This window comes from Lycium barbarum, chromosome 2, assembly GCF_019175385.1.
Source record: "Lycium barbarum isolate Lr01 chromosome 2, ASM1917538v2, whole genome shotgun sequence".
NCBI lineage: Eukaryota > Viridiplantae > Streptophyta > Magnoliopsida > Solanales > Solanaceae > Lycium > Lycium barbarum.
Window position 1 is genome coordinate 3937202 of NC_083338.1, and position 124308 is coordinate 4061509.

The 124308-nt window shown below is 33.9% G+C and overlaps 5 protein-coding genes, 1 long non-coding RNA gene and 10 other non-coding genes across 23 annotated transcripts; 13 read left to right on the plus strand and 3 right to left on the minus strand.

Moving 5' to 3' along the window:
* Nucleotides 1-5005: 5005 nt before the first annotated feature.
* LOC132625910 (uncharacterized) lies at nucleotides 5006-7286 on the minus strand. The gene is made up of 2 exons (XR_009577023.1): nucleotides 6583-7286; nucleotides 5006-6090 (listed from the first exon to the last, which is right to left on the minus strand). It is a non-coding gene; the product is annotated as an uncharacterized LOC132625910 (long non-coding RNA).
* A 16363-nt stretch (nucleotides 7287-23649) lies between these two features.
* On the plus strand, nucleotides 23650-23809 carry LOC132629474 (U1 spliceosomal RNA). The gene has a single exon (XR_009578253.1). It is a non-coding gene; the product is annotated as a U1 spliceosomal RNA (small nuclear RNA).
* Nucleotides 23810-24775: 966 nt separating this feature from the next.
* Nucleotides 24776-24890, plus strand: LOC132629494 (U5 spliceosomal RNA). The gene has a single exon (XR_009578270.1). It is a non-coding gene; the product is annotated as a U5 spliceosomal RNA (small nuclear RNA).
* Nucleotides 24891-29988: 5098 nt separating this feature from the next.
* Nucleotides 29989-30105, plus strand: LOC132629491 (U5 spliceosomal RNA). Its single transcript, XR_009578267.1, has one exon. It is a non-coding gene; the product is annotated as a U5 spliceosomal RNA (small nuclear RNA).
* A 696-nt stretch (nucleotides 30106-30801) lies between these two features.
* On the plus strand, nucleotides 30802-30962 carry LOC132629466 (U1 spliceosomal RNA). Its single transcript, XR_009578246.1, has one exon. It is a non-coding gene; the product is annotated as a U1 spliceosomal RNA (small nuclear RNA).
* Nucleotides 30963-33025: 2063 nt separating this feature from the next.
* Nucleotides 33026-33142, plus strand: LOC132629492 (U5 spliceosomal RNA). The gene has a single exon (XR_009578268.1). It is a non-coding gene; the product is annotated as a U5 spliceosomal RNA (small nuclear RNA).
* Nucleotides 33143-35655: 2513 nt separating this feature from the next.
* Nucleotides 35656-35773, plus strand: LOC132629485 (U5 spliceosomal RNA). The gene has a single exon (XR_009578263.1). It is a non-coding gene; the product is annotated as a U5 spliceosomal RNA (small nuclear RNA).
* A 7322-nt stretch (nucleotides 35774-43095) lies between these two features.
* Nucleotides 43096-43256, plus strand: LOC132629472 (U1 spliceosomal RNA). Its single transcript, XR_009578251.1, has one exon. It is a non-coding gene; the product is annotated as a U1 spliceosomal RNA (small nuclear RNA).
* A 1210-nt stretch (nucleotides 43257-44466) lies between these two features.
* On the plus strand, nucleotides 44467-44583 carry LOC132629493 (U5 spliceosomal RNA). Its single transcript, XR_009578269.1, has one exon. It is a non-coding gene; the product is annotated as a U5 spliceosomal RNA (small nuclear RNA).
* Nucleotides 44584-45373: 790 nt separating this feature from the next.
* On the plus strand, nucleotides 45374-45534 carry LOC132629475 (U1 spliceosomal RNA). The gene has a single exon (XR_009578254.1). It is a non-coding gene; the product is annotated as a U1 spliceosomal RNA (small nuclear RNA).
* Nucleotides 45535-46929: 1395 nt separating this feature from the next.
* Nucleotides 46930-47046, plus strand: LOC132629489 (U5 spliceosomal RNA). Its single transcript, XR_009578265.1, has one exon. It is a non-coding gene; the product is annotated as a U5 spliceosomal RNA (small nuclear RNA).
* Nucleotides 47047-48734: 1688 nt separating this feature from the next.
* Nucleotides 48735-54105, plus strand: LOC132625911 (uncharacterized). The gene is made up of 5 exons (XM_060340540.1): nucleotides 48735-48891; nucleotides 50636-50744; nucleotides 50823-50925; nucleotides 53001-53184; nucleotides 53768-54105. The coding sequence occupies exons 2-5, from the start codon at nucleotides 50664-50666 to the stop codon at nucleotides 53832-53834; spliced, it is 435 nt and encodes a 144-aa protein (XP_060196523.1). The 5' UTR covers nucleotides 48735-48891; nucleotides 50636-50663; the 3' UTR covers nucleotides 53835-54105.
* A 6140-nt stretch (nucleotides 54106-60245) lies between these two features.
* LOC132625912 (multiple C2 domain and transmembrane region protein 14) lies at nucleotides 60246-63927 on the plus strand. The gene has a single exon (XM_060340542.1). It carries the CDS (start codon nucleotides 60714-60716, stop codon nucleotides 63735-63737), a length of 3024 nt encoding a protein of 1007 aa, XP_060196525.1. The 5' UTR covers nucleotides 60246-60713; the 3' UTR covers nucleotides 63738-63927.
* Nucleotides 63928-69118: 5191 nt separating this feature from the next.
* LOC132625913 (DNA (cytosine-5)-methyltransferase DRM2-like) lies at nucleotides 69119-83092 on the minus strand. Of its 6 annotated transcripts, none has more exons than XM_060340543.1 (11): nucleotides 82999-83092; nucleotides 82409-82468; nucleotides 77052-77114; nucleotides 76758-76904; nucleotides 76517-76616; nucleotides 76389-76432; nucleotides 72867-73019; nucleotides 72234-72360; nucleotides 71823-71914; nucleotides 70964-71692; nucleotides 69119-69749 (listed from the first exon to the last, which is right to left on the minus strand). In XM_060340543.1, the coding sequence occupies exons 3-11, from the start codon at nucleotides 77052-77054 to the stop codon at nucleotides 69315-69317; spliced, it is 1830 nt and encodes a 609-aa protein (XP_060196526.1). In that variant the 5' UTR covers nucleotides 77055-77114; nucleotides 82409-82468; nucleotides 82999-83092; the 3' UTR covers nucleotides 69119-69314. The 6 variants fall into 6 exon arrangements, with proteins under 6 accessions (XP_060196526.1, XP_060196527.1, XP_060196531.1 ...); XM_060340544.1 differs by lacking the exon at nucleotides 82999-83092 and adding an exon at nucleotides 82893-82979; XM_060340548.1 differs by lacking the exon at nucleotides 82409-82468 and having other exon boundaries at nucleotides 82999-83041.
* A 3509-nt stretch (nucleotides 83093-86601) lies between these two features.
* On the plus strand, nucleotides 86602-96082 carry LOC132625914 (coatomer subunit beta-1-like). The gene is made up of 6 exons (XM_060340549.1): nucleotides 86602-86768; nucleotides 89877-91947; nucleotides 92187-92696; nucleotides 93655-93740; nucleotides 94809-95055; nucleotides 95745-96082. Exons 2-5 carry the CDS (start codon nucleotides 89896-89898, stop codon nucleotides 95014-95016), a joined length of 2856 nt encoding a protein of 951 aa, XP_060196532.1. The 5' UTR covers nucleotides 86602-86768; nucleotides 89877-89895; the 3' UTR covers nucleotides 95017-95055; nucleotides 95745-96082.
* A 449-nt stretch (nucleotides 96083-96531) lies between these two features.
* On the minus strand, nucleotides 96532-112451 carry LOC132625915 (uncharacterized). 3 transcript variants are annotated; one of them, XR_009577024.1, is made up of 21 exons: nucleotides 112304-112451; nucleotides 112129-112201; nucleotides 110785-110907; nucleotides 109832-110001; nucleotides 108461-108610; nucleotides 107112-107261; nucleotides 106242-106299; nucleotides 105453-105727; nucleotides 104668-104799; nucleotides 102426-102545; nucleotides 102030-102116; nucleotides 101698-101796; nucleotides 101447-101555; nucleotides 101232-101342; nucleotides 100784-100918; nucleotides 100085-100230; nucleotides 99839-99979; nucleotides 98759-99082; nucleotides 98134-98252; nucleotides 97540-97637; nucleotides 96532-97145 (listed from the first exon to the last, which is right to left on the minus strand). XR_009577024.1 is itself a non-coding variant. In XM_060340551.1 (20 exons), exons 1-19 carry the CDS (start codon nucleotides 112361-112363, stop codon nucleotides 98154-98156), a joined length of 2556 nt encoding a protein of 851 aa, XP_060196534.1. In that variant the 5' UTR covers nucleotides 112364-112451; the 3' UTR covers nucleotides 96532-97637; nucleotides 98134-98153. The 3 variants fall into 3 exon arrangements, 2 of the variants coding, with proteins under 2 accessions (XP_060196534.1, XP_060196533.1); XM_060340551.1 differs by having other exon boundaries at nucleotides 96532-97637; nucleotides 101698-101790; XM_060340550.1 differs by having other exon boundaries at nucleotides 96532-97637.
* Nucleotides 112452-124308: the final 11857 nt, after the last annotated feature.

The window sequence follows — 124308 nt, forward strand, 5'->3', positions numbered from 1 at the left end:
AATATGAACGAAACTGTTTTTATTTTTATTTTTGCATTTCGTGAATTAATCAACGAAATATGTTTTTTTTTGCATTTCGTGAATAAAAAAACGAAATAGGAAATTATAATTTTTTTTGCATTTCGTGTATTAAAAAACGAAATAGGATAAAAAAAAATCGTTCATATAAAAACGAAATAGGATAATTTTTTTTTTCGTTCATATAAAAACGAAATTGGAAAATTGGACAAAATATATTTTCTAATTTTGTTTTTATATGAACAAAATTAATTTTTTTATCCTATTTCATTTTTTTATTCACGAAATGCAAAAAAAAAAAAAAAATCGTTGATTAATTCATGAAATGCAAAAAAAAAAATCAGTTTTGTTCATATTTTTTAAAAGAGTTAACTTTAACTTTGTTAGTTTGAGGGGTATATTTGAGCCAAAAACAAACCTTAAGGGTATTTTTAGACCAAAAGGTGGAAGAAGGGTATTTATGAGTCTTTTTCAATAGTTCAGAGGTATATTTGGACCTTTTCCGTTAAAGCTAAGACAAATAACACGTAAGTTTTTAAGGTGACATGCTATGATGTATTCGAGAAACAAATAGACAAATCTATAAAGTTTATTGGGAATTGACGAAGTTGTAACATTGTAGGAGTAAATTTAGGGGCGGTTTGGACACGTCATGAAATGAAATCATATTTTAACATGTAATTTGAATTTTTTAAATTATAATTTTTTTTCTAAATTTAAAAATCTCACAAGTTATAAAAATCATCAATTTTTTTTCAATTCTTATATAATCTTACCAAATGAGTAAATCATGGTTCATAATAAAATTAATAAGCTACTAGAAGACCTTTAAAAAATATAACATCAATTAATCAAACTTTAATTCAATAAAAAGGAAAATTTAACATGAATAGTAATATAACTATTCTTTAATATAATTCTCCCATATGATACGAATAATCTCTTCACGCCGAACATGCATTTTCCGATTAGATGACTGAGAAGACGAACAAAGTTGGTAGAATTTAATATGATTGGTGGGAGTAATTAATTGTTGAAAATGTTTTATCAACTTGCAGATTAATATTTAATACAAATAGTTAGTAAACATGATTGGTAAATATATCTACCAACTTATGAGTCTTTTTTTAATAAAAGATAAATGTATGAGTCAAATTTTACATTTATATTTTTTTAAATCATGATTGCAAATCTCGATTCATGCTTTTTTACATGATTTGAAATTTCATCTCATGAGATGAAATCAGAGATAAAATCACATGTTCAAATGCTGATTTCATCTCATGAGATGAAATCTCATGTCCAAACGCCTACTTAGAGTGTTATTGAGATAAAATTTATTTGGATCACACATAAGTAAAAGAAAAAGGACCGGAAAAACAGTTTGGTAATAATTGCAAATAAAATCAGTTATCTCTTCTTTATGGATTCAATTCCAAACTGAACCATACACTGTAAGCTTTTTAAGAGCTTGTTTGGATGGCCTTAAGGCTTTTGACTTATAAATCAAAAGTCATAAGTTAGAAATTTTAACTTATTTTTATTAGTTTAGCTTAAAAATAAATTTTTAAAAGAATTTTTCTTTTTAATTTTATCCAAAACCCTAAAAAAAATGCTTAAAAGACATTTTGGCTTAAAGCACGTAAAATAAGCCAATGCTCTAAATAGAAGTCCCAAAATGACCATATAGTGAAACCCCCATCCACAACCAAAAAAATAAGGAAAAATTATTCAGCGGCAAACTCCTCGAAGTCCAGCCCAATCTACAGCCATTCATAATTACTTTCCTAATTATTTCTACTTTGTTCTAATCATCTTCATTTACCTAATAAAATTTTCTGCTTCTAAACTTTTCAGAAAATACAAACCATGGTGACAAATAACTACTAAATTTTAGTGAGCATTAGATAATCACACCATCCAAAAAACAAAAACAAAAATACAGAAAAAGCAACTCGGGTAAGAATTGCAATTAAAAATCAAATCACATTCTTTTATGGATTCAATTCCAAGCTGAATCATACAACATAGTTTTTTAAACAAAAACTATGGAAAATCTCCATTTACAATTCTTCCAACTTCAACTACAAATGAAATCCCAAAATAACCATATAGGGGAATAACTTTCTTTGATAACTGTAATAACCCAATTTTTAAATAAGGGTTTAGTTGGTAATTTTAGCTAAAAGGAATTTAAAAGAAAAGAAATTTGTAATTAGAATTAAAGAGAAAATAGAAAAAGAAGCAATTTAGTGGACCAAGCCCAAAAAGGAAAAGGAAAAGGAAAAAAAAAAAAAAAAGGGGGGGGCTTTAAAATTCTGATGGCTAAGCCATCAGACGTGAATCACTAAATTGCTGAAAGAAAAAAAAAAGGGAAACGTGCCAACAGAAGGAGAAAAAAACCAGTGGGACAAAGGAAAAGAAAGGGAGAAAAAGAAAGGAAAAGAGAGGATAAAAATAAGAACTTTCATCCCAAATCATCAAGGTAATGACTCTAATCTTTTATTTAAGTTTATTACATAATTATGGGTGAATTTTTATGGTGAAAACATGGGGATATTTTAAGGAATTGAGAAAGTTTAGCTCTAGGGTTCTTCAACCAAAATCATTGATTTGAAAGGGCAAATAGCGTCGGATTTTAGACTTCTATATATCGTTGGAATCCTCTCGTTAAGGCCTTTCCGAAAACATAAGTCTTGTCGGGTTTTGAACACATTGACTAGAGGGCGTTTTCGTCCTTTAAAATTTAACTTTAACCGTTTAAGCCTCTAAAAATATAAAAGTGGTTTACCCGAAGGGTTTTGACCATTCTAAATCCGTTTTTGTGTAGTTTGAGGCAATCCGGAGACTTGAGAACGCAATTTTGATTTATTGGGAAGTGTGCTTGAATTGTGAATTTGAGGTAAGTGAGACTTTAAGCTTTGGGTACTTACTTTTCAAAACCCGTTTTAAAAATATGTTTTGTCTGCCTGGTCCATGTGTTGGGGCGAGCGTGTGCTTGGCAGAATCAGTGGTCCTTAAGGCCAACCGCATATACTATATTTTCAAATAATCCAAAACTCTCTTTATAAATTATTTTGTGATGTGATATAGCTGCGAGCCATGATATTGGGGCATTGTGTATGCTTCCCTTAGCATTGTGTATGCTTCTTGATTATATTGGGGCATCGTGTATGCTTCTTGATGATATTGGGGCATTGTGTATGCTTCCCTTAGCATTGTGTATGCTTCCTGACATATTTGGCACATTGTGTATGTTGTCATGGATTCATAGTGTTGACTAATTCTTTAACTGCCACTTATGATAGTTCGTAGTGTAAATTATGTTGAGATATATAATATATTTGATAAACAGTGGTTTGGACCTTGGTTGCTATTATATAATGATATATTCGTGTGCATAATATTTTTGTGCTTGTTCTGTGTTTGTATTTTTTAACACTTGTTCCAGGGGTATTTGAAGTGGCGGGTCGAGAATCTTACTGGGTTATATTTATGTATAACTCACTCCTTACCTACATGTCCATGCAGATACTGTCGTTGAGAACGAGGCTGGTAATTGAAGACTTTGTGAGTGGATTCAGTTGCTGAGGTGAGCCACCGCATTGTTCGAGGAGACAGCCATTTCAGCTTTATCTAGTTTATTTCTAGTTATTTCTTTTATTTTGGGTTTACATGTCCGACACTTAAACTCATGTAACTCTGTTAGATGCTCCATGATCTTAGCGTGGGATGTGGGCTAGAGATTCTTTTTATCTTAACGTTGATTGATTTTTCATAAATCGATTATGGATTTGGTTGGCGACTATTTCGCATTTTTATCATTAACAACGTTATTGGACCTGCACTTATTTTCTTTTAGTGCTTTTGTAAATGATTAAAAATATGATATATGATTCGCCTGGCGGGTGATATTTGCTGGGTGCCAATCACCTCTTACGGATATTTTAGGACGTGACAATAACGTACATGTAAGTAAGCCTTATTGGTTCAAAGAGAAAGAGATCACTGGGATATTAAACATTAATGGCATATTAAATTGATAAAACTTGTTGGAGAATCTCATGTCAAAATGACAAATGAAAGCGAAAAGCTTTTGACGATATATAATAAGTCCACTTGGCATGATGTGATCCGAGAAATGAATCCATAAGGTTATCAAGCTAAGACAAATAACACGTAAGTTTTGAAGGATACATGACATGCTATGATGTATTCTAAAGACAAATAGACAAATCTATAAAGTTTATTGGGATAGACTATAATCGTATCATAGACGGAAGTTGTAAGGCGGATACACGGATTAAATTATTTTGAGATTAAATTTTTTTCAGATGGAATAAAATAATACTAAAATTAATGAGATAAAATGCGATATTCCATCCTTAAAATTATACTTCATTTTATATTCTATTTAGTAAAAGGTGTAAATTTATCGCAAAATAAATTATACCTTACATCAAATATGATATAAAAAATTAGTGTTAAGATATTCCAACTCATACCATGCACCAAATGACTAGTTTCTAAATTTTAGAGTGTTAAGATACTGAGATAAAATTTATTTGTATCAAACACACGTAAGGAAAAGAAAAAGAACTGGAAAAAAGAAAACATGGATTCAATTCCAAGCTGAAGCATACACTGTAAGCTTTTTTAAAAATAGAAGTCCCAAAATGACCATATTGGGATTAACCACCCCGAAAAAATAAAGTAAAAAGGAAAAATTATTCAGTGGCAAACTCCTCCATTGACCAATCCAATCTACTTAGCCATTCATAATCACTTTCCTGATGATTTCTACTTTCTTCTAATCATGTTCATTTACCTAATAAACTTTTCAGAAAATACATACCATGGACTAAATCGTAACAAAATAATTACTAAATTTTAGCGAGCATTAGATAATGAGACAAAGCTTATTTGTATCAAACACACCATCCAAAAAACAAAAATACAGAAAAAGCAACTTGGGTAAAAATTGCAATTAAAAATCAAATCACATTCTTTTATGGATTCAATTCCAAGCTGAATCATACAACATAGTTTTTTAAACAAAAACTATGGAAAATCTCCATTTACAATTCTTCCAACTTCAACTACAAATTAAGTCCTCACAATAACCATATAGGGAATAACCCAAAAAAAAAAAAAAACAATTTAGTGGAAAACTCCTTCATTGACCACTCCCAAGTCCAATCACTTAAACCATTCTTAATCATTTCTACTTTCTTCTAATCACCTTTTCCCCCTAATTAAACTCTTGCTATAAAGGCTAATTATACCAACCATGGCAAATTTTTCTTACCATATACCACAATGCAGCAGATCCCCACTCTTCTTCTCCCAAAAACTTTTCTACAATTTAACCACGGCTTAACTAAAAAAGCCCCCAAAAAAACTTAAAAATTACTCCCAAAAACCGTGTCAATAAAACCGACCAACCGGTCCAAACCGACTCCTAAACCCACCAACAATAACCGGGTCATTTACACAATGATGAAAACCCGAAATATTACCCTTACATTCCTCGCACTTATAACCTTTCTTCTCCATTAATAAACTTTTCGTCATCATCAGAAACGGGTCCGGATCCAGGTCGGGTTTCGAGTACGGGTCATAAAACCCCGACCCGAACCCGAAATCCATCATTATTTCGGGCTGTGGATTTCGCCGAAGGAGAATCATATTTTCGGGCGGATTCGAAGCTCTACGGTTCCTCGATTTCCGCGACCGTTTTAAAACCACGAGAAAGAAACACTCCTTTTCGCGAGCGATCAGAGAGAAATTCGCCTTGTTTGTGATGGGAATTCTCATCCGTCGATCATCGGATTTCGAGCTTGATTTTCGATCGCTACATAAGTAGATTGAGATTTGATTCGGTGATATTCCGATCCTTTGGCTTAGCATTAATTGGAATGCTTTGAATTCTAACAAAGGGTAAATACGTATTTTCCCAATGTTCATTTCTCTTTCGCCATCGAAAAATACTACCGGAAACTCCGGTCCTGCACCGCCTTCCACCATTTCCGGTACGCGATATTTAATTCAGAATTTGAAATTTATGAGTTCCTGCAGTAATTTTAAATTAATTTAAAAATAACATACCCAATATAATCTCATACGAGAATGATAACTTGGTTGATAATTAAATATAACTACAACAACATACCTAGTATAATCTGATAAGATAATTATAACTAAGTTCATAATTAAATATTTAGCTACTGTTTTGTCATAAATTTTGAAAATTTAACTTCAAATATGTTTTTGGCTATGAAATTTGATCAATTTTTTTAAAAAAAAAAATCTCCAAAAGTATTTTTTTTCAGTTCCAAAACTGGTCTGAAAACTGTGAAAATTTTTCTTCTTAGTATTTTCAAGTTTTAAAAACTGGTTTGAAAACCGATTCAGACCAATTTTTAATCACAAAACTACCTTAAATGCATGTCCAAACACAATTTTAAGTTTAAAAAAAAAAATGAATTTTTAAGTTTCAACTTCAAAATCTACAGCCAATTTTAATGAAATTCTTAATATACGAACAAAAGTGAGTACCCTTACCTGAAGAGCTGAATCCACGTCAATTTCCGGCAAACCCAACACACGAGAAAAATGAATTTAAAAAAAAAAAAAAAAAAAAAGAGTAGTGGAAATGAAGTAGAGAAGGGTTTATATATAGAAGAAGAAAATAAGGGGTTTAAGGGTTGATTAGTAAATAATATAAGGCGGTGAGGGATAATTATGGAATAAAGTATTTGGTTATTGAACAAGACAGAGTAGCTTCCAGATGCTTTTTTATGGTGGGGATTGGTTATGGGGTGAGGTGGTGTTTGCTTTGGGATCACGTAATATAAAATATGTGAAGAGTGTTTTAAAAGTCCAACTGTGTATAACAAATATCCTTTTTTATGTTTCTCTTTCATAAATTCTGATTTTTGTCGTCCGTCACTCCATTTTTTGAAAATTATTTTTTTATGTAATACTGGGCCGCCTCAATTTAAGCGTCTTAATTGACTAGGCAGGTATTCGGTGTAATCCCACAAGTGGGGTTCGAAGAGTAGGATATACGCAGACCTTTATCTTTATGGGTAAAAAGGTTGTTTCCGATAGTGACTAGGCGCGAAATTTAAAAAAATAAAAAGAGATATTTGAATCTTGTGGTCTTAAATAAAATATACATATAATGTAGAATGCTTCAATTGTCAACTTACTAAAATTAGAAAGAGACACTTTTTTTTAATCAAAACAAAAGAGAAGGTAAAACATTTAAAATGGGGCGTCGCTCTAGAAGGTAAAAACACTTCTATGAGAAATGATTTTATACTCAAGGTTCGAGCTCGAGATCGCTTCTTAATCATCATCACATTATGAACGGAGCGGGACCCACAAGTAATTCATCTGAACCTTCTTTGTTAAAAAGTTACATACACTATATATATATAAGATCAAATTTAAAAAATAACGAGTCTTTCTTGAATTTTTAATTGATTATTCTTTTATTTTTTGAAATGAGTCCACCACAACTGTTGATGGCCGTGACATTGTTCATTAATTGACGTGGTTAATTTATTACTCCTATTTTGTTTGATTGCTAATTAATTAATTCCATTTTAGTTGTGGACTATTTGTGGAAATAAGTTTCTTTTATATTCTAGTCTCATGAAGAATAAATCATCAATAAATATATGATGTGTGTTCTTACATACCATTTTTTTAATCACAGTTAATTACTGTCGATAGTTTAAAAAGAGTTTTCACTTAGACGTTATTTTTTTGTCAACAAAGTGTGCCTATTTACCAAATTAAGAAATAATTAATTTTATTTTTCCAAATTCTCCTTATTAAGCGTTAAATAACCAAATTGCAATACCTATTTAATAATGGATGGTTTAGTTAAAATTTCTATTTTTTTCCTAAGAGTTAGTATTTTTTTAAGTAGTGTGCAAATGGTTAAGTAGACATTTTCTTTTAACTGGATGGAGTGGTACTTAATTTTATTACTTCGCTGTGGTGTTTTTATGTTACCAAAGGGCGAAATATTAAATCAGTGAAGTAATTTAATTTGATGTAAGTACTGGTGTGGATAATTTTTTTTCTAGTGACAGGGTAGAGAAAAAGAAAACGAAAGTGACATTACAACTTGTTTGGATGGTTGTTACTTATTGTATTTTATTGTGTTGTTAGTTCAAATTCAATATTTGTTTTGAAAGTTACTTAAATGTTATCGTATCTTATCATTAGATCAATCGTTATGTAACGACTAAAAGTCTCATTTTATGTAATGACCAATTGGGTATGATTGTATTATTTTTCATTTTATCTTTACTTGCTATCTAATAAATCAATTTTATCCTTTCCCTATTTTTTTATAGTAGTTCTACCATGTACCCTACGTTTCTTGTAAGTTTATCCTTCAAGTTTTTGATGTATGACATTATGTAACGATTGTAAACAATACTATCTATCTCAATATTGTATTTATCAAAACAAAACAGTACGATGCAATACATCACAATACAATATAATAAGATACATTATGAAACGATATGTAACAACTATCCAAACAAAATATAAAATTTGAAAGGTAAAACTTATTAGTGATAAAATATTTTTCCCTTTTTTACTTAAAATGAGTGTCTTTTGATTGTTGAAGAGCTAAAAGAATACTCTCTAGAGCCATCAATGTGGGCCGACCCAACTCAGCCCGTAATTTGATAGGGCTGGGCTCAATTTAAGAATGAGGTTTTTTAGCTCCGCCTGATTAAGCCTGTTGGCCTGTGGGCTTGAGCGCACGTCGGTTGGGCCGGCCAGTGGGCCAAATAAAAATAAAAAAAACAAAAAAAATAGAAAGAAAGTGAAGATGTTAAGAGAATCTTGTCACAAGCAGAATCAATGTGCTTGATAAAGATGATGTACTCGTGTTGAATATGTCATAAGTGTCATGGAATTTTCTTTGAGGAGTTTATTTTTTCTTTAAATGGATGATGGAACATTATCATTTTCTTTTACGTTTTATTGAGATCTATTGGAATAAAGCTCGGTTAATATTCCTATTTAGCTAGCTATATTGTTGCTCATTAACTGTTTAGTGTATTAATATCTCTATTTGGTTCAAGTTATATCAGTTAGTAATTTGTTAAGTGTTAACAATGCCAAAAGTTATTAAGTTTCGCAGAAGGTAGTATCCAAAATAATTGCATAGAATAGTAGAGATTTTATACAAAAGTCATACAATCAAATCTTTACTTGAAGCCAAACTTAATAAGCAATATTAGAATCATTTTATTTGTGGATTTGAGACTTGATTAGCAAGTAGTAACACAATGTAATATTGTCTTCTAAATATTTATGGTAGCATTTTTAAATTATAATTTAAAATAAAGAATTATGAAAAATATATTTTTAAAAAGGTGGGCTAGCCCGGTCAGACTCTCAGCCCATGTAGTGATGGGTTGTGATGTTTAAAGGCCCATCAAAATAGTAGGCCAGCCCGACTTGGTCCGTCAAATTTCAAAGCTCGTGTGACTTGGATCAGTCCATTTTGACAGCTCTAATACTCTCTCGGTCTTTTAAGTCAAAAAAATATCTTAAAATAATTGTTGGTTTAAAAATTCCAGGCTAACGCTGGCTAAACCGTCAAATGTATTAGATGTGATAGAATTGAGGGATGTCAAATTTGTAGAGTAGATGTCCTGTAAAGATAATGAAGAAAAAAAAAGATGTCCTATAAAGATATAAAGAGAGAAATCATAATTACCTTTTCCAAAGAGTCCTTTTTTTTTTTTTTTTTTTTTTTGGGTTTTCCAACGAGTTCGAAATTTTTTATGGTGGTAAAAGCACAACCAACAATAGTTGTATGAGGCCCCTCTCTTCTTTTGACAAGTGTCTTTATGGGTCCTTTTCATTGTCAGCCCTCTATGTACTCTTCTTTTTCTCTCCTGCTCCTTTGTCTCTCCTCTATTTCATCTTCCCTCCTCTTTTTCATCGTCTACTTTTTCATATGGTAAAAATCAAATAAGATAAATGGATCAATACTAACCCAAATATGATCAATATTTTTTTGTCAGTGTTTGTTTCTACTAATATGCCTAAAAGACAACTTCATAAAGATTCTAGGGACCCGTTTGTCCATGAGAATTATTCAATTTTTTTGGAAATATTTTTTATTTTATTTGAAAATGCATCATGAAAATTTTAAATATAGCTTGAATTGTAATTTTGAATTTGAAAACACCTAAAACCCCCGTCACTTTTTTCACAGTACATTCAAACAACTAAATATTTTCTGCAAAAATTATAACCAAACACAACTTTATTTTCAACTCCAACTTCAAAAATTTCAAATAAAGTGAAATATTTGATTTCTATGTCCAAACGCCTTTTGATCTTCTTTTCTTTGTGATTTTAGATTTCGTAACTTAAGAATTTTAACTAGTATAACATCACTATAAAATTTTCAAAGGAATTTTCTTTTTTAGACTTTTGTGATTTTTCTACCTTTCGTTGGAAAAGTCTAAAAAATAAATAAACAAAAAGTCTTTGTGATTTTCACAAAATTTCAAAAAAAAAAAAAGTGATTTTCTATAATCCTACATTTCATTTAAGAAAAAATGTATTAATACTACCATTATATATCTTGTATTTTCACAAATCCACTTGCTTGACTCTTCTTTCCCATTAATTCTTGTATCCGGGGGGGGGGGGGGGGGGGGGGGGGGGGAGAGTTTAATTGGATCTTTGAAAGTTTCATTTCACATCTCAAGAAAACAAGTCAAAAAGATAAATTTTGAACGGTAAACACAAAATTTAAATTAACAGTAATTATTAGATAGACGCCAAAGCAATGAGAAAATTTAACAACTATAAAATGAAGAAAGATAATTAAGCGCTTGTGATATTAAAATATTATTACGTATATTAATTTATAGATCTATGTAGGATTTTAGACTCATTAAGTGATTATAGGATTAAACAAAAATGCACTTAACAGCTAAGATTTGAATGGTTAAGATTCAGACCCTAAAAACAAATAGATTAATTGCAAATCTGAATAATTAAAATTAATTTTTCATTTAAGTTTAAACAAATGAGGTCTGAGTTATTCTTCTAATCTCTCTAAAAGCTTCACCAAAATATTACTAGCTTATCCCCGAGGAAGTGAAAGCATACCATAGGTATTGTAGAACCTCACTTATTGTTGTGAAACTTCAAAACAAATAAATAAAATTGGTTTGATAATTTTTGTAGTGATGTTATACTTGTTAAAATTCTTAAGTTACAAAGTCTAAAACTTACAAAGAAACGAAGAACTAGAATCTTTATGAAGTTTAGTCTTTTAGGCATATTAGCAAACGCTGAAAAGAAAATGATTGATCAAACTTGGGTTAGTATTGATCAATTTATCGCATTTGATTTTTTAGCAAATGAAAAACTAGACCTTGAAAAGAGGAAGGAAGATGAAATAGAAAAGAGGAGATAGGCGCGGGAGAGAAGAAAAAAAAAACATAGGGTGCTAAACAATGAAAGGGACCCACAAGGACACTTGTCAAAAGAACAGGGTGGCCTCATACAACTATTGTTGGTTGAGCCTCTACCATCATAAAATTTATCAACGAGTCCTCTTTTCTATAACTTTTCTGTTGATGTGACACAAAAAAATGTAGTATTAATCCTAATCCTAATCAATGTTTTAAAAGGTGTGGCCGAGCTTTTTCATATGTCTCGATAGGACGTAAATCCTGAGACACGGGACATAAGCCTTAGGACGTAAATCCTAACATGTACGCGAACCGTTAATTTTTTTTTTTTTTTGAAAAAGTGAATGACGTAAAGATATATTACACCAATAACATAACTATAGTAAAACATATTAGAGTTATAAAAATGATACTCTATCCTAATAATTCAAAGATAAAATGACAATAATATAAAGTTACTGTTTTAAAACCTAAAACTAGATAACAAATAAATACTCATTACAATACAAAAAGCCACAATAGAGTTTTCAAAACAATATCTAAACTAGAGCGATATCAAAAGAAATTCTAAAATGAAAAACTATTTTGAAAAAGATAAAGAAGAATGCTAAAAAGATTTTGAAGAAAAGATAGCATAAAGAAGGAAAATGCAAGCATGTAAACATACTAAGAATTGAAGGACAAAATTCTTTGCTTTGCCATTTACACTTTGCATACAAAGGTCTAACGTGTATCTGTTATTCCGCAAACAACAAAGAGAAAAGATTATGAAATTAGGATAAACAATTAGAAATTTTTGTTGACTTTTTGAGATTTTTAGTTTGAAAATTTACAATGAGTTAACTTTTAGATATTTAAATTTTTTTTTAAAAAAATTATTAAGCAATTTTGGCTCAAATTTGAAAAAAAATTCTTAGGGCTTATGCCCCAAATGAACGCCCAGAATGTTGGGCTTACGCCTAGCCGAACGCCTAGAAGGTTGGGGAGTACGCCCTGCACGTACGCCTTGGGGTGTTTTTGATACGCATCGCCTAAAAACGCTTTTTAAAACACTGCTCCTAATTTAACCTCTTTGCTGATGCGACATAAAAAATGCATTAATTTAATTGAGCCCGTATAAAGTAAAGATAGAGGTGCTTTAAAAAAAATCAATTCAAATTGGAGAACCAAGCCAACTAAACAAATTGATATTTTTTTGGATTTGTTTTTATCTGTCTTAAATTTTACGAGAAACACCATCGCTAATTAGAAGTGATTATCTGATAACTGAGACTGACTACTTTGAATGTTTAACTTATAAAATATGCCAAATTAAAGTGCTATCTATGTATTTAGCTTAAAGTAAATGGTGACATGTTAAAAGCTCTTAGTAGAAGGTAGTACTAATAGAAGTTTCTGAACATTGAACATGAATATCGTGTGTGCTAACAAAATTTGAAACTAATTACACAACTGCTTATTAGAAAAGAACTCAATATCAGATTTCTACTCTTAAAATAAACGGAAAAGGGCCTAAAATGTCCTTAAACTATGGAATTTGGTACAAAAATGTCCACTGTTTACCTTTGAGCTCTAAAATGCTCCTGCCGTCAACCTATTATATGCCTAAATTGCTCTTATTTTTAACGGCAGGAGCATTTTTGGCCCAAAAGATAGGCGGGGGCAATATTGTACCAAAGTCCATAGTTCAGGAACATTTTAGCCCCCCCCCCCCCCCCCCCCCCCACACACACACACAAAGCAAAATTAATTTTCTTATTTATTACGTGATACATTTTAATTGGTTAGTTTTAAAATTAACCTAAATTAATTATATCCCAACATAAATTCCGGATCCACCTAACCTGCCCCGAATTAAAATGGTGACTATAGCATTCATCCCCGCCGGTGAGCCACTATTAATCTCCACCATCATTTCCTCTATTGAAATAGCCCAAAACCTCTATTAAAACCATCAGCGTAACACCGCTCATCCAAACAGGCCATCGAGCCACCACAACCAAGAATGTCCAAAACCACCGCTCATCCTGTATCAACTTTTCATTCTTGACTGGTGGTTTAGGTGGATCCGGATTTTGTGTTAAGTTTATGAATTTAGTTAAGTTTATGTTTATTAAATAAGTTATAAAATTACCTCTAAAATCTTCTTTGTTCAATTTAGAAGCAAACTCGAGAATAATTTCAATTGATTTTGATTAGTTGATTTTTTATGCCCTAATTAGTCGGTAGTGCTAGTGGTGTTTTTTTTTTCTTTTTCAGATTGATATAAAATGAGTTTTTCCTGAAATTTCCTTTTTAATGAATTCTGAAATGTTTAAATTACCTAAAATGTTGCTACAATCACCATTTTAAAATGTTGCTACAATCACCATTTTAAGTCAGGTCGGGTTAGGTGGATTCGAAATTTGCATTAGAGTATAATTAGTTTTGATTAATTTTAAAACTAACCAATTAAAACGTGTCACATAATAAATATATTTTTTTTTGGGAAAAGGGCCTCAAATGCCCCTGAACTATGGGATTTGATACAATATTGCCCTCCGTCCTTCTATTGGGCCAAAAATGCCCCTGCCATTAAAAATAATGGCAATTTAGCCCCAATAGGTTGACGACAATAGATTAAGATGTGTATTGACTAAAATACCCTTAATTAAAAGGGATTTTGAAACCATAACAACCATTAAATTTGTCCATTGAGCTAAGAATGTGTCAAGGGTAAATTTGAAAAAAATATGTAATACCTTCTTAATAAATTAAAAAACCTCAATTATTTTGGACCAGCTTTTAGAGGTTAAATCCTCAATTATTTTGGATCGGAGGGAGTACTTTCTAATTTCTTTTCTCTTATATATAAATGGCAAAGGAGTATGAACATAGCATTGACAAATTGTACCAAAAGTCTTATAGATGTATTTATAAATTTTGCCAATTTAATTAATGATGAATGGACACATTTATTCCCCTTCCCTTTGGAGAATCACTAGCACTTGACATATAAACAACATCATTAACACTATTTTAGTCTATGCAATCCTCTTTCTCCTCCCCGAGTCCCTTTTCGGGTACCAATCTGATTGATTTGGGTACTGAAACTTAATCCCAGGGGCGGAGCCAAGTAGAGCTCAGGTAGTTCATCCGAATCCCCTTTGGCGGAAAATTATATTATTTATATATGGTTAAAATTATTTTTTATCTACATATAATAGATGGTTAACCTCCTCTAGCTTTTTCGTGTGTTTACTTTTTCATATTTTGAACACCCTTAGCGTAAATCCTGGCTCCGCTACTGCTTAATCCCAGAAGTAATGGCTACGTCAAGAACTCTGTGATTTTTTATTTTTTTTCATAAAGTGCAGTAACTTAAAGCTCGTGAAGTGATTTTTTTTTAAAAAAATTGCCAATTTATTTCAGAAAGGAAATGCAATTCAACTTTCATTTTCATTTATAAGGATTCCACGGACTGAGAATCAGCGGAGAAGCTTTATTGTGAAGGAAATAAAAATACAATCCATTTGTGGCCAAGGTATAGAAGGACAAACAACTCTTGGTATGAGATTTTATTTGGGAATACATTTAACAAAGTGCTCAAGGACGGTAACACGTAGGGAAGGGGAAAAAGGAGAGCTAATTAGAAAAAGAAATCAAGGTTGTTGATCATGTTGTGGTAACAATCTTATAGGACTGATCTGTGCCATATATTTTCGACCATGTTTTTTTTTTTCATTTCATTCTGAATATTATGTCCCTAATAGCAAGATTATGAGTCTCTTTGGATGGGCTTAACCACGTTGCTTTTATCTCTCCTATTTTATAGATATTAGTATACGTACCTTCGCGATGCGCGGAAGATATTAAAAGACCAATCATAAAAAATTTAAATGTCATCTTGTTTCTCAATACAATGTATCCACATACAAATGCTTTTAAAACCAAAGAAAACAATTCATACAAATAGAATCATTGAATAACATTTCTGAGAAACTCAATATCAAAATTATATAACTTGACTTTTGGTAATTAATGAAAGTTGATAGTTACCACAAAATAAAAAAAAGTTTGTGAGTTTTTCAAGAATATTTACTTTTCAATTCAAATTCATTTTTTTAGTACATCCAAAACCTAATTAATCACACTATTAATTTGAATTCGAAACTAACATCGTTATTATATTATCAGTTTATATTGTCTTAAAATAGTCAAGTAACTTTTTCTTAAAGCGTCACCATGCTTATTCCACGGTTGATCTTTAAATTTACACTGTTATTTATTCCAACCCCCCCCCCCTCCCCCCGGTCCCCCTTTATTGCTTATCGTTGTAATGTTCATTACTGAGTATCTTATATTACCACGTGACTTTTTATTAAATTCTTTCTTTGTTAGTATTTTTTTTTTACAACTATTTAGTTCCTCTTCTAATTTATTGAATTCATTTTGAAGTATAAACAACCTCACGTTATCTCTTTTCTTCTCTTAATACATTCTTTTTTCATACAACAATGTTAATTAATTTTTTTTTCTAGTTTTAATTATTGAAATTTACCTAAATGACAAAGTTAATTGTATTTTCATTTTTATTTTATTGCTTGAATCTTTGCTTGATTAATTTATATACCATCGCCTTTTCTAAATAACAGTTTAGAAAATTTTCTCACCTTAAATTTCAAATAAATCCTATCCTTCAATATTTCTATGACATTCTTTTTATTTGTATGCTTTTTTTCTCTTTTGTTCTTCTCTATCATTATTATATTAGCTATTACTTGATATATTTTTAAAATTAATTTAAACTAACTTTTTGAAAGGAAGATGCCATAGCAAATATTTTAGATTACAATTTATATGTATCCATCAAGGTATAATGTTTGAAAATTTTCAAGGTATAATAGTTCTATAACTACTCACGTGAAATATGTTGACAATTTCAATTTGGTGGTGGTAAAAAAGGATTAAGGTTCCATATAACATTTGAAATACTTGTCTTAAACATTCTCCTAAAAATGTCATTGAACACCGAGAATTCAATTTAAAAATTGGTAATTTAGTATCAATCGGGTACACAGTCTTTCTAACTTCCTTAAAGGTAGAGATACTCTGAATAATTCTAAAATGCAAAAACGGAAACTTTAGGCCTCATCATTATATTCATATTCACACAATAAGATATCCAACAAACTCTTTTAAAATAATAAATAATTAAAACTTACCATCATAAATTTCTTCTTTATAAGAGAATAAATTGTAACTACATTTATATTGATACAGATCTAAAAGGACATCTTGATTCTTCCAAGTAGATAAGGCTGTCAAGGCACTAACATATATAGTCATACATAAGATATATTAAAATTTAAATCTATATCCGAACACTAAAACATTAACACAGGATCAATTTCTCCAAAATCATGTATAATGATACCTTGAAAACACCAAATCAAGAAAAAAGGAGCAGGGATCATGTTAATAATAGAGATGTCAAAACATCATAAATTTAATAATTAGTAGAATAAGACCTTTAATATTTGATGCTAGCTAGTGAGACAATTCTCAAAAAAGAAAAAAAAAAACTAGTGAGACAATTTCCTAGTCACCGAATTTGATATAATTACTACAATTTTATGTTGTCACCAATTTGTGTAGCATGAATCTCTTGAAATTACAAACTTGAAAAAAGTTCAAAGAAAAATGACATTACTAATAAACTCAAAGTATCGGGTATCTTGCAACCGAAAAGTTGATAAAAACAACTATTATTAATAGTCTATTAAATTTAGAAATTAAACAAAAAATATTAAATTTAGAAAAGCATCAAAAAGTGAAATATAATAAACTTAGAGCCCGTTTGGATTGGCTTATAAGTTGCTTAAAAGTTGCTTATAAGCTGTTTTCAGCTTTTTTGAGTGTTTGGCTGGCCAGCTTAAAGTCATTTTGTGCTTAAAATAAGCTCAAAAAAATAATTGGGCCCATTTGACTTAGCTTATCTAAAGCAGCTTATAAGCTGAAAACAGCTTATAAGCCAAAAAAAATAAGTTAGACTACCCCAACTTATTTTTTTTAGCTTATAAGCTGTTTGCAGCTTATAGGCATAAGCCCATCCAAACAGGCTCTTACATCATAAGTTCGGGTCGTTGGCTTATCATAACCTTGTGAATCTGCAAAAGATGAAGATATAGTGAGGATTGATAGTCTCGTGGACTATAAGCAGAAAAATTAGTTCCTGAAACACAATGAAGTTATCGATCAATGCATAAATAAAAATTCATAGCATATTCATCATGTTTAAAACTCATTGTAAATCAAGCAAACAACTGATTGCTACAATTAATCGAGTAAGAAAATGCACAATTTACCGATAAACTTATAAAAATCTAACAATAAAAAAATTACATTGTAACAATGTAAAAAAGCATTAAAATAGGGACAACTTTTGCATTCATAAGCCAAAATCAGATGGGAGAAATAAAATTTCTCACTGTTAGAACTTCTTCTAAAAATATTAAATTGAGAATTTTACAACATTCAGAAATATATTGTAATTCTTAAGCAAAAAAGGACTAATTTTTTCATCAATATCACTTTTGTCATTCCATCGCCCTCTTTATATAGCACTCGTTTGGAGTTATGTTTTCTCAATTTAAAAGTTTTAACCACGGTTAAAACTTAATTTTTTTTTCCAAGTCAGAAGTTTGGATAAGATTTGATTTGATTTATTTTCAATTCAAAAGCTTCAACCTGTAAGTATTTTCGGATATTATATTCATATTCATAATTATCTTTAAATAATTAGTTAGAAGTAGCAGTAGTATATATCTTTCTTTTTAGTTAGAAGTAGGAGTAGGAGTAGTATTCATATTACAGGTATCTTAAATGTTGTGCTGGCATTTGTATCCAATTTGCTTTGTTTAACTAATATAACTTTTAAAAAAAAATAATCAATATAGCTTTTTAAATCATACCTATGTTCTAAATTTTAAGTTTAAACTTTAGAATATGTTCGACTTTACAAAAGAAAGAAAAATAAAAAGAAGAAAAAAACGAAGTAGAGAATTTCATTGGTTAACAATAATTGTTTTCTAGAAGGATAAATCTGAATTTGAGAAGTCCTATAATTACGATTCTAAGATAAAGATGAGAATTTGTTTTATATAAATATGCGAGTGTTATATTCAAAATTTTAAACCTTATTTTTTCAGTTAAAAATTTAATTAATCAAATTGATAGCAATTACAAAAAAAACTTTGTCCTAATTCTCATTAAGTTTGTCTTAAAATTGTCAAGTGACTTGTTATTAGCTTGTCACTTGGCTTAACCACATCACTTGCATGATATTCTAAAACACAATGCATATTTTAATAAGATTTTAAGATATTCTTATCTTATAATCTATATATTTGAGTTGAGTGAAATAATTGCAACTGATTAGATCAATTTAAATTTTAATATACTAAGGGAAGACCAAACAGAAGATGGTCTTAATATACTAGATCAATTTTATTTTAAAAACCTTTGTCCTAATTCTCATTAACTTTGTCTTAAAATTGCCAAGTGGCTTGTTATTAGCTTGCCACTTGGCTTAATCACATTGCTTGTACCTCTCCTTTTTTTATATATATAGATATAGATTTTCACGCCTTGAATAAACGCAACAATATTTTCATTTTCTTCATAAAGGTAATTATTTTTTAAATACCTGCCTTTTCAGCAAAGACACCAAAAGAACCAGTGTGGATGTAGCTATTACCTATTGCATTCTGTCCTGGGGGGAGATTAACTTGAGACTTTGAGCAATCGTGAAAGATTAATTTTTTTAAGGACACGCAGTGTAATTTATGAGCTCAAAATTACTTTAATGATAGGAGTACTACTTAAATACATATGCTGCTTTATTAAATCTGTTTAAGGAGCACATAAAAATAAAAATAAAACAGAATTTCTCCATATAGGTTGTTCTCTTTTTATTTTAAGAGTAGAAATTACCAATGAACTTTCACGAAGCTGCTTTTGTTTAAACCTTAGTACAAAAAAATGGGTACCTGTATTTGCACGGATTTGTGTTTTCGACCCCAACTCTATAGATTCTCATTAAGGCACTTTCAATTTGTATATTCTTCAACTAAGTTTTACTGCTTTACCAAAAAACTAGGATAAAAATCTGCAAAATAAATCAACGTTTATTCCCATTTTTGTTTTAAAATTGAATTAGAATTTGATTGAAGATCAGATTCTAAGTCACTACTGAGGGTGTGTTCGGTACGAAATTTTTCAATTTTCTCATGTTCGTTTAGTCGAAAATTTTGAAAAATATTTTCTTTAGGAAAACAAGCTCCTCAAATTTGAGGAAGGTAACTTCCCTAATGAAAATAGGAAAAACACAAGTGAAATTCACCACCCATCCCACCACCACCCAACCGCCAACTCCACCAAACCCAACCACTCCCACCATCCCCACCCACCACACCACCCCTCAATTTTTTTTTTTTTTTTTGGGTTTTCTACACCAACGATCCCCCTCCCCACCCCTCACCCAACCCCCTTAACCCCTTCCGATTTTTTTACTTCATATATTTTATTTTACTTTTATAAAAAATGAGAAATTTGCGTGGTTAAATTTAGTGTGCGGTGGGTTGTGGTTGGGCGGGGGTGGGGGTAAGAAAATATTTCCTATTTTTTATTAAAAAAATCTAAAAATAAAATAATTTGGGAGCGGTGGTGGGGGGGGGGGGGGGAGTGGGTGGTGGTGTGAGGCATGGGTGGGTGAAGATGAAGTGCGTTCGATGATGACGGGTGGGTGGGGTGGCGTTGGTGGGACTTGTGTGGTATATTCCGAAAAATGTTTTTTTACTAACCAACTGAAAATGAAAATATAAGTAAGAAATTCACTTGTTTTCCAATAACAACAGAGAATGAGAAAATAAGTAAGAAATTCACTTATTTTCCAAAAACACAATTTTCAGGTAAATATTTTTCGCGGAAGATATTTTCCTCCGTACCGAACACACCCTAAGTGTATTAATTCTTTTCACAAGGTGGAGCACGGAGAGATTAATGCAAATTCATTTTTATTAATTTAGCCTTTCCTTCCCATTCTTCTTGTCTTCGTGAGAATTTTATTTTTTGAACCCAACTCACGATGAGAAACCAAATCTGTCTTGTTCTTATATAGAAATGGGAGTTTGTGGAGTTTTCGTGGACGAACAAGGGCAACAGTGGAATTAAGCATTTTCTCAGGCTTAACACTGTTCTGCTCTTTGCTTTACATTTCTTTTAATTTCTGTTTTATTCCTCTTAGTGTAGGACCAACTTTCCTTGCTAAAGGCGACACGTACTTTCTTTCATTTTCTCCTTATTTTGGGACCTTCTCTTCTTTTAGGATTTTTAAGTCTTCTTTTTAATCTTTTAAAAAAGAAATCTAATTATATGACACAATTTTTAGGAAATAGTATACATATGCTCTTGTCACTAAATTTACATGTAATTGTATTGTCAATTACATTTTAAATTACAAGTATCTAAAGAAGAGAATAATTTAATTAAAAATAAAATCTTTGTTTAATAATAATTATTCTTCAAAATAAAGTTGATTTCAAATTTAGAATAAAACAGAGGAACTAGATTAAAATATTTAATTAGGTGGAAAGACTTTTGCGGATTAAAATTTGATCGCAATAATTCTAATTTACTATTTTATTCTTACATAGCTAACGACTCAACAATGATACTTACCACATCAAGTGCAAATTCTATAATTAATCCTTTTTTTAAATGTATTCTTTAGAATATAATAAGTTAATGATGATAAAATGAACTATAAAGTCCAGACTAGAAAGAATAAACTATTTGAGAGTATCTTACATGAAAATTAATACTCCCTCCGATTAAAAAAGGGTGTTCACTTAGTCTTTACTTTTTGGTTAAACAAGAGTGTCCACTTACCAAATCAAGAAAGAATTAATTTTATTTTTTCAAATTTGCCCTTATTAAGTGTTCAGTTACCAAATCTCAAAACCTATTTAATTAGGAATAATTTATTCATATTACCTATTTTGTCTAGGAATTAGTATTTTCTCAAAGGTGTGCGTATGGTTAAGTGGACACTTTTTTTTAACCGGAGCGATTAATGTAAAAAGAGAGAAAAAATATTTCTTTCTATTTTACAACATATTGCATTAATTTTGAAATAGAAATTATATGCATGAAATGGATGAAAAAAATATGACTACATATTCATGTACTTTATATATAAGCATGAAACAGAAATTCATGTGTATGTATTTATTAAGAAAGTGAGAGAATATTAATGATCATGATGTATATAAATAGCAAGAATGAATATGAGGGGATTGCAATATGCATGTGCATAGATGTTGTCAAAGAGTTTTTTTTTTTTTTTTTTAATTGTCTCATTGTTTATCTCGTAATCATTAGATTCCGCCCCTAAAGCGAGCTCCTACTCCTCATTCTCGAATCCAAGGGGGAATTCTCATATTTAGAATCTTTCTGCAGTGGCCCCATACTTCTTTTATCTCCCTTTCTCCTGACGTAAGAAAGTGACACAGGCTTGGCCAGCTTTTTTCAAACTTGACGGTCAAGTTCCCTGTCGTAGGTAAAGTCGTCCAGTACTACATCCGTAAGCCTTTCATGTATTGCATTCGTTCGTCGGGGAATCCCTCACATAGGGGGTAGGGGAGAGGGAAGTAGGGGAGGGGATTACAATGAGGGGATTCGAATCCTCACCAACAAGGTGAAAATTCAGGTAGCCAACCAATTGAAGTATTTGATAATGAGGAACTCAGAAAGATAGAAAAGATACGTGTTATTTGATAATTTAGTTCTAACAGTATGAGAAGACAACATACTAATTAAGTTTCCCCATTATGTGACATATTTATGTTACAATTATAAGATTTATGTTAGAATATCTTCACATGTGAAAAAATACGAGCTAATAGGAGTAGTAGAAGAAGCAAGGCTTAGATTACCGCATCCTACACTATTTTTCATTTATTGTCGACGCATTTTCCAACTCTTTTTATCCTAAAGGATTTCTTGCAGCATTTGATTTGACAGTCAAGACTGAATTATGGTATGAAATACTTGAAGATGGGCTGCATCAACCTTTTAAGAATCTACTTAGTTTTATAACTCTCAATCTTACGGAAAATAAAAACTAGAATAATTGTATGCATTACTTTTGTGAGCTGCATCATGTTGTTTATGTTGTTATACATTTGTGACATTCAATTATGATGCTTAGGCATATTATTGTTACTTTAAGAGTCATCAACTTATTGAAAATACTAACTATAGCTAAGACTAGAATCAAATTGTCTAATTGAAAATTTTCTCATGTTGAGCCCCGTGCGTAGCACGAGCATACCATACCAGTTCATACATATGGTGAAATTCCATTGGAGCCGTTTGGACATTGAAAATTTTTCTTCCAAATATTTGTTTAATTATACACTATTTAGATTCTTTTCAAGCCTAAAAATCTTCTTTAACTCGCACAACTTTAAATTATTTTTAAAGTGAAATTCATATACAAATAGAATTTTCAACTTCTAAATACCATTTTCAACTTTTTACTTCAGAACTCTTTTCCCCCCCAAGGTTTTTAACAAACCTATGTCTAAACGCCTATTAAGACAATAAATTTCTTGAAGAGCTATGATGTCAACAGGGTACATTGGACATCAAATATACTCTATCTCCCAAATTATGTGGCGATGTTTAAATAATTGACATTCTTTTTTGCTACGGATTTAAAAATAAAGCATATCATATATAAATTGGAAAGGATATAGTAGTATGTTGTGCTATGAATGCCAGTAGTGATTTGAACAAACACGATTTTTTTAATCATTCACTGTTTACATGGATAAAATGACAAATTACCAAGAAAAGGAAAAAAATTGTTGGAATTAGTAGTAACTTATAACATCAGGGGATCAACAGCTAATATACTTGAGGATGCAGTGAATAAACTATTGTGTATCAGCATATACTTTGTTAAACTTCACAAACAAAAAAAAAAAAAAAGAAAAAAAAAAAAGATACTTTTGTTAAACAAGCCCAAATTGTCCCACATCAGCTGACACAAAGGGATATAAGGATTCGGACGGATATAAAAGAATAAGAAGGAGCTCCAAGAAACATACTTACCTGGATGGGGTCAATGGGCGATCAATAAGACCCATGGCCTAGGTTGGTGACCTCCATTGCACTTTGGAGGGGTGCCCGCCTAAGGTCGGTCCAAGTGGTCGAGCCTACGTCATAATTTGTGGCAGCGGGGGCCTGCGTTCGCGCGGCCCCTATCCAATTCATAATAAAGTCTTTCTTACCTTTGGTTACTTATTCTTGTTGTCTGAAAGTATGTTTTCGTTGTTAAACATGGGTTTCAATAAAAATTTGGACATGCTTTTATTTGTATTAAGAGTCTATTTTTGCCTCGGCATCAAAACCAGTGGTCATTAACATTGACAATGAAGTAACTCAATTTTCTTCAAGTTTGAGAAAGCTTTCTCATGCCATTCATAAGGCAAAAACTCCTCATGAACTTCTTCTGAGTGATAAGTTTTAGCTCCAGTTTCTTTGGGTATCAAAACTTTACCTCGAGGTACAACAAGGTTCCTCACACTACTCAATGCCGGTATTAGGCCAACTTAAAATAACCATCAAAAGGGAAGCGCATGAAGTATCCCACGTTCACGCAGGGAAGAGCATGAAGTATCCCACGTTCACGCATGATCGACCACATCCTAAGGGTTGTAATGCAAGCTAGCCTGATACAAACATTAGTATCCCATGACCAATAGGTCACAGAGAGGTCAACTAAAGAATAATCGTAAAATATGCAACTTAAACAACCGGCAACTGCTTTTGTTTTCCGCTTCTGCCAATTGGGTCCTTCACTATACACTCAAAAATCGAATCTGCATCAGAATTTAACTACTCAAGAAGCTCAGTCCAAAACATCCTATTGCGACATTTCATTGATCAGGTTGTGATCATATATTTGTTCAGAATCACCAACAAACTAGACTGAAATCAAATCTTAAATTAAGCAAAACAAGAAAGTATACGGGGACAGCTCAGTCGTTTCTATTTGAAAAACGTGTTGATTAAAAGTAGATATTGAAATATTGGTGAAGAAGCTGAAGAGAAACAGAGAGCAATATTTTATAGGAGTGAGGTAGGTGAAGTACCACATCGATAAATAATGAGTAAACAAACTTGTCGCAATATAAAACTTCAGCACAAATGAGCTGAAAAACTTACGCAGCCACGCAATGAGCACAAAGCTAACTATTCTTTCGCCTTTTACTAAAGAATACCGTGTGCGCGCTGTAATTAGTGGCATACGCCAATTTTCGTGTGCGCGCTGTAATTAGTGGCATACGCCAATTTTTGGAGGGGTCGTCTTCTTTAGAGTACCCCCATCAATTCTAGTTTCAACGTTTTATACGTTTATGTATGTCTAATAGTAGTAATGTTTTTGGATTATGTATATTATACAGTTAGAATGTTCTGGTTTACTGGAGGTTCAATTACAGAATGTTTACTGCTGGGATGATGGACAGAGCAAAATGGCAGATAAGCCCTCGCTAAATTAAAGTATGACAAAATGTTGCTTATTTTGGTCAACGTTTCAAGAATTAAACTTAGAAGTTTAAGAAATTATGACTTCTCTCACTTTTTACTCTCTACAAACGTTGATATCAACTTTTTGGTCCTCACAGGGTTAAATATGTCATTTTAAAATTTAAGTCCTTTCGTGTTGTCTAACTTTTGATCACCATGTACTGAAGTTTAGTCACCTACTTGGCACGTGGAAACATCAAACATTTTTATTTTTATTGTATATAAGTGTCAAAAGAGGACTAACACAGCTTTACGAACTTGTACCAAAGTCTTTACAACTTGTACACGCAATGAATGCTTGTACCATAAGCTATATAACTTGTACACTTTACCCAATTATTTTTATCCTCTATGCACTTTTACTTGTTCACTTTTGACTTTTCACGTTCTTACTGAATATTTATTCTCTTCTCATGTATAGACATATGCAGTTCAATTTTAATTCTCGTACACAAATTTCTATTATATATAAACGGCTAAGGAGGACTAACACAGCATCACCAACTTATACCAAAAGCTTTACAACTTGTACACGCAATGAATACTTGTACCATAAGCGATATAAAGGAGGACTAACACAACTTCACCAACTTGTACCAAAAGCTTTACAACTTGTACACGCAATGAATACTTGTACCATAAGCGATATAAAAGAGGACTAACACAACTTCACCAACTTGTAGCAAAAGCTTTACAACTTGTACACACAATGAATGCTTGTACCATAAGCTATATAACTTGTACACTTTATCCAATTATTTTTTTATCCCACGTGGACATATGTTATAGTAATTAATATTTATTCCATTCTCATGTATAGACGTATGCATTTTAATTTTAATTCTCCGAACATTTATTTCCTCCATGCACTTTTATTTGTTCACTTTTGACTTTTCACGTTCTTGCTGAATATTTATTATCTTCTCATGTATAAACGTATGCAGTTCAATTTTAATTCTCCTACACAAATTTCTATTATATATAAACGGCTAAAGAGGACTAACACAGCTTCACTAACTTGTATCAAAAGCTTTACAACATGTACAGGCAATGAATACTTATACCATAAGCTATATAACTTGTACACTTTACCCATTTATTTTTAATCCCACGTGGACATATGTCATAATACTTAATATTTATTCCCTTCTCATGTATAGACGTATGGACTTCAATTTTAATTCTCCGACACATTTATTTCCTCCATGCACTTTTACTTGTTCACTTTTGACTTTTCACGTTCTTGCTAAATATTTATTCTCTTCTCATGTATAGACGTATGCAGTTCAATTTTAATTCTCCTACACAAATTTATTTCCTCCGTGCACTTTTGACTTTTCACGTTCTTTAAGAATTGATAAATCCCACGTGGATATATGTCATATTACTAAATATTTATTCTCTTCTCATGTTTACACGCATGCACTTCAATTTTAATTCTCCGACACATATTTATTTCCTTCGTGCACTTTTACTTGTTCACGTTTGACTTTTCACGTTCTTGCTGAATATTTATTTTCTTCTCATATATACATGTATGCACTTCAGTTTTAATTCTCCGACACATATTTATTTTATTTTCTCCGTATACTTTTACTTGTTCACTTTTGACTTTTCACGTTATTTAAGAATTAATAAATGAAGTATTTCCTCCGTCCCATATTACTTGGTTACATTACTTGACTTTTCACATTCTTTAAGAATTAATAAATGAAGTACTCTCATCGTCCCATATTACCTGGCCACATTATTATACTTGACTTTTCACGTTCTCTAAGAATTAATAAATGTAGTACTTCTTTCGTCCCATATTACTTGGCCATATGTCTAGTTTTCTATTCTATATTTTTCTTCTTCATATATATAAAATAAACGCCCAAAGTGGACGAAGACAACAACAATAAGTTATACAAAAAACAACTGAAATTGTACTCTAAGCAGGGACTAATATGTGTACATTTCAGAAGTTGAACATTAATTTTACCTCTTGTGTGTTTACATTTTAAGTCTCCAGAAGTCCGCAGTATTTTAATTGTCCTTTTATTTTCTTCATTTGGCATGTACTCTCTCTATCTCAATTTAAGTGTCTACGTTTGACTAGACATGGAGTTTAAGAAATAAAGATAGACTTTCAAATCTTGTGGTTCTAAATTAAAAATGTGTATAATAGAATAAAATATCCTTTGAATCTTGTGATTATAAACTTGACATATAGGATATTTGAATTGTCAACTTACTAAATACAAAAAGAGACGGACATAACCAAAACAAGACAATTTTTTTTTTTAACAACAGACGCCCAAGTGGACGAACACAACAACAATAAGTGTACAAAAAGCAACTAAAATTGTACTCTAAGCCAGGACTAACATATGTACATTTCAGAAGTTTAACATTAATACTACCTCTTGTGTGTTTACTTTTTATGTCCCCACGTGTCCGCGATGTCTCAATTGTCCTTTCATTTCCTTCATTTGGCATATACTCCCTCTGTCTCAATTTAAGTGTCTACGTTTGACTATACACAGAGTTTAAGAAATGAAGATAGACTATCTTGTGGTTCTAAATAAAAAATGTGCATAATATAATAAAATATCCTTTGAATCTTGTGATTATAAACTTGACATGTAGGATATTTGAATTGTCAACTTACTAAATATAAAAAGAGACAGACATAACCAAAATAAGACAAATTTAACAACAATTGAGAAATTAAGGGGAAAAATAAGACGAAAAGAAAAAAATATGGAGGCTCACTAAGAAGAATCGCGGTATCCTTTGCAAAATATACAAAGCATAAAGACTAATTAAATTGAGTAACCAAATTAATTATTTCGGGCTCCGTGCATCGCACGGGCATAGCTTACTAGTATGATGCTTATTTTTTTAAAGATTTTGCTAACAAATATCACATGATAATTTTTAAGAATTTTTTCGATTAGTTTAATTAAATCGTAATTGCATATTAATTTAAATCTTACTTAATACCTTTTGAAAATTATTACTTTTTATATTTTAATTTGTTTGTCTTACTTTCTTTTTTAACGTGCTTTGAAAAGATATCTCTTTCCTAATTTAGCAACTTCTTAATTTCAACATCTCATATGACCTTCCTTTTATTTTAATATAACATGTTTAATACCATAAGATTAAAATGCATTTTAGTACATTATGTATAATTTTAGTTTAAGATCACAAAATTTAAACTTTTTAAATTAAACGTTTGTACCCAGTCAAACTAAGATTAGCAACTGAAAAGGATATCACATCATAATTTTTATTCCATTTGCGATCATTGAGGTAATAAGCGCCGAATATGTTTTTGCACAAAAAATAATATTAATATTAGAAACTAATAAATATGATACTAAGTTCGACTTTCCTCCGATACATAATTTTGCATGATATAGGAAATTGAGTTGGTTTATAGTTGATTAGCTATGTAGTTCATATCTAACAACATTAACTTACTTGTTCAAACTATATGCGCACAAATCATAAAAATGTCAAATATTCCCAATTTATAATCTTCGCCGAGTTATAATTATTTACATGCTGTAATCATTTTAGTTTGTACAATATCGAATCGCGTGTATGACTCTTCATTATGGCCTCCCGAAGTCAGGTGACCCGAAACTCAACTGCGGACCAAAACACGCCCATGTTACGATCCCGTAACACAAGGGCCGGACCGTAACGTGGCGTCGTACCTTGTCGAAAATTTCCAGAAAGTTTCTGGAAATTCTCCCTGTGTTACGGTACACTGTTACGGTCCGTAACACAAGGTACGACCCGTAACACAAGGGACGAACCGTATCCTGGGACCGTATCATGAACGAAATTTCCAGTGAGGTTCTGGAAATTTCGTCTGTGTTACGGCTCACTGTTACGGCCCGTAACACGAGTTACGATCCGTAACGTCACCGTAACGCAGACGACTTTTCCAGCGAACAGACTTCACTCAAATGGGCATAACTCTTTGCACAGATGTCCGTTTAATCCTCATAATATACCGTTGGAAAGCTATTCAATAGGGCTACAACTTTCATCAAGGTGGTTCTTCCAGATTCGCAATGGATCAAGGAGTTATCGCTGCCCGAAATAAGCCTATCAACCATTTTTGCAAACGCTCAAACCTACAGTGTTTTCACTAGACTTCTAATGATATGAGCTTAAACTTAGTTCCAAGATGCGGGGTGTTACAACTAGGATTTGAAGTTTATGGTGTCTGAACTTGCCATTAATCCATAGCTTGTATTTACAATTAAATATTTATACTATACATATTTAATGAATTTCTTAATACAAGTACAGGCCTTAAGCAAAAGTTACTGGTTTCATCTAAACCCATACCAAATACTGTAGTCCTGCCCCTGCTTGAGGTATAAGGCTTTTTACACTACTCAATGCCATTTGTAAGGCCAACTTGAAGTAAACATAAAAGATGCAATTTAACAACTAGCAACTAATTTATTTTCTGCTTCTGCCAATGTGTCCTTCACTATACACTTAAAAAACCGAATCTGTATCGGAATTCAGCTATAAACATACTCCGTCCAAAACATCCTATGCAACATTCCATCGATCAACTTATGAGCATATATTTCTTCCGACTCACCAAGAAACTAAGGCTAAATCAAACGAGAAAGTATACAGGACAGCTTAAGTCGTTTCAATTTGAAAAATATGTTTGATTTTTCATGTAGATATTGAAGGACTGACTAGTGAAGAAGGGGAAGAAGCAGAGAGCAATATTTTGAAGGAGAGTGAGTACCACATCAATAAACAATGAGTAAATACACACTCTGTCGCGATATAAAAAGAGTACTCAAGTAAGCTGAAGAACTCACGCAGCCATGCAGTGAGCACAAAGCGAACTATTCTTTCGCCTTTTACTAAAGAATACCGTGTGCGCTCTGCAATTAGTGGCATACACCCATTTTTGGAGGGGTTCTCTTCTTTGGAGTACCCCCAACAATTCGAGTGTCAATGTTCTTTATTGTTTTTTTGAATGGAAGTTTCAACAAAACTTATGCTGCGAAACAAACAGTAATTAAAAACATGGCAGTATTTCTACCAGCTATTTTTACGTGCCAGAAGGAGAAACTTTTGCCTCATTGTGTGGACTTTGCTATTTCCCTTCTTGTGTTTCCATATGAACATTCATGTGTTTCTACCGAGAAAATGACAAAAATGGTATCTTTGTGTTTGAGGCTAGATTCAATATAGTCATTTAAATATGCACCGTACAGTTTCATAGACAATTAATGGTAGGAATTGCATTTTCCGTAAGACAAAAATATGTTAAATCAAAAACTGACTTCTCTGCAGCTACTACATTGTTGGTCCTTTATGTTTGTCAAAAGTTAACAGTTTTTGGTCATCTTATGAAATTATAGTATTATGAAACTATAACTAATGATTATCCAAACAAGTTGTTAATGTTGTTTCATATTATCACTGAGATTGGATTACATGATTTGCCCAAGAATATAGCATTTTTCGTTTAAGAGGAGCTGAAAAGATCTGTTTGTTGTCTATCTGGCTTTGCTATAAATGAAGAAATAAAATAACTAAATCAAGGGTAAAATATCCCTCATCGGCTGCATAAAGTGAAACAAGGATTTTGATGAATATAAAATGATAGGAAGGAGCAACAAGAAACATACTTACCTGGACGGGGTCAATGGGTGATCAATAAGACCCATGGCCTAGGTTTGTGACCTCCATTGCACTTTGGAGGGGTGCCTGCCTAAGGTCGATCCAAGTGGTCGAGCCTACGTCATAATTTGTGGCAGCGGGGGCCTGCGTTCGCGCGGCCCCTACCCAATTCTTAGGTAAAATTTTCTTGGCTTTTGTTAATTGGTGTTTGAAATCCGGGTTTGTTGTTTAACTTTGGATTCAGTTCAGCATTATGTTTTTTGGACTGGAAGTTTACCTTTATTTGACCAGTTTCAGATATCCGGATGTGGCTCAACCACTATTTAAACATTTTGTCTTGTGCAATGGTCACTCCTTTAAATTACAGCCATATGAGGCAGATTCCTTTACTTTTACTTGATAATGCCACGATGTTAATACACAATAATAGCTAAACTCACAGTATTTCTTAAGATATGACTATATAAGATCTGAATAGATATTATTGGGTTCACGTGAATTCATAAATTACACTGTAGATCTGCCTCCGTATGTATGAAGGGTTGCCTTTTGATGACTCTGCCAGCAAGTGGATTGGTTTCACAAATGATTATCAATTAGACTCTCTCTTGATGGGGATGTTAGATGCAATAGAGAAGGAAATCAATAGACTGCACAAGGAAAAATATATAACTTTAATCTGGCTGAAGCCTAGAAGGTTATTCCAAGAACCTAACATTCGTCGTACATTTTATCTGCTTTCAACGTGAAAATTGGTACTCGGTGATCTCTATGTTTGTTTTGTTGGATATATTTCTTTAGCTAGTTTACTAGTAGAATTTTGGCCCTCGCAGCAGTAGGTAGGATTGTAAATGAACCGGGTTGGTTCAGATTTTTTAAATGCCAAATTAAACTAATTGTGTCGGATTTAAAATCTATAAACCAAACCACACCAATATAAGTCGGGTTTTTTAACCTCGGGTTTTTCAGTTTTCTTGGATTTTTTCCTGAAAAAGTCTTCATATAAAATACAATATAACTTTTATTTCAAAGATTTCTCTAGTAAGATACAACTATACAATTAAGGTGTTTCTTAAGAAAATAACACAAAAAATGTGATGAGTGATGACATTGTGAGAAAATATTCAACAAAAAGGATAATGAAATAGCATAAAATAAATATTGCTAATTAATTAGTCATAATGAAAATGATCATAATCTAAAAATACTAAGTTATGCTAAAATAAGTACGGCTTACAAGTAATGACAAAAATTAAATAAAATTAAGTTAGGTATTTTCACTATCTAAACCAACACAAAACTAAAGAATAGATTCTAACATTATTGTCATTCCTAGAGATATAATTAAATTTCTTTTGTTAGCATTGGTATCGATTTGATTTTGGTTCGACTTATTTGAGTTGCTATCATGGGTATTGATTTGATTTTGGTTTGACTTATTTGAGTTGCTAACATCTATGGGTTATAGAAGTTATTGGACCACTCAAAATTCTAAGTGCAAGCTTGAAATAATATGTTAAAAGACAAAAATTATGAAAAAATTTTAAGAAATATTTATAAATTCGCATTACAAATAAATATTTTTACATATAAATTATTTTAAAAATATTATATATGTTGTCGGTTAGTTTGGTTTGATTTGATTTTTTTTTAGTATAAACCAAACCAAACAAATTATAGTCGAGTTTTTTTCAATATCAAACCAAGTCAAATTAAATAACTAGTCCGGTTTTTTTCTCGGTTTGACTAAGATTATCGATTTGATGCGGCTTGTCGGTTTTCTTCGTACAGCCTAGCAGGAGGAAGCAATTGTCATTTGAAATTGAAAGTAAAGGCTCATCTGGCAATATATGCATCAAATGACCATCTCACTACATTTGAATTAGAGTCAAATCTGTCAAGAATGTGTTGGAATCAAAGTACTACTCACAAGCTTACAATGTATTCCAACATATCTAAATCTCACTTGTTTTTTTTTTTTTACCATAAGAAAACATAAACAAATGTAATATCACGCATCCTCGTCACAAAGCATAATTTGGTCCAAGGTGTAAACATTTCTAATGTTACTTGCAGATAAATTCCTCCACAATAAGTGGCCACATATAATAACAGATGATCTACGCAAGGAAAAGGAGTGAAGCGAGTACCACGTCTACAAGTAACAAGTAAATACAAACTTTGTCGCAATATAAAACGGACACACAAGTCATATGCAGAACTCACGCAGCCATGCAGTGGGCACAAAGCGAACTATTCTTTCGCCTTTTACTAAAGAATACCGTGTGTGTGCTGCAATTAGTGGCATACGCTAATTTTTGGAGGGGTTCTCTTCTTTGAGTAACCCCAACAATTCTAATTTCAACATTGTTTACATTTGTCTTTTAGTGATGTTTCTTGTATTCTCATATGATCAAAATTCACGTTGCGAAACAAAAAGTATTAAAGACATGGCAGAGATAATTTCTACCAGTCATTTTATTGTACAAAAAGGCAAAACTTTTGCCTCTTATCGTGCAAACTTTCCTCCTCCATTTTTGTGCTTCCATACAAACTTTCATGTATTTATACGGAGAAAATGATAAATAGTCACTTATGTTTTATGTATATCATTATATATAGAAGGTGTTAAATCTCTTTACTTTTTTCACGTGCTTACTTCTTTATATTACTATTAATCTTTTTAGTGAAAATTTTGTTTGCCACCGAAGTGTCAGCTGACCTATGGTTTAGATTGTCATTTTTCTTGTGTTAATTATGAAAAAGTTCAAAAAGCAAAATAACCCAGTAGGAGTGGACATTATAAGTTCAGTATTTTTGGCTTAGAGACGGTTTGGATGGGCTTATTTTAAGCAGCTTATAAGCTGCTTTAGATAAGCTAAGTCAAACGGGCTCAATTATTTTTTTGAGCTTATTTTAAGCTGGCCAGCCAAACACTCAAAAAAACTGAAAACTAAGCCAATCCAAACGGGCTCTTAGAGCCTTTTTGGATGGGCTTAAAAAAACAGCTTATAAGCTACTTTTTTAAAGCTAAGCCAAACGGGCCAACTTATTTTTTTGGGCTTATTTTAAGCACAAAATGACTTATAATATGGCCAGCCAAACACTCAAAAAAGCTGAAAACAGTTTCAGCAACTTATAAGCTAAGCCAAACGGGCTCTTAATAATACGTTTCTTTTTGGCATTATTGTTAACATCAGGTTCTACACCACACCTTTAATCCCCGTGGAACTATAGATACTTGACGTTGTCACTAAAATGGGATGACATAATTTGCTCATACTAGGATTCAGAAGAAATTTTATGCTAAATATTCCTAAGGCTATGACGTTTTTTTAAAGAGAGCTGAAAAGGTCTGTTGGTGAGACATAGCAGGGTACCTCGTAGAATTAGTCGAAGTGCACCCAAACTTTGAAGGGGTGCCCGCCTAGGTTGGTGACCTTCATTGCACTTTGAAGGGGTGCCCGCCTAAGGTCAGCCCTGGTGGTCGTGGCAGCGGGGGCCTGCGTTTGCGTGGCGCCCACCCAATTCTTGAACAAATTTCATTATTTTTCGTTACCTATACTTGCTGTCTGAAATTTTGATTCGTTGTTAAACATGGGATTCAATTAAAAACTGGACATGTTTATATTGGTTTATTTGCATCTGAAGAGTGATGGTATATCATTGTTTTTGCCTCACTATTTCTCTTCCTTCCAATATTTATGTGTGAAGGTGAATAACTTAAGTCTAAAACTACCTTGTTTTGACAGCATCTAATGGTATATCATTGTTTTTGCCTCACTGTTTCTCTTCCTTCCAATATTTATGTGTGAGGGTGAATAACTTAAGTCTAAAACTACCTTGTTTTGACTGAAAATTCATTTCCAAACACGACTTCGGGAACTATAAAGAGGTTGCTTGCTATAGCCAGCCATACCAGCTGATTTGACAGGGCATGCTTATTCGGAGGTTCGGTTACTGTTTACTTCACCATGAATATGAAAACCAGTACTAACTCCACATTCTTTAGCAAGTAGCTCAATTTTGTTAATTTTGAGAAAGTTTTCTCATGCCATTCAGAATGCAGAGGCTCTCATTTGACTTCTTCAGGGGAGAAATAAAACCCCATCACTCCACTTTATTTGGGTATCAAAATCTTAGCTCGAGTTACAAGGTTCCTCACGCTACTCGACACCATTATAAGCTATGTTTGCTCGAATTCTTAAAAAATATTGCGTACGTGTCGGACCCTCCATAAGTAACACATTTTAGTAGTGTATTTCTGGAAGATCCGACATGAGTACGATAACATTTTTAGAGAGAAAGACAAGAATCAAATAATTTTCAAATTTTCCGTGGTGGAACAAAATATCTTGAATTAAAGGCCAGTTTAAATAACGTAAAATAAATGCAATTTAAACAACCGTCAATTGCTTTGTTTTCTTCTTCTGCCAATTGGGTCCTTCATTAGTACACTTAAAAAAACAACAACATATCAAGTATAATTTCACAAGTGGGATAGGGAGAGGAGGGTGGGTGTACACAGACTTAAAGACCAAAACTGCTTAGGAAATTCAAGATGCTCACTCCAAAACATCCAGTGGGACATTTCATCAATCAGCTTATGAGCATGCATTTCTTCAGATCACCAAAGCTCATGCCAAATCAAAGAAGAAAGTATAGAGGACAGCTTATGTCGTTTTTATTTAGAAAACATGTTGATTTTCGATCAAACGATATTTGAAGGACTGGTGAAGAAGCAGAGCGAGCAATACTTAAAAAGGAGTAAGGCAGAGTTCCACATCGATAAATAACGAGTAAATACAACTTTGCCTCAATATAAAAGAACTGCATAAGTAAGCTTCAAAACTTACGCAGCCACGCAGTGAGCACAAAGCGAACTATTCTTTCGCCTTTTACTAAAGAATACCGTGTGCGCGCTGCAATTAGTGGCATATGCCAATTTTTGGAGGGGTTCTCTTCTTTAGAGTACCCCCATCAATTCTAGTTTCAACATTGTCTTACATATGTCATTCGGGGATGTTTGTTATTCTGATATTTAGCAAAATTCAAGTTAAGGCCTCATTTTTGTTTTTGCTTCAATATGCACAAACACTCTTATATTTTTCTACAGAACTGGGATAGGTCGTGTACTGTTTATGGGCCAGTTATTTGGACAAAGGCTGACGAAGCTATTGGGCCAGGGGATATATACAGTGCCTTGGGAGAGCAGTAGTTTCTTCAGTTGTTATGTGATTTCCTTTCGTTATATACATTCTACTAATTAGGTGATTTTATAGCAAGATGTAACGTTTTAACATTAAAGTGAGTATTATTTAAGGCAAAATTTATTCCTTTTTTGATCAGCAATTCACAAGAAATTTGTCAATAATATTCAAAGAAAGAGCATGTCAACTTTACTAGCGTGAGGATCTAGTAGCTCGGTTGGTTAATTACCTAAATTTTCATCTTGTTGGTGAGGGTTTGAATCCCCACATTGTAATCTCCTTGCCCATTTCCCCTTCCCCTACCCCCTATATAATAAAAACAATTTTTTTTTTTTTTTAAAAAAAAAACTTTACTGGCAGCTGTATGTATCTTCTGGTGAAAACCACAGAGAAAATTGTGGCTGCATTTTTCCTTCTTCTTAGAGTTCTTACTAGTTACTCAATACATGCTTTAATAATCTTATGTTGCTATTTACTACTGCCTCCGGATAAAAAATTAGCCATTTGCAAAATCTTTAAGATACTAACTGCTACAAAAAATAGGTAATTTAACTAAACTGTCCTAATTAGACACTATCCGGAGTGAGTACTAAATAATCAGGAATACACTTGCAACGTACGTGTTGAAAACTAGTATTTATAAATAATATATCCCGAGTGATGATCATCAGGGAGTTAACTAGCAATTCTTGAATTAAGAGATAATCAGACTTTTGTCAATAATAATATGCAAGAAAATTTTAGAAGGAAACATGCTATAGAATGAGCATCTAAAGGCAGCCTTTTTTTTAGGAACGTACTTAATACCGCTCCGACCCCTTATGAGCATCTCCCTTTTGTCTATCTTTAGTTGACTTATGGAACTTCTCCCCCAACTACGGAACTAACGAATCTGATCAAATCCATCAACTACTCTCTCCGTCCCGAAAAATCTTGTCACTTGTGTTTGTAACTAAATTAAATTAGAATAATTCAATATTTTAAAATTTGGATATTAGAATGCTATACAGAAGTACCATAAGTTTCAATTTTCCTCATATCAACAACATCATACCCAACAATCCTAGGGGTGTACATGGACCGGGTTGGTTCGAATTTTTCAAATACCAAACCAAACCAAACCAATTGTATCGGATTTTTAAATCGATAAACCAAACCAAACCAAACCGAACCAAACCAACAAAAGTTGGGTTTTTTGCTCTCGGTTTTTCTCGGATTTTTTGGGTTAGTCAGGTTTTTTCCTTTTTTTTTTTTGGTTCGATACGAAGCATCTTATAATAGCATTTGCTTGACCAAAAATAAGCATCTTACCCTTCTATTTCTAAATATGTAAAATGAAAAATGTGTGGTGATTCATTGACTCACTTAATAAAAAATTCATAACAATTGAATCAAATAAGTATAGAACATGCGTGTGATGTATAACTATAACAATCAAACAGAATGTAGTAACAAACAACTTCAATATTGTTCCGTAAAATGAGTTTTAGTTAGCTTTTAAACACTTACTTAAAAAGCCTATCGCTAAATGAACAAAAAGATTATAACTCAAACTTAGCATTAAGAATTAACTATACAACACAAATACTTACAAGGAGGATCATACAAGAGGTGTTTGTTAGAGGTTTCCAGTGGACAACACTCACAAAAAGATTGGATGAGCTAACTATCTACCCTTAGTCTACTAGTTTTGTTTATTGTCTGAATTGTTTTAATGTGGTACCAATTCTTAAACGGATTGCATCACGGACGAAGCTGACTAATCAACGCTTAGCATTGATAAAGTTATACACATATTTATAAATTGTATATATATATAATCAGACTGCTTTGGTCTCGGTTTGACTTTTTTTAGTTAAAACCAAACCAAACCTATTATGATCGAGTTTTTTATCCAACACCAAACCAAACCACCACTCGGGTTTTCTTTTCCGGTTTGGTTCGGTTTGTTCGTTTGGTGCGGTTTATCGGTTTTCTTTGTACAGCGGCCAGCACTATCCCACAAAGTGGGCTATTCTACTCATATGAATATGGTGAAAAGATAAATCTTAATATATTGGTCAAAAAATTCATGTAGTTCGACTTTTCAGAACCGAAACGCGACATATATTTTGTGAAGGAGGGAGCAGTCAAGATGCTTAGTCAAAAAATCCTATGGGACATTTCATTGATTCGCTCGTGAGCATACATTTCTTCAGACTCGACACGAAATCGAAGCGAAAACCAATCTTAGATTAATCAGACGAGAAAGTATACAGGACCAGGTTAAGTTGTTTCAATTTGAAAAACAAGCCGATTTTTGGTCATATAGATAAAGAAGGATTGGTCAAGAAGGTAAAGAGAAATTTAGTGAGCAATGCTGAAAAGGAGTGAAGTGAGTACCACATCGATAAATAATGAATTTATACAAACTCTGTCTCGATATAAAATGGAAGCACAAGTAAGCAGTTGAATTCCAGTCCACACTGCGACGGCTCACCCAGCTGCGCGGTGTGGCAAGGGTCAATGACCCACCAAGTCTTGTTTCAACAATTTAAACATTTAACAATATATGCTGTCTTTTTATAGTGTTAATACCTGCGGAAAAAAATTTGTGAACTTGGAGAAATCCGACTGTGTTTTTACTGTTGTGTTTCAACTTTTTCTAGGACTTCATACCCTTATGTGGCAGCCATATGAAGGCCGACGCAGACTCAAGACTCAGTTCATGTTCTGAGACTTCATACCGTCTCTTTACCGGTTCGAACCAGTATGAATGTCGACTTAGTATTATCCGTCCAAACCAGCATCTGCAAAACCTTTCAAATGTTAGATCATATGCAATGCATCTAATTTGCCTACTGAACAGAGTTTTTTGTCCAGAAAATTCAGACAGTAACGATGGAAGAATTGGAACATGAATAGAGGATTTGTCGAGTGTCCCTGATGTCTGATAGCTTGCCAGGGGCGCAACCACAACAGAAGTTACGGATTCGGCGCCAAAACTTAATAACTTTGGCTCAAACCCTGTATTTGTAGTCATTTAATTAATATGTATAAATAATATATCCCGAGTGATGATCATAGGGCGGCATGCTATAGAGTGATGATCTAAAGGCGGCGTTGTTTTTGTCAATAATAAAATGCAAGAAAATATTAAAAGGAAACATGCTATAGAGTGATGATCTAAAGGTGGCATTATTTTTTCAGAACGTACTTAATACCGTTCTGACCCCTAAAGAACATCTCCCTTCTATCTATATTTAGTTGACTTATGGAACTTCTCCCTCAACTGTGGAATTGACGAGTCTGATCAAACCCATCAACTACTCTCTGTCCCGAAAAACCTTGTCACTTATCTTTGATGCTAAATTAGATTAGATTAATTTAGTATTTTAAAATGTAGATATTACTCTAGAAAAGCAATACCGAAGTACTATAAGTTGCAATTCTTCTCATATCAATATGGTGAAAAAATAAATCTTAATATGCTAGTTAAAATTCATGTAGTTCGACTTTCGAGAAGCGAAACGCGACAAATATTTTGTGACAGAGGGAGCATTCAAGATGCTTAGTCAAAAACATCCTATGGGTCATTTCATAGATTAGCTTGTGAGCATATATTTCCTTATATTCACAACGAAACCGAAGCGAAATCAAATCTTAGATTAATAAGACGAGAAAGTATACAGGACCAGCTTAAGTTGTTTCTGTTTGAAAAACAAGCTGATTTTCGATCATATAAGATGAAGGACTGGCGAAGAAGCTAAAGAGAAATTTAGTGAGCAATACTGAAAAGGGGTGAAGGTGAGTACCACATCGATAAATAATGAATAAATACAAACTCTTTCTTGATATAAAATGGAGGCACACGTCTGACTTTTGCAAGTCTAACTGCGACAAGTAATGTAGTCTGGCAGCGTGCATAAAACGTGCTGCAGTTGGTGGATCTATAAGGGTCAATCACCCCCAAATCTAGTTTCGAGAGTTTCTAGTTGTGTTGGTAATTTTTATCAAAATATACATTTGTTATTGTACTTGAACATCTCAAAATTGTCGTGTTGTCATTCGAGGTTCGTAATTTTCGACAATTGACATATGTAACTCATCAAATTTATTTAATCAAATTTAAATTTTATATCTCAATCTAACATAGCCGGTACAAATTAAGCATGCAATCTAAATGAATGAATTAGAACCAATAGATGAAATTTTTAAATCTGTAGCTGAGATTTAAAAATTAAAATGCTAAAAAAATTTGAATGTGTTACTTTAGGGTTGTAGTTTAATATATTGCTAGATATTAACAGGACAAGTTGAAATAGCTACGTCATAAACTGTAATAAATTAAAAATATATTATATTTCATATAAGACAAATAATATAATATTTCAAATAAAGAATAAGAGTATAATATAAAATAACAGCACTGTTCGTCCAAACAACTGTCATTTCTAATATATACTAGCAAGTTACGCCCGTGCGATGAACGGGGGCCCAACATGATTAATTTGGTTACTTAATTTAATTAATCTTTATGGTTTGTATATTTTGTAAAGGATGCTGCGATTATTTTGTAAAGGATGCATCTAGCCTCATATGCAAACACCGCACCAGAAATGGACTGCATCTAGCAAGAACAAAGTAAATGGAGAAACAAGAACATAGCCGTAGCTGTAAAATGGGGAAAAAAAATCATATAGTGTAATGGGAGGAAGGAAAAAAATTGAAGAGGAAACAAATAGCTATGGCGGGTAATTAAAAAAAGATTGGCTAAATCGGGTAAATATTTTGTCATAATTAGCATCCAGTTTTGGTCAATCAACTTTTATATTCATGCTTTTATAATAATGTAGAATGTAGATAGATACAGTAAGAAAATCCTTTTTATGGGAGGTAAAATTACAGAATGTTTTTTGCAGGGATGAAAGATAAATCAATTTTGTGTTTTTTTAGTTGAACTTGAAGGTTAAAAAATCAAATGGAAATAGTTTGTTTGGTATGGTAGATAAATTATTTCTACAAGAATAAGTGATGTTTTCTATATCTGAGTGTCAGTAAAAATACTGTCTGATAAATAAAAAAGAATCGCCAAAAAAAAAAAAAAAAAAGGACTTCTCTCACTTATGGCTAAAAAAATCATTTTCTTTTGCGTTTATCTCAACATTTAAGTTATATGCACCAATCATTGGCAGAATTAGAATTTACATTAGGTGAATATGGAACTTGAGCAGGTGACCTTTAAATCTTTTAATTGCCTTTGCCCTCACTAGAATTGTCCTGTATGACAAGGATCCCATAGTTTATATATAACCAAAAGAATCATTCTTTCCTGCTTGTGCATTTTGGATTTCTAGTTGATAGTTGTGTATATTTCATCAATTGGCGAAAATTTCATCAAAACACTATCTAATATGCTAGTTGATAGTTATGTATATTTAAACATATGTTATGCATCTATTGATTTGGTATAAGTATTCAACACGGATAAATTTTGGAATATCATGCCATATTTTCTGTATAAGATATAAGAATCCATATAAGATTTTCTCTTTAGTTAACTTGGACAAAGTTGCATGACTTTTATATGCAAAAAATAGTAATAACAGAAAAATGACTTTTGTGTGATAAACTTTAAAGTTGGATAAGTAACATTTCTGTGATAAATATAGAAAAGTAATTTGTGTGTGATAAACTTTAAAATTGAATGACTTTTATGTAACAAAAAATAAAAGCTATTTTATGGAATAAACTCAACGTTGGATGACCACCAGTGAAATTTACCTATATTTCAACTCAAGTCATAGAATAGGAGCGTAAAGCTTATGTTATACATGGTACAAAACAATATATTTTGAAATCATAACCCCCTGTTTGGATGGTTGTTTTCCGTGGTTCATTAATGTATTGTTTCCTATGAAACCATGTTTGTTTCCGTTATTCTTAAAATTATGTTGTATGGTGTTGTAAACCCGTTATAATCCCGTGGTTATATAACCATGAAAAAGCTTAAATTTTGTAACTACGGATTTGATGATTTTTGCATGGTTACTTATTTTATTTCCCCATTATACCCGCACCCACCTCCATCACACCCAAACCAACTCCACCCCCACCCTTACCACCCCACCAACCCCCAATATCTGTCACCCACCCCCACCATCCCACCACCACACTCACCCCCACGCCCACCACCCTCTGCTACCCACCACCACCATCCCACCCCCACACCCACCACACCATCACTCACTCCCCACCCACCACCAACCCACAACCACCCACCCCCACCCCTAACCCACAACCTCCCACTCCCACCCCTAACTCCACCCACCACCTATTTATTTTTTAAAGTCCTATTTTATTCTTTATCTTAGTTTCATTAATATATATATATATATATATATATATATAATATAATATAAACTAGTTTGTAATTAAGGGTTAATGGTATTTTAGTAAACTTCATGTTATTATACAATATCATACAATCAAATTAAACAATAAAAATGTTATTAAACCACAAGAAACGATAAAGTCCATCCAAACGTTGTATTTATTAATACAGTACAATACAATACAATACCATACCATACCATACCATACTGTACATTAATTGAACCACGGGAAACAACGATCCAAACAGGGGGTAACAACCATCCAAACAAGTCAGCTACTAAACCCATTGTTTAGATTGATCAATTTTTGTTGTCCTAATTATGAATAATTTCATAAGGCAAAATATCAGATTACCCAGTGGCCCGTAGGAGAGCATATTATAAGTTCAGCAACATTGCAGTAAATCATACGTTTTTGGCATTACTGTTGACATCAGGTTCTGCACAGCACTATTAATCCAAGTGGAACTAGACACTTGACTTTGTCACTAAAATTGGATTACATGATTTGCTCATATTATGATTCAGAAGGAATTTTATTTTATTTTTGTCAGTTTCCAAAGAGTGGTATTTTTCTTTGAAGAGCTGATGAAAAGGTCTATGTGGTGCAATAAATGGAAAAACAAATCCAGGATAAAATATCCCACATCAGCTGCACAAAATTAAACAAGTATATGGGGGGATATAAAACAATAGGAAGGAGCCACACAAAACATACTTACCTGGACGGGGTCAATGGGTGATCAATAAGGCCTATGGCCTAGGTTGGTGACTTCCATTGCACTCTGGAAGGGTGCTCGCCTAAGGTCGGCTCAAGTGGTCGAGCCTACGTCATAATTTGTGGCAACAGGGGCCTGCGTTCGCGCGGCCCCTACCCAATTCATAATAAAATATTTCTTGGCTTTGGTTACTTATACTTGCTGTCTAAAATATGTATTCGTTGTTAAACATGGGTTTCAATAAAAATTTGGTCATGCTTTTATTGGTGTATTTGCTTCTAAAGGGTGATATGTATATTAATTAGTGTTATGCCTCATTTTTTCTCTTCCTTCCAATTTTTATGTGTGAGGGTGAATAACTTAGTCTAAAGCTACCTTGTTTTTGACTGAAAGTTCAATTCAAATAAACTGTTTAGTTCACCATTGGACCATGAAAACCGGTACTAACTCCACATTCTTTAGCAAGTGGCTCAATTTTGTTAATTTTGAGAAAGCTTTTCTCATGTCATTCAGAAGGCAAAGGTTAATTCCTCATTGACTTTCTTCTAGGGAGTGAACCACTCAACTTTCTTTGGGTATAAAAATCTTAGCTGATCAGATGTACTAGGTTCCTCACGCTATTCAATGTGATTATAAGCTATGTCGCTCAGACTCTTAAAAATGTCCGAAGGGTTTGTGTCGGATTTTTCAAAAGTAGTGCATTTGCATTTTTGAAGGATCCGACACGCGTACGACAACATTTTTTGTGAGTCCGATCAACAAAGATTATAAGGCCAACTTAAAGTAACCATAACAACAACAACAACAGCCCAGTGAAATCCCACATCTTGGGGTCTGGGGAGGGTATAATGTACGCAGACCTTACTCCTACCAAGGTAGGATGGCTGTTTTCGAGAGACCCTCGGCTCAATAGAAGCATAAACGGCAACTTAAAGTAACCATAAAAGATGCAATTTAAACAAACGGCAACTGCTTTTGTTTTCTGCTTCCGCCTATTGGGTCCTTCACTAAACACTTAAAAACACAACCTCCGTAGGAATTCAGCTATTCAAGAAATTCAGTCCAAAACATTTCATGCGACATTTTATCGATCACCTTCTTAGCATATATTTCCTCATAATCACGAAGAAACTAAAGCAAAATCACATCTTAAATTAATCGAACGAGAATTTACAGAGACAGCTTAAGTCGCTTCAATTTAAAAGAACATTCATATAGATATTGAAGGACTGACTGGTGAAGAAGCAGAACAGAAGAGAGCAATATTTTAAAGGAGTGCCGCAAGTACCACATCCATAAACAATGAGTAAATACAAACTTTGTCACAATATAAGACGACAACATAAGTAAGCTGTGAAGCTCACGCAGCCACGCAGTGAGCACAAAGCGAACTATTCTTTCGCCTTTTACTAAAGAACACCGTGTACGCGCTGCAATCAGTGGCATACGCTAATTTTTGGAGGGGTTCTCTTCTTTAGACTACCCCCAACAATTCTAGTTTCAATATTTTTTACATGTATCGTTTAGTATTTTTCAGTATTCTGATATGATCAAGACTCAAGCTGCTAAACAAAAAAAATGCAAAAACACGATAGAGAGTATTTCTAGCAGTCATTTGTCGTAGAAGAAGGCAAAAACTTTTTCCTCTTATCGCGCCAACTTTCCTTTTTCCTTTTTGTGTTTTCATACGAACTTTCATGTACTTCTGCCGAGAAGTTATGTTTTATCCATATATAATACGATGTCGAATCTTTTTGGTTTTTTTATGTTTTTACTTTATATTTTGAATCTTCTTAGTGAAAATTAATTCAATTCACCACAAATAACGTCAGCTATTGATCTGTTGTTTTAGATTGATCCTTTCTGTTGTGTTGATTATGAATAAATTCGAAAAGCAAAACATCATACTATCCAGTAGGAGTGCACCCTATGAGTTCAGTATCTTTGTATTAATCATACGTTTTTTTGGCATTATTCTAAACATCACGTTCTGCACAACACCTTTAATCCAAGTGGAACTAGACACTTGACTTTGTCACTGACTTTGGATTACATGATTTCTTCATACTATGAGTCAGAAGGAATTTTTATTTTATTTTTTAACTTTCCCAAGAGTACGGTACTTTCTTTTGAAAGAGCTGATTGTTTGTTGTCTATTAGCATGCTATGAATGAAAAACCAAAAATCAAGGGAAAAATGTGCTTCATCGGCTGACACAAAAGAAAACAAGGATCTGAATGGATATAAAACAATAGCAAGGAGCAGCAAGAAACATACTTACCTGGACGGGGTAAATGGGCGATCAATAAGACCCATGGCCCAGGTTGGTGACCTCCATTGCACCTTGGAGGGGTGCCCGCTTAAGGTCGGCCCAAGTGGTCGAGCCTATGTCATAATTTGTGGCAGCGGGGGCTTGCGTTCGCGCAGCCCCTACCCAATTCTTAAACAAAATATTTTTATTTGGTTACTTTATACTAGGTGTTTGAATTCTGGATTGTTGTTAAACTTGGAATTCAATTAACAACCTTGTTTGGGACTCTAAACTTTCATGTTTATTTGACCATGAAAATCAGTACTGAACTGAACCAACATAGTGGATCATTCACTATTTGCATGGACAAAAAAAATGATAACTTTGGGAAATCTGTCTGTGGTTCCTCCACCACTGTTTCAACATTTTGTGTTGTTCAATGTCCACTTCGTTAAATGCCAACCATATGAAGGCAAAGTGCGGGTTCAGGATTTAAAAATTTGGGGTTCCAATAAAAGATCTCCGGGTAATTTACAATACTAAGTTCACAGCGATATATTAGTAATAGACATATATATACAGACCCTAGGTATGGATAAAAGATATTGGGTTCACGTGAACTCATAAGTTACATTATAGATCCACCTAAAGTGTCTAAATGGAAAAAGAATGGCCCACCTAAAGTGTCTAAATGGAAAAGGGTCACTTTAGGTGTTCAATTGAAAGAAGTGGACGACCACAGGTGTTTGTCGATGGATTTGGCCAAAAGAAAAAAAAGAAAAAAAGTAAGACTTTAATCTGGTTGAAGATTAGAAGGTCATTCCAAAAACCTAACCTTTTAATCTGGTTGAAGATTAGAAGGTCATTCCAAAAACATAACCTTTATCGTACATTTTATCTGCTTTCTGCGCAATAAGGTTCCATCAATATATATGGATATCTAAATCTTAGCTGGTGGTCTTAGGCTACTCACACTACTCATTGTACTCGATGCAATTATAAGGCAAACTTAAAGTAACCATAACAAACACAACAACAAAAAGCCCAGTGTGATCTCACAAGTGGGTCTGGGAGGGTAGAATGTACGCAAACCTTACCCCTACCTGTATGAGGTAGAGAAGCTGTTTGCGATAGACCCTCGCCTAAAGTAACCATAAAAGATGCAATTTAAATAACTGGCAACTACTTTGTTTTTATGCTTCTGCCAGTTCGATCCTTCACTATACACTTGAACACTGAACCTGCATTCGAATTCAGCTGTTCAAGATGCTCATTCCCAAATCATCATATGCTACATTTCTTCGATCACCATGTGCGCATATACTTCCTCGGAATCACCAAGAAAATGAAAGGAAACCATATCTTAGATTAATCAAACGAGAAAGTATACAGGACACCTTAAGTCACTTAAGTCGTTTCGATCAAATAGATATTTGAAGGATTGGTGAAGAAGAAGAAGAATAAGCAGAGCAATACTAAAAAAGTAAGTGAGACGAGTACCACATCAATAAATAGTGAGTAAATTCAAAGTCTGTCTGAATACAAAAGGGCAGCACTCCTAAACAACAAAGCTCACGCAGCCACGCAGTGAGCACAAAGCGAACTATTCTTTCGCCTTTTACTAAAGAATACCGTGTGTGCGCTGCAATTAGTGGCATACGCCTATTTTTGGAGGGGTTCTCTTAATTGAGTACCTCCAACAATTCGTAGTTTCAACATTTTATTTTTGTGTTCTTTACAACTCGGGAACAAGTTGGTCGCATGTAAATTTTTTATGTAGTTGGGTCGAGTTTAAATCGAGTGAGTTTAAAAATGAAATCGGGTTATTTTTGGGAGATTTGGAATTTCCGTTAAGATAGGGGTATATATGAAAACTTTAATGACAGGATGGATATTTTTTACCTAAATTTATAACGAAGGATATTTTTAGCCTTTTTTTCAAAATAGAGAGGCATTTTTTAACCTTTTCCCTTACTCGAATGTACCAACTGGTTATGAGAGTCTCCTTTTAGCTGAGAAACCTTGATAACAAGAACAAGTGACGAAGTCGTAAAGCAACTGCAAAAATGAGGTGATTAAAGTGTTATAAATATCAGTAAGTGCTTCAAATTAGCAACTAAAAAATTGGTGTTCTATTTGTTGCTTATAATTTATTTCTTTATTAAACTCTGAGTGTTATATTCCAAACTATTTTGTAGATTTAAAGAAACGAAACGTGAAAAAGAAGTTCAAGGAAATTCCTTTGATTTTTTTTTTTTCCTTTGTTATTCAGTTTCTTGCAAAAAAAAAAATCTTTTTTTCCCACCAAAATAAATTAAAAACTGGCAACTTCAAAGTAGGTTTAAGGACTAAATAACATATTTTATTTTAAGAAGGTTAAATATACTTCGGTCCAATAAGAAGAGGATCAAAATAAACAAGACAATAACTTAAAGAGACTAAAACAGTTTATTTTCCTTTTTGTTAGTATGCTATTTTTCTTTCTACCCGCAAATCCCTCTTTCCTTAATAACCAAAAGTAGGAACGTGCGCAAACATTATGTAGTATAAAGTAAAAATTCTAATTATTGTTTCTTGTATCCAGGGTATGTCGTAAATAATATTTCTACCTCTCAAGGTGTTAATAAGGTATGTTACACTCTATTCTTTCCTGACCCCACGTTGTGAGATTTCACTGAATATGTCGTTGTTGTTGACAAAAAGGTCAAAGACTTAAATATTGATTTTTTTTTTAATTTGTGCATCTTTTTTTTTTTTAGTTTTTTTTTTTTAATTTGAAATTATTGTATTAGACTTGAATTTTATTTGTTTGTATTCATCGATTGAATCTAAACAACATTAGGGAAAATATCATTTTTTTTATTTTATTCAGTTTCCGGCAAAAAGTTTTTTTTTCTTCTATCAAATGTATAGCATATTTTATCCTAAAAAGATTAAATATGCTTGGTGCAGTGGATGGAGCTGCTCACCCCTTAACCAGAAGTCTCGGATTCAAGGCCTGAGTATGAAAAAATCCTTGATAGGAAGCACTTCTCCCCGAATGGGACCTTATGCGACGCGAATCTGAATATAATTGGACTCTAATGCGGGTACGGGACATAGAGCATGTTTGGATGGGCTTAAAAAAAACAGTTTATAAGCTGAAAACATCTTATAAGCCAAAAAAAAAAAAAAAATTGGGTGCCCAACTTATATTTTTTTTTGGCTTATAAGCTGCTTTAGATAAGCTAAGCCAAACGGGCTCAATTATTTTTTTGGGTTTATTTTAAGCACAAAATAGCTTTAAGTTGGCCAGCCAAACACTTAAAAAAACTGAAAACAACAACTTATAAGCCAATCCAAACGGGCTCATTGGGTGGGAAACAAAAAAAGAGGATCAAAATGAATAAGGCCATAACTTAAGAGACTAAAACCACTAATCTTTCCTTTATGTTAGGTATCTTTCCCCGTAAAAAGAAAAAAGAATCGCCGCCGTCAGTCCCTCCTTCCACGCGCCGCCGTGCCGCGAGTGTTCCACACCGACTGTTGGTCTCCGTAACTGTAAGTCTATTTTTGTTAAAATAAAATAAAATAAAATATTTCAGGCCTTATTTTTAGTTTTTAATTATTTTGCTTGTCTCTCTGCTAATACAAATTGGAGTTGTTTTGGAATTTTTGTGAGTGAATTGGAGTGATGAAAACAACTTTGGAGTTTTTTGAAGGTAACAATTATGTCCAAACAGCTTATATGCCCATAAACATGTATTGCATAAGCAGACAGTGGCGGATCCAGGATTTTTGTTGAAGGCGTTCGAAAAAATAAAAATGTAGTGCTTGGGATTTGAACTTGGAACTCAAGGGTAAATTATGAACCCCCTAAACCATTGAGCCAACATCTAGTCTTGTGTTTATGGTGTTCAAAATCTATATATGCACATAAAAAATAAATAAGAAAACTACCTTATATATACCGTGAATTTTTTTGCCGAGGGTGTTCTGGATAACCCTTGGATAGGAAGGTGTGGAAGTTGAGGATTAAGGTAGATGGTTAGTAGGTACTAGAGTGTTATATTTTAGTTGTATGTTTTAGGGTAGTCATGTAGTTTCTTTTTCGCTAATGTGTATTGATATATGTTACTGCATTTTTGTACTTTTGCTATTTTTGCCGTCCCTTTTTCTTTTCTTAAGTTTCTGCATCGGTTACATTTCTTTTGAGCCGAGGGTCTATCGGAAACAACCTCTCTATTCCAAAGATAGAGGTAAGGTCTGCGTACATCGTACCCTCCTCAGACCCCGCTTGTGGGATTAGGATTACACTGGGTATGTTGTTGTTGTTGGTGGTGGTGGTGTTCTGGATAACCCCTAGATACACCCCTGGGGGCAGACACATATTTTGAAGTGATTTGTGACAAGACTTTTTTTGCTGTTACATTGGTATGTAATTTGTATGGTTATAATCATCATATTGGTGGCTGCTCATTTGCATGAATAGGTCTCATTGAATTAGACCGGAGTTCTGTATTTGTGGTCTAAAATGTTTATGACATCCTGAAACAAATATCCCAAAAGGAAAGTTAATATATTTGTGCACTACATTGAAAGGCTAAGCTGCATAGTTTTAATTTTCTGAAAAACTTAAATACCTGTCTTGTAAATTGTAACAATCTTCCACCTATGTCCTTCCAGTACTGGAAAGATCCAGGGTTCTCTCTAAGGACACTATGCAAATTTGGTGCCTATACTGTCAAATGTGAGTGGGGAAAGTCATTCTAATTTCATATTTTAGTGTAGATAGTATTCATGTTTTTCCTCCACAATATAGTCAAAAGACCACAATTTTACCAAAGTATTACAAGTTCGAATTACAGACATATCTAGTCATAGATTTTTACTACAATGTTATACATGTGAAAGGAAAAAAGAACATATTTCTCTTTTTCCATTCAATTCCCTCTTTCTCCCATTAAACTATACATCCTTAAAGTCCACAAGTACAATCCAGTTTAAATTAATTCATGTGTTCGAATCCACCGATGTCCAGATTTGTTGCAGGCATTAAACCAATTAGTGCATATATGTTGGTTTATAAAGGGTTTATCATTTTGCATGATTAAGTGATATCTGTTGTTACTTTTTAATCATGAGAAATTAGTTTGATTCGATGCATACAATGGATCGAAGTAATTTTTCTCCTAAGTCGATTGGCTCAGTTGGCCTTCGCAAACATATGAAATAGAAATTAAAAGACAAAAACCTTACACCCTTGCAATAATGCTTAAAAAAGTTTTTACTTCTCTCCCATCAGGTGCCCTTCAACTGCACGCCAAAGAAAGATGAAAGAACAGATGGCTATATTAGGGAATAATAGGATTGAAGATGTTCGGTGGCTTTGTTCCTTAACCGAGTCTGAGCTTGTAAGTTATCTCTGCTCATCTTTTCCTTTTTCTTTTGGTTGATGACAATATCTCAGGTGTGATTTGGTTGAATTTTAGGATTTATTGATAGGTTTGAAAGTTTTGATCCAACAACGTGCCAAAAAGATTCGTCATGAGTCTTTAGCTAACAAGTTTGATTTGAAGACCCTTCGAGCCCTCAGTGAGTTTTTTCTTCTTCCTCTCCATAAATTTGTAACATTTGTTTGTTATTTTGAATGTTGCATCATCTATAAACTGGTGTTCGCTGTAGACATTGGTGAATTCTCTGTTTTATTTTCCTTCAGATTGACAATAACTTCTCTTTTAAAAAAAATATTGTTGTGTGTTACACTTGAGCTCGATAGCAAAAAAATTGCACAATTATAGTAAGTAAAGAACAATGGGAGAAGGAAAAGAATGAAAGAAGAAGATAAGAAGAGGGAATTCAGCTTTTCAGTCATTACATCTGTATTATTCTTACAAACATAATCTAAAAAGAAAGAAAGGTTGAATGGGCAAACAAGTCTGGATGACATATTCTGAGCGTTTAAAGAAGGCTTAGGACGTACCAGGAATGGTTTGAAAGAGTTTTATCTATGAAGAGCTTTGATGGATTCATTTTGCAGTCAGGCTACTTCATACGCATCCATGAGGGTGGCAGGGCGGGCAATCCTCTAGAGTCTCTTGTTTGAGTTGTTTCTATACATTGACAAAACAAGTTACAAAGTAGAATTCCGTAAGATGGAGGTTAATTACCATCTTAACGACTGCACCCTCCGATTGCTCCTGATAACTTTCTACATCGCCACATTGCCGAAGTTCATTGAACTTATCTAGAATATCGCTAAACCTCCTGTGTAAATCTGCCCAGAACATTGGCAAAGATATACCATCCAATTGGGATCCATTAAATGCTTATTAAATCAGGTATTAACTTGATGCATTACTTGTTAATACATAATTCATTTTCATCTGTTTAGGAATTTGATTGGTTTCAAGATATTTTTTTGTGCCTTCTAATCCAGCCCTCGGATTGATGCCATCAAACTCAGGAAAGTAAGCTTCATTGGTAGAGCTGGTTTAGTGATAGTAAGGATGACATTAGATAAAAGTGCCTTCGGTGTTTCTAAGTAAGGGAGGAGGGGATAGATAATCCCAACTGCCCTTTGTAACACTTGAGCTGGAGGATTGCCCAGCTTCTGACACTACTGATTGTCCTTTAGCCCCAGAATTGTCGGACCTTACTGATGAAGATATGTCAGCATTTCTGTTAGAGATCAGTTGAGTGATGCTCTTTCCAACCTCTAATTCATCTCCTTGTTTTCTTGTACGAGTGATAATCTTTCTTGCTTTCGAGTGATTTCATTATTCTCTTGTATGAGAGTAGCAAGTTGACTCTGGGTCAATTTAATCTTGGCAAACCTCCTAGGGCTCTCATGCTTTACAGTTACAAGAGTAATCTATCTTCAGCCATCTCTACTTCAAATGGCATGATTATTATGCTGTTCTTCTAATGAAACCTGAATTTCATATGGATCGGGAGTTCGATAAATAACTAAGCCTCCCTGTTTAAACTCATAGCAGTGATTACATTTTCCCGTTTGCAGCTGCAATATTCCTGAGGCTGCTTTTACTCTGGTACGGATGAGAAAGGGAGTTGAAAACAAGGTGGGTAGGCCACAAGTATAGGGTATTGAAGGCAAGGTAGGATATTCGTAGGTCTAACATTCATATTTGTTATTTTGTCTCGTTGTCAGATACTAAGGTAATTTTATGATTAAATTATAGAAAAGTTGGTATTAGAAACGCAATGTAGTTTTAGCATTTCTTTGAAGTTGAACCTTCGAAGAATTATTGAGTTATTGTGGGTTTTCTACCCTAATGAGGGTTCTTTCGTTACTTATTTCTTGTGTTGTGTTATTTTGCCCTGCATGAATATCTTTCCTTGTTTATCTTCCTCTCCCTTCTTCTTTGGCTACCTATTTAACCTATGAAGTATGAACTTCTATATCCATTTGTTGCATTATTGTAGCTTCAAACAACTTTACCGTATATGCCTTAATGGGAACTTTTACTCCCCTTCATATTTTGTAAACTAATTCACACAATCACACTTATATTTCAGTTTCCCTCTGCCAACGATTTAGCCCACCAAAGTCTTTTTCAGAAACAATCCATATAAATGACATGAATCACACAACGGTTTAACTGAAGTTTTGATCACTTCGTTATTATCTGATAATGTTTATTCGGCAGGTTTCATTTTGATGGAGAATCTTAAAGGAAAACTCAAAGATCTACCTGGTACAGCTGAGTCCTCAGCAAATTTAGATACGTGTAATTTGTTGAATTATGATCTAGACAAGACTTTTGCAAATATGGGAGTTGAACAGCTGAGTTCCTACATTTGCAATGATAAGAGGAAGAGAGTTATGGAGATGTAAGTTCTCTAAAACTCATCTGATCATTACACCACAAATTGATTCTAAATCACATTGGATTGTATTTCTGAAGTCATTCTGATCTGGTCCATCCTTGCTTCTGATTATTTCGCACAAACAACTTATAGATAGCTTTCAAAGCATAACTTCAGAAGTTGTGCATTTTTGTGAGTAGTCTCATTTTTGGACATCTAATTAGATCTGCTGCATAAAACGAAGTCCTGTTTTTCAACTTTCGGCTCCCTCAATATGTTAAGTTTCGTTCTTTTCTATAGCCTACAGGTATCATAACTTTTTGTCTTGTTCCCTACTGAGTGTCTAGTACCTGCTGTAGGGCTCCCGAGTAATCCGGATTGACCCCTCGTAAAGCCCATTAAAGGGGGAAGCTCCCTGCTAGGATCTTTTCGGGGCTCGAACCCATTAATGATCCAGGGATCCTATCTATCCCACCACAAACCTTGGGGGTTATAGTAATTGAACTCTGGATATCGTGTTTTTCAATATTCTTTTTTGTCTTCTAAAACATGAATGATTTCATACTCTCACGCTGCTTGTGTCCTAATTTCTTAACTTGTGCTGTAGGTTTTTTGAAGACATGTCTCCAAATAGAAAGCAGAGAGCTAACAGTGACAGCAGTAGATCCATGTAGCAATATAAGCAGATTCTAAGTTCTTTCCTATGGCCTATGTAATATTCAAATTTTGATGTGTGCCTCTTAAAGATGGGAGGTACTTATTTCTTGTTTTGCTTTCATTTTTTAAGGTGTATAAGATGTAGGTTTACTTTTTACTTTTAATTATAAATAATTAGTACAGAGTAAAGGGGGTTCTCATTTAGTTGCTTCATGTTGTTAACATGATTCTTAGTACGCAATTGAACATGATTTGGTTGAGATTTGAAAACAAGTACTATTTGATTTATTTTCTCTCTCGTTTTTTTCCCTCTTTTACAAGTATAGCCAGCTTTTGCTCTTTTTTGTCTTTTGTTAGTTTTCCCTTTTGTCACAAGCTTCCTTCTTAATGCTATTTATGTAGCTTTAGTCTTTTAAGTTTGAGGAAGTAACAAATATGGTCCCTGTTTGAGGTTAGCTTCTAAGTAGTACTTTAAATATACTCGTGAGCAGCTTTAGTCATTTAAGTTTATCAAAGTAAGTACTTTTGGTCTTTGTAAAATATTTAACAAATTCTTAGATTTGCCGAGAACTGTTAAATTTAAAAAGATTTAGTGAGAAACTTACATTTGGAGGTACAATTTGTGTTATTTTAGAGTTTGGTGCAGTTTTGTGCGGAGCAACATCTATCAGTATTTTTGTTCTGATGAGACTTTCCTAGTGTTTATGGTTCAATCTTTTTCTCACTGGTTGCTCAAATCTACGGACAAATTTTGTTAAAATATTTTGACAAAATATTACAATTGTTCACTTTTGGTAAACATAAAGGATCAAAACCCGCTCAAGAGATACATCTAAGGGACTAATTTGCCACTACCCTAAATATAAGGTATCATTTTTGACATTACTGCTATCTAAGGGATTAGTTTGACCCTAAACCCGATCAAAAATGACAGATTTTTGCATAACCAATACAGGTACTAATTATGTGAAGCTCTATGTTGAAAACTAAAATGTTGTATTACAACCAAGAGCTTCATATGGGAATTCAACTAATTGTGGTAACTATGTTTAACCATAATATTCTTACTTGAATATCCTGAAAACATTACTGCTATTAAATTAGCTAATGGTTTTAAAAAAGCATAACCATACGTCTCAGCTGTTAAAATAAAATGATTTACTCATTAATTAGTGAGCATTCGTGTCACTGAGTGATTATATGTTTATTTATTAGAAAAATATTGTTTTTTTTTAACGTCACACCAGAATAATACTCTCTCTGTTTCAATTTATGTGAGCCCATTTGACTGAGCACGACATTTAAGAAAGAGTGAAGACTTTTGAAATTTGTGGTTCAAAATAAGTCTTGAATATTTGTGTGGCTGTAAATTATTTCATAAAGTGAATTGGTTTCCAAATTAGGAAAAAGATCATTTATTTTGGCACGGACTAAAACGAAAATAAGTTTACCAAAAAGAGGGAGTACTTAATTATAGCTCGTCAGAGATGTTAACCATTGTAAAATCTAAACAAATAAACTCGCTTCCCAACCAAAAAGTAATTTCATCTCCCAATGCTAACACATATCTTTACGGTATATTCTCTGATTCAATGCGTGAAAGTGATAGAACCGACTCGACCGCTAGAATTACTAATTCTTTTTAAAAAGTAGGATAGTGTGCGAAATGTTTCGCGTTGATATAAAATTTTAGAGTATGATTGGATGCTGGAATTACTAATTTTAAGAAAAAAGCAGCCCAATGCATGAAGCGTCTCGCGTTGATATATGATTTTGGGTTGGACTTGACCGCTAGAATTACGAGTTTTTAAAAAGTCTTGCGTTCATGCAAGGTGCGAGTTCAAGCTGTACCCAAAGGAATGTGATGTAGGCAATATCTTAACGAGAATGTTAATGATTAGTTTCACGGTTAGAACACGACCATCACACAATGATAACGTCATTATTGTTCCAAGAGTCCCCTTTCACTCCTCGTTTTAGAGCTGGAAATAAATAAGCTCACGTTTTCTTCACTTGAGATATTATAATATCATTGATTAGGTTAACTTGCACTTACTTTGATTATTTCACTGAATATCAGTAATTAGCATAGATATCGGGTAATTATGTTTACCAAAACTTATACTCGAAGATAATCTTTTTTTTTTTTGGCTTTGATAGTATTTGAATCTGATTTCAAAGATATGTACTTTAAGTTTGTACCATTACATTAATCACTAGGTTGTAAGTGTGTGTTTTTTATATGCCAATTGTTTATTATATCTTCAATGAAAGTAGGAGCATTGTTACAAAGAGAAACAACATGGAACACAAGAACAAAGCAACGTTCATTTTTGCAGAAAGATAATAGATATATCTCTGCATTTTTCATCTGCTTTCTGCAAGTGGCCTTTGCTAAAAGCTTAAACAAATAGTAGAATGAATTAAAAGAGTTAAAAGGAAAAGAAAGATGCTGACAAAATGAACTGAATTTCATGAATGTCTTCTTCCTCTTATCCTTTTTATTTGCTGAAGAGGGTGGTGGCTTAGCACTGACACTAATTACATCATCTTAATGATAGCTTAACGGCCTTATTGTTGATCTTTACCTCGTTTAGAGGGTAATTGCAATTAAGTTATAATTATTCTGGATGGAATATTTTGTAAGTAGAGGAGAATAATTTCTTGAAACCTTTAATGCTTTTTTAACCATGTTACTCGGGTGAGAATTCATATAACTGATCCCAATTTATTTGTATGGGCGGAGCTAAGGAGTATAATTAAGAGTAAAGTCAAAATTATTTTTATGTACTATATAATAGATGTTAAACGTACTTGGTTTCTTCATATGTTTAGTAAGTTTCTTTATATGTTGAATTTACTTAGTGAAAATTCTGACTCCACCACTAGTTTCGATCGGACTTTGGCGTAATAATTGTCGTTACTTTTTTAATAAAAAATTGTGATATTAATGCAAAAAGAATTCTTTGCGAATGAGGAGTTGAGACATTGATCGTGTTGTTAGGAAATTTTCACATAAATATACAAGTTTATTGTTTCTAGTCTTCCTATAAGAAAAGAAATACCTTCAGTTCCATTTTATGTGTGGTGTTTAACTTGGCATAGATTTTTTTTTTTTTTTTTAAAAATACATTTGAATTTTTTAACTTTAAATATCGCATGACATTTTTGTAAGTACAGAAAATGTCAATACGAGGTAAATAGGAAGTTTAATTTTCTAATCTTAAAAATATATCATTCTCTTAAAACATACTACAAATAAAGTATGAGTCATATAATATGGAACAAACTGAGTATTTCTCCTCATGGGAAAAGGATCTATTTGAAAGCTAATTGGCATCAATAAAAGAAAAGAAAAAGAACAAAAAATAAACAGAAGGCATTTCTTGATACGTCTTGCATTATATTCAACTAATCAATCTCATCTCTTGATGTTGTTATTTCTCTATCAAGTTTTTGGGTTCGAACATTAAGTTAAAATGAAATTGCTTTTGTAAGGAGCGTTTTATTTTCAAAGTGTGATTTGTTCGACGTAAATATAGATTAGTTTGGCCCCAAAATGCGTATTGGACACTGAATATCGCGTGAAGAAACTAAAAAGGATATAATTTTTTTTTTACAATCTGCATGTAAATTCAGATACATGAGTTTATCATTACCAAGTACACAAAAGTCACAACCCCCTAATTTTAACAACCTATTGATTTCATGATATTTCACATGTAGATTTCATGAATTAACAGTCCAGAAATTGCATTCTTGCAAAATAAACATGAAATTATTTTTTACTGTTTTAAATTAAACAAAAATAAATAAATAAATTTTAATAAAACAACATCAGCATGAGGCAAGGTGCTCAGATTTGATACCATCTGTCTACATCAAATCTCGCAGAACCATGCAACTGCCACGTAGATTCTTTTAGTTCATGCTTACGTGTCTTTTCTATTTTTTATTACTATTATAATTATTTTTATCCCTTTTAATTTTAGGATGATAATTAATGGAAGGATCGTACATAAACCAACGGTTCCAATACATAAATAATTTTTACCTATGAGTTATGACACATGAGCACATGTATTTTTATATTTTGTTAAAGAAATCTTTAATTAGAGACTTGTATTTTCTTTTATATATGGAGTTCATAGTTAAAACCAGAGGCGGCTTAAGCATAAGGCAACTAAGGTCTTTGCCTTAGGCCCCCTAATCATGAAGGCCTCTTTTTTTTATTATTGTGATTGAATTATTTTTTTTTTTAAAAGTTAAGCATTTCAAATGAAGAATTACAATATTTTCAAAAGAATGTTATGTTTTAATTATGATTCTAATGGTTGAGTATTATTTTAGATTACATAAATAATCTTTTGGGTACAAGAAAACGGTTTTTAGAGATGTTGTCTTGATGCATTTCTATTTTGAACTATTTTGACAAGTGACTTACATTTTTACTTTGTAGGTACCTTTCAGCTTTTTTTACCATAGTAAGAACTATATCACATATTTTCAGTCGTTCTGTCCAGAAACAAGAAGAAAGGAGAGCCGCATGAAATTTTTTACTCCCTATGTCAAAAAAAAGAATAGAACCGATCAAGAACAAAGTACATTGAAATTCTTCTTCTTTTTTCCTTGATATTTTCAAGTATTGTGCAAGCATTTGAAGTAACGAGAAATTATTTTGTCATCAAATTATCAACCTTTATAAATCTTAAAAAAATAGGAAAATATGCGTCAAATAAAAATATATACAAACGTAAAAAGATAAAGGCCTCCGGTCAAAATTTCGCTTTAGGCCACAAATATCGTTGAGCCGTCCCTGATTAAAAATAACTTATTTTAACGAGATCACAGTATGCAACTTGCGTATTAGAACTTGCCAAAATTATCAACGGTTGGGTGAAACAATAAAGGTTCTAGAGGTTTCGGGTTCAAATTTTAGAAGTTATTTTCGGTAGAAGCGTGTGAAAATCTCCAATAATAACCTTTTATAGCACGAATCAACATTAGTTGATCGGGTCTATATATTTTTACATTATCTATTTAGAGCCATAAAAGAAAAAAGAAAAAAAGCTAAAACTACTTGTTATTTGTTAACATGCTACTTGCATATACTTCATGTTTGATGTAAGAATTCTACAATTGTAGATTGTTTCGCAAACTGCAGTCTCTTAGTGATAATATAACGCTTGAATTGAAGAAGAATTTTGTCCAAACTTTCAGCAAAAGGGAATTCAATAGCTGTCTAAGAACTTAACAATTGACTCTTCGTACTTGAAATTTACTATGTGCATGACATTAATGATGATTACCATAAATATTTTTAGTATTTTATTTTTATACATAGTATATTTCTTACACAATATTTTAGTATGGCTGTTATAGAAAGATAATTTTATAAAAAGTGTACCGCTATAATGAATGTCATTGCTGTTATGGGTAAAATGTTGTTATAGAGAAGTAAAATATAACATGAAAAATCAATTCCGGAAAAAATCAAGCCGCTATAGTGAAATGTTGTTATAACAAATGACAATTATAGAGACGTTTGACTGTATTAGAGGATGCTAGAATTATCATCAACGAATGCATTGAATTGAAATGATAAAAAAAAAAAAAAATACCATTAATTAGAATTCTCGGTTTGAATTTTAAATTCCTCTTCGATTTAGAGTGTGATTCGTGAAACCCTCCAATAAAACTTTCTACAGCTTGACCAAAATTACTAGGCTCAATAATGGATTCTAGACATTAGATGCTTGAAGCTAGAAAAAAAAAAATCTAAAACTACATTCATTTAACATGTTTATTATAAGAGATTATATCATCTTTCTATAATTAATGAATTTTCAATATCAATATTCTCATTTCACTTTTACTAACATACTTTTATAAAAATGATATATCATATTTAAGATCACAATTTTTAAAAAAAAAAAATATATTTTATATTATACATACCTCTAGTTTAAACCACAAGATTTATATTTTAGAATTTCATATCATCAAACTAAGATATATAAAATGAAGGACTCTTTTGCACTATAGAGAAGTTTTCTTTTTTATAAATTTAGCCTATATATAACTACTTATAATCTATGTATAATAATCGCAAAAGTGACTGAGCTGGTTTAGTGAGTGGTTTCACATGGAGACCTAGTATTGATTCCCCTCACCAACACCTTCTCAGACTAAGCTCATCGCACGGGGCTTGCCTAGTGTGATTTACATCTCATGTGTGGTTTGTGAGCTATTGCACTAGGAGCGGATCTTACCTAGAAAATATAATGTTGTATAATTAAAAAATTACATATAGTATATATTGATTACGCACTAAGTATATACCAACAACGATACAAATAACTAGACGGGTTCGATTGGTTGATTAGTTAAACTTTCACTTTATTGATAAGGGTTCGATTCCTCACTTTGTAATTCCCTTTCTCGGTCCTATGTAATTAAAACAATTCAAAAAAAAAAATAGACGGGTAAAAAGACTTTAGTGGACTAAAAATGTTTAGAAGCCTACAAATGACATAGAGATATAGTATTTAATTTATTTATTTATTCAAAAAGGTTAATAATCTCAACGGAAAAGTACCATTAATGACCAGTACCCACTCCACTTTCATGTGAAATAACAACAACAAAAAACTATATATAAAAAAAATAAAAATAAAAAAGTAAAGTTTAAAACGAAATAGGCTCCCCAATTGCCTTTTCCCCACTTTAAAAAGCTCACATTGACCCACTCACTCTCTAACTTTCTCACACTACTATTATTTCCACCATTCTTTCTTCTCCAATTAACCAAAAAATTCCCCTCAAACACCCTGTTTTCCTCATTTTCACAAAAAACCCATAATTTTTTTTTTCACTTTTTCTCCCATTAATCTAAAATGGGTGATCAAATTATCACCAGAAAAGTCATTGTAGAAATATGCAATGCCAAAAATCTAATGCCTAAAGATGGCCAAGGCACTGCAAGTGCCTTCGCCATCGTAGATTTTGATGGCCAACGACGTCGTACTAAGACCAAATTCCGAGACCTCAACCCTCAATGGGATGAGCGTCTCGAGTTTTTGGTCCACGACGTCGATTCAATGGCCTTAGAAACACTTGAACTCAACATTTACAATGACAAAAAAACTGGAAAGAGAAGTAATTTTCTTGGAAAAGTTAAGATTTCTGGTAGTACATTCGTAGGTGTTGGTTTGGAAAGTCTTGTTTATTATCCGTTGGAAAAACGGAGCGTTTTTTCGCAGATTAAAGGCGAGATTGGGCTTAAAATTTGGTATGTAGACGAAGTTGCTCCTCCTCCTTCTGCTCCGCCAACAGAGGAAAAGAAGGAGGAAACTTCGCCTCCTGTGGCGGCGGCTGAAAATGCTCAGCCGCCGCCACCTGGAGATGAAAAGCCGCCCGAGGAAACTCAGGCGGCTCCATCTGAAGAGAAAAAAGAAGAGTCGGAGAAGAAGGAGGAGGATAAAAAACCTGTCAATTCTTCCGAAAAGAAGGAAGAAAAGCCGTCAGAGACTGACAAAAAAGACAGCGAAGCAGCAGCAGCAACACAACCACCACCACCACCACCAACATCAGAAATACTAGAACATCCTCCTATAGCACAAAACAAACCACCAAACAAAAAACCATTAGTAAATGAAAACACAAGTGAACTCAAAATCCTTCATAAAAACCTCTCCAACAACGTTGATCGTCGAACAGGAGCATTCGATCTTGTCGATCAAATGCCTTTCCTTTACGTTCGTATCGTGAAGGGGAAACGAGCTAATCAAGAACCTGATTCATCTGCTTATGCAAAACTGGTGATAGGAACTCACAGTATAAAAACCAAATCCTTAGCAGATAATAGAGAATGGGATCAAGTTTTCGCGTTCGATAAGGACGGATTAAACTCAACGTCGTTAGAAGTCTCCGTTTGGGTCCAAAAAAAGAGCAACAACGACGAAAATTGCATAGGAAATGTGTCGTTTGATTTGCAAGAAGTGCCAAAAAGAGTGCCCCCAGACAGTCCATTAGCCCCACAATGGTACAGTTTAGAAGATCAAACTCTACCGGGAAATGACGTTATGCTAGCGGTGTGGCTCGGGACTCAGGCGGACGAGGCGTTTAACGAGGCGTGGCAGTCAGATTCCGGGGGCCTGATACCGGAAACCCGAGCCAAAGTTTACCTCTCTCCGAAGCTGTGGTATTTGAGACTAACGGTTATCCAAACCCAAGACTTGCAGTTAGGTTCGGGTGGGACCGAGCCTAAGATCCGGACCCCGGACCTGTATGTGAAGGCTCAGCTTGGGGCCCAGTTATTTAAGACGAGCCGAACAACTGTCGGCTCGTCTAGCTCGGCGTCCAATCCTACGTGGAACGAAGACCTGGTCTTCGTGGCCGCCGAGCCGTTTGAACCGTTTTTGGTTATAACTGTTGAAGATGTTACTAACGGTCAAATGGTGGGGTTTGCTAAGGTGCAAGTCACGTCCATTGATAAGCGTACGGATGATAAATCAGAGCCAAGATCAAGATGGTTTAATTTAATTGGTGATGAGAAGAAACCATATGCTGGTAGAATACATGTGAGAGTTTGTTTGGAGGGTGGTTATCATGTTCTTGATGAAGCAGCACATTTAACAAGTGATGTTAGAGCCACAGCAAAACAATTGTCCAAACCACCTATTGGATTGCTTGAAGTTGGTATAAGAGGGGCTAACAATCTCCTCCCTGTGAAGACAAAAGACGGTACACGTGGCACCACTGACTCGTATGTGGTGGCCAAGTACGGGCCTAAGTGGGTCCGGACGCGTACCATTCTTGATCGGTTTAACCCGAGGTGGAACGAGCAGTATACGTGGGATGTATATGATCCTTGCACCGTGCTGACGATAGGGGTGTTTGATAACGGGAGGTACAAGGACGGTGATGCGCTTAAGAAGGACGTACGACTCGGGAAGCTGAGGGTACGACTCTCGACGCTCGACACGAATAAGGTGTACATGGGTACTTATTCACTTATGGTTTTGCTTCCTAGTGGTGCAAAGAAAATGGGTGACATTGAGATTGCTTTGAGGTTTACTTGTTCATCATGGTTGAGTTTGATACAAGCTTATACTAACCCAATGTTGCCAAGAATGCATTATGTGCGCCCATTTGGGCCTGCTCAACAGGACATATTAAGGCACACAGCTATGAGAATTGTGACAGCAAGGTTGGCTAGATCAGAACCAGCATTGGGCCAAGAAGTGGTCCAATGTATGTTGGATTCGGACACGCACATATGGAGTATGCGTCGTAGCAAGGCGAATTGGTTCAGGGTGGTGGGGTGCTTGTCTAGAGCGGCTACATTAGCCCGTTGGCTCGACGGAATTAGGACATGGGTGCACCCACCAACAACAATATTGGTACATATACTATTGATAGCCATAGTGTTATGTCCACACCTAGTGTTACCTACAATTTGTATGTATGCATTCTTGATAATTTCCCTAAGGTTCCGGTATCGCCAACGTGTGGCAATCACGATGGACCCTCGATTGTCATATGTGGATGCAATAGGCCCCGATGAGCTCGATGAGGAGTTCGATGGGTTCCCGAGCTCGAGGCCTATGGAACACGTTCGCGTTCGATATGACAGGTTGAGGGCATTAGCAGGGAGGGCACAAACACTATTAGGTGATGTTGCAGCACAAGGGGAAAGATTAGAAGCATTGTTCAATTGGAGGGACCCTAGAGCTACTGGTATATTTGTGGTGGTTTGCTTATTTGCTTCATTGGTGTTTTATGTGGTTCCATTTAAGGCATTTGTGTTAGGGTCAGGGCTGTATTATTTACGCCACCCGAGGTTCCGCGACGACATGCCATCTGTCCCCGTCAACTTTTTCAGGCGACTACCACCACTTTCCGATCAAATTCTTTAAGATTATTGGTCTTTTTTGTTTTTTGTTTTAGCTTAGACTTGTTTTCATGGTTGCTCTGTTTTTTCTTGTAAAACATAGCATAACTGATTACTAGTGGAGTATTATTTTATTAATTCATTGTTTTGTTTTCTCAACAATCTGTATTGTGAAAAGTTGCAAAGTGAAATGACCGTTGGTGTATTGGGACAAATATTGTATACTTAAATTGGGTTGGTGGGAGTGTTAAAAGGTGGAGCGTAAATTGGATTTTAATGAAGTGACCGTTAGATGAGTCAAATATAAGTTGCAGCTGACCAAAAAAACAAGAACCGAAAGTAATATTTTAGTCAAATATATTTTTCATAAATGTGGAACAGTGAAGGGACCAATTTCATTGTATATTTACATTGGAATATGTTGTTTTTATTGAGACACTACAGTAGTGTAATGAAACAAATGTACAAAATTGCCAAACATCCTCTAGTTCCTTGTTCCATATAAAGGCTTTTAATGCAGAAGAAAAAGAAAGGTGTGTGTTATAATAATCTTTGTTGGTAATTGTCATACACTCAGCATGAACTTTAAGCGTTTGAACATAGATATTTGAATATTTGAAGTTGAAAAATGGCATTTAGAAGTTGAAGTTGTTGGACATTGAAGTTTAGTGAGCTTGAAAAAATTGGTCAAAACCAATTGATGTAAATGAAAAATTTGAGAAAAGGGGACAAAATGCCATGGATAAACGGGTGGGTCATGGAACATTAAAAATTTCTCTTCTATTAATAAATATCATTCTTCAATGTATAAACATCATAACCAAATAGTTCCCTTTCTGCTCCATCTGATTCTCATGGAGCATAGAACTCCTATGATTTTGTACAAATGAAAAAAAAACAAAAAAGGCAGTCCGGTGCACTAAGCTCCCGCTTTGCACGACGGCCGGGGAAGGGCCGGGCCACAAAGAAATCATATACAACATAAAAACATGCTATTTCTTAAGTCCTTAGTACAAATCAGAAGTTGTATAAACCAAGCAATGGCGGAGCCAGGAATTTGATGAAGGGTGTGCAAATTTTCTTCTTACTTGTGTTAAGGGTGTGCAAAATTGAATAGATACTCATTGTACCTAACATTTAACCTATGTATACCGCGTAATTTTCCGACGAAGGGTGTGTGCCTGACCACCCTTCGCCGAAGGTGGCTCCGCCCATGAAACCAAGAATGAGTGACTACTTGTATAACTGGAGATGAAGGCCTTGGCTGAGAATAGGCTAACTCTGAGCGTTTGAAAACAAAATCCTTGCAAAAACTTTCCCTGCATTAAAAAATGAGAAGCCAGTTCAGACTCAACTTAGATCATAAGCAATGCTAATATATGTGGAGCTTTGGCATTCCAGACTGCAAATGTCAAATAAGGAGTTTCATTTAAAGAGAATAGTTACTACCCCTTTTACCAACTTCAAGTAATTTATTTGACCAATATACAACAATTTTTTGCAGATCACACGGTCACGCAATAGAAAGTATACTGAAATGTTACTAGTGGAGGGCCAATGGCTCGAAACTCGGTTAATAATAGACCCACCCCTCTACCTTCTCAACTTAACAACCAGGCTTCTATATGAGTTCTTGTATAAACAGAAAGACTTTACTTAAGGATCACTTGAGGAATGTATGCTGGCCAAACTCTTCCAGATACCAAGAGCAATTGATGCTCAATTACAAAGTTTTCAGTTTCTTCTGTATGACTACAGACATTGAAGACTATATCATTTGGCAATTGAGTTAGAAAACTGACATCATGTTGTGCAACGAAATACCCACTCAGGAATTCCATCATGTTCTCCAATAAGCTTGACTAAAGCATAATCCTTCCCTAATGTTACCTGTTTCCAAAAAAAAAAAAAAAAAAGTAGCAACGACTTTATCACCATTGACAGCTTAATCATAGCCAATTTAAAACCGCTACACGTTGAATATAAGCAGTGGGCAAAACCTTCTTAATCATTAAGAAATGGAACTTGGGCCTAACTCAGGCCCAAAAGCTAACTCACGAGATGAGGATTACCCAAGATCATTAAAGGAGATGGCAACCCATTACCTCCGCTAATGTGGGACACTTAACAATAATCAACTCTAAACCATCTAGATAGCACTCAGTTATATTCCTCAAAACAATTTCCTTATTAAGACAATTTTTGCTTTGAAAAAAAGAGGTGTTTTGTGTGCCAATGCCTCAATTTTTGTGCCATATCAACTTTTACAAAGAATTATGCCCAAAACTACAATAGCCTTTCTTTCTTTTCCAGTGGTCTTGTTTCTCGGACATGAACTTTATTGTTTAATTGAAACTATGGAGCAGTTACTAGTTTAAACATCTGGCTTTCATCATTTTAACTTCACTGAGCATGGAACTATAATCAATTAAAAACTTCAAGGAACCATAACAACTCTGAGAAAGTGAATGGTGTTACCTAGCAGCATCAAGCAAATAGCTGGCTATATATTTTTTGTTGTATACAAAAGCTATACTACATATTTTATACAAAATATTGTATATTTTTGGTATATTTGACTAGCGAATGTAATTATTTTTGGCCGCCTGGCCAAATGTGTAACTTTCCCTTTTCTTTTTACATCAATGCTCACTTATTCAAACTGGCAAAAGACTAGTAAACCACAATTGCGAACAGAATATTCAACGAAGCTCTCCTAGAGACAGAATTAAATTAAAAAAATCTTGATAAACAACTAGTTGCTAGGTAAAATTTGAACAAAACAGCAACACCAGGAGTAGGTAATCCATAGAAATGGCCAAAAGCAAAACTAAAAAAACTAAAGAGCAATAGACAATTTGGAAATAAAAACACTACTGGTTCAACTGAACCAGTACTTTAATACAGAGCTTAGATATACAAGCAAAAATCATCAAATTTTCAATAAAAATCACATTTTGAACCCATAATACTAAAAGTGTAACAACTATGGTGGTAAAATCATAAAGATTGAACCCATCAATTTAAAATTCTAGATTCTCCTCTACTACCAATCAAACACTTTTCTTAGCAGAAATTCCAAGACTCAAAAGGGCATTTACAATATAACAAAAGGGGAGAAAAGGGGAAAATTACGTAAATGTACCCTTCACTCATCTAGTTTACCAAACATGGCTGAAGTATACACTGCCTATACACTTCAGCTGTATAGTATAAGTAGTGTATAGGTATGTATATTACTAAGTTTAGGTATGTATATTATATGTATAGGTATGTATAAACAACAACAACATATCCACTGAAATATCAATCCCTACCTTGGTAGAGTAGAGAAGTTGTTTCCAATAGACTCTCGGCATAAGAACAAGCAATTCAAAGCAGGATGAGAACGAAATAACAAATGAACCATGGAAACAAAGTAATACAATAGTCAAAGGATAACAAATAGTAACAGAAATTGAAGGGCAAGAAAATACAAGAGTAATGCTACGTCTACTAGTATGGAAGGATGTATAGGTATGTATATTATATCTATATTTAGTATAAACTATATACACTACCTATACACTATGTATATATTTTGTAAACTAGATTGTCGAATGGTATTTGGCTGCAAAATATATATATATATATATATATATATATATATATATATATTTTTATTTTTTTTCTGTAGCGAAATTTGTACAAGTATTTTCCCACCTAAAGAGATTAATTTTATTACTAATTGGATACCCAAATGTTTGAATAAAGGCAGTTCAACTACTTATGTTTGTGGAGAAAACTTTTCTCATATACCTTCTTTTGGGAGTTAAGGGCAGTGGAATACCCAACATTTTAAAAAGAGTGGATATATATAAGAGAAATTGACATAATTAGCAGTCCGCCAAAATAATAGCCAACAAATGTTTTTTTATTAATATAAATACATAAATTATTATATTAGTATTTTTTGTGTATTTGACTAGCGAATGTAAATATTTTTTGGTCGACCAACCAAATGTGTAACTTGCCCTGTATATAATTATATGTAAAAGAAATAACTCACCTTTATATTCAAAATGACATTTTGTACATATTTTTAAGAAAATTGTAACGAAGTGAGATATTGTAATTTACTTTTTTAAGTGTTGATATCTATGTGTAACAACTCAAACGCCTGTTTTGATCAATTGTATTTTATTTCATGTTTTGATGCTATAGCTTGGTATTATCTTTTTTGACTTAGCGAGATGGTTCGGGTTGAGATTCAAAGGGTTCAGGGAGGTTTTGAAACGCAATCCACTTTTGCAATGGAAAGTCTAGAGGCGAAGCCAGAATTTGAAGCTTGTGGATTCGGGGTTATAATTCTTCAAAGCTATTGGGTTCTAAATTAATAATTTGTACATATTTGATAAAAAACAATACAAATATGACCAAAACTACTGAGTTCGGCCGAACCCACATCCGAAGGGCTAGCTCCGCCCCTGGTAAAGTCCATAATTGCGAAAGAGGGTTCCGCAATTGCGATGTTTTAGCTGATATAAAAGGGGGACGATTTAAGTTACAGTTATTACAAAAAGAATCCAAAGTGTCCTATAGAGTGTCTAGCAAAATAGATGTTGATTCTTCAAAAACATAGGTGCAGTTTGTGTTGAACAGAAAATATTACTTTAGCAAGTGGCTTTACGCTTTTTTTCTTCATCAAAACAGCATAACCAAAATATAAGAGAAAAAAACAGTTATGTTTTTTTGGTTGCTTCATCTATGTCAAGTTAAAACATTTTTTGTAAGTCTTTTACACGAATCGTTAGTACATTAACTTGTTAAACTACAAATTATTTCGTCAAACCAAGCCTAGAGCCAAATTGTATAGTCAAGTCTGATTCGCTTTTTAAAATAATTAAACAGCATAAAATACATGAATCGTAGATTGTATGCGATTTTGGGTCATGACAGGAAAATAAAAAGGGAAAAATGAAATGTAAGTAAATTAAATTGAGTTTTAAAACGGTCTATCAGCTCATCTTTCTCCGAAGAAAGAAGGAAACCAAAAAGAAAGGTAATTAACCTTTGGCAAATACACAGGAGCTTACTGTTAGCAGCCTAGCCCATCACTTCATATTTTAATTTAGAGATAATTAGTCCATGCATCTCTCTTTTTTTATTATGCCGTCGGTTGGTGGAAGAAGAATAATAATCCCTTTATAATGAGATGAGGGATTATTTTATCCCACATTCGGTAACGAGTATTAACTAGTCCCGGAATTATTTTGTCCCACCATTTGTACTAAAAGGGTGGAATTACCATCCCATGTAGAAGTATCCTTGCTTATCTCATCCCGCATACCGAACGACTACTAAGCTACACTAAATGCTCGTTCTATAAATCATTGAGTAGTTCTAAAAACATGCTTTCGAAATAGCTAAACCAAAAACAATCACGTTTACTTTATTGGCCAGGAAAATTCTATCAACTGAATAGTAAGATAGCCCGGCACCATGCAGACTTGCAATTAGTATGTAGTTTCAGTTTTACAAAGAATGAATTTATTAGCATAAGCAATGTCAAGAAAAAGGAATGGGATATCTAAATCTGAACCAAGAACAAATTTGTGTCATACTATCTATGTCTAGACATTATGGTCTTGACTAAGTCCAGTATTCGAGGATACTCAAAAAATAGAGACGACTCTTTGCCTTCAAGCCCATCCCTGCTCACTCTGTTACTGCCTGCAAGGTTGTTGCACGGGCTTCCACCAATCACTAAGTCAAATCCTCCAATCGAATCAATAAGTTGCTCCAAACGGTCTCCATTCAACTGTTGCACATCATCGAAATCTATAAGATTGCCTCTCTGACTAGTATTCTCCCACCAGCTTCTCACAATATTCCTGTTGACTTCAGATTTTTCCACAGAAACCACATTTTTTAATGGAATCCCGAGACGGTAAAGAGCAACTTCAGCACCGCCAATGCCTGAGAAGAGTGATAAGACGTTGATACCCTCTGGATACAAGTCCTTCAACACCGATAAATGGTATGCCACCGTGTCAACCTAATGATAATAACAATGATCTCAGTATCATGTTAAAAATTATTCTAAGGGAAAGAAATTGAATAAGTCAAGGGAAGAGTTGCTTCCCTACTTGCAAACCCAAATTTTTATTTTTCTAATAAGTAACTGAAAGAATATTATTGATGTAACGAGGGGGCCAACTTTAAGAAAAAGCTGGACGGAAGTACACCTAAAAGATAACCTTTACAGTGAGTGTAAATAACTAAGAAACTCAGCCAATGCCTCCAGCTCTAAAACATTTGCCGAGGTTATGTAGCACCCACAATAGAAGAGTTTTAATCACCCTTGGGATGGAATTTATCTTTTAGAAGACTTCTGAATGATTGGGAAATGGGTAGGGTTGCTGATTTGCTTGGTGTAGTGGGGACCTTTACAGGCACCAACACTGCACCTGACACCATCGAGTGGAGTCACAACACTGATGGTCAGTTTGCAGCCAACAGAATCTACAAGAAAGCTCTAGCTGAGGGGTCAGAAAGGGACGGAGGCCACTGGAACTACATCTGGAAGACTATGGCACCAACTAAGGATAAGTGTTTCTCATGGTTGGTGGCCAAGAAGGCTTGCCTTACTCATGAAGTTCTACAGAAAAAGGGCACATGTATAGCCTCCAGGTGTGTCTTATGTCAGGAGGCAGAGGAGACCAACCATCACCTATTTTTGCATTGCAGGTTCACAGCACAGATATGGAGTTTATTCCACTGTTTGAGCAAGGAAGAGTGGACAATGCCAGAACATACAGCAGATCTCCTCAACTGCTGGATTAGAAGGGGAGGCAAGTAGAAGTCAAAAGAAGTGGCGGAGAACAGTCCCACAGTGCATCTGGTGGACTGTTTGGCAGGAAAGGAATGATAGAATTTTTGAAGATAAATTTAATTCCATTCAGAAGATTATATGTAATTGTATTGTATCTCTAGGTTTTTGGTGTAAACAACAAGGCCTAGATGATGAAGTACAGATGGTAGATTTTCTAGGAGCAATGTAATTACTTTCTTATGTGTAGGCAACTTTTTGGAGGTGGCCATCATATCCTTAATGCTGAGGAATACTAAGTTACCAGTTTCAAAAGAAAAGGACCCGAGTTTATATGGCGGTTTTTGGGTGGGTTGGGGGGGGGGGGGGGGGGTGTGGTTGAGTTGAAAACAAGACTTGGATATATATGTAAAAATCAAAAGAGAGAATGTTAGGCTAACCTGGAATGAGTTACCAAGCGATTTGTATCTATCAGTCCTACTTATACCACCTCCTCTGGTATGATTCTTCGGGAACCCCAATAGCATTTCAACTTCATCCGGCTCCAAAGGAGCAACTTTGTTTCTTCCAACCCACACCAAATTCCACTTCCGACATTGTTCAAGAACATATTTTTGCACCCTCATAGGTGGCTCACCATCAAAGTCCTCCACAGCTTTTCTGATCCTATCAGTCAATCTTGCACTCCCGATGGCTGTTTGCAAACAGTTTAAGTGAGTTCGTGTATCCCAAGATGGCCACCATTTTTTTGATAGGGGAAGTGCCTCATTAACTGTACGTGGGGGAAGCGGAAGCAAAGGAAATCTGTTTTCAACAGGTAGATTATGAATGTATCCCCTTTTTCTTGCAGCAGCGCAGAAATATTTTGAGTCGACAAACTCCGGCTCAATATCATACAAGAATCTGGAAATTCTATCCCACACACCCTTTGGAGCTAGAGCCACGTTTTCATAATAGAAAAAAGGGGGGCCGATAGCTTGCTCTGGAAGAGTTCTTCGGACAGTTCCTGGAACTGATACTGTAGGAACCCCGAATCCAATCATAGGGTTGGGCAAACTAATGGGCTCTTCATCAAAGATAGTCCTTTGCTTTTTGCTTTTGCACAACTGATTGAACATCTTCCTCTTGTTGTATCCACCATTACCATTTGATATATGATTCAGTTTTGGCTGTCACAATGGAAGTAAGGCATCAATTCTATGAAAAATGATAATTTGAAGCTATAACTGCGAACAAAGTTGAAAAGACTGTTAATTCACATGAGTCCATTTCAAAAAATATGGTGAGGGGAAAGCAGACCTTAACATCTTCTGGCAGATAGGGATCTTCTGCTCTTGCCATTTGAGCAGCACAGATGAAATCGGTCAATTCAGCAAGCGATGCTTCTTTACCTAGAAAGTTGTGAAGAGAACATTAATTCCCTGGAAAGGAAATCAAAACTAGGTGGTGCAGCTCTAAAAAGATATTCGGGAATGTTGCAGCGTCAATAAGTAGATTTTGTTCTAAATGCAACAACATCGATACAAAGATAACAAGGAACTCAACTTAGTAGCATCTACCCCAAAACTTGCATGAATAAGATTTCTTCAGCCAATGATAAAACATTAGCATAATGAACGCATATCGAAAGCCAAACTAAATGTCTAACCAGATATAAGATTTAGATAACATTATTAATGTAGACATCAAAACATAATGTAATACACGCACCACATCTCTCCATTGCTATGGAAACCTCTTCCACTGGGTATCCCATATTTGCCAGAGATAATAAAGTCTGCTCTTTTTCAGACAAAGAACTGCTCTCGTCTTTCAAGTAGCACTGCTTAGCAGGATTCTATCACGTGTTGTAAAAGCAAAACGTTAGAAAAGCTTTACATATTTGTGCCAAGACAATTCATAACAGAATCCAGGACCAACAAACATCTTATATGGTAAAAGAGGTATTATTTCTCTTTCCCCCAAAGAACCTGATGACTCTCAAAGACAGCTACTGAAAGTCTAAAACCACAGATACCTTCTATTTATTTGTAGTTCTCCACAAATCTGTAAAAACCACAGATACCTTCTATTTATTTGTAGTTCTCCACAAATCTGTAAAACTAAACCACCTCGTATTTTACTCATTAAATCTAGTAGAAGAAGAAGCCATGGGTGTTCAAAAATACTATAACTGACATTGAATAATACACAATGACGTGTTACAGAGATCAAAAAAGCGCTCGCATAAAATGACCAAAAGTATCTTTTGAACAAAGACAAACCAGATGGACTATTTTCTACGCCACAGTTAAGACACTGAATAGAAAAATGGAGAATGGTGTATGATCGAGGACAACATACTATACAGTTGTCTGAGTCGGAGGACCAACAATCTTCCTCATAAACATCATCCAAAATGTTCTCGGTGTATTCAGAATAGCTATCATCAGAACTAATGCTGGGCTCCAGCTGAGGGCTAGCCGTGGGCTGTTCTTCAGGAGAGTCTTCAATGACCTGCAATATCCAAGACACACGAAACGTATGATTAAATACTGCTAAAATTTATGCAAGCAAATATCATAATTTTTCAATGAAATTTTAGAGCTCATTGACCTCACTGTGAGGTGTCACGTGGACAGGAGGGGAAGATTCTGGTGCGGCATCAAGATTAGATAGGCTCTTGTTAAAAAGCAGGGTGGGATGACAGATTCAATAATATCAAACAGAATGTTCAAGAACTATCCCAGTTATGTTGCAATGTGGAAATTGGAGGGAAACAAATTGTATTTTAAGTACAAGACAATATGGCTGAGGTCAGAGGGCTTCCTCTAGTTGGTAAAAGGATGGTGGGCCTCTTTTCTAGTAAGTATCCCCGACTATGTATTATCCTCGCTGAAGCTTCTGAAGCAGAAATTAAAAGAGTGGAATAGAGATTCTTTTGGCAATTTGGAGAAAAGAAAAGATGATGTGTTGAGAAAACTGCAGATGCTTGAACAGAGAAGAAGGGGAACTGACTCAAGATCAGTTAGCTGAGAAGGCTGGAATTCCGTTGGAACTACAAGGGGTGGCAAAGCTCAGAGATTTCTGGAGGCAAACATCCAAATTGTTATGGCTGAAGGCTGGTGATAAGAACACAAGATTTTTCCATAAAATTGCTAATGCTAATAGGAGAAACGTTTGACAAGCTAAAAATCAACGATAATATAATTGAAGCACAAGAAGGCATCAAAAGGGAGATTGTGAATTTCTCTAAATATCTGTACAAAGAAACTGAAAATTGGAGGCCGTCACTCTGAGCTGTGTGTCCCAGAATCACTGTTGAGGAAAGTGAATGGTCGCAAAGACATTTCTTAACGGAAGAAGTAGAAGAGGTTATAAAATTTGTGAAGGAGAAAAGGCTCCCGGCACAGATGGTGTCAATACGGCTTTCTAGAAATATTGCTGGTCAGTTATAAAAGTAAAACATACTAAGAGCTTCAATGCTGTTGTTGGCAGAAAGGGTAGAAACAGCATTGAAGAAGCTGGTGGCCGACAAACAAATAGCCTTCACTAAAGGGAGACAAATTGCAGATGTTGTACTTATTGCAAATGAGTGTTTGGATGCAAAGGAAGAGGCAAAGAGAAGCTGGTATATTGTGTAAGCTCCAATGACGAGTCAAATTGACAAATCAAATGACGAGACATGTAATTTTTTGAATTAATATTGCCACTTATAATCAAAAAAAGGAAATACAATAATTTAAAAAATCAAATATCAATTTCCTATCTCCCCAAACTTCTTCTACGTCCAAGCACCCCATTAGATTAGTCTCCCAACCCTCCATTTTTTTACTTCACAATTCACCTTTTAATAGTAATAATGGTCTTTTGAAGCAAAACTAGTGAGTGTTGTAGTCTCTGTCGGCACCGACGAAGTACCATATTAATACTCTATAACAATAACTCACTCTGCCAATTGAAAACCTTGGCTAGTTCAATATATTCCTGCCCTTATGCCTAAACTTGATCCTGAACCTCATAGACCCAAAAGAACGTATGTGAAAATCATGTTAAGGAAATTGATTCATAGTTTCTTTTTAATTGTTTCTTAGTTTCTGGATTGTGATTGCAACATCTGTCTCAAATTAATCTCCAGTTTTCTAAAATGGGAACTTTTCTCAGAATTATATCCAATCTTCTTCTGCTTCTGGGTGGTGGGTTTTGTTAATGGCAGCGGTGTTGGATATGAGTTTTGTGGAGTTGAAGGTTGTTTCTATGTGTTGGTGCTGGTCCCTGTGGAGTTGATGGCGTCGGCATTGGTGGAGGGTTTTATGGAGTTGACAACTCCTTTCCCATCCTTAAAGGTCAATAAGGATGGGGGAAAAAAATCTGGATTGCAATTAAGGGTAAATTAGGAGTTTGATCCTTTAGCAGTTGGATATGGGTTGCATCTTACAACCTCAAAAAGCAATTGTTTTCCACACGTGTTTCCACGTCATATACAGTTGCTTAAAATACGTACTTTTACTAACAAGAGGTGTCTATATGGTCACTAAGATAGTTGAAGTGTCTATATGAGAGTTTGTGACAAGTTTAAGGGGCTATGTATTTCACCATTCTAAGTCTTTCCTATATACACAAGAAATGAGTTCTTGACATATTAATGATTTCCTAGTTCTTAACACTCACCTCAAGTTGGAGCATACATATTGTAAGCTCTTAACATGCCACAAATATACTGAACTCTGGAGCCACAAAGTGATTTTGTAAGAATATTTGCTCAATGATGATTTGAGTTCAGGAAACCAGTCACAATGCACCCCGACTCAATCTTTTGTCAAATAAAATGACAATCTACTTCTATATGCTTCATTCTTTAACGAAACAATGGACTCGAAACAATGTGTATTGCAACTTGATTGTCACATATCAATTACATGGGTAATAGAAAGAGGTATTCAATCCCTTACATATGATGAAGGTAGGATTCCTGTTCCATTGGTCTGAACTACCATTAATTTATTTATTTTTGGAATAAGAAGAAATTGCTTTGGTGTGAGATCATGAAGAGGAAAAAGAAGATTTTTCCGGAAAAGGAAATAGTCCTTTTTAGTTGATACAGAGAAAGTGAAGGAACTTTTGGACATAAGAGAACCTTTTTTAGCGGAAAAGAATTAGAGGAAGCATTAGTAGAGGGAGAGAATTAACAGAGTAAGGAGAAAGAATTTTAGGAACTCAAACCCAAACTCTTGGCTCTAATAATAGAAATTTCAAAGTAGGGAGGGCTCTGAGAGAGAATTCAACAGGGTGCGCCGGTCATGTAAAAAGTAGTAGCACCCGTCACCGAAGATATAGTGGCACCTAAACGTTCGCCGGACAGATGAACAGTGCTTGAACGCGAAGAGGAGCATCAATTAATGGAGATAGGAGTTGTGATAGACACCAAAAGGAAGAAGAAAAGAATAAATAATTACCGAGCGGGCAATACATAAGCGGAAGCTATTTGAGTCTCTACTGAGATCTTAAAGTCTCCAATACCATGTGAAGAAAAGAGAAGGAAGTGAGTTTGGGGAATAAATTGCTTGATTGTTCCCTCAAGCATTTTGGGGTTCATACAGTGTTTAGAAGTAATCTTAAAAGGAGAGGAAAGTAAGTCCTAAGAATTCTTATTCCTGTTTACAATATTATAGGGATTCTAAACTTTTCCTATATACACAAGGAATAGGTTCTTGGCATATTAATAATTTTCTAATTCTTAACAATAGGCAACTATTAGAAGAGCAAAAAATGGTTGCCAAAGGAGGGGTGGATTGAACAAGAATATCTTCACTCTCTCATATAGTTACCCTCCACTACAAAATCTAAAATAACCAGCTTGGAAACAATGAGGTAGACATTACGCACCTTGAATGTCAAAAGAGCATCCAGCACCAAGTCTGAATTTTCTCCTGCAGTCCCAAGTCAAAAAACATAAATATCATAATCGAAAAATCGAACTTTAAGTTGCATAAAGACTTGGTATATTCAAATACCATTTTGCTCTATTGCTTTTGCAATAGACTCTTCAGGAAATCCCATCACTACAAACTGCTGAATGAACTTGGACAGGGAAGATCCTGATGATGAGCTTGCCTTCACGCAAGAGAAGACCAAAAGAGACCACAAGTTGAGATGCAATGAAATGAACTATTTTCTACATTTCTTTTTTAGTTCAAAAAAGATGCCCTTGACAACAAAGACCAGTAGATATCAATATAGGTTTAAAGCATTTACCTCCCCATCACCAATAACAGCATGCTGTCCAGTAGTTCCTATATCCCTGCATGAAGAAAATGTTGCCTCCTGTATTTCTTGTATTTCTAATTCATCTTCAGTATCCCAGTCAATTTTGTCACTGTCTTCTTCAGAAAGATTTTTGTCCTGCACGGGATTGAACAAGAAGTACAAAGTATAAATGTTTTTCCTCCATTTATCAAAAATATGAATAAACAAGGACCATATATTTTGTTTTCTGATCTGTACGACCAGAAGGAAGTCAAACAACTGCCCAGTACTAGAGAAACTTACCATTTCTCAAGGTAAGCCTGAATAGAACTCTAATTTGTTCAGGAAGAAGAATAATTGAGCACCCTACATAACACCAGAAGGTAAACGTGAATAACTGCCATTAAAGCTCCACAGGACAATCATCACAAAAGTTAGCCCATCAAATCTCACACAGAAAACTCAAAAACAAAAGTTTCTTCATGTCTTGACATAAAGACATGAAGAGATTGCACTTATGTTCTTTCCTTTTGGAAACAAAACACAACCTCCAAAGAATATTCTGGATACCTTCTCTAACAAATCAACAACAAGACAGAATCAAATTTCCAATCTCATTCACTAAAATATTGGAAGGAAACAAAGAGACTTTGCTCCTAAATTTATTTTTTTGTTTGATAAAATGACTTTGCTCCTAAATTTAAATATGTACTATTCAGTATTATAACTTTTTAAATCCTGATACTATTTAGCATGCACTCTAATCATTATTTTAATGTTGACAGATGAGTTAATTATTTGTGACGCTAGAATAAAGGATAATACTATGCCCGCTATGTTTTCACTTGATAATCCTTCATGCTTTAATCCGGGTCTTACCCACATAATTTCAAATTATTTGTGTCTTTAAGTCCATATTTGATTTCAACTTAGGTTGCAACTCATCCAAAATTTATATTAAAAGCCCTCCTCAAACAGGTTGTATTTGATGCAATCAATGACAAGAATCATTTTTCTTTTATCAATTTAGTCGTGCACAGCTCTAAACCTGTCTGGTTCCGGGCTTGATCCCATGCACAAATCTCGACCTGATACTGTTATGTTGCATCATTTTTGTATTTAAGATGATTTATTTGAACCTTGTCACACTGTCAAACGTATCAAACAATCATACATTTGGTATCCGCACTTTCTAGAGATTGACTATTTTCCTCAATATGTAAAAAGAGTGAGACAAGGTTCAAATGATGCATCTAAACAACAACAACAACAACAGCCCAGTGAAATCCCACATCTTGGGGTCTGGGGAGGGTATAATGTACGCAGACCTTACTCCTACCAAGGTAGGATGGCTGTTTCCGAGAGACCCTCGGCTCAATAGAAGCATAAAAAGGGGGTCAGATAAGGTTAAAAGATTTAAAACGATATTGCAATGAAATAATGCAAGCGACACAGTAAAACAGGATAATCAAGGAATTCAAAGCGATATGGAAATGCAAATCACGAAAGCGGCACAGATAAAATAGAGTAATCAAAGTACAGAAAGTAGCAAATAATAACATAAATCAAAGCACAAGAAATTATAATGCGCTAATGCGCCTACTAATAAGGAAAGATAACGAGACTTATATACTAGCCTTCTACCCTAATGTGGGTCCTCCACACCTTCCTATCTAAGGTCATGCATCTAAACCTTTACTAGAAAATATTAATTAGCACATTCAGTTCGCATCCTAACCTCCTAATTCATGTAGCGAAGTGTCCCAATAATATATCTTGGCACTTTCCAAGAGCAACATTGAAAAGGAGAATAAAAACAATATTTCCACATAATATGGTCGCTAAAAGACACATTAATTTGAACTAGATAAAGGGGAGGCATGTAGATTTGGTGTAAACTATTATTTATCATCTAATAAATTTTTTTATCCTTTTAAGATAACAAATATAACCTCATACCTTCAGCAAGAAGGGGACAATGCCAATACAGACACAACAGTATAAATACAATTCTGCATCTTCTTATTTAACTCTCATCTCCCGCCCCCTCCCATGCTGTACATTTTCTTCGAATATCTATAAACACTACTCCTAGATTATGATTATAAACTCATAATCATAGCTATGGCAGGGTATCTTTTTGTGTCTGTTCTTCTCATTATATGTAATCAGCTATAGCTGTATTGGGTATTCTTTTTGTTGTATTTTAACAAATATCATTTTCTTCTATCTATTGCAATATACCTTCCTAATTTCAAAAGATATCAATCTTTAGGTGAGTCACGTTGAAGACCTCTCAGATAAAAATGATGCTTATTGTGTAATTATTTTTTATCAAATAAAGTAAATTTCATTCCAACCAGTCCTGTAAGGTGTACAAAACAGTTTAGTATTACAGTCTTTTTTTTTTTTTTTTGAGATGGTAACAAACAGTTTAGTCCCCTATTCCTCATATCATCCAAAAAATTCAATAGGTTTGTTAAATTTTCTACCCAGCAAATGCACAGATTTCAAGTAAAATGCATGTCCAAACAACTCGAACTAATTGAAGCACATGCATGTCAGGTTGAGCCAACGAAATAAAAGTTTCAAATAATAAAACTGAAAATCTCACTGAACTGTACACACTGAAGTAACGAACCGAAATATGTGAGAAATTATATTTGTAAAGAAACTAAGCAACAAAAAAAAACCACATATTAGCTATTTTTGTAAGGAAATCTGATGCAATATGAATTTGGGTGCTATATTATGGAAATAAGCTAATGCTTGGGGCGGGTGCAATTGGTGGCAGTACAACTGTTGGAAGCTTGATCTTCGGAAAGAGGACGCGAGTTTCATTAACTACATTCAGACCCCTTATGTGTAGTTCCTTCATTATGCATTTTACCCCAAATCTTATTGTAATAGTGTTGTCAAAGGCGCGCTTAAGCCCTGAAGCGAGGCTCAAAACGTGTTGAGCGCTTCGCCTCGCTTAATGTGCACTTCAGCGTCTTCATCAAGGCTCTAAGACATATTTTTCCTTGCCAATGAGCGTCTCCTGAGGAGGCGACACTAAACAATTGATATTTCACTTTATCGCAATTTTTTTTCAACTTCTCTGTCCATATATTTGTTATTCATGCTTATAGTTATTAATCTTGGACTAAACATATGAATTTGTATTTTTTCTCCAGTTGCGCCTTTTTTCATTTTGCGCTTAAGCCCCAATGGACCTTAGAGCTTTTTTGCGTTTTTTGCTTTTGATAACATTGTGTAATACTCCCTCCGTTTCAAAGTGTTTGTCTTACTTCCCCTTTTAGCCCGTTTCAAAAAGAATGTCTCGTTCCTTTTTTGACAACTTTTAAATTCCAACTTTCCACATGACATGTTTAAGACCACGAGATTAAAGGGCATTTTGGTACATTTTACATATCTTTAACTTAAGACCACAAAATTCAAAAGTATTCTTTATTTTCTTAAACTTCGTGCCAAGTCAAAACCAGACAAACATTTTACGGGGAGTAGTTACTCTTAGACCCATTAGCTAGCTAGGGTTCTTTAGTATATATATTTTGTTGGTGTAACCATTTTGGAGTTTATCAATGGAAATCATCTTTTAGTTCTCTTAATATAGCTTTAGCTTAGCTTAGTTTTTAAGCTAGATTTTAGCTCAAATTTCATTCTGCAACAAAATCGGAATAACAACGAAAGCAACAATGAACTTAAGCCATCAAATTAGAAAATTTAGGGCAAAAATTGAGAGACAATATAACCTGAAATTGCACAATCAAATGAGAAGATAAAGAGAGCTCAAAAATCAAAAACACCAAAATTGAAAAAAAAAACGAAAGCAACAGATAGAAATTAACACACTGAAGTAACGAAACCAAAATATGAGAGACATTATATTTGTAGAGAAATTGAGCAACAAATAATAAACACATAATTAGCTATTTTTTGTAAGTAAAATGGAATAATAATGAATAGCAACCGTGAATATGTCAGGTTTGATCCAACAACAACAACAACAACCCAGTGAAATCCCACAACGTGGGGTCTGGGGAGGGTAGAGTGTACGCAGACCTTACTCCTACCAAGGTAGGACAGCTGTTTCCGAAAGACCCTCGGCTCAATGAAAAGCATAAAAAGAGGTTAGATAGGCTAAGAAATTCAAAGCGATATGGAAATGCAAATAACGAAAGCGACACAGATAAGATAGAATAATCAAAGTACAGGAAATAACAGACGCGCCTACTAATAAGGAAGGATAACGAGACTATCTACTAGCCTTCTACCCTAATGTGGGTCCTCCAAACCCTTCTATCTAAGGTCATGTCCTAGCTAAGCTGTAACTGCGCCATGTCCTGTCTAATCACCTCTCCCCAATATTTCTTCGACCTACCCCTACCTCTTCTGAAACCATCCATGGCCAACCTCTCACACCTCCGCACTGGAGCATCCGTACCTCTCCTCTTCACATGCCCAAACCATCTCAGTCTCGCTTCCCGCATCTTGTCTTCCACCGAGGCCACTCCCACCTTGTCCCGAATAGCTTCATTCCTAATCCTGTCACTCCTGGTGTGCCCACACATTCATCTCAACATTCTTATCTCGGAAACTTTCATTTTTTGAACGTGAGAGATCTTAACTGGCCAACACTCCGCCCCATACAACATAGTCGGTCTAACCACCACTTTGTAGAACTTGCCCTTAAGTTGTGGTGGCACCTTCTTGTCACATAGCACTCCGGAAGCGAGCCTCCATTTCATCCACCCTACCCTAATACGATGTGTGACATCATCGTCAATCTCTCCGCTGCCTTGCATGATAGACCCAAGATACTTGAAACTATTTTTCTTCTGGATGGCCTGGGTACCAAGCCTAACTTCCACGCCAACCTCCTGAGGCGCTTCACTGAACTTGCACTCCAAGTACTCTGTCTTAGTCCTACTCAGCTTAAACCCTATAGACTCCAAGGTATGTCTCCAACCCTCCAGCTTAGCGTTAACTCCACTACCAGTCTCGTCGATCAGGACTATGTCATCCGCGAAAAGCATACACCATGGCACCTCACCTTGAATTTGTCGCGTCAATCCATCCATCACCAAGGCAAATAAAAATGAACTAAGAGCTGATCCTTGATGCAACCCCATCACAACTGGGGAGTGCTCTGAGTCCCCTCCTACTGTCCTTACCCTGGTTTTGGCTCCCTCATACATGTCCTTGATCACTCTAATGTACTCCACGGGTTTGATCCAACAGAAATAAAAAATTTAAATAATAAAACTGAAAAAAAAAAATCTCACTGAACTTCAACAAAATGAGGTACACACTGACATTACACATGCAATGTAACTAATCAACAAAAAATTTAATACATATGATCTAATTTTTGTAAGTAAATCGTAATAATAATGAAATAAACCATGAATTTAAGCCATTAAATTGTAAAAATTAGGGCAAAACTTGAACTACAAGATAACCTGAAATTGCAGGAAATTATATTTATAGAGAAAACTGAGCAACAAAATATAAACACACATATTAGCTATTTTAATTGAACTAATTGAAGCACATTGCATGTCAGAATTTTAAAAAAATTAAACTGAAAAAAGTACACACTGATATTATATATGTAGTGTAACTAATCAACAAAAAATTTAACACGCTAAATATACACTGTAATTTTTTGTCGAGGGTGTTCGGGTGAACACCCTGGCCCCCAAGTAGATCCGCCCCTGCGTATGAGCTAATTTTTGTAAGTAAATTGTAATAATAATGAAAACAAACATGAATTTAAGCTATCAAATTAGAAAAATTAGGGCAAAACTTGAGCTACAAGATAACCTGAAATTGCAGAGTCAAATGAGAAATTATATTTATAGGGAAAAATGAGCAACAAAAAATAAACACACATATATATATATTAGCTATTTTAATTCAACTAATTGAAGCACATTGCATGTCAGAATTTTAAAAAATTAAACTGAAAAAAAAAAATCTAACACTGAACTTCAACAAAAATAGGTATACACTGACATTATATATGTAGTGTAACTAATCAACAAAAAAAATTTTAAAAAAATTAACACATATGAGCTAATTTTTTTAAGTAAATCTGAATAATAATGAAAACAAACATGAATTTAGCTACAAAATAACCTGAATTGCACGGTCAAATGAAAATTTTAAGTCATGTTGCTGAGTTTTAAGCATTTAATTTAAGAAATTGAAAATTGAAAATTGAAAATTTAATTTAAGCATATACCTGGTGTGAAGATCAAGAGAGAAGAGTTGCTGTTGGAGTTTTGTTGCTATGTTTTTTTTTTTTTTTTTTTTGAGAGAGAGAAAAAAAAAAAAAAAAAAAAAGACGGATTCTTCAAGATATTTTTATAAGAGAAAACGACAAAAGTAACTCCATGTGTTTCAGGGTAAGTTGAACTTGAAATTATGAGATGAAATTATGATTTGGAATCATGTTCTAGGAGCAATATGAATTTTTTAAGTTGTAATTTTTTTTATAGACATAAAAATTTCAATAAGTTGTGAAAATTATTAAAATATTCTCAATTCTTATACAATATTACCAACTAAGCAAGTTATAATTCATACTACTAGAAGGTCTTTCTAAAAAGTATAATATCAATTGATCATATTTTAGTTTAATAAAAAAGAAAATTTTACATGAATAGTAATGTAACTACTCTTTAATATAATTCTCTCACATGGTAGACATAAATAAAGGTTGATAAATGGTTGGTGGGAGTAATTGTTAAAAATATCTACCAACTTATGGGTCTTTTTTTACAAAATATAAACTTAAGGATCAAGTTTTATATTTTAAAATTTTGAAATCATGGCTTGAAACCCCAAATCATGCCATTTTGGATGATTTGGGATTTCAAATCACGATTTAAGAGATGAAACGCATGTCCAAACACTGATTTCATCTCCTGATTCCAAATCGCATATCCAAACGCCTACTAAGTATGCACTAAACAGTTTTGGTCCATTAAGTATGCTGTGAGTTAACAAAAATGGTCTCATATGTTTGAGGGTAGGTTAAAGAACCAAAACTGTTAAGTGGAACTGTTTTGAACCTATCCTCAAACATAAAAGACCATTTTTATTAACTTGCGGCAAATTCAAAGCATCAAAACTATTTAGTGCATACTTATTATTTTGAACCTACCCTCAGATATAAGGGATCATTTATGTCGTTTCTAGTGATAAATAAACTACTATCTTGCCCTCACATGAAGCTCGATTCTACAAAAATGTCCTTGGACGACATGTTTTTGGTATGAAGAAAAAAAATTTATTTGAAAAAAAATAGTTTACTCGCTTATTTCCAGTGTTTGCTAAGTAAGCGGAAATATATTATCTCAAGATATTAAAAAAATATTACAAAAAAAAATAGGACCAACAGGCTATGTATATGTAATAACTAATGATAAATAGAAACTTAACCTAATTTATTTAGTCATTTGAACAACCCAACTATAATTTTTTAAAATGTAACCTTTTATTTATGATAACTAGCAAAATCATATGTTATATTTTAACTATTATTTTGAACTATTTTATATATAAATTTTAATAATTTTGCTGTACAGCGATTTATGAATGCGTTAAAATCTCTCCATGTTTTCGAGTTCTCATTTCAATATTTCAAGTTTCAAGATGGTGTTTGCTAAAACTGTGTATGCGCTGTGGGTGGAAAGGAACTTGAGAGTTTTTGAGAAAAGGTTTAGGAATGTTTGGTAGGTGGCTTATATTTCAAAGGTTCGAGCACCTGCTGGAGTAAAACAAATGCTCCAGAGTTATGTTTTCTGATTATGCTGGTGTAGCTATTATATAGGTCTTCCACTTATAGGTTTTTCTGTTTAAGATAGAAGGTTGTGTTAGGTTTTGCTATGGTCTTGTAAGGTTGCTCTAGTGATTAATGGAATCAGTTAGTTACCCCAAAAAGAAAATACTATGTTTATAAAAAAAATACAATTAATATTTGGAGAAGTTTACTATTTCTTCTATGATCATGACATTAGTTGAATAGAGGATCTAAATACAAATCGGCCCAAGGAGCCGAAATGATTTCAAGAGTAAAGCCAATTGAAGTGGAAATTTATGATTTTATTTAAATCATGTTTGAGAAATGACTTGTGCATTTATTGTTGAAGATTTATAAAGTTTTGAAATGAATTTGACACTCGGCTTTTAAGTTCAAATGTTGAAATTGCGATTTGATATAAAGTATTATATTTTAATATCACATGATATTTGCATTGGTTTCCTAAGAAAGTCTTGTCCTAGCTTTAAGTGAAAGAGAGTCAATGATACTTATTGATTACTGTAACGATATTGTACTCAATCATCTTTTGGCTTCTTCTATTTTTCATATTTGAGATTACTGTGGCACATAACGCAACCAGTGCTAGGGTGGAGCTCTTCCTAAGACATATATCGAGGCACCACTTTTATTTTATGGTAGCTAATATGTTCCTTCTTCTCTTCTATATTGGGAATTGTCCGAAGAATTTAATTCTATTTCGTTGTATAGAGGCTCAGTAAATAGTTGTGTTGGGTTGCACTAATGGGTTTGTGCATGACATACATGGAAAGATATTTATTTTATTTTTGATTTCATCGTTCTTATGAAATGATTCATGTATGGTTTTTGAAGTTTAAACGTTTCATGATTGATTTGAAAATTTATAAAATTTTTAGATGGTTTCCTAAGTTAATTTGGTTTCCATGCATATGATCGGGATACATCATACGAGTTTGATTAGCTCGTATCGAGTAGTGCATCGGGTTCCCATCACTTGGCTCTATGACGTGACATAACAACATTCTAACAACAACCACCTATTGAAATATTCATGAATTCTATAAATCAAATGCCTAAATAATTATTCAATACACCTATAAATGTAAGAGGAAAAATAATACCGTATAAGTCAAATTAATAAACATCGTATACCAGGATATCACATTATTTTTAATGACTAAATATGATAAATGAAACCTAAAAATTATAAAAAAGAATTGTATCTATTTTTTTATGAAATGCATTTTTTGTTTTCATATAACAAGTACCTCTCCCTCCCAATTTATATGTCACGATTTGACTTGGCACGAAATTTAAGAAAGAAAAAAAGACTTTTGAATTTGTAGTCCAAAATAAGCTTTAGATATTTGTGTGGCTGTAAATCATCTCATAAAGTTAAATTATTTTAAATATAGAAATATGACTTTTTTTTAGGATAAACTAAAAGATAAAGTGTGCCACATAAATTGGGACAGAAAGAGTGTGTGTGTATATGTATATATTTGAATGGTGTTGTGGATGAATTAGTGCAAGCACTAAATAAGGATGTGACGATAATAAGCAATCAAATATTTTATGAGTCTGCATCAGTTTTTTTTTTTTTTTAATATTTCGCGAGGCATCTATTCATGAACTTCTGTTTGTAAAATACAATTTAACTGTATAATTATACTTGTGCAACCAAAATATAATCTTATAATTACACTATAATTAAGTTATGATAAATAAATACATCATCATAATACAATGTATTTACTAACCTAGTATTTACACCAATTCAATTACCATGCGACTTTCCAAACAGATAACAACAATAACAACAACATACTCAGTGTAATTTCACATGTGATATATGGGGAGGATAGAGAGACTTTTTCCGATCAACCCTTAACTCAATAGAAAGAATTTCCAAACAGACCTTAATCTAATTTAATTCATGTTTTTTTTTTAATTGGTTAAGTCAATCTATCCTTTTTTTTTTTTTTTTTTTCTCTCTTCCCATTTTATTTATCATATTTTTTACCAAAATAGGCCTCTTATTACTATAGTTCTCTATAGGCTCGTTACAACTTTAACACTCTACTGCTCTCTCTTTGGATCTTGCAGATCTGAGCAGTATACACCCAATACTTTATACTTGTCAACCCACACCCAATTTTTACCTTTCAAGATTCACTTTTGATCCAACATTTTCTGTATTCGATCTGGTAAATATCATATGTTAATTCTTTAATTTCTCTTTTATGTGTGATGATTTATCTTTTTGGGTCATCTTGTATCTATGTTTTGCTTATTGGGTTGACATCAAAATTTAATTTTTTTTGTCCTAGTTGTGTTATTTGTTTGATTTATCTATCCGGGTCGGGTTGTATTTGTGTTTTGCTTATTGGGTTGATATAAAAATTTGAATTTTTTTGTCATAGTTGTGTTATTTGTTTGATTTAACTATTTGGGTCATGTTGTATCTATGTTTTGCTTATTGGGTTAATATCAAGATTTAGGAATTTGATGGTTTAGGTCTAAATGTCTCGTTTTTATGCTATTTTGATTGATTTTTTCGTCCTAGTTGTGTTATTTGTTTGATTTATCTATCCGGGCCGGGTTGTATTTGTGATTTGTTGACATCAAGCTTTAGGAATTTGATGGTTTAGGGCTATTTTGAATGTTGCACTTGGTTGAATGTTGAGTTAGTTAACTAGGATCGATTCACAATACAATTTGGATGTGATCATACCAGCACTAACGCACCGGATCACATCAGAACTCTGAATCAACCTAGACGACTAGAGGACTTGAATGTTGACACAAAAATTTGTCCTTGAATCTAATTGTTGAAATGGTACTTGAAATGAAATGTTATAAGTTTAGGAATTTGATAATTTAGGGCTCAATGTCTCGTTCGGTTATGTGTTTAACTGATTTTCGTCCTAGTTGTGTTATTTGCTTGATTTATCTATCCGGGTCATCTTGTATTTGTGTTTTGTTTATTGGGTATATATCAAGCTTTAGGAATTTGATAGTTTAGGGTTATTTTGAATGTTGTACTTGGTTGAATATTGAGTTATTTACCTAGAGGACCAGGGATCGATTCGCAATACAATTTGGATGCGATCATACCAGCACTAACGCACTGGATCCCATCAGAACTCCGAATCAACCTAGACGACTAGAGGATACAAAAAAGTTTGTCCTTGAATCTAATTATTGAAATGGTACTTGAAAGGAAATGTTATAAGTTTAGGAATTTGATAATTTAGGGCTCAATGTCTCGTTCCGTTATGTGTTTAACTGATTTTCGTCCTAGTTGTGTTATTTGCTTGATTTATCTAGCCGGGTCGTGTTGTATCTGTGTTTGCTTATTGGGTAAATATCAAGCTTTAGGAATTTGATAGTTTAGGGCTATTTTGAATGTTGTACTTGGTTGAATGTTGAGTTACTTACCTAGAGAACTAGGGATCGATTCACAATACAATTTGGATGCGATCATACCAGCACTAACGCACCGGATCCCATCAGAACTCCGAATCAACCTAGACGACTAGAGGACTTGAATGTTGACACAAAAATTTGTCTTTGAATCTAATTATTGAAATGGTGATTGAAAGGAAATGCTATAAGTTTAGGGATTTGATAATTTAGGGCTCAATGTCTCGTTCAGTTATGTGTTTAACTGATTTTCGTCCTAGTTGTGTTATCTATCCGGGTCGTGTTGTATTTGTGATTTGCTTATTGGGTATATATCAAGCTTTAGGAATTTGATGGTTTGGGGCTATTTTGAATGTTGTACTTGGTTGAATGTTGAGCTATTTACCCAGAGGACTAGGGATCGATTCACAATGCAATTTGGATGTGATCAGACCAGCACTAACGCATCGGATCCCATCAGAACTCTTAATCAACCTAGACGATTAGAGGACTTGAATGTTGACGCAAAAAATTTGTCCTTGAATCTAATTGTTGAAATGGTACTCGAAAGGAAATGTTATAAGTTTAGGAATTTGATAATTTAGGGCTCAATGTCTCGTTCAGTTATGTGTTTAACTGATTTTCGTCCTAGTTGTGTTATTTGCTCGATTTCTCTATATGGGGTCATCTTGTATATGTGCTTTGATTATTGGGTTAATATCAAACTTTAGGAATTTGATGGCTTAGGGCTCAATGTCTCGTTCAATTATGCTATCTTGATCAACAACTGATTGTTGTGTTCTTTGCTCAATTTCTCTATCTAGGTCATCTTGTATCTGCGATTTTCTTATTGGGTTGACATCAAACTTTAGGAATTGGTTTACGTCTAGTTGTCTCGTTTTTATGCTATTTTGATCATTTTTTTCGTCCTAGTTGTGTTCTTTGCTCGATTTCTCTATCTGGGTCAGCTTGTATCTGTGCTTTGCTTATTGGGTTGACATCAAACTTTAGGAATTTGATGGTTGAGGGGTAAATGTCTCTTTCAGTTATGCTAGTTTGATCATGCACCCGATTATCGTCCTAGTTGTGTTATTTGCTCGATTTATCTTTCTGGGTCGTCTTGTATCTGTGATTTACTTTTGGGTTGACATCAAACTTTCAATTTTCATCATTGTTGTGTTTTTTGCTCGAGTTTCTTTATCCGGTTCATCTTGTATCTGTCTTTGCTTATTGGGTTGACGTCGAACTTTAGGAATTTGTTGGTTTAGGTTGTGTTCAGTTATGCTACTTCGATGAATTTATGGATCTAAATTAGGTGGCTGAATCAGAAGAGTAGTGTGTTTTTTCATGATCTTTTCAACTTGCATGTAGTAATTCGTGGACCATTTCTATCCTTGTTTAAGGGTAATTCTTTTATTCAGTATCACATTTTTGTTGTGTTAGGGTCTTTCGGAAACAACCTCCCTACCTTCCAAGGTGGGGGTAAGGTCTGCGTACACTTAATCCTCCCCAGACCCCACACTGTGGGATTCAACTGGGTATGTTGTTGTTGTTGTTTCCACTCCCATAATGTAATTTAGTGTTGATCAGGCTCTTAATAAAATTGAATCTGGTATTAGGGTGTCAGTTCTTCGATCGTCGAAGAATCAGACGAGCATTGTTAAGAGTTTAATTATCTTGCATTTCATTTCGTGCTTTTTCTCCCGGTCTTTCAGAGAGTTTTGTGATTTTTGTTCTCCTTGTAAAATAGATGCATTCACAGATTTGATGTAGCATTCGCTGTAGTAATTTAACTGGCCCTACAGAAGAAAAACTAGGACTCCTTTTCTTGATTCTTATGACTTTATTCCTTCTTTTGTAACTAAAGGTATTGTCAGGTCGAAATTTATGAATAGACACATTAATTTCAGGTAAGGTAGCTAGAATAAAATGGAGAAGTCCTGCTCACTGCTGGTACATTTTGACAAGGGTACACCAGCTCTCGCCAATGAGATCAAAGAAGCACTTGAAGGAAATGATGTCCCCGCCAAGATTGATGCTATGAAGAACGCCATAATGCTTTTATTGAATGGAGAAACCCTACCTCAGCTCTTTATTACTATTATTAGATATGTCTTGCCTTCGGAGGATCACACAATTCAAAAGCTGCTGCTTTTGTATTTGGAGATCATTGATAAGACAGATTCTAAGGGGCGTGTGCTGCCTGAGATGATCCTAATCTGCCAGAACTTGAGGAATAATTTGCAGCATCCCAATGAGTACCTTCGTGGAGCTACTTTGAGATTTCTTTGCAGGCTGAATGAGGTTGATATAATTGAACCTCTAATTCCATCTATTATGAACAACTTAGAGCACCGACATCCATATGTGAGGAGGAACGCAATTCTTGCTGTGATGTCTGTTTACAAGCTCCCACATGGTGAGCAGCTCCTGATAGATGCACCAGAGAAGATTGAGAATCTCCTAACCACTGAGCAGGATCTATCAGCTAAGAGGAATGCGTTTCTGATGCTCTTCCAATGTGCTCAGGAGCGTGCTATCAATTATCTCTTCACTCATGTTGATAGAGTCTCTGAATGGGGCGAGCTACTTCAGATGGTTGTATTGGATTTGATTCGAAAAGTTTGCAGGACAAACAAAGCGGAGAAAGGGAAGTATATCAAGATTATTATATCATTGCTGACTGCCCCTTCTGCTGCTGTTACATATGAATGTGCTTCAACTCTTGTTTCTTTATCTTCTGCCCCAAGTGCTATAAGAGCTGCAGCCAACACCTACTGTCAACTTCTTCAATCTCAGAGTGACAACAATGTTAAGCTTATTGTGCTTGATCGACTGAATGAATTGAAATCTTCGCATAAAGATGTCATGGTTGATATGATAATGGATGTCCTTAGAGCACTTTCCAGCCCGAACCTTGATATCCGGAGAAAAACACTCGACATTGTGCTTGAACTAATCACTCCCAGGAATATCAATGAGGTTGTTCTCTCACTGAAGAAAGACGTTATGAAAACTCAAAGTGGTGAGCTTGAGAAAAATGGTGAGTACCGCCAAATGCTCATCCAAGCCATTCATTCATGTGCCATAAAGTTTCCAGAAGTGGCAAGCACTGTGGTCCATCTATTGATGGACTTCTTGGGAGACAGCAACGTTGCTTCTGCAATGGATGTGGTCGTTTTTGTCCGGGAGATTATCGAAACAAACCCAAAATTGAGGGTTTCCATTGTGACAAGGCTACTAGACACTTTCTACCAAATTCGAGCAGCACGTGTTTGTTCCTGTGCCCTTTGGATCATTGGAGAGTATTGTCTATCTCTTTCTGAAGTTGAGAGTGGCATTGCAACTATCAAGCCGTGCCTTGGAGACCTACCATTTTACTCGGTTTCTGAGGAAAGTGAAGATACTGATTCTTCAAAAAAGACTCCTCAGCAAGCAAACTCCATTACTACTGTGTCATCTAGAAGACCAGCTGTACTTGCTGATGGGACATATGCTACTCAAAGTGCTGCATCTGAAACTGCTTTCTCTCCTCCAACGGTTGTTCAAGGATCTTTAACCACTGGAAACCTGAGATCTCTTCTTCTAACTGGTGATTTCTTCCTGGGAGCAGTTGTTGCCTGTACACTGACTAAGCTCATTCTGAGGCTGGAAGAAGTTCAACCATCAAAAATTGAAGTGAACAAAGCAACAACAAATGCATTACTGATCATGGTCTCAATGCTACAGCTTGGGCAGTCATATGTTCTTCCTCAGCCAATGGACAATGATTCTCATGACAGAATAGTTCTTTGCATAAGATTGCTCTGTAATACGGGTGACGAGGTTAGGAAGATCTGGTTAAGCTCTTGCCGCGAGAGTTTTGTTAATATGCTTTCTGAGAAACAACTACGAGAGACTGAGGAGATCAAAGCAAAGGCACAAATTTCTCACTCCCAGCCAGATGATCTCATTGATTTCTACCATTTGAAGAGTAGAAGAGTAAGATACTTTTACCTGAAACATTATGTCTTATGTGTTTGGAGTCCAGATGAGATGCTTTTATCTGGTTTTGGCTTATACTTCACTTGCTATCTTACTGAAAATATTATTTATCCATATAATACTCCATCCGTTTCAATTTGTTTGTCTAACTTTCCTTTTTAGTCTGTTTCAAAAAGAGTGTCACTTTCTATATTTAGTGACTCTCTCCATGTGCTAACTAAATATATGTATTCTAGGGCATGAGCCAGCTGGAGTTGGAAGATGAAGTCCAGGATGATTTGAAACGTGCCACTGGAGAATTTGTCAAGGACGATAATGATGCGAATAAGCTAAGCCGGGTTCTGCAGCTTACAGGGTTTAGTGATCCTGTTTACGCTGAAGCATACGTGACAGTTCATCATTATGACATCGTCCTAGATGTAACCGTAATAAATCGAACCAAAGAGACACTTCAGAATTTATGTTTGGAACTGGCAACAATGGGTGATCTTAAGCTCGTTGAGCGTCCACAGAATTATACTTTAGCTCCTGAGTCAAGCAAGCAGATAAAAGCTAATATCAAGGTGTCTTCTACTGAGACCGGAGTAATTTTCGGTAACATTGTCTATGAGGCTTCAAATGTGCTCGAGCGGACTGTTGTTGTGCTCAATGATATCCATATTGACATCATGGATTATATCTCTCCTGCCGTGTGCAGTGATGCTGCTTTTAGAACTATGTGGGCTGAATTTGAGTGGGAAAACAAGGTGGAATGCCATTCTTTTAGTACTCCCTCTGTTTTAATTTGTTTGTCTTACTTTTCCTTTTTGGTCTCTTTAAAAAAGAATGCCTCTTTCCTAATTTGACAGCTCTTTAATTTTCAAATCCTACATGGCATGTTTAAGTCACAAGATTAAAGGGCATTTTGATACATTATACATGTCTTTAGTTCTAGACCACAAGATTCAAAAGTCTTCTTTACTTTCTTAAACTTTGTGGCTAGTCAAATTAAGACAAACAAATTGAAACAGAGGAATATTTCACAATTATTTCATGGTTCTTTTTTTGTTTTTTTGTTTGGCTGCTGCTTATTTCTAAGCCTTTTGATGTCATAAAATATCCGTTCCTTTGAGTTAGAGAAATTGAGACAAAATCGTTCTCTTTTGTTTTGATGAACGAAATACCTTGATTTCTGGTTTCTTTTTGGGTGCCTTCAAAATTTGGGCTACGAGTGGGTTTACCAAAATTCTTTTAGGAAATTAGTAGTCTGAAGATGATAAATTTCTAGCAAATATGTTTCTTTAATGTGTTCTTGACTCTTGATCTTTTAATGGACTTGTTAGATGAAATAACTACTCCCCCCGTTCCAATTTATGTGACACTCTTTCCTTTTTTGTCAATCCCAAAAAGAATGATACCTTTTTATGTCTAGTAACAATTCAACTTTAAACTTTCCATTTTAACCTTAATGAAATGATTTATGACCACACAAATATCTCTGACTTATTTTGGACCACAAGTTTTAAAAGTCTTCATTTCATTCTTAAACTCCGTGCCCAGTCAAACACCCTCACATAAATTGGGACAGAGGGAGTACATCATTTGATGCTACTGGACTCTCATGTGGACTGTTCTGTGTCCTAATGTCAAAAATGATGTAGCAACAGACATGAATTATAATTTTATGCACTGATGAATAGCTCAAGCTAATATTGTACATTGCAGGTTGCTGTCAACACTGTCATTCAAGATGAAAAAGAATTTCTTGACCATATTATCAAATCAACCAACATGAAATGCCTGACTGCACCGTAAGCTCTCTCGTTACTCGCTAACTATGGAAATTGAATCTCTGATTTTGTTCTTATTGATATTAATACAATCAAGATTCTAGAGTATGGTGCGTGTGACAATGCTGCAAATCGTTGGAACCAGTCAAAGTTTTTTTTACTTTAATAGAATATTTATAACTTCCATCATCTGCAGGAATCATATTTGTGCTAACCAAGAAATGAGATCTTTTTTTTTTTTCTTCTTTTTTTTTTTTTCCCCAAATTGGATTTGCACCACTATTCTTCTAATTGAGGAGAAATAGGTGGTTTCTTTTTCTATCATCTCGAGATCAGTTTCTTTATTGTAACATTTTTTCATCTACTCTTGTTGAACGTACTTTTATTGCACAAAATTAAGAAGATAGACATATTGATATTTCAGGTTCGCAATCACTTTAAGCTAAGTTACTCAGACTCTCCTAAAATGTCGTCGGGTGCGTGTCGAATCCTTCAAAAGTAGTGTATTTTTGGAGACTTTTGGAGGATCCGACACGGGTGCAGCAACACTTTTGAAGAGTCCAAGTAACTTAGACTTTAAGGCCTGTTTCGCCAAGTTTCCAAAATTTGCTATTTTGAAAAGGGCTTTTTGTCAGAAGTGCTTTTCGTAAAGGTACTTTGGAGAGTAGCCGTTTGTGCTTAGCTAATTAATTTGAAAAGCACTTTTGCCAATATTATAGCAGTACGTTGTGCTTGACCAATGTTCCAAAAGTGCTTTTGGGGAAAATCACTTTTTTTAGCTTTTGAAAAACATCTTCTGCTACTACTCAAAAGCACTTACTTTTTTCTGAAAAGCTCGGTCAAACGCCTCAGTTTTCTAAATTAAACACTTTTTGAAAAAAAAAATAAGCACTTCTGGCTTTGCAGAAGCTTGGCCAAATTTGTAGCGAGATGTACTGATAAGTTGCTTGTAGGAGTTACCTGTTACTTGATTTATCAAGAGAAATACTTGTTTGCTGCTCAAGTCATTTAAGTCGTGTCTCCTTGTGATGCATGGCTGCTGATCACAGTGTTGTTGTTTCCTGTATTTGCTTTCATACATAATTCCAGATCTGCTCTGGAAGATGAATGCGGGTTCCTTGCTGCTAACCTGTATGCAAAGAGTGTGTTTGGAGAGGATGCTTTGGTGAATTTGAGCATCGAAAAGCAGCAATCAGATGGTAAGCTGAGCGGTTATATTAGGATAAGAAGCAAAACACAAGGAATTGCTCTTAGCCTGGGAGACAAGATAACACTCAAGCAGAAGGGAGGCAGTTGATCTTGTCAAGTTGATATTGCTGTCTCCTCGACAATGCTGGTATCCTATTTCCTGTCTTTAAAGAGATTTTACAAGTTATTTGTTTTTGCTTCATACGTTCCGTTGATAATATAGGCGGGCTTTTTCCCCTGCAGTTTCTGGAAATCACAAAACAGGCACAAAATACCTAATATATTAGAAGTGTGTTTTAGATATTACTCCCTGTGGGCATTAATCAGAATTGTTAATTGTATCAGTCTCAGTCGAAGTATTGGCTAACCTTTGTTGAACTAGTTTTTTTGCCTAGGAAAACATCACATTATTGTTAATTATTCACAGAATTGGAGATCTTGTAAAAGCTGTCTAGAACATATTATTGCTTCGGTCCCAAATTAAGTGTTGTTTAAGGTTTTAGCATGCCCGTTAAGAAAACCATTTAATAGCAATAATGATAAGCGCTATTTGACTAATTACCCTTTCTCTCTTCTCAAATCACCTTTATCCATGCTTAGACTTTTTAGATAATTTATTTGAGCAAGGCTAGATCTGGAAAATGAACAATTAACGGCTTAACACCTTCTTGGTTTTCTAAACCAGTACTTATTTTTTGAACCAAATTGGTTTGGCTAAAACGGCACTTATTTTGGACCAGGTGATGTATTATTTAATAACATAAGTGCTATTTAAGGTTTCGACACTTATTTTGGATTGCTTCTTTGAGACCTCTCATAAGTTTTTCCTGTTTGCAGGTTATTATACATGAATCTGAGACTCCTTCACATCTCCCATTTGTAGCTTGGAGGAGTGCTGGGGTTATTGAGAAAACCTGTAGAAATTGTATTACTGCACTTATTTTTAGGTTCGGATACGAGAAATTCAGGCATTTTACTCTTTGAGGACTATCTTTTTTGTAGAGAAGTTGGAAGAGAGTGCTGCTTTATCTTTCTGTTGTAAGTTAAATGAATTTGGTCTTAAGTCACTCTTTTGCCTGTTACTTTCTGTAACCCCCTATTCTTGATTTCCATTGTTTGTAAACAAAGGTCAACTCAGTTTCCAGTGTCATATTATATATTGGAATTTTCGTTAATTTCCCCAGCAGACTATCCCTTCCTCTTGTTTTACTCCACGTTTGTACAAGCTGTGCTCGGGTTCCAAGGGTAATCTGTCACTTTTATTTGGATTTTTTTAGTAAATAAAAGTCTATTATTAAGCTTTTAGACGAGAAGATCACACAATTCAAACATAGGTATTGTAGGATCATATATCTTCACGGCTTCTAATTTCAAACTTTTTTTTCTGCCTTTTCTAAGCACAAATAAGAAGTGCAAAACCACACAAGTAGATATAAAATGTAGTGTAGGGTGGAGGAACTAACAAAGCCCCATAAAGTAAAGACGCATTTTGTTGCAAACTAATAGTTGTTGTCCAGTGGGGGATGTTGTGGATAAATAAAATCCGTTCATCCTTAACCAAAGGTTTCGAATTTGAACCTTGAAAAGAGAATTTAGTAGGAGAAGAGAAACAACTAACGTAACATATTACAAACATTACTCCTCAAATCAGTTTTCTATTAACTCTCTTTTCTTTTGCTTAAGGAAAAATAGAATTAAAATAATAATTACGTATTTTCCCCATAAAATACGTATTGAGGCACAGCAAATTACACCTTGTTGCATTACATTTAAAGAAGACACCTTTTAATAGAATATTTACTAGTAGGATTCAGTGCACAAAACAGCCTGAAGAAAAATGTTACAGAGCAGTGACATTCATGCCTTAAATATTTGCTCTTCGCCCTTTCTCGTTATAGCTAAAATACAATACCACAAATGTGGAGATAGAATGTAGGGTGGTGACTACAACAGAAAACCCGTATCAGATTGCAGTTGTTAACTTGTTATGTGTATCCCAAAACAGCAGAGGAGGAAAACCAAATAGCCAAATAGAATCATCACTCAGGTTGAGGTTAGATTGAGTCACTGACAACACAGCTTGCACTGTGACTTTACAGGGCTTATGATCACCATTGGCAGAGTTTTCTCTTGAATTCTTGCAGCAAAACTGCTTTGACACTTTGGAAGAATGCTACTGGATTTCTTACAGCATACTGAATTCCGTTTGTCAAACTGCAAAGGCGTCCCAGAGTTTCTCTGCATTCTCAAATCAATGATATATCACAGAGGAACATAGTCCAAGCAGACCTCACTATAACAGTCACCTTTTTCTGTGGAACCCATCTTTCATGTTATGTTATATTACAGCTTCTCTATGACAGCATTTCACTATAACGACCACAAAATATGGGGACAAACAATGCTGTTATAGAAAGGTTTGACTGTAATATTGCTTAATAAGAAGCTGTTTCATCAGAAAAATTAGTCTCAATATGAGATGTGGTACTATGACATTTTGTCATAATCTGATGTACAGCACAGCATTGCCTTGGAAAATTTAGGCATTTATAAGAAAAATGATACGAATTCTAGACGGTTCACGTCCATTGTTAAATTGAGAAATGCCCTCTGAAACAACTATCCCACTTACCCGCTCAATTGGTGAATGTTGGCTTTTAGATGTCATCAAAGAAAATTGGATGATGATTGCATTGCCAATCTCTTTCTTTACCATGAACTCTGTCGAGTCTGCAGATGGATAACGATGTCAATGAATGATCATTCAGAGTGAAACATTCATTGTATAGAGCAAAGTGTACGACTTTAGCTAACCAGAAAAACAAAACGTTTGACTGGTTTTGATTAAATTTCCCAAGGATCCTCAGAGGGATAACTAAAATATCTGTAAAATAAAACCAAGCTATGGCGCATCCTTTTATTTTCTAACCAATTGCAACCCACAACTAAAAACATCTTTGTACATTTGAACATTTATCATCTTCAACATCTATCCGGTAACGTGAGATTGGTACTGATCGATAATTCATAATGTACAAAATCATACCCTAAATTATAAGCCTCGATTGTGGAAAAGCATCACAAAGGTTTTACCGAAACATGCTTAAGACTTTTGATTCATCCAAGTGAAAATTTTCTACTCTTGTAATCTATGCTGTTGACGGCCTTCTCAAGAAGAAAACGGATTGAACAAGAACGGTACTAGGTAGCAGAAAAGCAGACTTACCTCGGATATGCTATTCCAGGTTAGTGGTATTCCCAAGTGCTAATGGCTGCAGTCAGTCTATCATAAGCACTTCGAATTTTATGTTTCTCTTCAGTTGTCATCGTAATATCTTCAGAAGACTGCAAACACAAAATTATTACAAGCAATGCATGTCAAAATCAAGCCTAATACTGGAAGCATTAACATACAACTAGCGAAGTAGTCCCCTATCGCGTCTAGTTTCCCCTTTTCACTGACCAAGACCAATACACAAACTTCTATTCAACAATCCTTTTGTAATTACTTCTAAGCATACCATAAAGCAAGCATCATTACACAGATACATGAAGTAAATAGTTTCTCTTTTTCTTTTTCCGGAGGGCAAGGGGGGGAGTCAAACAGACATAGTAGACCTGAAAGAAAAAACTTTTTAACTCTTGAAAGCTTGAAGCGGCACCTTCATTTTTAAGATTTTCACTCATTTATCAATTTAAAGGGTTCAGAAGGGACAAGCTAGCAGCTCTTGAAATTATTATGCGAGGTAACAAATATTTATTAATTCCACGACTCTGACAAATTAGAACATATGGACAATAACCCTATTGAATAAATTAGAAATAAGTCGTACTATATGCAGGGTTCATACCTCTAGCGTGCGCATGCTTTCTAATATATTTCTAATCTCCGTTTTGCATGACAGAAGAAGTTTCTGCATCTTAATATCTCCATGCATAAGTAAGAGAACAGAGACTATCGAAAGAATTTTGCTGAAATGATCCTTTCCCAAGCCACCTTTCTGACGAGGCAAAAGTGATGAAACATTTCCTCTGATGAATGATTCCATCACTTTCAATATCTGATTTAACAGCATGTTGCTCCTATCGAATAGGAAAAAACACGGAAGGAGGTAATAACTCCTTGTCTGTCGAATCAATAATTTAGTAGACTCGTCATCTTCCTCTGTAATGTACTACAGCAAAAATTAAACACAATTGAAAAGCCATGAGTTGAGGTATTACAAGAAAATAATATTAAGTAGGTGTTTGGCGATAGATGCCATATATTTTTCACTTTATTTAGAATTTATGGGGCTTTTTTTTTTTTTGAAAAATTTGGGGTGGGGAAGGAGAAATAGGGAAGGGGATTACAATATGAGGAATCGAACCCTCACCAAAGTACCAACTGAACCGGGAATTTATGGAGTTGGAGTTGAAGATAGAGTTGTGTTTGGTTATACTTATTGCCAAGAATATTAGGAATTATGTTCATGTTTGAATGTACTTAAATACAACTTCAAAAGTGAAAAGTGAGTTGGAAAACAAGTTATAAGTTGTTTTCCAAATTTGAAATACAACTTCAAGTTCGATTTGGAATTTTCATGGCCATACACTGATTTATTGCCGCAAAAAGTGAATTTTTCTAATGGTCAAACAGGTCCTAAGAACAAAATTCCACCAAGCACGCAAATCAAAGCTCTGCGAGGATGCACTTTCCTTTTTTGTGATTTTTTTTTTTGTTGAGCTGGGGTGGGGGGAACCTCTATTCATTCGAGGTTAGAAGTTGGCATTCTTCTAAAATACAATTTAGAGGTAGAGACGTGATCTCAACACCATGAAAGATCAAGCGCCAAGTAATCAACAAAACATTGAACAGAAGTATAATGAACAGTTTATAAGGTTACATGAAATAACCAGTGATAAACGAAGGAGAGTTGATAAATACTTACATTCACAACATCTAACAAGTACTCCGGAAGAACCTCGCTTAGTCTATTGATAGTTTGTTCAGAAAGTCTAGTTGGTTTTGAGTCTAGTGTGATAAGCAATCTTATAAAACCATAAATGTTGTCTACTGGTCGTTTGTGAGACTGCAGAACAAATAAAACCAAGAGTTCAGTGGCTGGAGAAATATCATGATCAATTATCACAAAACAAAAACACCATATCAATACAGCAACTACTGTTAAACTCACTATCTCATCAAGAACAATTTTCTCCAGCATCTGTAAAACGAGCACATCATCTCCGATCTGTGACAAACAAGAACAAACAGCCCTAACAACTGATTTGAAGGTTCCACGATTTGACTTCCCTTCATGCTTATTAGGATAGATTTTCTCTGCAGAAAGCATCCAGGTTCCAGATTTAATATTTATAAACTATAGGTCATAGCAAAAGAACAAGTAACAAGGAGTCTGAAACAGAAATACTTTTACATCAAAAAAAGGAAAAAAGAAAAACAAATGCAAATTATTTAAGGACAAGTTCCTTGCCAGGGACTCTTATTTCACAGTCAGACTCAAATCTCAATACTTGCCGAAATTTTTGCAGTAATATTTTTATCAGTTTTTCCTATTGAATGTTTAATTATGCCTTTTAGTCCAATATCAGTATTATATACGAGATAACACACTGCCCTAACATTCGGGCCTCCGGATACCTGCTAGACTGCTGCTTCGCACTAGCACAAGTAATAGGTAACTCTTCCCAACAAGGCTTAGGCAAATGAGAGAAATTACCTAGTTTTTTTTGTCTCCGCTGGAATTTAAATCCTAATCCTGGTATCCAAGACTTACTTTATTGACTATCAGGCTACAGCCTTGGGTGCTATAGTTTATAATATCTGGAACATACTAGAATAGAGAAACACCAAAGCATGATTCAGAAGGTACCGGGATAAACTTGAAAGCGTGAAAGCAAAGTGATGAAGAAGCTAATGTAATCTGCAATCTGGATATGGCCAGCTTTGTAGGCTGAGTGTAGAACTTCTATGATTCGGGAAACGATAAATGGTTCCAACTCGTGACCTACATTAAAACAACAATGGACGAAATAATATCATGAGGATGACTGCTTATAATCATACAAGAGATAAGCAGCAAAGATGATATATATTTGTGCTTCCTCGATTATATTTTGTCTGGACATCTTTTGTAACTATACATGTAGATGCTAACCAAAGTATGCTCTCTCTAATAGCTTAGGCTTTTAGATGAGATGGTCACAGTACACACATCAAGCAATTCAACAATTTGAGCACCAATTAGTTCTGAAAAGGACCTTGATATTGCCATCTAGTTAAGAAGATAAAAATCATCGATGGCGAGGAGTTATACTTACATATGCAACATGAGGCTAAAGATTGAAGTAGCACCTTGTCCAAGAAAGAGACGTAATACAGGCAGCATACAGAGAGCTCCTGAATATCTCTAGGAAGCCTCATGAACGGACCTAATGTGCAAGAAAAAGGGATAGCATGTGAGACATTAATAATGTGAGATTCAGTAATATGAAAGAAATAAAAGTTGGAAATATTCAGGATGAATCTTTAGTACCATTGAGGTAGGTGCAGTAAAAATCTCGTATTATTATTATGTCTTCTTTTGCCAGTGGACAGTTCAAATTAGCAGCTTGTCCAACACGAAGCTGAAGACGTAACACAGCCTACAAGAGACAATTATTGTGGAGGCAAAAGATGACAGATGACAGTTTAGCTAAATATGAAAAACTTGAAGAGCAAATGGATATGCATATGCCATAAATTTCAGGTAGAGTAAGACCAGTATGGTGGTAGCTAAGTAGGTACCTTGGCATGTAATGGGTGTTTATCACCTAAGAGGACTAACAGCTCCGGAAGCTTCTTTATCCATGTAATTTGATGATTAGATATTTCAAGATTCTGCTCCTAAAATCACACAAAGTTCGACATTAGATTCAACGAAGAAGGCTAATCCAGTTACTCATCAAGATGGCTGCTAATACATGACTTTTCCCTTCAATTTCACTAATAACAGCAACCAGACAAAAGGAGTTCTACCTTCAATTAAAACAAGGAGTTATCGCGAATTAAAGATGTAAAGACTCCAAAAGCATGCTAGGAATATGAAAAAGGTGCATTCATTTGATAAAGAATCTTACAGGAAGGAGCATTTCCTCAACAGCAGAAAGGCAAGCCAATTTCATTGGGGACTCTGGACTGCATTTCTGAAAAACTGTCGTGAAAGCCTGCAATCAAGTGAAAATTTCAACTATAAGAATGGCAGGATTTAGCATATGAAAAACAAATCAAAAGGGGAGATCACAATCTTAGGGTCTAAATATAGTTGAAAAATAGAGGACATGCTAAAGGTTAAAGAATACGGACATATTCAAAATCAAACATTTTTTTCAATATCTCTAATATGTGATACTAAAACTGAAAATTTTAGGTTCTTCAAACTGCTTGACAAGAGTAAACCATAGATCAAAAAAAAAAATGAAGTTACTAAAAGACACTTGACTTAGAGTATAGGTTTTTCAGTTTGTTGTGCAAACCTGAAGGATACGAGACTTCCAAGCAACAGATACTTGCATAATGAGTTTTGGGATAAAAGCAACCAGTGGAATTAAATGCTTCTCATGATGTACTTTACCAGCCTCTCTGCCATTGTAAATCTGCAGGATGGTAGGTATTTTATTACAGCATAAAATCAGGACTAAGACACACATACTCATCTAGAGAGACAACTTGAATATACAATTAGAGAGATAATAAAACTGGAAAAAAAACAAAGCAAGAAGTTTTCAAAGATTAGATTTTTATCTCAAGCTCTACCCGTTGTGCATTAATTTTATTGCCAAAGCTAATTTATTTACTTTTCTTTTGTGAAGGGCTATTGTCAGAGGATTTACCTGGATTACGTTAGCAAAATGTTAGAAAACCAGGACTTAAATATCATTCTTCAACGTGAAACATTTTACTCTTTTGTTTTGAGAGAGGGAAAATTAAAACCAGCACATTGATTTAAGCAACAAAGGAGAAAAAGAGCAGAAAATTTTTCACCGGTCAGGCAGGTATGCTGCAGAGACCAAGCGAACATCGAAAAAACAATGACACTCACTAATTACTACTTCTCATGCTCTTAACAGGAATTGCTTCTCAGCAAGTTCAGTTTTTACCTGAAGACCTCTAAAATTACACTTGTTAACCTTGAAGCAAGATTTCTATCTATGGTTCTCTGCATATTGAGAAAGGGCTTACTTATACTATTGGGCTCTGACCATGTAAAAACTCCTATTAGTCTTTGGGAACCAAATCACCCAGATCCTGATTGAGCATTAAAGGTAGCCACCATGCTTGACAAGATAAAAGGCTCAGATGATTTTTCTTATGGGAAAGGCATAAGTGTCCCATCAGATTTGTCTTGTATTTTCAATCACACTTGTACTTCGCGGAGATCCTATTACCATACCCCTCCCCCCCCCCCCCCCAAAAGACTTTTTTGGAGTGGCTTAAATACCATTCTAAAATAGGACGACCAAATTTTCAGGGCACGGTGAAATATACACGGGCTGGCAAGTTCAGCAATGACATTCCTATTTTACTTTTTCACCTTTCACTGAAAGTTCTTAAAATTATACAGGTACACAGCTTTGAAGTACCAAGCTATCTTTCAATCAATCAATTGACTAAGCCTCAATAACAAGCTAAGGAGCCATTTGGACATGATTTGAAATCATGTTTGGACATGTAAATTGGATATCTTAAGTTGTATTTTCTATTATAGAATAAAAACCCCACAAGTTGTGAAAACTATCAAAACAATCCCAATTCTTATACAATCTTACCAAATGAGCAAGTCATAGGAGCAAGTCATAGTTCACAACAAAATTAATACGCTACTAGAAGGCCTTTATAAAAAAAACATCAACTGATCAAACTTTAGTTCAATAAAAATGAAAAATTTAACATGAATAGTAATGTAACTACTCTTTAATATAATCCTCTCACATGGTAGACATAAATAAAGGTTGGTGGAAGTTAATGAGGTTGGTAAATGGTTGGTGGGAGTAATTGTTAAAAATATTTACCAACTTATGGGTCTTTTTTTATAAAATATAAACTTATGGGTCAAGTTTTATATTTAAAATTTTTGAAACCATGGTTTGAAACCATGAGATGAAATGCATGTCCAAACGCTGGTTTCATCTCATGGTTTCAAACCGCATGTCCAAACGCCTACTAATTGAGGTAGGCGATATGAATCCTCTATATATTCCACTCTGTTCGAGCCCACTGATTCTAATATTTATAAGTAATTTGTCTTTTGAAGCAAATTATGATTCCTTTAAAACTAGAGTTTCTCTAGAAATCTCAGACTTGTCCTTGAACCTAATTTAAGTGCACAGCAAACGACTAAATCTTAATCCACACTAGCTGGTCCTTTCTCATGGATTTTTTGCTTCAAATGTTTTTCTATAAGCTAAATTCACATCGACTCCTGGAGATTGTAGGCTTTTTGTTATGTGTTCTGTCGGTCTTGATTCACTTATGCCCTGCTCATCTGCCCCGTCTCTGGAATCTACGAGCTGTCCAAAGTCTAACGAATTGGAACACCATTTTCGTAACCCCGTATTAACATTATTGTATTCTAGTTCTCTAATTTAACTCCCAGGTACCTATTTCTCTAAACTAAGTAAAAGATATGGCATACTTCTCAGTCATAGGCACAAAAATTACAAACAGCTCAACTTAATATTTTTTGTGCTGAATTTACATAACTTCCGTGTCACAAACCTTTTCATCAGATAGAGAACTCTCGATGAACTCCAGAAATCTTTCCAACAATGCAGGGGATAATTCAGATCCATAACTTAGTCGCAAAAATATTTCTGTAATTACAATATTCAGCATGAAATATCGACCGTCCTGCAATATGCGGGAAAAAAAAAAGATAGAACAATCAGAGAAAAATTACTTCCATTGAAAAGGGACAAAAAGGAGAAGGAAAATGAGTTGCTACAAGTGTTAGTTCCAGCACTGTGTAAAGGGCAGGGTTGATTTGAATGAAAGGGAGGAAAACCCTCAACCTTTAGCAATCAGTAAAACGGAGAGGAAATTAACCAAATAGGCCCTGAGAAAAGTATCTCAAACTTTGGAAAGTTCTCGGGAGTTTAATCTGAAGGAATGGAGTATGAAGCTATTGAACTCTTACTTGACAATTGACATAGAACAAGAGTCGAGGAGATGCAGTTGTAGTAAGTGTTGACACAACAGGGTGGGAAAAGGAGAGGGCAACATAATTGTGTAAGTATGAAGGAATAGGGAGATAGGAAGGGGAAGGCATGTGGAGGAGGAGAAAATGTGTGTGTGGGTGGGGGGGGGGGGGGGGGATTGGGGGTTGGGAGGGTAGTTATAAGAGGAATATGTAGGGATTATCTCTATGGCGATTTGTAAAATGGTGTAATCCCAATATTACTAGTACACGTATTCTCATACCACATTCCTTCCCGCACAAAATAATAGCATAGATACCCCAGAGCGACATGGATGAAGAAAAAAAATATCAATAAAAATTGTACCTTCTCTGACAAGCAATCAACCGGACCCAAGGGAAACTCATCCCATAACTTTTTTAAAGTGACTGCTGATATACGTTGGAAGTTGTCTTGATTTTTGCCAGATGCATGACCAAAAAACCTGACCACAAGATCAATGCTTTGAAGTAAGGACAACATACAATCGAAGGATTGTGCATCTACATGGCCCATGGAGTGGATTAATGGACTAAAGTCTAGGAAGCAGCTAACTAGAACGGGTAAGAGATCAGTCAATTTGTTGACAACACCAGAAAGACCTGCAAAACAAATGACATCTGGATTCAGATTCAGCAACTCTCGAAAAATAAGAGCCATGAGAAAGTCATAACGGAAGCAGCTAGCAGCTATATCCCATCATGCGACAGGATCCAAACTCGTGAAGTGCACCTAGCCCGCATGCTCAACACTCTTACCACTAGATAAATGCCCTGGGAACTATGTAGTGGAGTTACTACTAGGAGCATGCTTTGCTTATTTTGGTCAATGGAAGAACAATAACCCATAATTGATACCACGTTTATTAGATGTTTAACACAATTAAGGAGACCATCTAAGCTTTTGGCTAAGATATTATGTGATTGTGCATCTAGAGGATAAAGCTGTTACCAATGCCCTAATGGTTGGTAAAAGCACTTAAGGTTTCATCAAAGTATCAGTTGCAATTAAGTACACGAGGGGTATATTTATAACCATTACAAGGATTTATTGTAAGCAACCCTGCTCTCTGAAATGAAAGGAGATCTGGAAGTTCAATTCAACATCAAGTCTTACCAGTAGATTTATCAGACAGATCAAGGTCAAAAGCATGCAAGCTAGCCCAAGTTGCATCCTGTAAAAATGAAAGAGTAAGCATTAAATGGGAAGAAGCTTACAAGGAAAGTAATTGGAAGCCCAGCACAGAACAATTTTGGCTGTAATTAAGGGCAAATTGCAGTATATCAACCACTAGCTGACAGAACCACCTAACCATCCCACCCCTAAACAAACAAGAAGGAAATACCAAAAAATAAGGTAACATGCACACCATAGGAAGTTAATCACAAGGGTCCACTCTTGCATGACATTGGGCAGGGGGATTTTCTGAATTTGCAAGGGCAAATAAAGCGAATAGGCCGGTTATCAATCTTGTATCGTATACCATGATGGCGACTTAGAACATACATTCCAAATTTTACAGTATTCTTTTCAATATATTAGGTCACTACGTATCTTTACCTATAAAATGGAAAACAAAGATGGTAAGTTCGCCTCTCTTCTCTGATTTCAAGTGTCATCCTAGAGATTATTCAAAGGAACGCCAAGTTACTGGCTTGGACGATTAGCTAAAATCCTCCATAGCACTTACTCATGGATCCTAGAAAACTAACAAAACATGCTTTTGTTCGATCATAGAAGATAAAACTTAACAGAAACTGAACAGGAGATAAGACATAAGTGTAGTAGCACCATTAGAGCCAGACATGTCAACTTTTCTGATTTATGGCAAAATTATACATTGCAGACTTTCTTGACTACCAAAACAAATTATTTCCTCAGATTAGCATACAAAAATAACTTCCTGCAACTAGCACAGAACCGTAGAACTTCAAAAAAAAAAGAATACGCTTGAGTATGATGAGGGCACAATTAACAAGATAGTACATTGTAACTTAAGGAGTCGCCTTCTTTCTGATCACTACATGGTAATAGTAACAAGCAGCGAACCAACCCAGCAAGGGCAGTCTTTAGCCTGCCCTTGTCTTGCAAGTAAAATTTGTTCTTCTGCAGAATGTCCTCGTAGTTCTGGAGAATCTGTAAAAATAAAAAGCTTATTGAGAAAAAATCTCCATCACGACGTTTAAGACAATAAACCCTAACAGAATAAACAGAAATGAAATACAATAAAATGCTACATAAAGATCTGACATCAGACACAATGGTGCATGAAGAAGATTGAAAGACATAGCAAAAGAAGAGTTATAAAACAAAACACCACTATACAGCAAGAGCAATTTCATCATTTTAAAGACAACGAAGAAAGCTGATCTGCAACAACCTAGGAGCTCCTAGATGGGTGTTTATTTTACAGTTGGCCATACATGGAAGATTGACCGCAAAAGATAGATCAGCCAAGTGGGGAATTACTGTTGACGAGACCTGTGTGTTATGCAATGCACATGATGAGAACTTGGACCATCTTTTCTTCACCTGTTGTTATGCTGCTACAATCTGGAATAAACTGCTGTCTCGGCAGGGAATTCCTTGAAGGGCTATGAGATGGCAAAATGAGATCCAATGGATGATTCACCAAGCAAAAGGGAGAAGTCCAGGGCTGATGTATATAGAATAGCCATAGCTTGCTGTGTTTATTTTATTTAGCAGGAAAGGAACTACAGAATCTTTCAGCACAAGCTTAGATAAGCTGATAGCCTCACTAAACTGATTATACAGGAGTTGTTCTGCAGGGAAGTATCAAGAATAGGTTGACTAGAAGACTTGAGATGCTTAATTACTATCCACAGATTGCAAGTAGTGACTTAATTATGTCTGAAGAGGTAGTGAATGTATTGTTTTTGGAGTGGAAAGAAGTGCCTGGGATAGGAGTAGCTCTAGAGACTGAGTGTGGGATGCCCAGCTTAGCATTCTTTTGTCAGTTTGTTTTTCTCTTGACCTGTAAATGTTTACTTGGTAATATAAAGCAATTTAGTTACCAAACAAAAAAAAAAAAAAAAGACAATGGGATGAGAAAAACAGAAGCAAGACTCTTCTTCTCTGATAAGTAACCTAAATATGGTTCTATTTAAGCACATTATCAAAGTTTACATCACACATCTGAACTTGGCATTTTCTAAAATGTATCAGTCAAAGAAAATAAAGCTAAAGGTTTTTTTTTAAATCAAGTATAGATAGAGAATTACCATCAGCAACTGAAAACAGTGCCAAAAATAAAAATCAAGTTGAAAATTGGAGCAATATTAAAACTTTCCACAACGAAAAATCTATGTATTTACCTTTTCAGCATACAGCAAAAAGCAAGACGGAAAATACTGGATCAAGAGGTCAAAAAATTTGAAAGCCATCAACCGCACTTCAATAGCCATGTGTGTCATTGCATTAAATATATATGTCATCATCAAGGAATTAATTGGCCCCTTACTATCCTGCAACACAAACAAATAGTGTCAGCCCTCTTTTTATAGGTGAAACATAGTTCAACGTCCTGAAGAATTCAAACAACCAACATTCATGATCACAGCCAAAATCTTAAAGAGAATATAAGCAGATATAGCATAAAACAAAACAAGGCATTCAAAGGAAGGAATGGAACTAACAGTAAAAACTGAAGGCAATAGACACAAACTCTAGCTTTTCTTAAAATTTCACCCATGAGGAAATATACATTTTTATTGCTTCAGTGATAGCAGCCTAGTGACCAAAACAGCAAAACAGTTGGTGACCACGCCTTGGCATACTTTGAAAGAGTGCTGGGTCACCAAACGATCAAATAAAACGTAGTAATTATTCTTCCAAAAATACATCCCTAGGGACCTCTGACATATTGAACTTTATGTGGTAAGACTGAGCCCCCCACCCAACACCACCACCCTTGAGATAGAGAAGAAAGCCTTCTCGAATGTTATACGTGAAGGAGAGGTAATATGACAGCAGTATCATATACTCTTTGCCATTATTCCATTGACGAAAATATAGAGAACTTACGTAGAGGACAGCTCGTGAAACAAGCAAATATAGTGTTACGAAATGTTAAGCACTACAAGCATTTTGTGAACAGAATTGTCAAAGGGTACTCGATGTAGATGGGAGTTTAACTCTTGAGAAATGGGCAACATGCATTCTCGAGAGACGAACATTTGACGAGTACACCAGCTATGATTCGTCAGGCTTTTTTTGTTACTTTGAAGATCTGACCGGAATATTGAAGTGTGTTTCTTCCACTTAATATTAAAGCGGTGCGTGTAGAGAAGAAGAGGGAATGATTAGAGGTCATTCGGGAAGAAAATTAACACAATTTTTAACCTTATCCAAAAAATGTTAAAAAGGTGCGGGGGCGGGGAAATTAGTTGTTAATACAAATAACAACATACCCAGTGTATTCCCACAAGTGGGGTCTGGGGTAGTTGTTAATGTCACTTAATAAACCTAGAAAAATAAGTAAAGCAGGTACAGCAAGAAAAACAGTAGTCACTTAAGTGGATTGTAGAGCATGCCACCTACTCCAGGTGATGAATAAGTTTTATGGAAAGTGTAACAGAAAGAGGCTTGCAAGTGTAAAAGTAGTACGCATACAGGATGCACTTTTACTCCTAGAAACCATGCCAGCTGCTAAAGGAGGATTGGAAGAAAAAGGTTTACAAACCTACCTCTTTACAGCCAGGAAAAATAACTGACTTGAGAAGTTGATAGAGTGATTCACGGACCAACTTATCATCATCACTGATACGTTCCCGTAGTTTCTCAATAACAGCAAGTTTATGCAGTTTCAATTCGGCTGGGAATTTAAGAAGAACGTCTCTAATTCCGATTAATGCATCTGAAATTTGAAAGAGATTGAACATGTTTAAGCACCACATTATACCATTGATTACAAAGACGAGAAATAAGGCATAAAAGCAACATGGCAAATGTTTTGGAATCTCACAATACTTGCCCTACTTAAGAAGGAAAAAAACGTTTGCACTACTCAATAAATGATGTTTGCAAGAAACCTAATCTTTTCTTCATTGCCCTACTTAAGAAGGAAAAAAAAGTTTGCACTACTCAATATATGATGTTTGCAGGAAACCTAAATTTTTTTTCAATCAACACAAAGTAAATTTAAACTAGTGAAATGGTAGCTCTAGAAAATGACAAGTTCATCTTCTTTAATCATATTACTACCACTTGAAAGTTTCTTTTCCAAATGGAAACCAAAAGAAAAACAGAAAACCAAAAAGAGAAAAAAGCAAAAAAGAAGAAAAGGAGAATACAAGTGCCAAAAGGTATACTTCAACATATAAGTAGCAAACAGATACAACATTAAATGGCGCAGTTTATACTATATATGAAAATACAAAGTTTTTCTGAGTTTTTCTGGAACAATTTTCTCGTAGCTTTTATCTCTCCTCCTCGGGAGCCACCCGAAAGGAGAATTGATCATACGCCCAACTGATTGCTTTGTTCCTCTTTTTTTTTTTTTTTTGAAAGACAAACAAAAATTAGAAAGGTGAAGTGTGACAGTTCATTTTTTTCACTTTCTCTGCTCTTTACTATGTAACAAACTGCACGAAATGCAGATCATTGTCCCCAACAAGCAATAGTCTTAACAAGTTTGTACCTTTACGAACTTTCGCATTGTGATGACTTGTTTGCTGAAGAAGCTCTTTCAAGGTTAAACCTTTCTTGCTCACAGCTAAACCAGCCTTCTCCGAAGCTATACTTTGCTCAGGTAGGATAATTGCTGTAATTAAATCATCAATAAAATACTTTAATCGTCAATTCTCTTCTACCGCAGAGACAGCTTCATTACACCAATGGAAACCAAAATGGTTCAAGCATTAACTTAGGTCCTGTTTGATGGATAATTATCAATTTTTCCCGGAATTTTACTCTGGAATCGTCTTTGATGTTACAATTTTCTGAAATTTGAAAACCTGCTTTCACATTTTTCACTCCAAATCAGTCACAAATATTCAACATTTTCCAAGTTCTATTCATGTCCAAACACGACTTCAGTTTCCAAATACCATTTTTCAACTTTTTTCCAAATACTACTTTTTTTCAAATTTCACATTTTTTATGTCCAAACGCTCACTTAATACAAGAAAAAAAAATGTGGTCCAAACTCCAAACAGGCAATTGCAAAAAAGAGGTCATCCATTTTACCACTCTTTTAACCTGTTGCAACAATATAAACTATATATCCACAATACATAGGCAAAATACAACAAAAACAATTTCACCATATGTTTTACCTTTGGATTTAATTTCAGTGTTGGTGGCATTCTGGGACGGAAAAGATTTGTGCTTTATTTGATAAAAGTAGTATTTGTTTGGGATCTTTGCACAAATAACCGGACGGATTCCCTCTTTACATACGATATACATAGATTATACACTGGTTTCAAGTGATTATACACTTAAGATACATGAATTTTACATATATTATACATAACAAACAGGCAATTGCAGAAAAAGGGGTCATCCATTTTACCACTCTTTTTAACCTGTTGCAACAATAGAACTTATATACACACAATACATAGGCAAAACACAGCTAAACAATTTCACCATATCTTTTTACCTTTGGATTTGATTTCAGTAATGGTGGCATTCTGTGGTAGAGGCAATTTTCTTCCAATCTTCCTTCTTAAAGAATATGTCTACTGGGAGAAAATATTTACACCACGTAGCCCATTTAGCCCATATTTGTGTACAAACACCTTTTATACACTATTATTTATACACTTTCATACAAGATTAATACATTATGTATAATGTTTTCCCCGAGGTATAATGTTGTATAACATAGTATATTGGGCTACGGGGCGTAATATTTTATGTTGGGGTGTATATTTTTGAAAATTTACCCTCTTTTTAACCTGTTGCAACAATAGAAACTATATACACACACACATTTACATAGTCAAAACACAGCTAAACTATTTCACAATATTTTTACCTTTGGATTTGATTTCAGTGTTTGTAGCATTCTGTGGTGGAGGCAATTTTCTTCCAATCTTCCTTCTTATTTTCTGCAAAAAAAAAAAAAAAAAAAAAAAAATGAATTCCCAGTTCAATAAAAATCAAGAATGGATTGAAAATAATTTCAAGATTCTATTGAAAAATATTATTACTTTGAAATCAACACCACGTTTTTGTTGCTTCTTCTTGGATGGAGCTTTAGTTTTCACCATTGTTTTGGAAGTAGGGTTTATCTTAAGGTTTAGCAGGTGTGTATATATGGAGAAGAAAAGAGATACTAATTGCACATAAAGCACCTTTATATTTGCCTCAAAAATAAATAATATTCCCTCCGTCCCGTAATAAATATCACCTTACCAAAATCAAAACATATTAAAAAACCAATAATACAATATAAAGTTTACTAAATTACCCTTATATAATAAAAATAAATTACTTTTATAAACATGCACAAGAAGTAAACCTTTTGACATTGAGAATCCAATAATAGTAAATTACTATATGGTTTTTTTAATCATCATGTAAATGTTACTTTATTGTCTAAGAATAAAATTAGAAAAAATTAGTCAATTTATATCTTGATTTTCTAAGGTGACGGGACAAAAATATTTAATTAAGATGACACTTATTATGGGACGAAAGGAGTATGTCCTATCAATTAGTACAGGCAAAGGGTTAAGTTCACTAATGGGATCCATAGAGATTTTTTATGGTCTTTTGATTTTTTGGCTCCGCTTAATAAATTTCAGAAAAATAATCTTTACATCAAAAAATTAGCTAGGTAAAGCTTTTGTTTCCCATTAGACATATGTATATAGACATAAATTAGTTTTTACTTGTAAGACGGAAGTTCAAGGTATTTTAAGACAGTAAACTGTTCAATTGACCATAAGCTCTACTTTATAGGATAAAAACTACAACTTATGTCTGATGGAGAACAAAAAAATTCCCATCGAATTTTTTCAAGTTCAGGTAATTTAAAAAAAAAAATATTAAGTGGGGAAACAAAATTCAAGACCCAACACTTTTGGAAAACCATGCATCATTTCTTGTTGGGAGTGATTGTTTCATTTCTGGTTAAATATGTGCTTAGCCCAACTAACCCGCTTCAGAATAGCGTCTAACCAAAATTAAAAAAAAAAAAAAAAAAAAGGCATTGAGGTGCACGAAGCTCTCGCTATGTGCGGGGTTCGGGGTAAGGTCGAACCACAAGAGTGACATAGTCTTATCCTATATTTCTGCAAGAGGTTGTTTTCACAGTTCGAACCCGGGACCTCCTGGTCACATGTGAATATCGCCTAACTATCATGGTAAAATTGCACAAATTGCCTTTCAAAGGGGCTGGTCTTTATTTTTGTCCTTTAGCAAGCGAAATTATGCCTAGTAAGGTCGTAATTCTTTAACAGCATAACTTGTGCGATATTAAGATGCAACAATATAAAGCTATGAGCCACAAAAAAAAAAATTGTTACAAGGATAAAAAAACCAAGACCATCACAATATAGTGGTAAAGTGCCAATAGCCCACACCGATCATGGACTGTCAAAAGAAGCATAACTAGCATAAAGGGCTTAAATAGCACCAACTCTAGAGTGGAAGAGCCCAATGGGCTTAAACAGCACTCACAAAACATGTTTGAAATATGGCATTTTCCTTTTATAAAGAATTACTAGCTGCTTATCCAATCATTTAAATTAAAAATAGCCAACGCATTTATAGATATATATGTATAACTAGTTATGGCAGGCCCGTGCTAAGTCCGGGCCCAAACTCAAAATATAAAAATTTATCACACTTTTTTCAGCAGACAAAACTATAGACATAAAACAATATGAGCTTAACCCGCAAGGATTTTGAGTAAACATTCTAAAAAAGTTACTATTTCTTTTTTAGAAGGTAAACAACTATTATGCCTTATTACCGTTACCTAATGCTACAGCAATCGTCAAAAGAGACAATTCCATTGCACAATTTCTCATTTATCCCATTAAAAAGGAAACTACAAAATTCATGATGATAGCTATGGTATCTACTTCGAAAGTATATCTATCTACACTGGTTGAGTTACTGTACTTTCACTATTAGTTATATTACTTGAATTGTGTGAAGAACAAAATACAAACGGGTTAAAGGTTTGGAAAACATCCTCCCCGGGTCACTTTTATATGGATCCAGTTAACTTACAAAGTCACTACTTGTATACAATTTTTTTTTTACAAGTGTACAACAATCATATACTCATTGTAGTCCCACAAGTGGGTAGTTATATGAAAGCAAAATTTTCATTCCACTCCTTTAATATTTTAACTTCCATTTTGATGAAATTATTTACTTCAAATCAAATGTGGAGCCAGAATTTGACATTTATAACTTATGTATCCTAATTTTCTGAAGTTATTTAATTCTAAATAAATAATCTATACATAGTTAATGAACTTTTAAGACAAATACATAATTTAACTTGTGCAGTGGATGGAACTGCTCCTCTCTTAATTAGGGATTAGGGGTTCGAACATGGATATGGAAAAAATCTTTGGAGGAAGCGCTCCCCCCGTATAGGCGCGATACAATGCGAATTATCTGGATTAATTGGGCTCAAATGCGGATATCGAGCACCAACCAGAAAACCAAAGAACATGACAAATGAGGTAGGAGGTTCGATAGCTTTTCAAAAGTAGACCTTAAAAACAAAAAACAAAAAAATTGACTTAAATAAATAAGATTAAGACCTAAAAGTAATTAATTAAATTTTTTAAAAAAAATTTGGAAATTATTGTGAGGACTACAAAAGTCCCCAGGTTCGATAGCTTTTGAAAAGTAGACCTTAAAAACAAAAAACAAAAAACAAAAAAATTGACTTAAATAAATAAAATTAGGACCTAAAAGTAATTAATTAAAAAGTTTTTAAAAAATTGGGAAATTATTGTGAAGACTACAAAAGTCCCCACATTTGCTCTTATATATAATAGTAACTAGTTTAAGCAGGCCCGTGCTTAGCCCGGGCCCAAACTTAAAATTTAAAAGTTCTAAATTTAGTTATTGTATAATTTGAATCATACTTTTATTTCGGATAATAGATTTATGGTAGTAGCGTGTTAATCATGTCTTGTCGATAAGTTCTCATAAGAATCAAAGTTTTTTAGTCACATAATTAGATAATCTTTAAAAGTGATTTTTTTTAGTAAGAAGCAAGTTTGGAAGAGAATTAGTAAATAATAAAGGGACACACGTGATTCGATATACTACAAAGTAAAAATATTTACAAGTAAATAATTATAACTGATCGAAGATCATAAATTAGGAACATTTGGCATTTCTATAAATTTGTGAGCATATAATTTCTTTAGCTATGGAAGAAATAGATTTCTTTTAAACTATGTAATATTTAAGTACACATGTATTAAAAAAATTTAAAAAATTATGATACCTCAAACAACGTCAGAAAAAAGTAAGTTAATTTTGTTAAACATGAGATAAATAACTCATCAATTATATACCAACACAATTTCCCAAGAAAAAGATTTGAATCCCAAGGTTCTTATAAAAAATGAATAATAAATAAGTTAGCCAATGATATTTAATATAAAGATCAAATTTCTTGTTAAATTCTAAAAGCCTCACGTTAAACAATTGAAGATTCTATAAGCTGTTAAGCAGAGAACTTTCATTGTTCTTCGGTGCAATACTGTACATGCTTTACTTAGGGTAACACCAAATATGCATATTGTATTATCCCATTTTTAAATAGTTACAACATGTTAAAAAAAAGGTAGCTAATTATATTGTCTGTTTCTGCTTCTCATTTTTCGAGAACATCAATTTAGAACATTATACCTTATTTGATATTTTCAAAATTAAAAAAATACTACACAAAAACAAGATGCGGAGAATTTAAAAATAATTTCATAATGCACTGGGTGAAATGTATCATCTACAGAGTAATGTTAAAAGTTTTGTATAGTGACGTGTGAAATCTTCACAATTCACAAATTATAAGTATTTCTAAAGGGCCGGAAAGTTTTAAAACTTTTATCAAATTGAATAATGGCAATTAAGTAATAAATAACCAAAGTAGGGGTAATATTGAGGCATATAAAGATGCACTATAGCGCATAGCCGCATATGATTTCACCTGGAAACAATTAGTTTGAGGGATTTGGTATTATCGAAAAAGGGCTTCAAAGTGTCTCTATTTACACCAACACACCTTAGTAGTTTGAAGCAATAAAGGGGAGAGATAGGGGTAAATTTAGAAGATGGAGCTTTTTCGGTTGGGGAGCCTAGTTACAATCTAACTTGAGGACGACAAAAATTGTTCGATCATCCCTTATTACATATAGTAATATGGATATAACTGTGTGTATTCAATGTAAATTTGTATATGCCGGCTAGAAAAAATAAACAATAAATTCGACCTGCTATTTGTGTTAAGATCTCATTTCTTATTGAGGGAAATTTTCTTCAATAGAGGGTGAAGTTCGACAACCTACTTAAAATACTATACCTAATGACATTAGAAATTGATGGGCCTGAACTTTTGAACCCCATTTGTTCATGGATAAACCGTTATAGGTCCATAAGCAAAACTTGTTGACCATGCAGTTTTGACGGTAAGCAGGGTAAAAAAGTTCAAAACCACCAACTCCAAGATCATTTTTGTAAATCACTCCTTACCATTTGATTCGAAGAAAAAAAAAAGTGATTTTCTTCATATACAAATAATAAATGATAGTATGATTTATTCTATCTTTAGATTAAGAAGTCTGTTCCTGGTACAGAACTTGGAATATACTAATGTTGACTAATTTCATATGAAGTTGTTTCAATGGGTAAACGAGTCAGTCAAATAATTTAAAAGCTACATTTCAAATGGCCAATTTGTAATTTGTTTTATAAATGTTGTCGTTGAAAATGTGTCATGGCTTCAATTTCTTTTTCTTTTCATGAGAGGGGAATGACACCGTCATACCGATAAAATTAGGTACGTTTGGTATGATAAAAACGTTAATTTTTTATGAGCAAAAAATTCAAGCAAAAATATTTATTTGAGAAATTCTTTTGCATTTTCGGGATTTTGAAAGATAAAACTAGGTAAGTTATGCTAATTGTGTAATGTGGGGATCATAGGATAGGCGTATAGTGCTCTGATGATGATTTTACATCATTAAATTATTTACATGTCGATCGAACCAAGTGATATTGAGCAAGATTAAAATATTCGTTCAGTAAAATCACTTACTTTATCAATGATTTAAGTCTTTGCCTAAGATACTTTTCTATTCCAATACGTTAATATGATAATACCGGAAAGATTTTAAATTTTATGTCCATGATGTAATTTTTTTTCACATGATCATCTTACTTATAAAGTAATCATACGTAACTATATGATAAACATTTGTTGGTAACTTGATTAAAATGATAACTAATCTGATACAATAGAGTATGGTATAAAAAAAAATTACAATGTTTTCTGTTTCTTATCAGGGGATTCTACAACACAGGAAAATGAGACAATTGGTTTATAAGTTGTTAACCTGTCCAATTAACTAAAATATCAGATTTCACAACTTGTTTGCAAGTGAGTCATCTAAGTTTGTCTGTTAAATTGTGATTGATGCAACAAAAAGTCAAATATGATTAACGTCCTTTTTTTTTAGTCGACATTTGATGTCCGCTTTAGAATCTAATTTATTTGAATTGCGTCCAGAATTTCACTTTAAGATAATACTCTTCCCAATGAAGACGATTTCATCGTAAGAATAAAGGAGCTTGTATCACTCCCAACTCCACCACAACTTATATAAATTAATTATGGCAAATAGTGACGCTGAGAGAACTGAAAATGACTGAATCTTTTCCTTATTCACTGGATTTTTCTTGTTTTTCATAGTAAGCGAAAATTGCAGTAAACCAACCAATCATTCCTCGTAACTTGGAGCAAAAGGATTAAAAATATCACCAGTCACTATTGGTCCAAACAACAATTTTCATCACTTGTGTGGATAAGATTTTCCAATATTTCATCTTTCTAGTTGTGTTTTATAAGTGGGGTTTGAAAATTCAGATAGTGACTGGAACTTTTTTTAGAAAGAATAATGACGTAGAAAAATGTTCAAATTTCTATACACAAAATGAGTTTACATTATTTTCACTTTTGGTCACTTCCATCAATTGCTTCCAACTTGCTCAATATACCTATTAGTACTATATTTCAAATATTTTGCTTATATTCTCGTGTGGGCTTGTATGTACTTCGAGACTAGCTAAATCACATTTTTAACTTATAATGAAAGCCTTCGACTTGTTAAATACTCCATCAACATTGCATTTTAATTTTTAACATTAGTATCAACTTTACAATTTGGCTTGGTACAAAATATCCATTCCAAGACAGAAGACACTTTCATAGATTGAGCAGACAAGGGCTTTTGCTTTTTGTTAGTATAAAGTATTCCCACAATCTTTCCATAATTCTACTCCAAGTATTGACTAGACCCACTGTGTCTCTGAGCATTGTCTTCTAAAGCTAGACATAATTAGAAATAATTATGTGTATTTTTATTTTATTGAATTTTATATCTTCATTTTTAAAGATTCATCATGATTAGTTGTACATTGGTTGTCACTTGTCAGCCTACGCAACTGTCTTCCTCCTCCCGTCCTCCGTATGTTGAAGATGTAAATGAGTTTAAATGAAGAATACGATTCATATAGCCGACTTCAACTTAATGAGAATGAGGCATATCATTGTTGTTTTTCTATATTTTCATTTGTATTAGAAACTTCTCGAGTAAAATGAAATTCATTTTCACTATTTAAAGAAAGGCTATTAGCATTTTTGGTCCTTCATTTCTGACTAAGCATATTCGACCTTCAATTAATTGAAACACACTTTGGTTCCTTGGCTAGTGAATATTCACAAATTTACCATGATTATCAATTGTTCCACCACCTAATTGCATATGTGTTATGTTAAACTTGTATTGTTATTCCATATTTAACTGTAATATAGAGTTAAAACTAGTACAAATATAAAATATTTTCTGCATAAAGGGACCAAAACACATTTTAATTAATTGAAAATGGTACAAGTGCCGAATATCACAAGGTTTAAAATTTAAATTTGTCAATAATTAAGGGACTAGAAGTGCTTATCCCAAAAAAGATTATAAAATTTAAAACCTTTGTATACCCCATTAAGAAAGAAATTATCCTCTTGGTGGTTAGGGTAAGTTTTCTTACGTTCAATGGAAGAACCATAATTTTTGCTTAGACCAAAATGGACTATTCAAAGTTTTGGTTTGAATCTTGTTGCTCAACTTCAAAGGATTGACTTTCAGTTTTACTTTCAGATATATGTTGATTGAAATTGATGGGTGCCGATTAATAGACTAGAACCTGTTCTCTTAGCGTCAAAATTACAATATTTTATGATGAAAAATTAGTCTAACTTAATACTGTGAATAGAAAATTGTTTAATTATGTTTAAAGTGATGAGAGGGTTGAGAACGTGAAAAAAGTACATAATAATTTGATAATCGAACACAATACACTTCTTAAATGCAAGATTAACGTTGAATGGAAAAGAAAAAAAAAACTAAAAACATGTTAGGAATTGTTTTACCGATAACATTTTCGATAAACTTTCCGTTAAAATTTTATATTTTTTATGATGTGTTGATGGGACGTACGTCGAAAATTCATATTCTTTTTTAAGTTATATAATCTAGTGAAAATTGAACCTTGCAAATCTAATATGCAACTTAATGGGTGTGTTTATGAAATTACCATTCACTTCTTATTGTTTTATTGTTGCTTATATTTTTTGAATTAAGGTGTGAATGTTACTTGTAATAATCTTTAAGTGGCATGTATGAAATTTGTAGCACTAAGCAAGGGTATTTCCAACACCGACCTAATAGCGCCTAAACTTTAGATAAAACACAAGATCTTTGTCAATCCAAGACTAACATTTTCTTCTAATTAACAATTAACATTAGTATATTTATATATGAAGGCAAACAAAAAGCAAATTTAAAAAGTGTTAGAATGGCCCCAACGTTTTGACCAATTTGGACTTTTAAGTCCCCCCCACCCCACAACACCCACGCACCAAACCCCAACAATGGGGCCACATTTTGTCTACACCTTTGTGGTTTGATGGAAAACAAAAGTCTGCTTTGGAAAGCAGGCTCCACCAAGTACTGAGTTGGTGGTATGAGATGAAGTGAGTTGAGCTTAAACGAATCGGTAGTGATGATTGAAATAACACTCTAATTTATTTGTGATTGAGATGTAGTTTCTGTTGTTGTTATTGGTGGTGGTGATGGCGGCGATAGTGGTGGTGTCCGAGTCAATTTACATGAATTTTATCGGGATTTACTATCTCTCACCAGCACATGTATCAAATAACTCTGGTCACGAGGGCTTAGGCATCGAGGAGAAGAGATCATTAAGTGTTTTTGCATGAAATTTTCTTCCCTACTTCATTGATTGTTAGTAGGCGTTTGGACATGTGATTTGAAATCATGGTTTGAAACCATGAGATGAAATCAGTGTTTGGCCATGCATTTCATCTCATGGTTTTAAATCATGATTTGAGGTTTCAAACCATGATTTCAAAAATTTTAAATATAAAACTTGACCTATAAGTTTATATTTTGTAAAAAAAAGACCCATAAGTTGGTAGATATTTTTAACAATTACTCCCACCAATCATTGACCAAACTTTATTTATGTCTACCATGTGGGATAATATATTAAAGAGTAGTTACATACTATTCATGTTAAATTTTCTTTTTTATTGCACTAAAGTTTGATCAATTGATGTTGTATTTTTTAGAAAAGTCTTCTAGTAGTGTATTAATTTTATTATGAACTATGACTTAATCATCTGATAAGATAGTATAACAATTGAGTATATTTTGATAGTTTTCACAACTTGCGGGTTTTTTATGTCTATAAGAAAAAATACAAATTAAGAAATCCAAATTGCATGTCCAAATATGATTTCATCTCATGATTTCAAATCATGATTTCAAATCATGATTTCAAATCATGTCCAAACAACTCCTTAGATCACAGCCTTGAATGCTGCTTTTTAATCATTTATTACTTAAAAGGGTTAACATTCAAAATAAATAAAGTAGAATGATTGATCCAATATGTGCAATAGTCATCCATTAATTTATCTTTTTGTCTTGAGACATCCATTAATTTACTAAGCTTAGAGCCTGTTTGGATGGACTTATTTTAAGCAGCTTATAAGCTGCAAAGCTAAAAAAAATAAGTTGGGGGTAGTCTAATTTTTTTTTTTTGGCTTATAAATTATTTTCAGCTTATAAGCTGTTTTAGATAAGTTAAGTCAAATAGGCCCAATTATTTTTTTGAGCTTATTTTAAGCAAAAAATGACTTTAAGCTGGCCAGCCAAACACTCAAAAAAAACTTAAAACAAATTATAGATAACTTATAAGCCAATCCAAACGGGCTCTTAGTTTACAACGTTGTGATTTAAAAGTTTTGTTTGTTTTTTGTTTTCTTGGCTGCGACTCAAAGGCTTCAAACGTAAGAAAGAAGATTCCAATATTTTATTCCTGGGAGCTATAGTCTTTTGAGGGGTTATAATTAGCCACTCCTAGAGAACCTCTTTATCTTGTGAAGTGACTGATTAAATATCTTTTTTCCTTTAATATTTTATTCTTGTTATTGATAAATTCTTATTTTGATCTTGTGATATGCCATTAAGCATATGTACAATCTTGAATTAGTTAAAATAAATATTTTTGATCTCTTTACATAGTAAGTAGGCTATATTCAGATTTATTTTATACGATATTACCTAAAAAAGTGAAGTAACAGTATAGATTTACATAGCACGTGTGCAATAATTTTTTTTTTTAAATTTAATAATTTATTAAATTGTGAAAATTCATAACCACAAGAATCAAAAGTAGGCTTATCAATTAATTGAATATACTTAACTAGATATTACAAGAAACAAAACAAGATTGTCAATCTTTTGAATGACAATAAGTGAAAATTTCCCTTTATAAATTATGGTTAGACAAGTTGTTGCATAAAAGGACAAACAAACTTAGAAGCCTAGTTTCTTATCATTCTGGGGCAAATTCCATGTACATGAAACTTTAATTTTGCAAAATAGGAGCAAATTTGGTGCAGACAATAATCCACTTGCCATGAAGGGAAAGACATAGCGTACTTGAAAGGATAAACAACACTAATAGAAAGAGACACAGAGTACTTGCACATTTTTAATTTTGCACCATCTTTGATAAAAGGTATAAAATTATTTTACGATAAACTTATACCTTCTACCAAACAAAGTATAAAATGAAGCCATAGATAAAGATGGGATATTCACTTTATCCCATTAATCTTGGGATTATTTTATCTCACCTTTTAAATGAGATAAATTAGTTCCAGAATTATAATCTTGGGATTATAATACCGGAATAATTTTGTCCGCGTACCAAATGACCACTGATCCGATCTATTTAGGTTCACATTGCATGCGGATTATAATGGGAGAAACACTCCTTATCAGTAAGAGTTTTTTCATTCTCAAAATTTAAACACGAAATCTCTAATTAAGGATGGGTGGATTCTATCCTTTCTGACACACCCCGTGATAGCAACGTAATTCTACTTAAAATGTGAAGGAAATCATTGTTGATCTCTCGTTTTCTTGTAGTAATTATAAAAGGAGTTTGTCGCTAGGTATTGACCAAATAGAATCTTCTCATTTTTATTGTTAATAAGTACATTTTTATTACCAAAAAAATGTTCTGACACATTTAAGACCATAAATTTTAAAAGTTTATAACTATGCAAATACTACGACATGTTTTAAACCACGTATTTTATAAATCGTTATTTGTTTTTTGAATTTTGTATCAATTCAAATTATGTCAAGTAAAATGTAATGGAGGAGAAGTAGAGAGTAGAGTAGTATTTTAGTGTAAAAGGAATCAAAGTTCAATAAGCATGTTTTCAGATCTTCAGGGGATCTGAATCGTATTTTTTCTAAGAATAAAGAGGTCAAAATTGGATCACAAATAAAGATAATTAATTTAAACAGCCCCAAAGTGGTTGGAAGTGGGTTCTTAATGATTGGTCACTCACGAGATGTCTGCAATCATACGCCTCCACGTTGATAAAACAAAAAAATTCTAGTTTTCGAAATTCTACAAAAAAAATAAAAAAAAATGTATCGAGTATAATCCTACAAAACGAAATTCGAAAGAGTAGATGTACGTAGACCTTAATCCTACTTTTGATCAACATTGGCGACGATGAGGACCGGAATTATAGTTACCAAACTTATGGGCAAGTTAGTAATTTTAAGGAATACAAAATTAGGTGCGAAATTTATATGTAATAAGTAATTTGTCTAATTTTTAGGATTTTCAAATTTTACTTTTTACCTGAAGTTACTTGTAAATATTTTTTTTTGCATGATATGATCGTGCAAAAATTTATTTACGTCCCCTTGTTAATTATATATTCCAAAAATATCTATGACTCAATTCCAAATAAATTAGTTATTTCTATCGAAGATATAATTATGTAAAATTAAAATGTATCATTCATCTCTAATAGTTTAAACTTTTAGATAAGACGATCCATCACAGTTTAATATGACAACAGAACATGTAGAAGATTTAAGTGTTTATACTGTGCGCTCTAATGTAACTTAATAGTATGATTCTTTTTACATCGACTTCACAAAAAAATATGAAAAAACACAGATTCAATTTACCCTGTCCAGCACATTAAACAGTACTCTACCTATCACTATTAGTCCTAAGGAATGTCAAACTTTATACTAGAATAAATATACAACTACTTAAACCATTTGTACAAATTAACATTCATGTGCATTAATAGTCCCGCTTGCTTGTTAGGCATAATAATTTAACAAGCAGTAAATGAATATCAGTCATTTGGGAAGAATTTGTTATAATGTCATTAATTAAGATGATTCCTTTTTCTTTTACTTCGAAAAGTCAATCTCTCGTTGTCTCAAATTGTTTATCTTTAAAAAGGGTTCATTTAACCAAAATTTGAATGTACAAATACTCTGAAATCTTAAGAAGTAAAATTGTATGAAAACAATAAGAAATCAAAGTATTT

Bases quoted from the DNA above. Each gene is read 5' to 3' on its own strand.
- LOC132625912 (XM_060340542.1), top strand. From the start codon at position 60,714: ATGGGTGATCAAATTATCACCAGAAAAGTCATTGTAGAAATATGCAAT.
- LOC132625913 (XM_060340543.1), bottom strand. The intron at 71,915-72,233 runs GTGCGTGTATTA...ACAACTTTCTAG, and splicing joins CATAGCAATGGAGAGATGTG to GTAAAGAAGCATCGCTTGCT. The intron at 71,693-71,822 runs GTCTGCTTTCCC...CCATTGTGACAG, and splicing joins ATCTGCCAGAAGATGTTAAG to CCAAAACTGAATCATATATC.
- LOC132625911 (XM_060340540.1), top strand. From the start codon at position 50,664: ATGAAAGAACAGATGGCTATATTAGGGAATAATAGGATTGAAGATGTT. The intron at 50,745-50,822 runs GTAAGTTATCTC...GTTGAATTTTAG, and splicing joins CCTTAACCGAGTCTGAGCTT to GATTTATTGATAGGTTTGAA. The intron at 53,185-53,767 runs GTAAGTTCTCTA...CTTGTGCTGTAG, and splicing joins AGGAAGAGAGTTATGGAGAT to GTTTTTTGAAGACATGTCTC.
- LOC132625915 (XM_060340550.1), bottom strand. From the start codon at position 112,363: ATGGTGAAAACTAAAGCTCCATCCAAGAAGAAGCAACAAAAACGTGGT. The intron at 112,202-112,303 runs GTAATAATATTT...TTTTTTTTGCAG, and splicing joins AACGTGGTGTTGATTTCAAA to AAAATAAGAAGGAAGATTGG. The intron at 100,231-100,783 runs GTACCTTCTGAA...TGCTTTCTGCAG, and splicing joins ACGCTTTCAAGTTTATCCCG to AGAAAATCTATCCTAATAAG.
- LOC132625914 (XM_060340549.1), top strand. From the start codon at position 89,896: ATGGAGAAGTCCTGCTCACTGCTGGTACATTTTGACAAGGGTACACCA. The intron at 92,697-93,654 runs GTGGAATGCCAT...TGTACATTGCAG, and splicing joins AATTTGAGTGGGAAAACAAG to GTTGCTGTCAACACTGTCAT. The intron at 93,741-94,808 runs GTAAGCTCTCTC...ACATAATTCCAG, and splicing joins ATGAAATGCCTGACTGCACC to ATCTGCTCTGGAAGATGAAT.